We start from the raw sequence: 142,522 nt of genomic DNA on the forward strand, positions 1-142,522 counted from the left end.
GATAAAAAGTTCCCTTTCCTATATTGGACTGTAAAATTTCATAAGAATCCCCCTAAACCACGGTTTATTGCTGGAGCAGCTAAATGTCCAACCCGCATTGCTGCTACTGACCTCTCTTTAATTTTAAAGGAAATTGTAAATAAACTTAAAACCTATTGTTCTGGTATTAAAAAATTTTCGAATTTTAATCCATATTGGAGTGTTAATAATTCACTGCAGGTGATAGATTCTTTAACAATGGTTTCAGCTAAAAGAATTGAGTCTTTCGATTTTGCGACAATGTATACTAATTTATCACTCAATTTAGTGTTAGATAATTTAAAAACTGTTATAAAGAAATCTTTCCTCTTATCTAGTAAAAGGTTCTTAAAAATAGACAGTTATAATAAAAAAGCCATATGGACAAACTGCTTTAATACTACAGTTAACTTGAGATGTTACAGCTTGGATATGATTTTTGAGTTATTGGAATTTGTTTTATACAATACTAATATAAGATTTGGGGGTGATTTGTACAAGCAAATTGTGGGAATTCCCATTGGGGGGAATGCCAGCCCATTTATAGCTGACTTGTTTTTAAGTCAACTAGAATATAAATATATGATGGATAAGAATAATCCAATTAATTTAAAACATGCTTTGTCAAATAATAAAAGATATTTAGATGATATTTTGGTCTTAAATTGTAAGGATTTCACTGATATTTCTAAAAATATATATCCATCAGAGCTTATTCTTGAGCCTAGTCATGGCGCTGGTCATGAAGATCATTTCTTAGATTTAAATATTAATATTTGTGATAATAATAAATTAAGTTTTAAAATGTATAATAAAACGGATGATTTTGATTTTGAAGTGATTAGTTTCCCATTCCCTGAAAGTAATATACACTCAAATATCACATATTCAGCGTTTTTCTCACAGTTACTTCGTTATGCAAGGATTTGTAGTAATTATATTGATTTTAAAAATAGATGTAAAATCTTAAGCCAAAAATTGATATCAAGAGGTTTTTCTGCAAATAAATTAACTTGGCAATTTAAAAAATTTAGTTTTCATTATAACGAACTTTTAAATAAATATCAAAAGAATTATCTAGAAATACTTAAAGAAATTTTTTGACTAATTTCGGAGGTTCGAGAAATGTTGTCACAGCGCCATTTATTTTGAATTGTGTTTCTATTTGAGCGGAATTTTTAAAAAATTAGCCACATGGTAAAGATGAATTATATAATTGTTTAGTTCATTCAGGTTTTTTGCAATGTGTTAATATTTGTGATTTGGTAAAATTTTTAATATTTAGTTTACCTATTGTTGCTAAAGGGAGGGATATATTAACAGGATAAGCTTGTTTTGGTTTTACTTGGTTGTTTTACATTTGCTGTGTTTTTTTTTCATAGACATGTATTTTGGGGGTGATACCTGACGCGGGGATGCCATGGATATTCTGTGGTAGCCACAACACTGTGCTGGGTAGGGAATTTAGAGTGGCGAAACCCTATATAGGCCAGTGTATTCTCCTGATGAGCCCTTGTGTTGGGTGTTGCCTCTGAATTATTTGTCTATATTATTTTTTCTATGGTTTGGTAAATGACGACTTATACTTATTGACGACATGACTGCCTGTCCATGGATTATTCTTTATGGTTGATTGTGTGTGGCTATGCTGTTTGACCTATGTGATTGTATGGATGAGTAGGGTTAAGGCCTCATTCAAGTGCTGGTCTATATTAATCACTAATTTAGGAAAACAGTCTTCCTTTTCTCCTTCTGTCTCCTTTTTTTTTTTTTTTTTTTTTTTTTTTTTTTTTTTTTTTTTTTTTTTTTTTTTTTTTTTTTTTTTTTTTTTTTTTTTTTTTTTTTTTTTTTTTTTTTTTTTTTTTTGTGTGTGTGCTGTAGCATTGGTGATTTCTCTTTTCATGATATTACTCCAGGTTGGATCCAGTGCTGGTGGAGAAAATTTTTTTTAGTTTTCTCCCCGACAGACCTTTACCCTGGTCCAGGTTTTTAACCTGATATTGTTAATTATTGGTGAGATGGCACTTATGCAAATTTCATGTTCTTTCATCTTTTTGCTTATGTATTTATTGACCTATTGACCTTGGCATGTTTTCTGGACTTTGATTGTTGGATTTTGATTTGGATGTTGGTTTGTTTTGGATTTATTTTCAATAACTTTTTATGCAACAAAACACAAATATTAGCCTCGGAACTCGGAACGATTTTTTGAAAGTTAGTAAGTGTAAAAGTCGTTGTTTTCTTTGCCAAGATCATTTTGTCCCACGGACTTCTGTTAAAAGTACATTGTATAATAAAAATTTTGCATGCAAGTTACGTGGTAATGTTAATTGTAGAATAAACCTATATGAAAATTTATGAGTGTTTTGTCTAATCATTCAGAAGTCTAGTTTAAGAACAAATGCTGTATAATATTGGTTAATAGCCTAGCTTTATTTTACATTTGAATTTGGCATAAAATTGACTGAAGTTATGGCACAACAAGGAAAGAGGCTCATTGCTCTTACCTAGTAAGAGATTCAGTGTGTTTCAAACAAATAAAATTGCATTCATTATCCTGCTTTGACTTATTATAAATATCCTGTTTTTGCATCAGATTCAGAGTATTTATTTCACAGCTACCAGTGTTATTTTAAATCCCGACCAGATCTGGTGACATTGGGGGGGGGGAGTTGGGAGGGGGAAACCTAAAACTTGGAAAAAACTTCGAGTGGAGGGATCAGGATGAAACTTGGTGAGAATATGAAGCACGAGTCCTAGATACATGATTGACATACTGGAACGCATCCACTCATTTTGGGGAAGTTGGGGGGGGGGTAATTCTGAAAGATTAGAAAAAATGAGGTATTTTTAACTTACAAACAGGTGATTGGATCTCAATGAAATTTGATATTTAGAAGGATATCATGTCTCAAAGCTCTTATTTTAAACCTTTTTTTTAGTCTTGCTGATTCATGGACATCCCAGTATTATTTTGACTACTTGGTCTATGCATTAAATTCCCCTATAGTTTGTTGCAAAATTATCAGAAGAGCTGTTCCATAATCTTATCAAGTATGTTTTTTGATGTTCCCTTGTTACCAAATTATTTGTCATATCATAACAAAATTAATTTGTTTTTCATTTTGTTTGTTATGTTTCAATAAGAAAAATTTAGCTTGAAATTATTTCAAGTTCTGAGCAAAATCCTTACAAGTAATAAGCTAAAGCCTTAAAGTTTTTTCTAATGCATACACTTTTTTAAGAAGAAATAGTTTTAAATCGCCTTTGGATAGGTTGGTTGTAATCCTCAGTAACTCTATAAAGGTTAGCTTAGTTGGGTGCTTCACTTTTTTTCTGCTAGGGCATTGTTTTAGAGTTTGGACATATTCCTTTACAAGCCCTGGGGTAAAATTTCAGTGTAAGGACTTCTTTGTGCCTAGGAAAGTAGCTAGTTAAGTTTGCTGAATCCAATTATCAGAAACAAATTTAGTTTCTAAAATGCAATCTTGAATTTTATTCCCAAACTAGGCTACTATGTATACCCTTTTCTTATTTTCAGGGCTTGAAGATTGCATTAATGATAGAACTGTACTTAGGTCTATCTTAGGTTAATTTTGACCATTCAAGAAGTTTAGGAACTTCTTTGTACCTTTGAACATAGCCTAATTGAGTTTTGTGAATCCAATTATCAGAAATAAATCCTGTTTCTAAAATGTAATCTTGAATATTTTTCCCCCTACTGTTTATATCTTTTCTTATCAGGCTACTGTTTATATCCTTTTCTTATTCCCAGGGCTTGAAGGTTGCATTAATGAGATTTATTATTCCTATATCAAACTAAAAAAAGAAAAACATCATGCAAGATTTATATTACCATATCAAACAGGCTTGGCATCTAAACCACACTATATTTTCAGTTGGAGAAAATTCTACTTTAGCTGCTTTTGATTATCTTGGAAAGAGGTTAGATTAGGAAAATGAAACTTTCAGGGATATGTCTACAGGCTAAAGTATGTTCCAGAAAGGTATTGCAAAGTACCTATCTCCACTCCATCTCCCTATAGAGGGTCCTAAAATTTGCCTACATGACATGTCTATATCTTTTGAAACTTTGAAAAAACAACATATTACCATAATTTTCAGTTTTTTTTTCTCTGGCCTTAGTTCTTAAATTACAATTCCTGTTATTGATTAGAACTTTAAGTTGTAACACTGGGTTTTTCTAACTTGAGAAACAATATTTTATGCCACCTTCTATAAGATAAATATATAGCTGATATTCTTTAATCTCAGTTAATTTTGTTTTGATTAATTTCATTAATGTCACTTGCTTTCTGTTAAAGATATATCTATTTTTTTAATCAAGCTTCTTCTTTTGTAAAAATTGGGAAGGAATGCCTTGCCCTTTAATTCATAGATTTGGTCAAAACTCTCTGAAGTATCTTATATCAAAATACATTAAAGTTTTGCATTTGCTTTGCTAAAAAATTGTCTTAAACAGTACCAAGTTTAGAGAGTTATGGTAACATTCTTTTTTCTCATCAGTATATTTTGTTTTTAAAGTTCCATCTATTTTAAAGCATTTAGAGAGATTTTAAGCCAACCATAAGCATATTGCTATCACAAATGAGCTGGTAGAAAAGAAATAGAACATAGAACATATGATTCTTCTTTTTTTTTTATTTCAAGACTAGAATATCACAAAGCTAAGCATTAATATTGCTGGTTGTATCTTGATTAAATACAATCCCTGATGGAGTTTTGTTGATACCTGTCTTAAAATTAATTTGTCTAAATAAAATATATATTGTTTATAGGAGAGTAGAGAAAATGGCAGCAAGGCTTAATTTAAAGCTGAAATTTCGGAAGAGTAACTCCCTCCCGGGAAGTTATGATGTTGGTAGACTTCAGGATGAAAATTTGAGAAAAAAATTCCAGGAACAGTTGAGTACTAAACTTGAGGGTTTAAAATTTGACAATGTGGAAGATGGATGGAATAATTTCAGAAAAACAATTTGTGAAGTTGCTGATGGTGTCCTAGGGAAGAGTGCTAAGACAGCAACTAGGAATATTAGTGAAAAAGCTTTAGGTTTAATAGAGAGTAGAAGGGGTTTGTATAAGAATTATCTGAGCGATAGGTCGTATGAAAACAAAAGGAATGTAAAGAAAGTGGAGAAAGCATTAAAATATGAACTAAGGAGATGTGAAATGGAGGCGATGGATAAAATTGCTGAGGATCTGGAAGATGCGGCTAGACGGCATAATAGTAAAATATTATACTGGCATGTTAATAAATTGAAAGGGAGTAGCCGATCCAGACTAGTCCCAGTTAAAGATAGAAATGGGGTCACAATTAGTGATAAGGAAAAAGTTAAAGAAAGATGGGTGGAACATTTTGAGAATGTGCTAAACCGAGATACAGTTGCAGGAAAAGATATAGATGAAAATGAAAAAGTTTGTGATACCTTGGATGTGAAGGAAGATTTGTTTAGTGAGGAAGAATTAGCGACAGTACTAGAAGGATTAAAAAATAATAAGGCCCCAGGTGCTGATAGTATGATTAATGAGTTCCTTAAATATGGTGGCTCTGAGGTTAGGAATAAGCTACTGAAGATTATGAACATGATTTTTGAAAAAGGGGAAGTACCCAATGATTTTAGGAAAACCTTAATTAAACCACTGTATAAGAAAGGTGACAAGAGTGAATGTCGGAATTATCGAGGCATTAGTCTGGTCTCTGTAGGTAGCAAATTACTGAGTAATATGATACTTTTTAGACTGAGACATGCTGTAGACAAAGTTTTAAGGGAAGAACAATGCGGTTTTAGAAAAGGTAGAGGATGTGTCGACCATGTTTTCACTCTTAGGTTAATAATTGAGAAGTCCCTTTGTTGTCAAACACCTTTGGTCCTTAGTTTTATCGATTATGAGCAGGCTTTCGATTCTGTTGATAGAACAGCGTTAACAAAGGTCTTATCGTTATATGGTATACCAGAAAAATACATTAAAGTGATTTGCGCTATGTACGAGAATAATACTGCTGCGGTTAAGGTAGGAAATGAGGTTAGCAACTGGTTTTGTATTAAATCAGGAGTTAAGCAGGGTTGTGTTCTATCCCCCTTTATATGGATCATTTTGATGGACTTCGTCTTAAGGAGCACAGGAAAGGCAATTGGAGACCATGGAATCAAATGGGGAGGAAGAACGCTCCTGGACTTAGATTATGCTGATGATTTAAGCATATTAGATGAAAGTGTGAGCAAAATGAATGAATTTTTAGAGGTTTTACGAGTTCAGGGTGCTAAAATAGGCTTGAAAATTAATGTTAAGAAGACTAAGTCACTAAGGTTAGGAATAAGTGAAGATGAACAGGTGACCTTAGGTAACGAAAAGATTGATCAGGTTGGGAGCTTCAGTTACCTTGGTAGTATTATTAGTAAAGATGGTGGGAGCAGTGAAGATGTTAAAAGTAGAATAGCTAAAGCTCAGGGTGTTTTTTCACAGTTAAAAAAGTTTGGAAGAATAGAAAGATGAGCCTACAAACCAAGATTAGAATATTGGAAGCTACAGTGATGACAGTGGTCAAATATGGCTCTGAAGCATGGACACTCCGAAAAGCAGATGAAAATTTACTAGATGTTTTCCAGAGAAATTGTCTACGGATTGTTCTGGGTACCCGGCTGACTGACCGTATTTCAAACAGTAGGTTGTACGAAAAGTGTGGTTCAATCCCGCTTTCTGGGGCTATAATGAAAGAAAGGTTGAGATGGCTAGGCCACGTTCTACGGATGAAGGATGACAGATTACCGAAGATTGTCCTTTTTGGCCAACCGTCTGGGGCTACACGGAAAGCAGGTCGTCCTAGTCTGGGTTGGGAGGATGTCATAAATAAGGATTTAAAGGAAATGGGAGCTTCCTGGGAGGGTGTAAAGAGGGAAGCTTTAAATAGATTAGGTTGGAGGAGGAGCGTGCGTAGCTGTGTTGGCCTCAGGCGGCTTGGTGCTGCAGTGAGTTATTAGTAGTAGTAGTAGCATCCTGGCAACTATGACTTGATTTTTTTAAATATTTTCTTTTTTCAAGTAATTGTTGTTTTCTGGTCATATTTGTGTTCATTGCTTAGTGGTTGGCAATTTGGGTTGTGAATCTATTGTCTAAGGAGCACAGGTTTAATTACTGGCATTGCCAGTTTATTTGGTTTAGGAAAGGGGTCAGTGATGTGACTCTCTAAGCTAAGCAAGAATTGGCCAAAATTTAAATGAGTACCTAGAGCAATCTGGGGACAGTAAGCAGGAAGGACATGCAAAAGCATAGGATGCCTGGGCCCTAGGTTCCAATTGCACTTCCTTTTCAGTCCTTCCTTTTCCCTGAATTGTTGATGTATAGATAAGAGTGGGGGTCATGAATGATGGCTGGTGAATGTAATGGGGATGAATATTTTGCAAGGTTTAAAAATGTAGGACAATTGTTCAGGTTGGCAACAGAGCAGAGAAGTAAAATTTTGTGATTTGTTTTTCTTTGTGACTGTTATAATTATGTGATGTCAAGTATTTTAAAGTTAATCTTCATTGTTTTGTTTTAATTGCCATGACCCTAGGGCTTTAGTGTAATAAAACCTACTTATGTCTATCCATTTTCTTTAAACAGACAGTATTTCTATGTGTCCTAGCTTCAACAAATTTATATGAAATTTTGAGACCAGGGATTACAAAGTAGGTCAAAAACTCATAAATAGAACTCTGGTATGACTAATTAATTGGTAAGAAATGCATATCAATTTAAAGATTAAAAAACAATCTTGTAGAAAACAGACAAGACAAATGAATAAATAAAAGTATCCCTTTACAAACATTTAATGAAGTGTCACAAACATAGGTTACCTTTAAGATTGAAATGAACAAAGCTTCAATTATGAATTTGTTTTCTTTAAACAGACTGAAGGGGCAAACCTCCAAGCTTTGACAATTCAATCTCAATTTTGGGCTCTTTTCTTTTCAATAGGAACTTTCTTTGTTTTTTTTTCTATCCAACTAATAACAGTAGAAACACAATCAGGTACAAGTGACCATCCACTTAGTCTATGTACCCAGGGGAAAAATCATGCAGCTCTATACTATAAATTGGTAAATTTTTTGTTGTTCATATTTTTGACTTACAAATAAAGTGAACATTCCACTTGATGCTTTTTTATGTTCTTTATGAATATACTAATTGCTTCTATTGCAAATTTAAGCAGTCTTTAGCTTTTCAAAATGACCAAATATTTTAGTTTTTGGGCATAAAAAGAATTAACACATTGGTCTCAAACTTTAAAACATTGGGTTCAAACTTACTGTTTCATCATAAATTCATTTTTTTAAATGTCATATAATCCAAAAGCACTGATTATCCACAATTAAGTTGATAAATAAATTTTACAATATTATACTGTTTTCTTCTTTCTTGGTGTTGAATTTTCAACTAAAGTATGCATATTTGCTTGTTTTTGACAAAATAATTTACTATGTTTTGTCAGTTCCAAAATTATTTAGGTTAGGTTAAAAAGTATTTAAATTTGAATTTACAATAGAAGCAATTATTATATTTGGAAAGAGCATAAAAAGGTGTTGGTGGCATGTTCACTTTAGTTGTATGTGAAAAATATGAAGAAGAAAAAATTACCCCCAACCTGTCTAATGTGCAAATATATCGCCCAAATTACATATTTCCAGGGTACTGTGCCACCTGTTACTTTTTTTCCAGTTCTTGTTTTTTCACAGTTGCTTCAATTGACAGGAACTAGGGTCAAGGGATTGATTGGAAGAATCAATGGAAAATATGTAATTTCAGCAATATATTTCTATATTAGGAAGGTTGAGTGTAAAGTAAAGTAGGGCTACATGTAGAATGTATTAGCTATCATTATTATGTAAATTATAAAGAATCCTTTTTTACAATAATTTCTTCAATAGGCCTACAGGTCCTTCTTTTGGCTTAGAACACATCAAACATTGTATACTTAGAAATTCTAGTTAATTGCAACAAGCTATATATACTTAAGCACAAGATATTTAACAATGACTTCTCTAGTGCTTAGCTATGACCCCTCAGTAATATGGATAAGAAATGAGTAACAGACAAAATGAAATTTAAATGGCAATCAGGAACTGGAAACAGGCTAAAGGAGGCAAAAAAGATAGATGGTGATTTTTTACTGGAATAAACACTTCCCTGGGTAAAATTCTAGTCAATTGACTTCTTGCTATCTCAGAAAGGGTTTAGGTTAGGACAATGAAACTTTCAGGGATAAATCTACAGGCTAAAGTATGTCCCGGGAAGGTATTTTAAAGTACCCACCTCCACTCCTTCTCCCTCTAGAGGGCCCTGAAATTTGCCTAAATGACAGGTCTATGCCTATTGAAATTTTGGCAAAACAACATTTTACCTTAATTTTTCAGTTACCAGTTGCTTTTTCTCTGCCTTTAGTTCTGAAAATGCAATTCCTGTTATCAGAGTAGAATTTTGAGCCATACCAATGTTTTTTTTCAAAATTTAGGAAATATATTTGCATATCTTTAAAACCTTATAAAACAAAATTGAGCAAAGTTATGATGCTGAAAACAATTTTGCTGTGCTTCAATTAAGCAGAAGATCTATTTTGCAACCGTTTCACTTTTATAAAACACATATTTTCAAAGGTCATCAAAGGTCAAGGCCCTCTAGAGGGAGAAGGAGCAGAGGTAGTTGCTTCAAAATACCTTCCCGGGACATACTTTAGTCTGTAAATTTATCCCTGAAAGTTTCATTTTCCTTACCTAAACCCTTTCTGAGATAGCAAGAAGTCAAATAACTAGAATTTTATCCTTCCCCGGCTAGTTTAAGACTTTTAACTGATTAGCCTACTGAAATTTTCTTATCCTATGTAATTAAAATATTTTTCCTCTTTCAGCAGAGCATTACAACAATCTGTCACAATGAAAAACATCCAGGGTAACCTGAATGGAATGACTATAAAAAGACAAATGGAAACCACAATATAGAATCTTGAAATTATACATCTGGCCACACAAATTGAATCAGGATACCCAATCGCCAATTCTTCCAGATTTGAATACGGATCCATGTTTGAACTTTTTAAATATTTCACCCTCAAAAATATTTTTGGCACTAATTACGTGCTTACCCTATGCATATAGACGCTTCTTTACGTGTGAACACTTTTCTTTGGAACCTTTAAGGATTTCGCTATAGGATTTTTATAAATCCTATGCGTGTAAACTTGGCATAAGCTTTCAGACACGGTTTAAATAAAACGGCAGCAGAGAAAAAAGTCAACTTTTAAGTTAACTTCTGCGAGTCGAATCAAACGCAACTCTGAGCGGTCAAGGGGGGTAATCCGAGTAACGTCTGACGTCATGTGGGTCTCATAAAACGCTTGGATTAGTCAGATAAGTAATCGGACAAGTAAAAGAACACGGGGTACATTGCGCTGATTGCTACTCAACTAATCGGATAGAAAAAATTAACAAATTTGGACTAATTCAACCTAGCGTTTATCCTTGCATAGACTAGGTTAGGTAATATACCCACTAGGAAATAAATAATTACATGCAGTAGCTAATAAAAAGAATTTTATCAGTATATTATGTCGTTTCTGAACCAAGCATTAGACTGTTAGACCCAAAACAAATTTCATTTTCTTAACTTTTTCTACTAGGCCTACTAATAACTCACGACAGCACCAAGCCGCCTGAGGCCAACACAGATACGTACGCTCCTCCTCCAACCTAATCTATTCAAGGCCTCCCTATTTACACCTTCCCAGGAAGTTCCCATTTCCTTAAAATCTTTATTTATGACATCCTCCCAACCCAGACAAGGACAACTTGCTTTCCATGTAGCCCCAGAAAGTTGGCCAGAAAGGACAATTTTTGGCAATCTATCATCCTTCATCCACAGAACATGGCCTAGCCATCTCAACCTTTCTTTCATTAGAGCCCTAGAATTGAACCACATTTTTTGTACAACCTACTGTTTGAAATATAGTCAGTCAGCTGGGTACCCAGAACAATCTGTAGGTAATTTTTCTGGAAAACATCTTTCCTAACTTATAGGCCTAGGAAAAATATATTTATTGGATTTATAGGGTTGCATTCAGTTTTAACTACATCCTAGGTGCCTTGCTCTGCTCTTAATCCAAGGTACAATTCTAGCCTAAATAATTAACTGGTCTGATTGTTCTCAATTGGCACTATGAATGCATTGATGATAAGGAATAAGCATAAAATAAGTAAGTTGCAAACAGTCATACAAATCAGGAAAACTAATAAACTTTATGATAACACTTGGGGGTAAAATTCTTGACAAGCTAATTTTTGCTTTCTTGGAAAGGGGCTAGTTTAGGAAAATAAGACTTTCAGGGATGGAGCTACAGACCTAATCAGGCCTATGTTCTGGGAAGGTATTTTGAAGTAGATCATGTACCTCCACTCCTCCCTCTAGAGGGCAGTGACCTTTCATGACCTTCAAAATATTTGGGCTACAGAAGTGAAACCTTGCAAGATAGATCCTCTGCCTATACAATGTCTATTGTAGATGCCAATAGTAGATGATCTACTGCCTATTCATACAGAAAAGTATTTTCAGCTTCACAACTTTGCTGAATTCCAATTTATAAGGTGCAAATATATTTCCCAAATTAAAAAAAAAATTAATAGCCTATGGCTTTAAATTCTAGGCTACTCAATTAACAGAAGTTGTATTTTCAAAACTAAAACCAGAAAAAATAGAAGCTGAAAATTAAGGTAGGTTGGTGTATAATGTTGTTTTGTCAAAATTCCAATATGTATAAACCTATCAATCAGACAAATTTTTAAGAATTAGAATTTAGAAGATGGTTAATATACTAGCTTAGCAATACCTTCCTAGAATTTTCTTTTTCCCCTGGATTCATTACTGAAAGTTTTGTTTTCTCAACCTAACCCCCTTCCAAAGATAGCACAAAGTAGGCTAGCTTGTATAGAATTTTACCACATTTGGGCTGGGTATCTTCACAGATAAAAATATCTAGTAAAAATATACAAGGTTATATTGCTAAAATAGGAGAACTTGAAACTTAATCTAAAATCATTCCAAAATACTTACTTATATCATTCCTAAAAGTGCTTTACTTTGCATAGCACCCCCTCTTAATGGCAAAATAAATAGACCAATATTCTCTATGTATTATTATGTTTCTTGATTTTATTAATATTGCTCTGTTGCCATTAAATCTATTTGAAGAAGATAGAAATCCATTGAGAATATATAGTTCAGGCCAAAGTATAGCTGATGTCTCAAATGAGTAATTTGCATCAGTCTTCACTTATAAACCTGATAATATTCCCACTCTTAACCTAAAGCAAAACATCCAGAAACAAATAAGTTGTATTACTGTTACTGCTTTAAAAAAAAACAACTCAAATCCTGTGTACCAATATGGTTACTAGTCCTACAACATTCCTCCCCATCTGCTAAAAAAATCTGCTTGGGAAATTGCCCCTGCACTGGCTATTTTTTTTTTTTTTTTCAAAATCCTTTGGATCATTATATAGTGTCTTCTCAATGGAAACTAGTCTTTATCATGTCTGTCTTTAGGAAGGGGGATAAATCCAAGGTGCATCCTTTTATTTGACTGTTAAACAACAAAAAATCTTTGGGTATTTTTGGTTGCATATACAGTGGCCATCCTCAGCAGAAAAAAACTCTTCAACTAGAGTATATACAGCAGCCATCATCAGCAGAAAAAACTCTTCTTCTAGAGTTTTTTCTGCTGATGACAGAAACTGTAGATGTAACCATAAAACCAAGAGGTTTTTTGTTTTTTCACTGTCAAATCAAAGGATTTTTCCCTATTGGACTGTTATTTGTACATCATAGAAAGACAGTGTCATGTTCAAAAATACCTATGCCTTTGATACCACATGTCACATGTGCTTATGGAATGTTAATTGCTTGTCAATGGGAACTCCTAGCTTTCATCCAAACTGGTTTTCAGCAGTATATAGAAATCTAACCCAGAGTTGAACATGTAACATATCTACACTTAGATATGTTAGATTCCAGAAGCTCATGATAGAATTTTGGATGAATCTGATTGTAATCTAAATCTGTTTGCAGGTGAATAGTATCAGGAACAGAAGACCTATTTTTATTGCAGGTTGTCAGGTTGTTTCTGGACTGCTTGCATTGAAACCAATACAGCTGAAATTGGAGGGCAACCATCCCTCTTCCCATGCCAATTAATTCCCCAAACACATCCAGTAAAATTTTAGATAGTCACTTTGTTCAGCATAGTGAAAAGGTCCAGAAGCTATGTCTATTGGTATGTCAACCTACCAGAGCCCTTAGGACAAGTTTCCTCTCTTTTCTATTTCAATAGTTTATTGGAGACCCAAACACCTATAAGCAAAAGTAACAATAAGCATAAGCAAACAAAGCACTATAGCAAGCAAAGCTGGGTGCAAACATAATTAAAATAAGCAAAACATTTCATCTTCTTTCTTTTCACGATTTATTTTCGTTTCGACTTCAAACGCTTGCCATACTGATTTGGACAATCAATGCTGAGGTTCAGCCGGATGACTGGCTTCACGACGCGACCCGAGGTGGTGGTCCGGGTCTGTGATGTGCTGGCAAGGGGCTGTGTGCTGCCGCCCGTTGTGGTGGTGTCCTGTTCCACTTGTTGATTTGTTATAGTTACAGGACTACTGCCTGGTTGGCTGTAAAGACTGGAATCGCCGGTCAGAGTTGGCAAGGGGTTTGGGAGTACGACCCTTGTGGTTGGGGTGGATTGAGTAGGAGCTTGAACTTGCAGAGGTGCGCTACTCTTGTCACCTTCTGCGACAAACTTAGTTGAGGTTTGTTTATCTGGCGTAGAGGCTCAAAGTGATTGCCCCATGGGTGGTATGGTGTCAGTAGCACCTATTTGTTGCCCATCGTAGGTTGTGGGTGAGGCAAATTCATACCAAGGTCTTATATCCCTCCTGTTTTGTCTGAAGGTGCCTCTGCTTTCGAGGGAGAGGTTGTAGGATTGAGGGGCTTTATCGTATATCTTCTCGATGGTTGCTTTTTCCCATTTTGAGTCCTCAAAAAGTTTTACCCATACTTTCTGGTTTGGGTTGAGCTCTGTTGCTGTCCTTGATCCTCGATCGTATGCAGTTTTCTGCTTCAGCTGAGCTTTCCTTCTGGATTCCAGAAATGTTGAGCTATCTACCAGTTTGGGGTGTAGGGCTTGTGGTAGAACTGGTAATACTGAGCGCAGCTGTCTGCTCATCAAAAGTTGAGCTGGTGAGTATGCTCTGTCGACTGGGGTGTTCCGGAATTCTAGCAACATCATGTATGGGTCTGTCCTGCTATCCAATGCCTTTGCCATGATGCGCTTGGCTGTTTAGACAGCCTTCTCGCTGAGGCCATATGCCTGAGGGTATCATGGACTTGATGTTACATTTTCAATGTTCGAGCTTGATATAAACGTTTTGAATTCTTGTGATGAAAACTGCAGTCCGTTATCGGTTGTCATCTTTTCCAGGACACCATGACATGCAAAATGCACCTTGAGTTTGCTGATTACCTGGAATGAGGTGGTTGAAGTCAACTTATCCATCTCAAACCATCGGCTGTAGTAGTCTGTGGTGATAAGGTATTCTTGACCTCTAAATGTGAACAGTTCCGCTCCAACATGCTGGAAAGGGTATGAAGGTATTTCCATGTTAATTAGGTGATCTTTTTGTTACCTGTTTTGGAACTTGCAGCAAGTATCACAGGTGTTGATCATTTTCTCAATATCTCCAGTGATATTTGGCCAAAACATGATAGTTCTGGCTCTCTCCTTTGTTTTTACAATTCCCAAGTGTGACAGGTGGAGTTGCCTCAACATTTCTGGCCTCAGTGCTTTGGGAATGACAACCCTTTCCCCTTTTAGAATGAGCCCATTGTTCACGACCAACTCATCTCTGTTAGAGGGGTAGTTGAAACGGGGGCATCTTTTCGGTTTTCAGGCCACCCATTTTCTATGACTTGCATCAATATGCTCAGTTCCTCATCTTGGAGCGACTCCTGTCGTATATGCTCCATCCTCTTTTCTGTGATAGTTCTGTGATGTTTTCTGTGGCTAGTTCTCCCTCGCTCTCAGCTTCCTTATCCACGTCGGGGAGGTGCAAGCGGGCGAGTGTATCTGCCACAGGTATTTCTTTTCCTGGTCTGTAGTGGAATGTCAGGTCATAAGGCTGGATGGCCAACATCATACGCTGTAATCTTGGTGGGGCGCGGTTTATTGCCTTGCTAAGGATAGCTTCCAGGGGTTTGTGGTCTGTTGTAACATAGACTTTTCGACCAAACAAGTACTGATGAAAGTGCTTGCAGGCAAACGTTATAGCCAATAACTCTTTCTCCATCTGAGAGTATCGTCTCTCAGTCTCACTGAGCGATCTAAGTGGCTGGTTTGATGTGGACAAGTTAGGTATGTATCGGGATAGGTAGTTGTACATTCCCAATAATGTATGTAGCTCCTCTTTGCTTTTAGGGGCTGGCATGTCTCGTATAGCTCGTTTTATTGGGATCTGGCTTTACTCCTTCTGTCAAGATATGTCCAAAGTAGGGTATGCTTGTATCATCAAATATGCACTTATCTCTGTTAAATTTCACGCCTTTTTCTTTGGCTCTTAGAAGGACCTCTGCTAACTTCCTGTCATGGTTCTCGTTTGTGGCACCCATGCCAGCAATGTTGTCAATAATTAGCCCTATGTCAATTCCTTCAAATGCTTCTTCCATTTTCTTTTGATACTCGTCTTGGGCTGAAACAAGACCAAAGGGATATCGCTTCCAGCGATATCGGCCAAATACAGTGTTAAATGTGGTCAACTCAGACGACTCGTCATCTAAGACCATTGACCAATATCCACTTTGAAAATTTTCCGGGCCCCATCACATTTTGCTGCTATGTCTTCGAAAAGTGGAACTGGATGATGGGGTCTCTTGATCCAGCAATTTAGATCTACTGGATCCAGACATATTCTTAGGGAACCATCACCCTTTTTGACCAATACAATAGAATTTACCCACTCTGTGGGCTTAGTGGTTTTTTCTATTACCCCTAGTGCTTCTAGGCGTTCCAGTTCCTGTTTAAGTTTTGGCTGCAGTGCAAACGGCACACGTTTTGGTGGCTGGACAGTTGGTACTGCCCCCTCCTTAAGGTGTATGTGGCAGGTACCTGGGAGCCGTCCAATACCATCAAACACGTCTGAGAATTCGTCCAGCAATCTATCAACTTCGATACGCCTTTGTTGTGGAGCTGCTGGTATTTCTGGAGAGATACTCATAAGGAACTTTATGAGGTTCAGTTTCTTGCTTGTTTGTCTGCTTTGGATAGGTCCTTTATCTGTTTCTACAACATAGAAAACATGATTCTGAGGACGCTGCTTTTTATACTGTAGCATTAGATTAATGGTTCCAACAACCTTCAACTGTCCTCCACTATAGCTTGTCAGAATGTCCTTAGTCTTGGTCAGTCGCGGAGAGGCCCCCTTGAGTTTGAGAAAATCTGCGGTAGGCAACACATTCACCTCTGCTCCTGTATTGATCTTGAACTTAATGTCAGTGTTGTACTGGGTAAGCCTTATTGCTACGAAGGGTTTCTCTGGAGCTTCTGCAGACAAACTGTCAATAGCTTCAATGCGGAATTCTTCTCCTTCCTCATCTTCTGCAGTCTCTACTTCATGTAAGTTCTTGCTCCTACATACTTCTGCAAAATGGTTAGGCTTATGGCATTTCGTGCATGTCTTTCCCTTTGCTGGGCACCTGTGCTCACGTGAGTATAAACCACCACACGAATAGCACAGTTGTGTTTTACTCTTTACTCTCCTCACTGCTTCTATTTCTTGTTTCATGCATGGTGGCTTCCCTGCTAAGTTCATTTGTGCCTGGGTCTCCTGAACTGTTTCGATAGCTCTACTGATCTGGATGGCTCGTGCTAATGTCAATGTCCCACCTTCACTCAAGAGCTTTTCTCTTATCCGGTCATTCTTTACTCCGAACACTAGTCTGTCGCGAATCATGTCATCTGCAGTATCACCGAACTCGCATTCAAGTGCTAGTAACTTTAGTTCTGTGTGTATCCCTCCACGGTTTCACCTTCATTTTGATTCCTTCTGTGGAATATAAATCTTCCAAAAATCGGATTCGCATTTGGTTGAACGTGTTCATTGAACTTGTCCATATACACTCGGATTTTATTGTTTTCTTCAGCTGTCAGATTCCAAGTGTTAAAGATATCGCAAAGTCAAACCATTTTAAGCACATACATGTTGTCAAAGGGGTGTAACTCAGGAATGACTAAGGGTATTAAGTTGGAACTCTCAGGGAATGATGAGGGGATGATCAAATGACCAAAAAGGTAATATTTGCATGCTACTTATTTTGCTACTACAACTACTCCTTCTGTAGTACCACTAATGCTGAGGATACTGAGGTGAAAATTTTAGGGGAGGATTGAATTAAATCAAAACATACTATCTGCATACAGATTGTCAAAAGGCTGTATGAGCAATATATTAGGAACAGCCTACTATTCCAAGCTGGAACTTCCAGGGCATGATGAGAGAAATGTTTGATTTATCAAAATGCAATATATGCATGCTACTACTGCTGCTATTGCTACTGCTACTACTGTTACTACTACCTCTAAGAAAATTTTGACTTGACTGCTCCTCTAAAAAAATTTCAACCAGGCAGGTAAATTGTTTAAACTCACATGTTTCTCCAAAGTCAAGAGTTATGATGCTTAATATTTTAATCACCATTGCTCTATCCCCCTTTTGCAGAGGTTGATTCCAGCTTATCCCTACCTCCAGCATGAAGTGATGTCCCCCCTTCTTGAACTTACTTGCCAGACTGAGGATACTGCCATTTTTACCATTGACAACATTCTCTACTCTTAGCACCACCAATTGAAAATTTAACACCAGTTCTTGTGAGGTATCTGTTCAGACTGAACCCTACTCATGTTTTGTCAGTAATAATATAACATATCCAAATCCCTGTGTTAATGATATTGCTTGCCAGACAGAAATCTGCTCTACTAATCTTGAAATTCTTCAATCAGAGTCTGTGTTGTGGCTTTTGTAATTAAAAGACAATCAGGTTATATCAAGGTCAAGTGCAGTCAAACTAGTGTCAAACCAGGTTATTAGCAATGCCACTGACTAGAACTGTCAACCTTCAAAAATATTGAAGCTGAATCAAATATTTATGAGCAGAAAATTTTTGTATTTATCTTCCATTACCATGGTAACAGAACAGTTTCCTGAATACAGGAGTTGCATAATGGCTTCCAATTGTATACCGAAATTAACAGGTGGTTTTGACACTGTTATTTTAAAGACTAACAAGGTTAATGCTAAATTGTATGCAAATGATGATATAGTAATCGTTTTGAGAAACTTGTGAAAAATGAAATAAAAGAAACATAAGATTAAGCTGGAAAAAAATGTGATGTGTAACAATTTTAAGTATGGTCTCTGTAAGTTTTGTATGCAATGCAAGTTTTTACATATTTGTTGTAATTTTATTTTAGGTATTTTTTATGTCCAACAAGTGCAGTTTTGACCATGTTGACCTTTGTCCTGTTTTAGCTTGTATTGACAAATCATGTTGTTTTCCTCATGTATCACCAGGGACAGTGGGTAGGTTTAAAATCCAACCTTTTCTTGAGCAACGCCAAAAGCTTGCCCTGCTCCTCCCCTAGGTTAACTTCCAGTCTTATACCTCTGCAGTTTCAATGCAGAGTAGCATACCACAGGAATCCATCCCTCAAAACTCTCCTCTGTCCCAGGTTCTGATGTGTGTCCAGTCAACCCAACCCCTCAACATCACATTACCCAATTTGGACTATCCTCAAACCTCCCCTTTCTCACATCCCTCCCAAAAATTAACATCCCATAGACTTAGATCCTCTCCATACGTCCAATATTTTGATAACTGGTTCTGACCTCCATCTGTCATTTGTTGAAATAAACCTGACCCCTCTTTCCTCAGACACCCTTCTCTGGTTCTTGGTGGTTCTCTTTCCCAGCATCGTCTTGCCTTATGATTTTCTCCCACAAAGAGCACTCCCAATTTGACTTCTTCCCGTATCACCAGGAAACCTTTCCCCATATTCTGTGTGGGTACCTTGTTACTCTGGTTTGAGAGTTCTTTGATGTGACTCAGACTTGAGATATTTTGCATTTAATAATGGAAACAAGTTGCACCTTCCTCATCATGCTTCCTCTATATCCCAGCCTCTCCTCCACCTCCAAATCCCCAAGGTAAATCCTTCTCTTACCCTACTTCTCCAAAGCATCATAGTATTAAATTAAAACCCCACCTAGCTATTTCTCAAACTCATCAATTATCCCTGTTGTGATTCCCCAATCAGTTTGTTTCCAAAACTGTTAGTTACTAATGTGGAAAGTCTTAATTTTGAAAAGCTTACCAAACTTGAGGTGGTTTCAGAGTCAAAAGAAATAGATATTGTAGCCATTACCAAAGTACAGTCCCACGACCCAGGGTCCACGCGCCTGAAAAATTATTCAGAGCTTAGTAAACTCTGTCCTTTAGACCACCCACTCGGAAAAAAAGGTTGCGGTGTTTTGTTCTTTACTAAGAGTAACCTTTACCCAGTGGTTATTTGAGTCCCTAGTTTATCAAACTATGATAAAATCCCTTGGTTAAGTATTTGACCAAAAGTACTCCCTTGTCCATTTAATATTATTGCAATAGTGGTTTTCTCTTACTCCCCAAATCAAAATCTTGATTCAAAACGTAATTTCATCCATTAATTGCAGACAAGTGCTGATTTTGCTATTTCTAAGCATCCCAATGCTTGCTTCTTTTTTTTTAGTTGGCAATGCCTACGACCTTAAAATGGATTCTTTTTGCTCCTCACTTAAAGTAAAGCAAATCGTTAAAATACCAACGACTTGGGGAAATACCTCTCTTGATGTTATTTTAACTAATATGTATAATGTTTACAGCCCTCCCTCAGCTTTGCCCCCATTCGGTGGGGTCTTTCATCTTTTGATTCTTTTATCCCACTCTTCAAGTTTTGAGCATTCTTTCTCAGTAACTTATGGGACTTACCGCCCTCTTCAAACTTCTGGTCTTCTTTCTTTTAGTATGTGGCTGAATACTGAAAATTGGTCTAATATTTATAGTTAAAATAAATTTAATGAGAAAACGGCTGCCTTTCATAAAAATCAATTGATAAATAGAAATTTGTTTCCCATAAAAACATTTAAAAGGTACTCCAGTAATAAATCGTTTATTAACCAAACTATAAAAACATTAATTAGAACCAAAATCAAGCTTTTCAAAAAATAAACCAGATGAAGCATAAAAAACTAAAGAAAATCAAACTAAGAAAACTAAGAAGTCAAACTTAAACTAAGAAAATCAATTAAAAGAGAATTTCGTAAGTTGGCTCAATTGTACTAAAAAAAGGCGAAGAATTATTCACTGATAAACCCAAAAATCGTATCCGGAGGTAAAATGCTCTGTGGCAGGATGCTTGAGCAGCTTAACTTCAATCTACCTGAGTCTCCTGATGTTACTGCTAATAATCTAAATAAATTCCTTGCTTTCATTGTCCAAACCTTCCAGCATTGTTTGACTAATTACCAGCAGGATCTATTTCCCAATCTTTCCCTCTGTTTCCCCTCTGAGATAGAAAGAAGAATTGGAAACCTAGAAAAACAATTGTTGTCCTTTGGATGTCCTGTTTCCTCTTATTAGTACCTTTTGTGACTTCCTTTCAATGACTTTCCCTTTCCCAGCATTGTCTTGCCTTATCATTTTCCCCTATAAAGAACATTCCCAATTAGACTTCTTCACATATCACAAGGAAACCTTTCCCCATCCTTTGCACTTTATTCCTGCGGTTTATTCCTACCATTTTGACTCTAGTTTGAGAGTTCCTCAGTTTGACTCAGGCTTGAGATTTTTTGCATTCAATGATGGGAATAAGTTGCACCTTCCTCATCATGCTTCATCTATATCCTTGCCTCTCCCCCTCCTCCAGATCCCCAAGGTAAAATCTTCTCTTACCCTACTCTTCCAAAGCATCATAATATTAAATTAAAACCCCACCGAGGTATTTCTCAAACTCATCAAGTCTCCCTGTTGGTTATTACCTTTCACAAAAATTAAATTGCTAGATATCAAATTTGTTTCTAAGAAAAAATATTTAGAAGGTGCTCTAGTGATAAACGGTTTATTAACCAAACTATAAAAACATTAATTAGAACAAAATTGAAGCTTTCAAAAATAGTAAACCAGATTAAGCCAATAAACTAAGAAAATCAATTAAAAGAGACATTTGTGAATTGTCTCAATCGTACTAAAAAACAAGGTCGAAGAATTGTTCACTAATAAACCAAAAATTAGTATTCCGAGGTTAAAATGCTGTGTGCCAGGAGGCTTGAGCAGCTTAACTTCAATCTAACCAAGTCTCCTGATGTTACGGCCAATAATCTAAATAAATTCCTCGCTTCCATTGTCAAGAGCCCTCCAGCATTGTCTGACCAATTACCAACATGAGCCACTTCTCATTCTTTTCCCTCTATTTCCCCATCTGAGACAGAAAGAAGAACTGGAAACCCATGAAAAACAAGTGTTTGTTCTTGAATATCCCATTTCCTCTTATTACTGCCTTCAGTGACTTCCTTTCTAAGCCCTTGTTTGTCTTGTTTAACAAGATTAGCGAGTCTGGGTGAATTCCGACAATTTGGAAACAGGGTTTCATAACCCCTTGGAAAAAGAAAACAGAAAAGCCTGGTTTTGAAGGTGTTCGTCCTATTACTCTTGCTCCTATAATCTCGAAACTTCATGAATGATTTCTTACAGATTGATCCAAGGAAAAAATTATACACAATGTTTTAGCTGAGAAACTTGTCAGCGAATTCAATATTGATCCATTACTGGTGAGAATGGTTGCCTCTCTCTTAACAGATAGATCGCGTGTTGTCAAATACCAGGATCATTATTCTAATCCTCTCCCGATCCACAATGGCATACCCCAAGGTACTTTCCTAGGTCCTCTCCTTTCAGTCATAATTAACAGCCTCGCGAAGGAATTTCCTGACTGATGGAAGTTTGTTGTTGACCTAACGGTTGTTGAAATTTACTTCAGAAATTTAAGAAGCGACCCTCTGAGTATCCTCAATGAAACTGGAGATGATGCCTCCGAATTACATGACAGTAAACCCCCCTAAGTCCATAATAATGCCGATTTGTTTTCGTAAAGTCTCACCCTATTTTCTTAATCCTATCCCCCCTGAAATTTCCGTGTCCTCCATTAAATCACTTGGCGACACAGTTTTTTCAAACATTAAGTGGAATATCAGCGTTAAAGACATCATCCATACTGCTAATGTTTCTATTCGGATCCCTAAGCCCCTTAATGTTCCCCCTTTCCATTCCTTAAGGATTTACACGCCTTTTGTCCGCCCGCATCTTGAAGATGCTTGTCCTGTTTGGCATACTCGTATTTCTTGCAAAGAATTGGAAGAAATTGAATTAATCCAAAAAGAGCCTTGCGAAAATTTTCAAATAAGGCGAGGTGCTATACTCTTTGCTCATAAGAAAAGCTAGTTTGGAAACCCTTGAGCGCACGAGGGTTTCATTGTGCCTCTGTTTCGCAAAAAATGCAATAACAAACCCTCGGACGGCAAGTATTTCCCTAAAACGTCACTCCCCATCCAGATTACGGCTGCCTCGAGCTGTTTCTGAGCCCGTGCCTATTTTGTCCCCCATTCGCTGCATTACTTCCAGATATGGAAAAAAATGCGTCCCCTTCATCAGAGAATAAAGGAATAAAATATTCATAGCTTCTCCCTTTTTCTTTTTTTTAATGGCTGATGGTGCTTCCCAGGTTCTTGCACTTATTTGCTTGTTTTGCTCCCCCTCCCCCTTCACTTTTTTAGCATCCCTTTAAATTTTTGTATATATTTATATATTTTTTCTCTTTTTTTGTGTTCATTCACTTATTTTCGCCCCCCCTTTTTTTGATCAGTTTTTATCTACTTAACTTTTTTATTGATTTTATGCTGTTAAACTAACTTTTTAATTGAGTTTTTAAAGTTAAATTAGTGACTCACCAATTATTATTCATTCTGATTTTTCTTTTTCGTTGTCGTTTTTGCATTTCTACCAGTTTTCATGGATCATGTAATTTGTCGAAAGTCCGGATTTGGCCCTTTGTGGGCTGGTAATAGTGACTTAAAAAAAATAATCTTATCTTATCTAATACTACTACCCTACTAATATGCTATTAGTACTACTAAGGCTAAGGATTTGAAGGCAAAATTTAAAAGAGGTTATTCATGGAAAAATTGAACTTGTGCATGCAGGTTGTCAAAAAGGTGTTTTCCAGGAATGGTTTACGATATTAAGTTGGATCTTCTGGGATTCCTTTGGAGGAAGATTAACTGACTAAAAGGCAATATGTGTGTGCTACTACTAACGCTAAGACTACTAATACTGCTGTTCCAACTACTACTTCTATTGCAGCTAATACCAAGGCTGAAGGATATTCAGATGAATATTTTAGGAAATCTTGAGGGGGAAAGCAATCTAAATTAAAACAGATTATGGGCTTACAGGTTATCAAAAGTTTATATCAGCAGTATCATAGCAACAGCTCATAGGGCTTTATGAGAGGGGTTGTTCAAGTGACCAAAAGCCGACGTACTACTACTACTAGTAGTACAGCTACTACTGTCAGTAGCCTACTGATAGTAGTTGTAGTAATATTCCCATTACTATTTCTGTCATTACTGCAACAACTAAGGATATAAAGGTGAAAATATCTGGAAATATTGAGGGAGGGTGAACTGAAACCAATCACACCATGTGCATGCAGGTTGTCAAAAGGGTGTATCAGCAATGGACAGCTTAGAGTATGAAATTGAAACCTACAGGGCTTGTTGTAGGGGTTCTTGACTAACCAAAAGCCAAATATTTGCATTCTACTGCTACTGCTATTGCTACTATTATTACTACTACTGCTGCTACTGCTGCAAAACAAGGGGCTAGCCCTTCATACATCAGATCCCTCCAAGATATGTATTCTTCTTTAAAATTGGACTAGTGCTCCATTCATCATCTAAAGCAGATGACCCTCCAATCTACCACTCTGCTACTAATCACACAGCCACTCTTGATAATGGATGTTGAGAAAGGTACCCATGAAGATGCTGTTTCTTCCCTTCACTCTTCAACAATGGAGTTCTCAATGCACAGTCTGCTGCTCACTTGGCTTTCATTCTCGCCAGTCTCAGTTTGTCGCTCGTCTATTATACAGACAACATTTTGAACTTAAGTAGCACTATCCATCAAAACCTCATCTGTTATGCAGACAATATTCGGAACTTACATCCACTATTCAGTGCATAAACGACGTTTTCACATGGCAAAAATCTGAGTATGCAAAAGTTGGTCTTGAATTCAATGCTGGAAAGTCAGAAGTTGTATTCTTCAACTGGAAGCACACACCGTCAGTGGATATTCCTCTCGGAAACTTCTGGGAGGGGGTTTGACCCCGGTCTCTCTGTACTCTATATATATATATATATATATATATATATATATATATATATATATATATATATATATATATATATATATATATATATATATATATATATATATATATATATGACACGAGTCTCTTTAATAGTCTCTAAATTATATAGCAAACTCAAGAAAAAAATCTACATTCTCCTAATATTCATTAAAGCCCTAATTTTCAAACAAACACTTCTGACAAATTAAATAGCCCAACTGTGTAATTTACCATCACTTGAAAATAATTTATTGCTCATTTCGTGCTAAATCACTGTAAACTGTGGTGTTGTCCAAAATGCAGTGCACCATACCTTAAAATGCAATTTGGGCAATCTTGTGCAAGGTCCATGATGACAAGCAATGATGCTATTGGGAAGTAAAGGACTTATTGCCGTCCCCATTGTGCTTTCACTCTACATTGCTTTTTTCTTTGTCCACTCTGGTCTTACAGGTATCTAGATTTTCAGTATAGATAGTCCCTTCTTTGATGGAGTCTAAAGGATAGTGACTACTTGAGAAGAACTGGTTATGGTGGTGAGATAAGCAGAACATTGGAATGATTTTCTTTTAGTGGGTTCTAGCTGAGCTGAGTGGAAAAGTGAAGAAGATTGGGAAGTTTATGTTGGGGAACAAAAATGTACCAGGTGTTCTTGATATGGGAAGAATGGGAGACCGTTTATGGTTTTATTAGCACATATCTGAATTCTATCGATGTATGCTTTATCTTATTTGCAAAAGTGGCCTATCATGCTCCTTCCTACCTCCAATTTGGGTCTAGTAAGAGCCTTTTAGAGTGAAGTTATAACCTTATAATGATGGTTCATTATGGTTCTTTCGTTTTTCAATGTCTAGTTGGCTAGAAAAGAACAAACAAGAAGCAAAATGTTTGCTGAGTATGAGCAATGATTCTCAAAGTCCTTTCTTTGCTGGCTGCTATGAGTGGCTGATTATTCAGACTCTACCCAAAATATAAGACTTAAAATACGAAATGGAAATTTTTTTGTTGGAATGCACTGAAAAACAGTCACTGGCTGACCCTATTGGTAAGTTGCTTGATGTCATGAAGAAAGACATCTGCATAAAGTTGATCAGCAGTTCTCCCAATAAGTTTGGAATTATTTGCAGATAAAGTTAAAAAGCTGTGCACTGATGAAGGGGCATCATTGAGTAAGTATGTGCACTACTTGTGCCAAATGCTCTAATGTGCTAATTTCCAGTTAGATAAGAGGTCCGAATAAACGGCAGAAAACTAAAGCCTAGTACCTAATTTTCTGGAAATCTTAGAAACATTATTTAACTTGCCCTGTTTTGTACCATAGATAAAGATAGACGCATTCAGATTTGAATAAACATACGTCATTAGAAAGCCCGAATATCATTTTTTGATTGGAATGAGCAGAATTTTACTCTTAAAGTTTACGAAAGAGCAGTCCCTAAAGCTATTCTAGAGTACCTGCTTGGAAAAAATTAAATATCAGTTCAAAAGAAGTATCATTGAATAATTTGACAGCTATGGAAGTTTCCTGTTCTGCTGACCACCTATTTTTAAATCTTTGCCGACACAGACTGTATATCATTTATGCTGTATGTACATGGAATAGAATATGTTTTACTTGACAATTATTAAGAGATTGCATGTTTTCTTTGTTTATCTAGCCTCTCATTGGTTTTTCAAAATGTTGATGCATTTAAGACCCTCTATCAATTTTCCCAAATTTGCTTCGGAAGGTCCCTGTTATTCTGGGAAAATTTGCTAATGGACTCTGTCTTTAAAACTGTCAGCCGATGATGTGGCTTGCAAAATAACATTTATGGTATCTTGTATCCTTAGGAGTCAAGGACATCAAAATCCAAACATTTTTTGCCCCTTGGACTCCTCTTAGGTCTATTTATACCGAAAAACCGCTATTTTACCAAGTTTCTCTTTTAGTTGATTAAAAACTATGAAGTCCTTAAGGCATTATCATATTCTGGTCACTGTTGCCACATCCAATAGTGAAAATAAATCAGCGAAAGAAATTAGCAAGTTTGACAGCGCTTTTCATTTGTAAAAGTTCCAACATTAACAGTCTATTGATCTTCAAAGACAACTACACCTTTAAAGGAAAGCTACACCTGCTTCAGATTTGGGTGTAATATATTTCAGCTTATTTTTTGCTGATTTGTCGCCAACTTTTTTTGTGTATTGTTGCGTGCTACTATCAAAACTGAATAACTGCACCTGGAGGAATTTTTCATTAAAAATTTAAATCATGATTATTTAATATTTAAGATACTGCATATGTAATTGTTTCAGTCCACTTTACGAGCTAACATATACAGATTTCATTTTCGGTGTCCATGGTACTTAGAGCAGCTAAATAATTCACACTGTTTTGCTTTTTTTTTGCCTCTTTCTACCTAATAAGGTTGATAAGGCATTCATTCCTGCCATAGGAATGACGTATGGACGTATAGATGATAGACTTATCTATCGATATGTGAACTGACATCATTTTTATACAATCCTAAAAAGGGCTTATTCCAGATTTGCCTCTCACTCACTCGAACTATCTGTCTTGGCTTTTTCTACTATTAGCCATGGCTGGATGCCCTCAACTTCTTGATTTCAAATCAAAATCAATGGACTCGGTCCCTGCCTTCATTAGAGTAAGAGTGAAACAAGAAAAAATTAATATAAAGTGAAAACAAGAAATAATTACAAGCTCGTATGTATTAAACTTTATAATTTCTTTCTCGTTGCAGTTTTTAGTAGTAAGGAATACGTGACATTCTTGTGTTCAGTTTCTGTTTAGTACTAGTTGTTTATAGTTCATGGCCTTTGTCCTTCTTTAATATGCAATTTCCTTTCAGGAGCTCTAGAAGGTGTTGTCAGCTATGGAAGAAGATAGGTTCCCCATTGGGGGAACTGAACCTCGACTAAGGGTTAACAATGGCTCTGTGTCATCTGATGATGACATGCTTGAAATAAGACACACTGGTAGTGTTCAGGAGAGAATGAATCATTCTTCAATTAGAGGAGGTATTATTTTCTGCTTTTCTTATGTATACAGCAGACACACTATAATGGGTCTTACAATTTTTTTATTAAGAATCATTTCAACACTGCCATTAATCCCCTCCCCCTCAATAACTGTTCACTGGGAAGGGAGGGGTGTAAGAGTTGTTCTTCATTTTGTTTGAACACTAAAGCAATTTTGGCTACTAATGCTGAAAGTCTGAATTTTGACAAGCTTACAAAACTAAGGTTTTATCAGAATTGAACCCAATAAATGTTATAGCTGTTGCAGCAGTACAGTTTCGTGACCCAGTTCCTTCATTTTCTCAAATTGCTCATGCTTGTTCCACATTAAGCTCCAGAGTCCAGATCGCCCACTTGGGAAAAAGGTGCTGGTGTTTTTTTTTTCTAAGAGTAATCATTATCCGAAATTAATTTCAGTCCCTAGTTTATCTGGTTATGATGGAATCCTTCATATGAGACCGAGGGCACTCCCCTGTCTCTTTTATCCTATTGCCATACCTTTCTTCTATTACTGGCCAAACCAATATATTGGCCTAATTTTCACAGATTAATAATTCAGAAGTGCTTGAGTGATCAAACGCCTCTAGTCTTCAGTTTTATGTATTATGAGCAAGCATCTCATTCAGCTGATAGAAGAGCTTTAGCAAAGGTCCTATCCTTGTATGGTATACCAGATGACTGCATTAAATAGATAGATGAGTCTGCGAACAAAAATTAGGAAATTAGAAGGTACAGGGATGACATTGGTCAAGTATGGTTCTGAAGAACGGCGTAATTTTGTCAAATTCGTGAGGGAGGGGGCAAAGTTGGAGCCGATTTTCTTAAATCATGTGAAAATAACAGTGAAAATGAAAAATGAGTCATATATTACCTTAAAGGCACAAATATACTAAAGAAAACTGACCTGTTTCTCTGTATACTTAAATTATGCACGCTTGTCTTAATATTGACCTGATTTTTTGAAAAAAAAACTAAATTTCAGCTGAGGCATTTGCCCCCTGCCCCATAGCAAATTATGCCCTGGTTCTGAAGCGTGGGTGCTTCGAAAAACGGAGGAGAAATTGCTACATGTTTTCCAGTACATGTTTTTCAGTTCTCATTCAGCAGTCAATGAGTGAACTTGTTTGACTGCATTGAAACTAACACAGCGAATGTTATGTAATGTTTTGACTCTGTGAATACTCGTGATAGCATGAAATAACTTTAATTGATAATTGGATAAGAAGGAGTTTCTTGCTGTAATTTTTGGCCAGCGATTTCTGTTTTATGCAAGGTATTTTTGTAAATATCTTTTGGTGTAAGACGTTCCTTTTTAACGCATATGTTCATTGCACGCTAGGAACTAGCGTGGGTAAATATAGTTCATTTAAATTAGGCGAATAGTCTTATTTTCATACTGTTACTATGGGAAAGAAAGGCAGCGGTAAACGTAACAGAACCGAAGCGGACTTATCGGACCCTGTGATGAATTCGACAAATAATTCCGATGGTAGCGTTCTCACTGACTGTCAGAGGACTAATGCTGAAAATATTATTAAAATACTGGAAATGGTCCAATCCATAAATACAAACATTGAAGCGCTCCAACATAATTTCTTGGAGTTAAAATCAGATATTAGTGCAGTGAATAATCGTGTTACAACGATTGAAAATAAATATAATATGCTGGAGAATGAACTTGTATCAGTTAAATCGGAACTTCGGATTTTGAAGAATATTGTGGAGGGCCAAACGGACATTATTAATAAATGTAAAGAGGAAATAAATTCAGTAGTCAGCCAATCATTTGTGGATGAAAATCGGAGTAATTAGTGCAATGTATTATTTTGGGGATTGAATGAAGTACCATTCGAGGATGCTGAGTCTTTGATTAAAGAAGTGATGGTAATAGGATTATCATTAAATAGCGAAAATTTGCCGTCGTTTAGTATTATCTAGTGCTCTAAAAAGTTCGTTAAAATTAAAGTGGATAATACGCAAGTTCGATTTTCTCTTCTGAAAAATGCGAAGAAACTTAAAGGGAAAAAGTTCAGCACTTATAATAATATTTTTATTGGTGATGACGTTACGCCTCGTGTGCGTATTGTACGCAAGGAACTCCTGGCCATCCGTAAATGTCTAGTGGATAAAGGAGTGGAATGCCGGGTACCCCCTACCTTACCCCCTGTTATTTGTGTAAAAAAAGATAACACTGTAGCGAAAGTGCTTTGGTACAATACAAAGAATCTGTTGATACCGTAACTTGTGTATTTTGGTGATCAAGTCTTATTGAAGTCTTGTTAAGTTAGTTTTTAAGTATCCTTACGATATTGTGATGTATGCTTCTTACTAAGTTGTGAGCCGTTGTGTTAGAAGCTTGAGCTTTATATGAACGGGTTACAGGCAATATTTTCATGGCCTGTTATTTTTCTTATTTGTGTTATTATGTGGATCATTTTTGTTTTTCTTTTTTGTGTCTGTTTGTTATGTTTATTGAAACCATGTACCGAGATTTATTTTGTTTTTAATGACAATGGATAATTATGATCGTGATTCCCGGAGCAGTATCCATCTTAATACTTTGGAAGCTTCTAATGTAGATTTTGGGGGTATATTTACGGAGCAGCTACATCGGAGTTATGACATTGGGGTAGCAGGGCATTATAGATCTGTTAGTTCCAAATATTTGTTTAAAGATGGAATCCAATCTGAGTATGGAGATGCGAGAGGCCTCAATGTTTTCCATCTTAATTGCCAAGGATTAAATTCTTCGTTTAATTTTTTAAATGAAGTATGTGATCTTTCGGTTTTCCAGGTCATCGGTCTTACTGAAACCTGGCTGAATGACCACAACTCCGCTCTTTTAAATATACCAGGATATAATTTCTACAATAGGAATCGACAGTTTCGGCAACATGGAGGAAACGGTGCATATATTCGAAGCGATATTGAGGTTTTGGTAAGAAATGACTTAGTAGTATACCAGGAAATGGTTTTTGAACCATTTATTCTTCAGCTTAGGCTGAAACCTAAAGATGCATTTGTTATTATATTGTATAGGCCGCCATCTGGCTCCATACCAATCTTTATGGATCTTTTGGATAAGCAGCTGGAGAAACTAGCAACTAGTTCACATCCATTTATGATGCTCGGGGATTTTAATATTGACCTAAGTGAGCTTGATGCGAGTGTTTCTATGGATTTTTTGCGGCTTTGTATGTCCTATGGTTTATTTCCAACTATAAATATATGCACACGAGTAACCACCTCATCATCAAAGCTAATTGACAATATTTTTTCAAATTTGTTTTTTTCAGCTCCAAGAGTTATTATTACAGATGTATCCGATCATTTTGGGATTTCAACAAGATTTGATCTCTGTATTCCCCAAAAGTTAGCAACAATAATTCCTAAGATTCCAATGCACGTATTTAGCCAGAGTAACCTTCAAAAATTTAAGCAGGCAATTGCAGAAGTTGATTGGAATAATTTAATAGACCTTACGGATGATATAAATACGAGTTTTCAAAGATTTTACGATAAACTAATTTTGTTAGTGACAAAAACATTTATAATGGTTCGTTCGTCATCAAGGAAAAATAATCCTAAGAAACCATGGATGTCGCCTAGCTTGTTGCGCTGTATTAATAAAAGAGATAAACTTTATAAGAATGCCATAAGTAATGGAAATGATCCGATCTGCTTAAGAATTTATAAAAATTATAGAAATGCCCTGAATAAATTACTGAGAAATGCAAAAAAAAAATATTTCGTAAATAAATTCACTGAGACTTGTGGTAACCCTGCAAAAACATGGAAAATAATTAAAAGTGTGATATCGACAGAGAACTCTATTATTCCCGATGAAGTAGTAATGCAGAATGACATACCAACGAAGGAACCCGAAGAGATATGTAATGCTGTTTCCAAACATTTTGCTAATATTGGCGTAGATTTATCTTCCCGTATAGTATCTTCTGATGATGATCCTCCCTTGGAGTTTTTTTATGAAGACTCCAATTGATATTTCTATTTATATGAGACCCTTCTCTCGTGATGAAGTAGAGAAAATTATCTTTGGGATGAAAAATACATCGGCAGGTAGTGATTCACTCAATCTTCTGGCGTTGAAAATAGCGTTTCCTTATGTTGCTGATATTCTTACTTCTCTCATTAATTTGTGCTTAAAACGGGGAACGTTTCCTGATTGCTTGAAAATTGCTAAGATTACCCCTGTTTTTAAAGGCGGTAATAAGAATGATCTAGGAAATTATCGGCCTATCTCAGTCTTACCCGTTATTTCTCGACTGCTTGAAAAGTGTATTAACACTAGAGTTTATGATCATTTGGAACTGCATAATCTGTTAAATCCAATTCAATTTGGCTTCAGAAAAGGTAGAACCACAGAGATGGCATTATCATATATAACTTCGATAATCAATGGAGCTCTTGATAATAAGCTTAGAGTAGCGGGTCCTTTTCTTGATTTGGTTAAGGCATTTGACACTGTTGACCACCAATTACTACTTCGAAAATGTGAATTTTATGGACTAAGAGGGGCTACTTTAGCTTTGATTTGTGATTATCTCCAAAATAGAGAGCATTATGTTCACATTACTGGATTTTCTTCAAGTAAGAGTCTTGTTAAATATGGTATCCCCCAGGGTTCTGTGTTAGGGCCTACTCTTTTTTTGATTTTTATAAATGATCTGCCAAATGCTGTTGCAACTACTTCTAGAATAGGGGATATAGTGAATCCCGCACCTTCGGGAACCAGGATCACTACACCCTTATTTGCTGATGATGCGACATTGATGTATGTTGCCTCAACTGAACAACAACTTACCTCAACAATTAATGCAGCAATGACTATGACATGTCTTTGGTTGAAGATAAACCGCCTTGACCTAAATATAAATAAGTCAAATTTTGTTATTTTTTCACGGTCCCCAAATTATTATCCTTGGATTATGGAAATAGCTACACCGAAGGGAATTGTTAAGCGGTCAAAGTCCATTAAGTACCTTGGGATTATTATTGATGAAATTTTATCATTTAAGTGCCATGTAAAAGCTATAAGTAGAATATTATCGCGAAATTTAGGGATTATCCGTAAACTAAAACATTTATTTCCTTCAAATGTTATACGGTTATTATATTTTTCTCTGATTCATCCGTATATTTTGTATTGCTCGTCTGTATGGCTTGGGACATTCCCCTCAATACTTCGCCCAATCCGCGTACTGCAGAATAATGCCATTAGATCACTTTATGGAATAGGGAATCGGGATTCGGTCAGGTCAATGTATAGTATGATAAATATAATGCCTGCAGCCGGATTGCGTGATTTTTATACACTGGTTTTTATGTATAAGTACCATTATGGGTGCGTTCCAGAATGTTTTACAGGAAGTTTTCGGGATAGGTCTAATATTCATGATCATAGAACTCGAACAAGTGGAGATATTGAGGTTCCTCGCCTAGTTTCAAGTAGGACTGCTTTTTCAATTATTTATAGAGGGGCTAAGCTATGGAATAAGCTTGTTCCAAGTATTAAAGAATTGCCCATTAATCAATTTAAGGCCGTGCTGCGTGTGGGGTTTCTTGGTAGGTATACCTTTGAAATAGATTGAGATTGATTGATTTAGTATTGAAAATAATTGTTTATTGTTTTTTTCTTTTGTTTTCTTTTTTTGCTTCGGGATCATGATATTATGTTGTTTGATTGTGTATGAATTATTTATATAATTTTTTTTTTCTCGGTACACGGTTTCACCTTTCTGCTCATTTTAGATTAACTCATTGTTTTTCTGTTTTTGTTCTTTTTTTCTTCTATTTTTTGTTCTTTTTGTTAGTAACACACCCTCGCAAGCAACGCTTTTGGTGTGCTACCGATTGATTTTGTCTGTGTTATTTCCTTTGGTTAATAAATTAATACTACTACTAAAAATACTACTACAGAGAAATTGCCAAAGGATTGTTTTGGGTACCTCACTGACTGACCGTATCTCAAAGAGTAAACTATGCGACAAATGGGGTTCAATCCCGCTTTCTAGGGCTATAACTGAGAGAAAGGTTGAGGTGACTAGGATACGGTATGCCGATGAAGAATGACAGGCTATAAAAGATTGCCCTTTCCGGCCAACCTTCTAAGGCCAAAGAAAAGGCAGGACGTCTCCGAGTAGGGTGAGAGGATGCCGTAATGAAAGATTTGAGGGAAATGTTAACTTCCTGGGAGTATAAAAGGAGGGAGGTTTTGAGTAGTTTAGGATGGAGGGGGAGCGTTCGTAGCATTGTTGGTCTCAGGTACCTCGGTGCTGCCATGAGGTATTAGTTTTGGTATTAGTAGTAGTTTTGTTGATGTTCCTGTTTCCTAACCAGCAAGCACAAAGTGGATTTTGATTCTGTTTGGTTCCCCTCTCGACGTTTCCTTTAAGTTTCGAGATTTTTTGGGGACCCAGGATAGGCTCAAACTTGCCCTCTTCTCCAATAAAAACAACCTTATATGTTAACAATGGGCTATTGTACCTTTTGACCAGTTTGCACAGAATAAATGTTTCAAAATTTCGATTAGTATTGAGAAGAGGGGGCACCTAAAGAATGTAAAGAGGGAGCAGTTGCCCTCCAATCTCTCTTCGACATCTCCTCGACATACCTTAAAAGTTTCAAATTACTGCTTGTAATCATTTCACAACAGCAAAGCACATAGTATGTTCTGATTCTGTACGGCATTCTTCTCAACATTTCCTTAAAGTTTAATCTTAATGCTCAAAACGTTTTTTGAGACTCAGGATCAAACATGCTCTATTTTTAATGGTAGCTCAATAGAGCTGCCTGAGTGAAGAGCGATGTGGGTACAACGTACTAATTATTTGTATATAAATACTAGCTGGGTCCCGCCGGCTTCGCCGCCGGGACCCAGCACGGCACGCGGCAGGCTTCTTTATATGGTTTCTCATTGTCCCTTGTGTTCTATTGCAGTTTTTTCAGAGACGTTTGACTATTAAAGCAAGTCCAATTTCTAACAATGATATCTATTCAGCTTCAAGGTTTTGGTTTTCTTTTTTAAGGTTTTTGAATTCTTGTAATCCCTTGTTTTTTAGTTTTTTTTTAATTCTTTATCTTTTTTATATTTTTTTTAGTTTTTTTCTTTTTTTCTTTCTTTTTTTTAGTGGTTTACCTTTTCTTAGTTTTTATTTTAATTTCGTTTTTTCTTCTTTTTTTTATTTATTTTTCTTCTTTATTTTTTAGCTTTTTTTCGGAACGTGCCCAAGCAACACGTGTGCAAGGTGTTAATTTTTAACTGCGTAAAACTTGCGGATATACAACTGGTAATTCCTCTGGTATACCCTGGTAATTCCTCGACACGCATTCTTTTTTTACTTTCTCTTTCAGCCGCCATCCAGGTTTCGCGTTGCTCTTGTAATAAATCGACACGCTTTCTTTTGGTAATTTCTCTCTGAGCCGCTATCCTAACACCCCCCCCCCTAAAGGAACACGTATGCAAGGTGCTAATTTTTAACTGCGTAAAACTTGTGGATATTCAACATTCTTCGCCGTCCCATTGTCTGTGCATATAAATAGATTGTCCGGTTTACCGGCTCTAGAACATGCAACTTATAATTGTCCATGGGAAAAACAATCCGTATTAAGATCTATACCGCATTTTTCTAATGATTGCCCTTGAGCTTTGTTGACGGTGATTGCAAATGCTAATCGAATTGGGAATTACAATCTTTTAAATTGAAAAGGCAGATCCGTTGGAATCATGGGAATGCGAGGAATAAAAACAGCCTCACCCTCGGGAGGCCCTGTCAAGATTGTTGCCTCTATACGTTTTCCATTGTTTTTTTACGGCAAGTCGCGTGCCATTGAAAAGCTTTGGTGGGTTAATATTTCACAACAGTATTAATGGTACGCCTTTTTTTAGTAGTAGCACGTGTGGTGGAAACCCTGGGAGATCCAGGGAATTTGAAAATTCAATGGATAGTTAATCGCTTCATTTGGTTCCAGAACTGTGTTGACTGACTTATAAATGACTGGCTGGTCTCGAATCTCGGTCAGAATAATATTGTTGATTTCGTGGACGTCTTTGTTCTTGGCTGCCAAAATCGTTGTTCACTTAGCCATTTATGATTTTTATAATTGGTTAGAATATTCAGAAATACCTTTTCAACCACATCATTTTTTGACATCACTAAATAAAAGAATTCAGGAGGCAGTTGTTTTACGTCCTTCAATTGAGTCAACTGGCAACATTCCGTTTCCAATTGCTAGCAATTGATCTGAAAATGTTTCACCAGAGTGATCATTTTGCAATCGGACACGCATATTTATAGTTAATTTTAATGTATTTACGTGTTCCCATAAATAAGAATTTTCCAGGCAAGCATTCATTTCATCTGCAGGTGTCGGTCTATGAATGATAGGTCATGTATGCCTGAAATTTCCCGCAAGCAATATTAATGTTGCTGCCAAATGGTTTAGAATTTCTTCGCAAATCTTGCAATGATCGCTCGTGAGCCTCGAACGATTTTTGTGCGCCATTGTGCACTCGTCCCAAACAATAAGTTTGCATTGTCCCGTGGTGGCGCAGCGGGTTTGACCTTAGCTTGGTAATACGGGACCCAGAGATCGAATCATGCTACAGCAATGCAGTGCAGGGCCGACGCAGGGACCTTAGTACTCAAGAAGCGTCGTTAATCTGATACAATACAATAAGTTTGTATTGCTGCAATACTTTACCCATCCCAGATGATTTGGAAATGTTGCATGTGGGAGTTGCGACTCGACACGCACAGACAGGCAGCAAAGTTGCGACTATTCCGGACGACGCAAGGGCCAATGCTATGTCATTTTTGGATAGAATTGATGCCAGAAGCAATCTAATTAGAAACATTTTACTAGTACCTCCTGGCGCATCCAAGATTTCTCCAACTACGATTTGGTGAAGGCATTCCCAAATGCTTGAGAAGTTTGTTTGCCATAGATAACCACAAATCTTCAATCATAACTAAAGTGCTGTTATAAATTTCTGTTGTAAAGTCTAAGGTCATATGTGACTGCCGGTAATTGTGTTAGGTACTAAAAGTCGAGGATATTGCGTTGTGCACCTTCCTCTGCCCATGCATGGTGAATTTTTATTTAGTTCACCGCAAGGTCCATGTATCATATTTTTTACAACAATGTCATATAAGCCCCTATCTACACCTACATCTGGTATTTCAGCGGAAATCACATCGTCAATTTCATTAGAAGCAATTTTATCAAATAACCATATTAATATATGTGCCTGTGGCAATCCTCGCTTTTGCCATTCCACTGAGTACAACCAGCATCGCACTGGCCTAAACACTTTAAGTTTTACTATGAAATTTATCAGTGATTTCAACTTTTGCCGGAAGACACGGGCCGTAATGTCATGTCTATGAACCGGCGATTGTCCAGGAAGTAAAAGTTGCTGTATCTCATCCCAAGATGGATTATATGTAAATGTGTTTAATAAATCTAGACGACTACAGAGACGAACATACTCAATGGCATCTTGAGCATACTCATGCATATGACGCGGACTGCCAACATATGACGAAGGTAAAATCGTTACTCTTCCAATGTTAGTGGTATTACTGTCATTTACAACTGAATCTCGCAAATGAATGTATTGTTCAGAGTGGAGCTTAGTCTGATTCAAACGGATGAAGAGCAAACGTTTTGATCCAATCTTTGCATTCATATCAACGATGTATTGCTGAAACAATTTACGGCATTTTCAAATATAATTCTCTTCATCCTGAAGAATCATTATTCTGTAACCATAATAGTTCATTGCGCTGCATTTCTTATCCGTTTCTTTGTTTGTGGCTGGATTTATCAATTTAATATTAAAGTGATAGCCGTCGGCTCCATCCCTAAAAATGATAGGATATTGTTGGGCATCGAAGCATCGATGAGTTTCAGCAATTCTTGTGAACTTGTCAACCTTTCAATTTCTCTTTGACATTAGTGATACTTTCTCTTTGAGCCACAATATAATGGTACTTTTTCTCTGAGCTGCAAATATTTATATTGAATAAGATGTCATATTGAATATGACGTCATATATTTATATATTGACGTTATATTGTGACAGGCAATAGATAGACAACAGACAGAACATTTATCTAGAAAAAACTAAAAAAGAAAAACCAAAAAAAGGACAACTAAAATAAAAGACAAAAACTAAAGAAAAAGAAAAGGAAAAAACTAAACAAAACTAAAAATGAAAAAAACTAAAAAGGAAAAAAACTAAAAAAGAAAAAAAAGAAAAAAAGGAAAAATAAAAAACTAAAAAAGAACTATACATGACGTCATATTCAATATGACGTCACAAAAAGGAAAAAAAGATAAAAATATGTAAATGACGTCATGTTTGGGACGCAAAACCAGGCTTGCGGCTGATAGAGATAGTAAAAAAAAGAAGGCTTGTCGTTGTATTACAAGAGCAATGCGTGTTTAATTTTCCTACAATGTCACCGAAAAGGGAACATCAGGAGGAAATACCAGGGCAACGCAACTCCATGCTTGTGGCTCAAAGATAAAGGGCCGGATTAAGAATGTCCAATTTACGTCATCAATTCGATCCAAAAATGACATAGTGTTGGCCCTTGCGTCGTCCAGAATAGCCGCAACGTTGCTGCTTAGTAAAAGAACTGCTCATTCCACTTTGAAATTGCATGTCAATATGCAGTCTACAGAAATTCCCTCGTGCAACATATCCATATCATCCGGGATGGGTAAAGTATTGCAGCAATGCAAACTTATTGTTTAGGACGAGTGCACAATGGCGTACAAAACATCGCTCGAGGCTCTTGACCGATCATTGCAAGATTTGCGAGGAAATTCCAAGCCCTTTGGCAGCACATTAATATTGCTTGCGGGAGATTTCAGGCAAACATTACCTGTTATTTCCTAGATCGACGCCTGCAGACGAAATGAATGCTTGCCTTAAAAGTTCTAATTTATGGGTACACGTAAAGACGTTAAAAGTAACTATAAATATGCGTTTCCGATTGCTAAATGATCACTCTGCTGAAATATTTTCAGATCAATTGCTGGCAATTGGAAACGGAAAGCTCCCAGTTGACTCAGTGTCAGGACTTCTACAACTGCCTCCTGAATTCTGTAATTTAGTGACGTCAAAAAATGATTTGGTTGAAAAGGTATTTCGGAATATTCTATCCAATTATAAAAATCATAAATGGCTAAGTGAACAAGTGATTCTGGCAACAAAGACGTCCACGAAATCAACAGTATTATTCTGACCAAGATTCGAGACCAGGCAGTCATTTACAAGTCAGTCGATACAGTTCTGGAATCAAATGAAGCGAATAACTATCCATCAGAATTTTTAAATTCTCTGGATTTTCAGGGCATCTCTAGGCGTACCAATAATACTCTTGCGAAATATTAACCCACCAAAGCTTTGCAACGGCACGCGACTTGCTGTTAAGAAAAACAATGGAAAACGTTGCAGAGGCAACAATCTTGACAGGGCCTTCCGAGGGTGAGGCTGTTCTTATTCCTCGCATTCCCATGGTTACAACGGATCTGCCTTATCAATTTAAAAGATTGTAATTCCCAATTCGATTTGCATTTGCAATCACCGTCAACAAAGCTCAAGGGCAATCATGGTTCTTATTGGTTCTTAACAGAACCAGCTCAAAGAAAGTTAAAATACGTGTTTTATTGACACGACTTTTCGTATAAAAGTGCCTTGAGAATTTTAATGAATCGAAAAGCGACAAGTCTGCTACCGTTTTTTTTATGACACGTGCTTGGGTAAAGTAAAACGGCGAACTTTTGTCTCCAATGATCAACTGCTATGGCATTTTTTTAGTTGGCCTCAGACTGGTTGGTACTGTGGTGACTTGTTAGTAGTAGTAGTAGTAGTAGGTTTGAAGTCTTTTAGGCTAGTTTTGAAGTTCTTTGAGGTGAATAACCATTTTTGACAAGCATTGGCGTGGTGAGGCTGATATTCTTTGAAGTTGGTAATGAGGTTTTTTTAGGTTGAGCAATCATTTTCAATAAAGATTTGTTTGATAAAGAAACATTTCTTGGACCTGAAAATTTTATTGACTTTTTATTCGGGTTGAATGAAAAAGGAGGATTTTATTACGAACATAATTTCAATGAATCAAAAAGTGACTAGTCTGTAACCACTTTCTTATGACACGCGCTGGGTAAAGTATACCGGCGAACTTCTGTCTCCAATGAATCAAATGTTTTTTTCGTTGGCCTCAGGTGGATTGGTGCTATGGTGAGTTATTAGTAGTAGTAGTAGGTTTTAGGTTTGAAATCTTGGAGGTTAGTGTCGAGGTTCTTCTTTTGTGAAACATAGGCTTGTTGAGGCTCATATTCTTTGAGGTTAGTATTGGGGTTCTTTGAGGTTGAGTAACCATTTTTGATAAGTATTTGCTTGATAAGGAAACATTTCTTGGACCTGAAATTTTATTGAGGTTTTATAATTTATATGTTTACATTTTTATAGGCTTCCTTTGAGTGAACATAAAGCAAACCCGTTTTATAATACGAATCGAATTTTAACGAATCAAAAAGCGAAACGTATGCTACCCATTTTCATGGCACTTGGTAGTAACCAAGTGACATATAGCAATCGCAAATTCTGTCGGTCTGTCGGTCCCGGTTTCGCTACTTTAGGCACTTCCAGGTAAGCTAGGACGATGTGAATTTGGCAGACGTATTAGGGACCAGACCAGATTAAATTAGAAATAGTCGTTTTCCCGATTTGACCATCTGGGGGAGAGTGGGGGGCCGGTTAATTCGGAAAAAAAGAAAAAATTAAGCATTTTTAACTTACGAACGGATGAGCGGATCTTAATGAAATTTGATGTTTGGAAGGATATCGTGTCTCAGAGCTGTTATTTTAAATCCCGACCGGATCTGGTGACATTGGGGGGGGGGGAGTTGGGAGGGAGAAACCAAAAAATCTTGGAAAACACATAGAGTGGAGGGATCGGAAATAGCGACGAAGACCACACTGCCTTTCCATAACAAACAAATACAACGTAGAGACAATAGGGAAAATTTCAAGACAGTGGAAATTATTTCTGTAGATATTTCGGCCCTATGTCCAAGGGCCGTCTTCAGCACAATACAAGAATAAGAGAGAACCTATATATAGCTAGGGCTATTTTTAAAAAAAGTTTTAAAAAGTGTTTTTAATTATTCAGTTTTAATCCTCACAATTTGATGTAAGTTCTTATATATATATATATATATATATATATATATATATATATATATATATATATATATATATATATATATATATATATATATATATATATATAGTTTCTCTCTTATTCTTGTATTGTGCTGAAGACGGCCCTTGGACATAGGGCCGAAATATCTACAGAAATAATTTCCACTGTCTTGAAATTTTCCCTATTGTCTCTACGTTGTATTTGTTTGTTGTGGAGGGATCGGGATGAAACTTGGTGGGAAAAATGAGCACAAGTCCTAAATACATGATTGATATAACCGGAATGGATCCGCTCTCTTTGGGGTAATTGGGGGGGGGGGCGGGTAATTCTGAAAAATTAGGAAAAATGAGGTATTTTCAACTTACGAACGGGTGATCGGATCTCAATGAAATTTTATATGTAGAAGGATATCGTGTCTCAAAGCTCTTATTTAAAATTCCGACCGGATCTGGTGACATTGGGGGGAGTTTGGGGGAGGAACCTAAAATCATGGAAAACGCTTAGATTGGAGGGATCGGGATGAAACTTGATAGGAAAAATAAGCAGAAGTCTTAGATACGTGATTGACATAATTGAAATGGATCTGCTCTATTGGGGGGGGGGGGTTAATTCTGAAAAATTGGAAAAAATGACGTATTTTTAACTTACGAAGAAATGATCGGATCTTCATGAAACTTCATATTTAGAAGGACCTCGTAATTCCTATCTCTTATTTTAAATCTCAACCGGATCCAGTGTCATTGGGGGGGGGGGGCAGAAATCTTAGAGAATACTTAAAGCGGAGAGATCAGGATGAAACTGAACGGGAATAATAAAAACCCGTCTAAGATACGTGACTGACATAACCCGACCGGATCTGGTCTCTTTGGTGGAGCTAGGGGAAGGGGTAATTCGGAAAAATGAGGTATTTGTAACTTACGAACGGGTGACCAGATCTTAATGAAATTTGATATTTAGAAGGATATTGTGCTTTAAAGCTCTAATTTTAAATTCTGACCAGATCCTTTGATATTGGGGGGAGTCGGAGGGGGAAACCGGAATTCTTGGAAAAAGTTAATATTGGGGTATTCTTATCTTACGAATAGGTGATCGGATCTTAATGAAACTTGATATATTTAGAAGGATCTTATGTCTCAGATGTTCCATTTTCCACTCGAATTAGATCCGGGGATATAGGGGGTTGGAGGAGGGAAACAGAAATCTAGGAAAACGCTTAGAGTGGAGAGATCGGGATGAAAATTGATGGGAAGAATAAGCACAAGTTCTAGATTCGTGATTGACATAATTGGAACTGGTCCGTTCTCTTTGGAGGAGCTGGGGGGTGTTAATTTGGAAAAATTAGAAAAATTGAGGTATTTTTAACTTAAGAACGGGTGACCGGATCTTAATGAAATTTGATATTTAGAAGGAATTTATGTCTCAGAGCTCTTATTTCAAATCCTGACCAGATCTGTTGACATTGGGGGAGTTGGAGGGGGAAATAGGAAATCTTGGAAAACGCTTAGAGTGGAGGAATCGGGATGAAGCTTGGTGGATAGATTAAGCAAATGTCCTTGATACGTGATTGACGTAACCTTACTGGATTCGCTCTCTTTGGAGTAGTTGGAGGGAGGGGTTCAGTAATTTGGTGAGTTTGGTGCTTCTGGACGTGCTAGGACGTTGAAAATTGGTAGGCGTGTCAGGGAGCTGCTCAAATTGACTTGATAAAGTCGTTTCCCCAGATTCGACCATCTGGGGGGGGGGGATAAAGGGAGAGGAAAAATTAGAAAAAATGAGGTATTTATAACTTACGACTGGGTGATCGGATCTTGATGAATTTTGATATTTAGAAGGACATCGTGACTCAGAGCTCTTATTTTAAATCCTGACCGGCATTAAGCCTCTGATTTTCCTTTTAAATCAATGTATTGATTCTTAGAATTTTGTTAGAGATCATACCATATGATCTCTTGGCTCTTAGCTCGTCTTGCCTCGTCACAAGTGTCATATGAGCTCTTAGCTCCTGTTCTTATGACACGCGCTGGGTCAAGTATACCGGTGAACTTATGTCTCCAATGAATCAATTGCTATGGCACATTATTTAAATTGGCCTCAAGCGGATTGGTGTCGTGACGAGTTTTTAGTAGCAGTAGTAGGTTTGAGATCTTTGAGGCTAGTGTTCAGGTTCTTTGAGGTGACCGACCATTTTTTACAAGCATTGCCTTGATGAGGCTCATATTCTTTGAGGTACTTTGAGGTTGAACATCCATTTCTAATAAGGATTTGCTTGATAAGGAAGCATTTCTGGGACCTGAAAAGTGTATTGATTTTTGGCTCGAGTTGAAATGACAAAGGTTTACATTTTTATAGGTTTCCTACACTGAGTAAATATAAAGCGGGATTTTTAAACGTATTTTATAATGCGAACCGAATTTTCGATGAATCAAAAAGCAAGAAGTCTATTACCCCGTTTTTCTTATTGCACGTGCTGGGTAAATTAAACCGGTGAACTTGTGTCTCCAATGAATTAATTGCTATTGCATTTTTTTTAGTTGGCATCAGGTGGCTTGATGCTGTAGTGAGTTGTTAGAAGTGGTAGTAGGTTTTAGGTTTGAGATCTTTGAGGTTAGTGTTAACTTTGAAGGAGCGAGTGAACGAGATGGTTGCGAAGAATTTTTTGTCTGCGATAAACCAAATGATTTTTGATCCTAGATGTGGCGAGTTCGTCTAGTGGTATGATTCTCGCTCAGGGTGTGAGACGTCTCGGGTTCGAATTCCGGACGACCCCAATTTTTCATTAAGAAGATCCGAAACTAGATGGGTGAACGATATAGCGATCGCTGAAAGTCAGCAGGCGTATCAGAGACCAGATCAGATTAAATTAGAAATAGTCGCTTTCCTGATTCGACCATCTGGGGGGAGTGGAGGGACGGTTAATTCGTAAAAATTAGAAAAATGGAGTATTTTTAACTTACGAATGGGTTATCGGATCTTAATGAAATTAGATATTTAGAAGGACATCGTGTCTCAGAGCACTTATTTTAAATCTTCACTGGATCTGATGACATCGGGGGATTAGGAGGGGGAACCTGAAATCTTGGAAACGCTATTGTCATTCGGAAAGTAAAGAGTGTTTTTGCATAAAAACCTCGTTGAATTATACAAGAAAAATAAAAACTTTATTGTTCTACTATTTAATACTTAGGCTACTTCCCTATATAATCGGTGCTAAAATTTATGAACTTGTCATAAAGTTTTAAAAGTTTTTTATTCCTTTTGTCTACGCAGTTTCTGCCAAACTCCTGAACATTTCTGCCACAGTGGTATCCACCCTAAAGAATTTCAACTTGGGGACTAAAAGCCACAGGGGGTTAGGCCCAGACTGTGTTTTTTAGATCTTAATTATCGAAGATAAGCTAGCGCTCGGATATAATTTTTGAAAAAAATGGGAATAAACTAGATGAAATAACGCAGTGATCTCTCCGAGTCGAGTTGTGCTTACAGTTAAACTCAAACTTTCACAAAATCAAAAATGAAATTTCTGGTTTATGATCAAAGTTCGGACGAAGCAAGGTATTTAGTAATAAAATTATCTACCCAAGTAGGACAGTAGAAGTCAGTCAGAAATAATGACCTTCGCCAGAAACACATTGTGTCCTCGTTCTTTATCTGTGTTTTTCTATATATTTTCTTCTTCTGTTGAACTGTATGGATTGGCTGAAGTGTACTGATCTTCTTCCCTTTCCTATTTATTGGTTCGTTAGTTGTGCCATTGAAGGAATAGAGGAGCGAAAATGACTCATAGTACAGACTGGTGTAAAATTCAGAGTGATTAGAATTGGCAAATGTGAATAACGGTTCTAAAAAATTAAATAAATAATTTGTTCTCTGATAAGTTATATTTTTTTTATATTGTAATTGTGGTTTTTGTTACTCTATATAGGGGGTCTCTGAAACAGTTCTCAAAATACAATCAGTTCGCGCATGTTTTTGAAGTTTCGAAACGAATGGCTTCTTCTAAATTTTGGTGTCTCATGTTTCATGTTTCGTTTCTTATCATGATAGGACCTTTTTGAAGATAATTTGTAGGTTAGTTGGAAAGTTCTTTGTTTAGAATGCCAGCTAATGAAAGAACTTGGATTTTACAAAAGAAAAGAGGTAGATAAATTTAGGTTCTTATCAATGCAGATTAGGTGTAAAAAAAAAAGTGAACACGTTCTGATGCAACTGCGTTTTGTTTAGTATGGTAATAGGAAAATTTCCTACTGCTTTTCAATAAACTGATTAGTCCGCTGAAGATAAATTTAACCAGCAGGGTCATAATCAAAAATATTTGTCTACTACAGTCTCGGCGCGTATAAAAGCTCCTTCCATTTTCTCTTCCATTTAACAATCCCGAGTACAGTGTTTCCACTATGGGGATTTCCCCCCTAAAATGGGGATTTTTTAAGTCTTTTAGGGGCGAGAGTTTTTTTTAGGGATTTGGGGATTTTCTAGGGATTTTTCCTCTCCCATGGACTTTTAGGGAAATTTTGGGGGTTTTCCTTTAATTTGTTCATCATCTTCTTGACCAGAGAAGCAGAATAATTCGATTTAGGATCTGTTTCCTTGCGAATTGAACTTGGAATCACAGAGAAGAACTTCTTCAGTTGCTTAAAAAAATTTAACACCACACAGATTTTGAGATGTACAGGAGTCCTAAGTAACAAACTAGCAACAAAGAACTGTTTGAAACAGTTCCATGCTGATGTGGGCTTCAAACAATAATTTCAGCTTGGACTGTTCTCGATTAATGAAGTCATATGGTTTGTCATTTTTGGGTTGTTTTTTCATAAGATTATTTGGTAGATAGCATGTCATTTTTTTACAGGTCAGATAAATAAAGTTATAATATATTTTGATAGTTTTATAGGGTACGTAGTTGTTCTTACTGTAGTAAATTTTTTTGACAAGCATTGCATGTACGATTCTTTTTCTCCACAGTACTTGTATGATGTTTACGATTTTTGTGTAAAATAAAAAAAACATGAACTCAAACTTGTAGCCAGCTTTATAAGTACTGACGTGAACAATAGAGGTAGGCTATAACTATTCGAACACCTCTCTTACCGTTTCATTACTCTAGTTTTTAACAGACAAACAAACTGACAGCCATTTGACAGCCGTTAAAAACAATGGCACATGTAGGAATAAATGGATTGTGTGTTTTTGGCAAGCCTACGTACCCAGGGGAAAATCATGAACCTTCATACTATAATTGGTAAATTTTTTGTTGTTCAATTTTTTTTACTTACAAATAAAGTGAACATACCACTCGATGTCTTTTTTTATGTTCTTTACAAATATGACAATCACTTTTGTCGCAAATTTAAATTTAAGCACAATTTGAGCTCTTGAAACCAAAATATTTCTAGTTTTGGGGTATAAACAAAGCTTAAAACATTGGTGTCAGGATTGAACTTCCTGCAGAAGGACTATGTAGAATCAACTAGTACTTTAGAAATCGATGTGAACAATCGGAAGTTTTAACTTCCCTTTGAAAGCGTTTACTTGGGTCCGAACGGACAAGATTCCCTCTCTACGTCAAGGTCAGATACCGCCGTCCCCCCTGATTCAATCGAAGTAGTTCTCAAAGCTGCACAGGCGTTCCATATCAAAGCAGTAGGCCAGATACAGAAAAGATTCAATTTCGAAGATGACGTTTACAAATATGCTGAAATGGTTGACCCATTTTAGGGCAGCCTAATAGTTTTAGCACAGATTATCTATTATGTTTCCAAATAATCTGTGGTGTTACATAGTAATATTGCGCCATGGAGTTTCAAAACCTTTTTCTTCTTGGCAAGGGAAAATATTCCCTTGAATATTTTGTTTTTATGCTCTTTTTTGGGCCATAAAAATGTCATTCGAAATTTGATGTACGACCTTCGTTTTTCTTCTAATAACTGGTGGAATGACCCTATTCAAGAAAATACGAAACACCTGTTGAGAACTATTTTTCATGAAATTCTTTGAGTTTTAAGAAAATAGAAGGTCATGAAAAAACCAAAAGTAGTATTATAAGAAGAATATTCCGTCAAAAACTTTTGACGGAAAAACTTTCCGTAAAAAGAAGTTTTTCAAAGAATAGTAAAGGTCATATTTAACTCGAGATCATTAGATACAAATACTCCTACCACTAATAACAACTCACCGTAGCACTAAGCTCTCTGAGGCCAACACAGCCACGCATGCTCCTCCTCCTCCGCTCCATTCTATTCAAAGCACCCCTCTTTACACCCTCCCAGGAAGTTACCATTTCCTTCAAATCCATCTTTATGACATCCTACCACCCCGACGACCTGTTTTCCATTTAGTCCTAGACGTTTTGCCAAAAAGGACAGTCTTTAGCAATCTATCACCCTTCATCCGCAGAACATGTCCTAGCCATCTTAACATTTCGTTCATTGTAGCCCTGGAAGGGGCGATTGAACCACATGTTTCATACAGCCTACTGTTTGAAATACGGTCAATCAGCCGGGTACCTAGAATAATTCGTAAACAATTTCTTTGGAAAACATCTAGCAAATCTTCAGTTGCTTTGTGGAGCGCCTATGCGTAAGAGCCATACTTGGCAGCTCTCATCACCATAGCTCCCAATTTCCTAATCTTGGTCTGCACAGTTATTTTTCTATTATTCCAAACTTTTTTTTGCTGTGAAAAATACTCCAGTCTTGGCTATTATGATTATAACATCTTCACTGCTCCCGCCGTCTTTAATAAGAATACGATCAAGGTAGACGAACCTGTCCACCTGATCAAAAATTTCGTTGCCCAACGTCACCTTTTCATCTTCACTTATTCCTAGCCTTAGTGACTTAGTCTTCTTAAAATTTATTTTCAAACCTATTCTAGCACCCTGAACTCGCTAAACCTCTAAAATTTCATGCAGTTTGCTCACTCTTTCATCTAGGATGCTTAGATCATCAGCGTAATCTAAGTCCAGGAGAGTTTTTCCTCTCTATCCGATTCTGTGGTCTCCATTGCCTTTCCTGTGCTTTTAAGACAAAATCCATTAAAATGATCCAAATAAAGGGCAATAAAACGTAACACTGCTTAACTCCTGTTTAATACGAAACTAGCTGCTGACCTCATTTCCCACCTTAACCGTAGCAATGTTATTCTCGTACATAGCACTAACCACTTTAATGTATTTGTCTGGTATATCATAGAAGAATAAAACCTTTGCCAAAGCTCTTCCATCCAAAGAATCAAACACTTTCTCATAATCTATAAAGCTGAGAACCAAAGGTGTTTGATAACACAGGCACTTCTCAATTATTGATCTAACAGTAAATGTTTGGTCGACACATTCTCTACCTTTCCTAAAACCGCACTGTTCTTCTCTTAAAACTTTGTCTACAGCATCTCTCCGTCTGAAAAGTATCATATTACTAAGTAATTTGCTACATGCAGAGACCAGACTAAGGCCTCGACAATTACCACACTCACTCTTTACGACCTTTCTCATACAGTGGATTGTTTAAGCTTTTTCTAAAATTGCTAGGCGCCTCTCCTGTTTCAAAAATCATGTTCAAAATCTCCAGTAATTTACTTCTAGCTTCAGATCCACCATATCTAAGAGACTTAGTTACCACACTATAAGCATCTGGAGCCTTATTTTATTTTTTAATCCTTTAAGTTTTGCGCTAATTCTTGCTGAAAAAAAATCTTCCTTCACATCCAAGGTATCAGAAACTTTTTCAGCTTCCTCTACATCTTTGCCTGCAACTCTCTCTAGCTTTAGCACATTCTTGAAATGTTCTGCCCATTTCTCTTTAACCCTTTCCTTATCACTAGTAGTGGTCCGTTCCTATATTTAACTGAGGACAAGTCCGGATTGACTACCCCCTCTCAGTTTATTAGCATGTCAGTACAATATTTTACTATAATGCCATCTAGCTGTATCTTCCTGATCCTAGGTATTTTTATCCATGCCCTCCACTTCACAGCTGTGTAATTCATATTTTAAAGCTCTCTCAACTTTCTTTACATTTCTTTTGTTTTCATATGATCTATCACTCAGATAATTCAATTTCACTCGAGTTTCACAACGAGTTTCACAAGATCTCTTTACTCATTTATATTAGTAACCATTGTATCTTTGTTTGCTATGATTATTTATTTAATTTCTGTCCGTTTTAGATTTGATTTATGCTTCAACAGTAAAATATTTTTGTTCTTTTTAAGCTTGATTTACATATTCAATTTAAGCTTTACTCATTTTAATATTTATTTATTGATTTATATTACTACCTGTTGTATGTTTTTGCTATGATTGTTCATTTAATTTCTGTCCGTTCTGGGTTTCATTTATTCTTTAATAGTAATTTCTGGTCGTCTTGAGTATGAATTTTAACAGGTATTTGTATATGCTGATCTTAAGTTTAAAAGTGTCTTTCTTCTTTTCGAAATCTTTTTTTAGTTAATCTTTGTTTGTTTTTTTATTGCAAAAGGTTTGAAGTTTTTAGAAAATTCCTTATTTCAAAATAAGATTTTTTTTTTATTCAACATCAAACTTTCATCTAAGTGTCAAAACTAGTATCAAAGTAACAATATCGAAGTAAAGAAAGCATCAAAGTAACAATAAGCAACTTACATAACTTAGAGCGCTTGCACAGTAAATCGAAGTTACCGCGTAAATCCCTAAATCCAAGTATCAAAGTAACAATAATTAAGTTCCCTAACTCAAAGCCATCTCCCTGGGGTAAGGGGGTGGTCAACCCTGGAAGTATAGTTTTGCCTTTGAATTCTATTGAACAAAATGGCTATCTCAAAATTTGTATCGGATGGGCTTAAGGAAAAAGGGCGTGGAGGTGGGGGCTAGTTTCTCTCCGATCTTTTTTTTACTCTTAAAAAGTGAACTAAAAATTTCAATTTCCAATCAAATGAGCCCTCTCTGAAGTTTATACGAGTTATCCCTTCCATAAGAGCCATATATATCATCAGGGCATAGCTAACAACGCCTATCCCCGGGCCCTTGGGGGCTGTATCGACACCGGAGTTTTTGTTATCTGACCTTTGAACTATTTTAAAAAAATTACTTTCAAAATTTGTATTGGATGGGTTTGGGGGAAAGGGGCGTGGGGCTAGTTGCCCTCTAATCTCTTAACTCCCAAAAAGTGCACTAGAACGTTCAATTTCCAATCAAATGAGTCCTCTTTGAAGTTTATAGGAGCATCCCTTCCATAAGAACCATATATGCCCCCAAGGCATAACTTCCAGAGCCTGTCCCCGGGCCTTGGGGGTTGTGTTGACCCAAGAGTTATTGTTATATGATCTTTGAACTATTTTTTGACAAAATGGCTATCTCAAAGTTCTTATTGGATAGGTTTGCGGAAAAAAGAGCGTGGGGTGGCTAGTTGCCCTCCGATCTCTTTTGACTCTTAAAAAGTGGACTAGAACTTTCAATTTCCATTCAAATGAGCCCTTTCGAAAGTTTATATGAGCATCCCTTCCATAAAAACCAAATATGCTCCCAGAGCATAACTTACCCGGGCCTTGGGTGGTTTTGTCGACACTGGAGTTTTTGTTATATGGTTTTTGAACTGTTTTTAATAAAATGTCTATTTCAAAATGTTTATCGGATGCATTTGGGGGAGAAAGAGCGTGGGGGGGGGCTAGTTGCTCTGATCACTTTTGACTCTTAAAAAGGGCACTAGAACTTCTGATTTCAAATCAAATGAGCCCCTTCCATAGTTTATGTGATGATCCCTTGAAGTGCTTCTTGAAAAAAAAAATAATGAATAATAAAACATTGAAGCCGTATGGCCTTTAGTAATTCAACGCTATAGCGTTGCCTCTGATTGTTGTAAATATCCTGCAACGAGTTTGCATATTTTGTAAAACTTCTCATCAGAAAGCACTTTTTTATAACTCATTAAGTTAACACTCACGATTCTTTTCATTATATTTCCAGTTTCGGCTTACGTGCAACTTTTGTATAAAACTTGGAATGTTTCAGAATTGTGTCGAGATTATTTAAAAAAATTAATCATTCTAGTTACCAAGTTTATTGTCAGTTGCTAATCAAACTTTTTTTTGTCCAGGGCATGTTTGGAGCCAGAGGGAGGGGCCTCTCGCCAGATCCACCAATGGCCTTGCTTGCATAATTTGCTGTAGCTTAATTATTAAGCTCTAGTATGACATAGCAAAAGACCCGTTTCTAGGATTTTCTTTGGTACTTCCGTATTATATGGTATATACTCGAGAATCTGGATGATCATTAAATAACCGATTTTCACGGTCTTTACACCAGACAATTAGCTTCGGCTCAGTAGAAAACTACATTGTAGCTATATTTTAATAAAATATTTGGTTAGTATTTTGGTATTGGTAGGTTTGGCCACATATTTAATATAATGCATTCTGGGTGGCTCCCCTTCCGTAATTCTTTGTTGTAGTTTCAGTAATTTTGTTAATAAAGTATTGTATTTTCATCATATTTTGGTATATTTCATTAGGATTAACTAACTTCATTTTTCGAGTGTGTACCATATAATACGGAATTCAATTTTTTGGAGAAAGGGAGGGGTTCATTGTTTCTTTGATTCTTTACATTCATTTCCCATTTTAGTTATCTTGGCACAGTTAACTTCGCTTTCTAAGAAAATTGTCCTCACTTAGGCTTTGGGCGGTTGCTAACCGAAATTTTATTATGCCCCTTTCTGCTTTGAATATGTTTGTCTTATCTGCTTTTAGAGCTAGAACCGCTATTTGGCATTTCACCTTGATCTTTACCTTGATTATAGTTATAAATTCATTCTATGTTTTTCTTTCCATTCTCAAGCTAATCTTATCTTTACCTTTTGCATTATTACAGCCATACCAATTATTTTCCTTTTACTTTTTTTTCTCTTTGACGTATTGCATTCTTCCTTATTCCCTTGATGCTCGATTAGTCTTATTTCTTTTCCTGTTGTTCAATCTGTGAATACTATTGCCACACGCGTGCCTACCCATGAAAACATCTAATGTCGCTTATGTGTCTACTTGTTTATATGTACGCCGGAGCAGTTCCATCTCGCGTCTCACTTTTTCTAATGGTTGAGATAAGGAATGATCAAGCTGTTTATCTATCTACAGTGGATTAGTCTTAGCAATTAATTAATATGTATTCCATCTGTGTTGTCAACAATCAATCAGTTTAATCTAAGTAGTTCGTCAGTTAGTTTAGTCTAATTCATACGTGCAGACTGTGCAGAGAGGGGGGAGGGTAAATCCTCTCTGACAAAAATACGTCCAAGACCTATTCTCTAAGAACCTTAAATCAAAGTAATGTATATTTCTCATCAACAGTGAAATCTCTAAACTTGCCCCCTCCCCCAACATCCGCTGAAGAATTTCATCTCAATCCCCCAAGCTATTCCTAAGATAATGCAGATACGTCATTTTGATAACCTGGGCACATGTACGGTTCGTTCTACGTAGCAACTTCAGTGGGGACAGATTTGTGATTTCTTTCGATCCACATGGCTGCTTTACCGAGGATAGATTCTAGTCCAACCAGTTGCTCAGAGTGACAAATTTATACTGATTGGGCACCTAATCGATAGACCCTTCCCCTCTGCCACCTCCTTTAAGTAAAAAATTCAGGTGCACTTTCCCCCTCCCCCAAACCCTCTATGACAAACTCAGCAAGATCCCCAAAGCCGTTACCGGGATATATCAGATACGCGGTTTTGGTCACCTGGTAACATATATTTTTTTGATCTACCTTGCTACCAAACCTTGAATAGTTTATAGATCCCATTGAGGATTATAGTGCAAAACTGTTTAGGTGGATCAGATATAAGACATTTATAAGCCTCCTCTCTGCTCCTGCTCCCCAAATCTAAGCTTTGGACCACTTTACACCTCTGACTCCCCTTGAAAGTTTAATTTCAACACCCCAAGCCATTCCAGACATGCTACCGATATGCTATTATGATATCTTCGCACCCCATAGTGGATTTACCTCGCAAAGATATATGTGAAAAATTCTAAATTCTCATGAGGGGTTCTAGTGCAGATATATTTTGATTGGCCAGGGACGCAAGTTTTAGCCGCTCCTTCCAATAAAATATGTAAAGTTATCTTGCTCCCCCTCCCCCTTTAACCTAAAAGTTTGATCTGCATCCCATAAGTCATTCTGATGGTATTATAGATAGTCTATTTTGATAGCGTTGATGCACATAGTGTCGTTAGATTTGCCTCTGTCCCCTTCCCCAAGTCACAATTTAAGGTCTGCTTGACGCCGTGCGATATTTGTATACCTTATTCTACTAACATCAGTAAACATAGTGTCTCTCGCTTAACATTTATACTTTGCCATGAATGGATTCTAATCTCACCGGGGATAATCTAATCTCACGTTATTTTACATATTTGCCTTATGATACGTTATTATACGCTATAGTTCTATAAGTTCTATAGTTTGTGCGTGTAAATTTAGTGCATAAAAGTTTAGGTTGTCAAAAAATGATTAACCCCTTCCTCCAACCAAATATTAAAGTATTTGTGTGTGCGTGTAGTGTGTGCAACTTTAATGTGTAAGCATATAGATTGACCAGAATTAGTTTTAAACCCCTTCCTCCAACCCATAATGTTAAGTTTCAAAGTTTGAAGTCCATCGCCCTAGCCGTTTCTAATATTGCAGTTATGCTAATTCGGTGACCTGGACGCACATCATTTCTTTGGATTTGCTTCCACCCTTTCCCCTAAGCCACAGATCATTGTTCACTCCCCCCCCCCCCAACACTGTCCTAAATCATGTAAATTACTCATTGTTCACATATAGGTCATAGCAGCAAATCACTTTGGGATCGCTCGCAAGGCCAAGCTTCCCAGGGTTTCATTAGAGTATATTCCGAAATCAACATGGGAACTAAATAAATCAAAAGATGCTATGTGGATGTGTACCCGAGTTTTCAAGCCAATTGCAACGTCCTGGAATTGCTCGGCGGATCAAGCTGAAACACTGCCAGACAGGCAGTGTTTAGAGGGAGGTCAAGTGAATCTTTCACTAGGGGATAGAGGAAAGGTAGATTAAAATACACCGTGTATATCCAGGTCATCGAAATACCCCTTCTGTAAAATATTCGCAGAAGCTTGGGGGATGAAGTTACAAATTCGAAGTATTGTTGAACAGGATGGGGAATGGTGGGACAAGAGGATTATGATTCTCATGTTGAGGGCTGGGAGGTGCGCTATAATGCTTCGTAATACCCAAGTTACGTATATCTACTTTCAGTTCATTTCGTATTTTATTAATTACATTATTGCTGCTCGTTTTAACTTTTTCATATTACTTCTTATGTTCTAGTAAGTTCACAAAAGAAAATCTGTCAATATAATCCCGAACAAAGAAAACAAATCAGTTGGAGTTGTCCTTTCTCTCTTAGCGGTAACTAAGACGTGACTGGATTTACTTAATTTTATGAGCATTGGAATATTACTTCATAAATAGTTTTGTTGTAATGTAGGTTTATTATTAGTGAATTGAGAATGTGAGCTCTTTTCTGTTTTACATCATTTGTTGCTAAGATTGTGTATTTTAAATCCCTATGCCTTGTGGTTTGGAAGATGAGATATTTAATTATAGTCCTTATGGTGATGGTAATATTTTAATTTTTTTTTTTCCAATTATAAATCTCTCTTGCTGCTGTTTCTAGCAGTAGCGTTAAGTAACCGAAATATTTTGAGAAATAGTAACCGTGCGCAAGCATTCTCCTTGTGAAGCGAACATTGTAATAACACAAGATTGGTACCATTCAGTTCCTATTCAATATGAACTTCCCTAAAACGAATGTTTACACCTACTTTCCCTAATGGGGCCAGTTATAGCCAGAGGCTAGATATGGAACTTTGCAAGAAAATGCCATGATAATAAAAATATATCTTCATAATATGGAGAAAATTTCTACTGATCTTATTTTCAGTGTCCCTTCCATTTTAATCAACGGTTTCCCTAGTTTTTTGTTTACCATAGGGCTATATCTTGCCCCATGAAGGGGGGGGGGCAATTGTCACGACAGGGAAGGCTATACTTCGAAAGAATGTTTAATGGGGAATTAAATAGTAATACTTTTTTGTTATCTTAGTGTTTCATTGATAGGGGTAATGATCGCTCACGCTTTCTAAAGATAGTGATATTCTTAATTCCAATGGCTTCCTTTGTTCTTCTTGCCCATATGAGTTCGTAAACTGTGTAGTGCCAAAGGCAAAATAGCTGATGTAGTACATTTTTGAGCAGCTTGTGAATTTTTAAACCTTATTCATTATACGCTATATCTATCTATATATATAAAAATAAGTTGTTTGTCTGTGGATCAGGTGACGTCATGTTTCTGTGTTGACTGACGTCATGAAATTAGTTGTCGTCATTTTTGCTTTGACGGTGACGTCATTCAAGATATTTAAGACATATGTTCACGTAGACATCTATTAATGTTTAAGTTTACAATGACTGATGAACTTACCATGGCAAAAGCCGATGAAGATGCTCAAAGAGTCTATGCCAAAAAACTTGCTGCTGATAGAGAAAGTCAGAAAAGAAAGCGTGCCGAGGAATCAAAAGAACAGCAAGGAAACAGGCTTCAGGCTGATAGAGAAAGAAAGAACAGAAAGCGTGCCGAGGAATCAAAAGAACAGCAAGGAAACAGGCTTGAGGCTGATAGAGAAAGAAAGAACAGAAAGCGTGCCGCGGAATCAAAAGAACAGCAAGGAAACAGGATTGAGGCTGATAGAGAAAAAAAGAACAGAAAGCGTGCCGAGGAACTACCAGAGCAACGCGGAAGCAGACTTGCTGCTAAAAGAGAAAGTGAAAAAAGAAGGCGTGCCGAGGAATTACAAGAACAGCAAGAAATCAGGCTTGCTGCTGATAGAGAAAGTAAGAAAAGAAAGCGTGCCGAGGAATCACAAGAACAGCAAGAAATCAGGTTTGCTGCTGATAGAGAAAGTAAGAAAAGAAAGCGTGCCGAGGAATCAGAGCAACCTGAAAGTTATCGCCTGGCATTCAGGTACAACCCAGTCGATGATTATAGCTTGAGTAGATGTGTTCAAATCGGGACAATGTCTAAAATTTGTCCCTATTGCAAGGCCTTGAAATTCAATGGTGAAACAATGGGAATGTGTTGCGCCTCAGGAAAAGTTAAACTTCCTCTATTGGCTGCACCACCTGAGCCATTGAAGACGAATGAATGCTTGCCTGAAAAATTCTAATTTATGGGCACACGTAAAAATATTAAAATTAACTACAAATATGCGTGTCCGATTGCAAAACGATGACTCTGGTCAAACATTTTCAGATCAATTGCTGACAATTGGAAACGGAAAGCTCCCAGTAGACTCAATTTCAGGACGTATACAACTACCTGCTGATTTCTGTAATTTAGTGACGTCCAAAAATGAATTGATTGAAAAAGTATTTCCGAATATTCTAAAAATTATAAAAATAATAAATGGCTAAGTGAAAGAGCGATTCTCACACCCAAAAATATAGACGTCCACGAAATCAGCAATATTGTTTTGACCAAGATTCGAGACCAGGCAGTCCTTTACAAGTCAGTCGACACAGTTTTGGAACCAAATGAAGCGGTTAATTATCCATCTGAATTTTTAAATTCCATAGATCTTTCAGGGTTTCCACCACACGTGCTACAACTAAAAGTAGGCGTACCAATAATACTTTTAAGAAATATAAACCCACCAAAGCTTTGCAATGGCAATCGACTTGCCGTAAAAAAAACAATGGAAAACCTAATAGAGGCCACAATCTTGACAGGGCCTTTTGAGGGTGAGGCTGTTCTTATTCCTCGCATTCCCATGATTCCAACGGATCTGCCTTTTCAATTTAAAAGATTGCAATTCCCAATTCGATTAGCATTTGCAATCACCATTAACAAAGCTCAAGGTCAATCATTAGAAAAATGTGGTATAGATCTTAATACTGATTGTTTTTCCCATGGACAATTGTACGTTGCATGTTCGAGGGTCGGTAAACCTGACAATCTATTTATATGCAGCGACAATTGGACAGCGAAGAATGTTGTATATTCGCAAGTTTTACGCAGTTAATTTGTATTGTATCTATCTATCTATCTATCTATATAAAAACGAGTTGTGTGTATGCATGTTTGTTTGTTTGTAAAAAGAGCGTTTGCATATGATGTCATTATTAGTACATACGGCTTTGTATATGCAGAGACAATGGGAAAGCCAAGAATGTTGTATATTCGCAATTTTTACGTAGTTTAACTCCTGCAGATGAAATGAATTCTTGCCTAAAAAAATCTAATTTATGGGCACACGTAAAAATATTAAAATTAACTACAAATATGCGTGTCCGATTGCAAAACGATGACTCTGGTCAAATAATAGACTCAATTTCAGGACGTATACAACTACCTGCTGATTTCTGTAATTTAGTGAAGTCCAAAAATGAATTGATTGAAAAAGTATTTCCGAATATTCTAAAAAATTATAAAAATAATAAATGGCTAAGTGAAAGAACGATTCTCGCACCCAAAAATATAGACGTCCACGAAATCAACAATATTGTTTTGACCAAGATTCGAGACCAGGCAGTCCTTTACAAGTCAGTCGACACAGTTTTGGAACCAAATGAAGCGGTTAATTATCCATCTGAATTTTTAAATTCCATAGATCCTTCAGGGTTTCCACCACACGTGCTACAACTAAAAATAGGCGTACCAATAATACTTTTAAGAAATATCAACCCACCAAAGCTTTGCAATGGCACGCGACTTGCCGTAAAAAAAACAATGGAAAACCTAATAGAGGCCACAATCTTGACAGGGCCTTATGAGGGTGAGGCTGTTCTTATTCCTCGCATTCCCATGATTCCAATGGATCTGCTTTTTCAATTTAAAAGATTGCAATTCCCAATTCGATTAGTATTTGCAATCACCATTAACAAAGCTCGAGGTCAATCATTAGAAAAATGTGGTATAGATCTTAATACTGATTGTTTTTCCCATGGACAATTGTACGCTGCATGTTCGAGGGTCGGTAAACCTGACAATGTATTTATATGCAGCGACAATTGGACAGCGAAGAATGTTGTATATTCGCAAGTTTTACGCAGTTAATTTGTATTGTATCTATCTATCTATCTATCTATATAAAAACGAGTTGTGTGGATGCATGTTTGTTTGTTTGTAAAAAGAGCGTTTGCATATGACGTCATTATTAGTACATACGGCTTTGTATATGCACAGACAATGGGAAAGCCAAGAATGTTGTTTATTCGCAATTTTTACGTAGTTTGAAACACATATATAAATCTATCTATATTCACTGGTGGGACACAGGGACACAACTACAATGGCGCATAACTAATATGGCGCGTAACGACTTACGCGCGCGGGGGGCTTGGGGGGGGCGCGAAGCGCCACCCCAACAGCTAGTATCTATATATATAAAAATAAGTTGTCTGTCTGTGGATCAGGTGACGTCATGTTTCTGTGTTGACTGACGTCATGAAATTAGTTGTCGTCAGTTTTGCTATGACGGTGACGTCATTAAAGATATTTAAGACATATATGTTCACGTAGAAATCTATTAATGTTTAAGTTTAAAATGACTGATGAACTTACAATGGCAAAAGCCGATGAAGATGCTCAAAGAGTCTATGCCAAAAAACTTGCTGCTGATAGAGAAAGTCAGAAAAGAAAGCGTGCCGAGGAATCAAAAGAACAGCAAGGAAACAGGCTTGAGGCTAAAGAACGCAAAACCGCGTAGTTAGATGAAGATCCACCTGGACAGCGAGAGTCAAAACATATCAAAACTGAAAATGATAGCGATGATGATTGGGTTTGGGATTTTGACTCGGATAAGGTCATCAATGCCTACCAGATTTTAGTTAAAAAAACAAAGGTTCGGCGATATGTATTTCATAGTGAAGCTGAAAAATAAAGAAGAAAAAGAAAACTGAAAAAAGAAAAATGTAAAAAACTAAAAAATACTAAAAAGAAAAAACACTCAAAGAGAAATTACAGACCGGGACACAAATGACGACCGGGACAGAGGGAATATAAATAACGACCGGGACACTCAAAGAGAAATTACAGACTGGGATACCGGGACACAAATGACGACCGGGACACAGGGAATATAAATGACGACCAGGACACAGGTATTTAAGAATATCGTTCAAAGACAAATTTTTAATTGTAAGAAGACCGTTGAAAGAGAAATTTCTAATTGTAAAATGACTGAAGAACCTACAATGGCAACGGTACCACCATCGAAGTAGATAACCAGTGGGTTGTTCCATATTCCCCATTAGTGCGAAACGTCAACCCCAAGTCAAATTCGTGCATTGTTTGGCATCATTTTAACAACTTGCTCTCCATCAGCTCCTACAGAGTTACAGGAAAAATATAAGTCAAAAATGTCCGAAGATATACTCCATCGAAAACAGTTAGAGACGTCAGATATGACTTTTGATTTTACATCAGAAATTTATAACTACACTTTAGTTATTATAGAAGATTTGTGCGTACGTATGGCAAACAAACCTCTTCAGGATTTGGGAATGCCTTCACCTAACCGTATCGCTGCTGTTTCGACATGTGTAGAATTGGATCGTGAAAAAAGTTACAGTACGAATGATCTATTGTCGTATGTACAAAATAACATTTCCAAGTTAACATCGGAACAAAAAGACATTTATGATACGATAGACTAAATTTCAGGACGTATACAACTACCTGCTGATTTCTGTAATTTAGTGACGTCCAAAAATGAATTGATTGAAAAAGTATTTCCGAATATTCTAAAAAATTATAAAAATAATAAATGGCTAAGTGAAAGAGCGATTCTCGCACCCAAAAATATAGACGTCCACGAAATCAACAATATTGTTTTGACCAAGATTCGAGACCAGGCAGTCCTTTACAAGTCAGTCGACACAGTTTTGAAACCAAATGAAGCGGTTAATTATCCATCTGAATTTTTAAATTCCATAGATCTTTCAGGGTTTCCACCACACGTGCTACAACTAAAAATAGGCGTACCAATAATACTTTTAAGAAATATCAACCCACCAAAGCTTTGCAATGGCACGCGACTTGCCGTAAAAAAAACAATGGAAAACCTAATAGAGGCCACAATCTTGACAGGGCCTTTTGAGAGTGAGGCTGTTCTTATTCCCCGCATTCCCATGATTCCAACGGATCTGCCTTTTCAATTTAAAAGATTGCAATTCCCAATTCGATTAGCATTTGCAATCACCATTAACAAAGCTCAAGGTCAATCATTAGAAAAATGTGGTATAGATCTTAATACTGATTGTTTTTCCCATGGACAATTGTACGATGCATGTTCGAGGGTCGGTAAACCTGACAATCTATTTATATGCAGCGACAATTGGACAGCGAAAAATGTTGTATATTCGCAAGTTTTACGCAGTTAATTTGTATTGTATCTACCTATCTATCTATCTATATAAAAACGAGTTGTGTGTATGCATGTTTGTTTGTTTGTAAAAAGAGCGTTTGCATATGACGTCATTATTAGTACATACGGCTTTGTGTATGCACAGACAATGGGAAAGCCAAGAATGTTGTATATTCGCAATTTTTACGTAGTTTAACTCCTGCAGACGAAATGAATGCTTGCCTGAAAAATTCTAATTTATGGGCACACGTAAAAATATTAAAATTAACTACAAATATGCGTGTCCGATTGCAAAACGATGACTCTGGTCAAACATTTTCAGATCAATTGCTGGCAATTGGAAACGGGAAGCTCTCAGTAGTGGGAAAGCCAAAAATGTTGTATATTCGCAATTTTTACGTAGTTTGAAACACATATATAAATCTATCTATATTCACAGGTGGGACACAGGGACACAACTACAATGGCGCGTAACTAATAGTTCGCGTAACGACTTACGCGCGTGGGGGGGCTTGGGGGGCGCGAAGCGCCCCACCAACTAGGTGTTGGGGTGGCGCGAAGCGCCACCCCAACAGCTAGTATATATATATATATATATATATATATATATATAATATATATATATATATATATATATATATATATATATATATATATATATATATATATATATATATATATATATATATATATATATATATATATATATATATATATACTAATGGTTCCTATTGAATCGTATCCATAAAAAAAAGAAGAAATGACAGATTAAGCAGGTGAGCCTTAGAGTAAAATGTAACTTTTGCCGGCTATTTGCTAAGCATGAGAAGTGTCTACAATGTGCCTTGTACGGTCGTGAGTTACGATATTCAAAACCTCAATTATTCGTTTAGAATTAACCATGAAATTTTGTCTTAGTTTGTGAGAAAATCAAAATGATGAGTGCTGATACTCAAACTAGAAACTAATAATCAATCTCGTAGCACTAAGCAGATCTATTTTCTTTCATTGTACTTTGTATTTTATTTTAATATTTCACTTATTTTATTTTACGACGTTCTTGAGGAAGTTATATTAAATTGCGCACCATTATAGGTACAAATGACGTCGAAGATATCCCTGGTCTTGGTCAGTATGACGATTTCCAAACTATTGATTGGCAGCGAGATTTGGCGCGAGACCGAATGCGACATCGATATCTCGTGAAACGTAGTACGGATTCAATATTTGATTTGATCAAAGGTGGTTTCGATGCGTCTTCGGGGTGGCTGTGTGTATTATTTGTTGGTTTAGCCGCTGGCACTGTTGCCAGTGTGGTGGATATTGGTACTACTTGGATGACAGATCTTAAATACGGAATTTGTCCTGAGGCGTTTTGGCTAGATGAGTAAGTTTTATGATTTTTTTAATTCAACTATTTGATCCGTGCAGAAGTGGATTTGACAAAGTCCATCGAACAATCAATGGATATTTCAGTATGGATGCTGATGTGGAAACTATGACGTGTTGCAATAGATGCGTAAAAATTTAAAGCCAAACTGACATATCAAAACATGAATTGAGTCTTAAAAACTACGGGTCTATGGCCAGTAGGAAGCAGAAAAAAGAAGTATCAAACAAATGTTTCGCCTGTATCAGAACAAGGCTTCATCAGCGTTCAAAAAGGAAGGAATTGAAACTAAAGTTCATTGGAGCTATTCTTGCAGGCTCAATAATTTAAAAAAAGGAAAATATATAAAATAAAATAGAAAAAAAAATCAAACCAATATATAAAATAGGTACTCCACATAAAATCTAAGGATGTAGAAAGTAACATCAATAAATCAATTCGACAAATAAATTGAAGTGAATAAATCTATTGTGTTTCATTTAAAAAAAAAAATAAAACTGTTCTAGGGTAAGTTTACTCCAGAATAGCTCTATATAAAAATGCATTATTCCTTTCGTCCAACTTGACAAACACCGCCTTAGTTGGAATGCCAGTGAAGCGATACCAATTGATTCCAAACTATTTGGTATTGTTGGTGGAACAGCAGTTTTAGCTTTTTACCTCCTTGTCAAAAACTTGGGCAAGGCTCTAACATGAAAGGTTCAATACCATCAGTAGATCCCATTAACCATAATATGTTTGACGAAGAAGAAACATATAATCATATCTCGTACAGAATTCGGGTAAAATCAATTACATGATTTGTATCATAACACTATATCAAGCATTGTCAACCAATTTCGGCTAGACGCAGCGAAAGAATGCATTTATTGTTCAGTATAATCTAGGCTAAAACCTTTGTTTAAGGCGAAAGCAATGATTTAGCCCATCTACTGACTTTCAGTGTCGCTATGTATAGATTGCTTAAGTGCCACTTTCAAGTGGTAGTAGATATACATTGCTGTATTGCTGTACTTTGTACTGATGCCAATGGCGCTTATTCACTGATGGTGCATTGAGCTTCCCTCCACTAGTAAGGAACAGGGGTATTTATAACAGTAAGTCGATATGATGTCTTCGAAGCCTGTATGTATGTGAAAGCTTGGAGAGACTACGATGGTGCGAAGTTCACGGGATGAGTGATTTGTCAACTGCATTCTATAAGGCACTTCAGCCAAGGGAACAGTTTGGATTTCTGATTTTTTTTTTTCGAAATCGCTAATAGAAGAAGTAAAAGGTGACGGTGGCTTCTGAACAATTATATTAACTCAAGTATATTGTAGGATTGATTTAACTCGGCAAATAGGTAAATTCGACTTTGGGAATGTTAATGTTGCATGGAGTCCCCTTAAATTTGGTTCATAAAAGAGGGCTCATGGTCCCTCTATCGCCATCACCACGTTTTTGGTAGGAAGGTAGGCTTTCCTGCTCGATTAGCCTGGAATTGATGCAAGCGACCTGGAGCAAGCACCCTAGGCGAAAGGGTCGTGAGAATGATGATTCCTGGAAGTGTATTCTCCTTCTCCAGCTTTTGTATGAACGATCCGTTTGAAACGTACACGGGAAGGAATGGGCCTTCACTTTTTTAATTTTGACAGATCAAAAATTATTAAGACTTTAAGGAATAAACTGCAAATCCACGTCATTTGTTTGATTTTTCAGTTAAGAGCAAATTATGTTTTGGTCCTCAGAAGGCATGGAGGGGGGGATTGTCAGCCCTACTCATACTAGTTTCTGCTCGTTTTCAGTTTAACTCTGGTTATTTATTGTAATTTCTATTCGTTTCGGGTTTCATTTATTTATTGATGGTGATCCGGCCCTATTGCGCTGCCTATGACAAAAGAGAAAATATTTCTAATATTTTTTATTTTTGAAAAGTGCATATGATGCTGTCTTTTGGAAGAATTAGAGGGCGTTAGGCCTATTCCTGTTTATGGAGATTTTCCTACGTTTTAGGTTTTATTTGATTATTCTTTATGGCTTCTGTTCGTTTTGGATCACGTTTATTCATTGAAGGCAATCTCTGTTGGTTTCAATTTTGAATAATTGTATGACTTTATTTCTTCTTGTCTCCCGTTTAATACACCTCTACTTTTCTTTGTAAAAATTCATTTTTTTTTTCAGAAAAGTTTTTAAATTAATCTCACAAAAAAAAAAAATTTCTTTTGACTACGCTTTATTTTTATGTCTCTTTTACGTTTTGTACTTATAAGAGATTGTCTTTTGTCTGTTTGCTACCAAATTTTGTGCGTTATATCAACTCTATATTCTTTATTGATACTAATGTGTTTGGCAAGCGTTCTAGCAACCAAATTTTAGTGTAACTAAATTATAACAAATCAAATTACCTCAAGGAATCCCTGCACAATACACACTATACTTCTCTCCTTCTCATTGAACTTGTAGAGACCTCCTATGGGGCGTGATTCTAGGGAATCCGAGTCAAGAAACTCCTGTTATAGCGAAATTAGAAATTGCACCTATTGTTGCATTATTGAAAATATATGGCTCAGTTAAGAGAGTTTCTCTTTTCAGGGAGCAGTGCTGTTGGTCTTCAAACGAAACTACTTTTGGTGCTAATAACTGCTCTCAGTGGCTAACCTGGCCTCAGATGTTGGGTGTAGAAAGTGAAGGAGCTGGATCGTACATACTTTCCTACATGTTCTATGTTGTGTGGTGTTTACTGTTTGCTGGTCTTGCCGGAATGCTTGTTAAGACATTAGCTCCTTACGCCTGTGGTGGTGGCATTCCTGAAATCAAAACCATATTGAGTGGATTTATAATTCGAGGCTTCCTTGGCAAATGGACTCTCATAATAAAATCTATTGGTATGCCTTTTTTCTCTTCTGGGCTGGTGAAACTTCTAATCGTTAGTCAATTATTTCTAATCTTCTGTTTCAAAACTAATGATAAAATAAGATATTTGTTTAAAAAGAATTGTGATCCCAAGCCCCAAAGGGTTGAATTCGTATTTTGGGTCTGTGAAAAAAGTTTGAAAACAACAATGCATTTAAAATTGGCTAAAGCATTAAAAATTAAATTGATACCAACTCTCGTTAAAATGTATAAAAAATTAAGCGGAACATTAAAAATATAAAAAGGAAGGACCAGCCAACGTAAACAAAAGATAGGTATCACCTATACAAGTAATAAGAAGTGGGAAATCAGTGGGGCGTTGTATTAGTTTTTTTCTCGCAATGTAGTGGACACGTTTCGTTTTCATATCTGGATTTTTTTTCATATAATGGGTGGGGAGTTCCCTTTGGGAAATGTTTTCTGTGCCAGGGTTTGTCATTGCATCTTTGGAAGAAAATGTGGCACAACGTACCTCTCCTGCATTAAAGTGCTTCTAACCTATATATTTTTTTAAGAGGAGCGTATCGAACCTTGCCTTCTTTAAAAATTATTCTCAGGGCTCTTTTTTGGATTGATTGAATTTTATGTAACTCTTCCCGGGAGATGTCAGTGCGGTAAACTGGACAAGCTTATTCTAGATTAGGGCGGACAGAGAGAATATTAATCCTTAAGGAATGGGAAGGGGAACACCAAAATTATTTAGGAGCTTAAGGAGGTAGATAGAAGCATCAGCTTTATGGAACGTATATATCCCCACTTTAAACTAAAAAAAAAATATGGTTCCAAGTAATTTAAAAGAGGATTCAGAAATTGCAAATGAGATAGAAGTAGGAAAATGGGGTTGGAGTTAAGGAAACAAAATAGCATTATTATGGATCCAGTTCTCTCGTGCCCGAGACCGAGGCACCCTGCTCAATGTCTTCTAGGATGACCATAGGGTCGATCATAAAAGCAGATTTCAGTAACCGTTAGGTCATTGAAAAATTTCCATTTGTCAAGAAATTTCCTAGCGAGGTCGTTAATCTTAACTGAGAAAAGAAGGGGACATAGGGGAGTAGCTGGGGGTACTTTACTGTGGGGAAGGAAAATATTGGAATAAGGATTAAGATATTTAACCACTTAACTTAAACTTAAATTTAACTTAATTAACTTACCTATTAAACTTTTTAAGAAGTTTGCCAATACAGCTGTATGAACTAGGTGATGGGAAATTGAAGCGGATTTAAGATTCTCCAATTTCATTAGGTCGGTAAAAGGGAGGATTTTTTCCTTTTGCTAATCTCCAAGGAATCGTTCTTATAGTTTTGAGAAAATAGGAGTGAGAGATATTGGGTGAATATCTTCAAAATCCGGCTTTCCATCGTTCTTTGTTAAGGTGGTCTATAAAACCCTACTTCCGTTTTTGTGTAGATCACCGAAACTCGGTATTTTCGTTGAAAAGGACAGAAAAGGGCTTTGAAAGAAAAAACCTGAAAGCAGTATTAAGAAGAAATGGGATATCCAAAGGACAGACGTAACATTGAGTTGAACTGGTGTATAAGAAAAGGATGATGATAGTTCATTCATATATTGAATAAAATGCAAATAGGTCCTGGAAGGATTTGCCATAAGTACAACAGCATTTTCTCATCGGAATTTTACCCATTCAAATCTAGGTTGGGAATACAGATATCTAATTAAGGAAGGAAAAACTGTGTTTTTCACCCCCCCCCCCCTCCCCTTAATCTTAATCTTCAAAGCTTTAAGGAAAAGTTACGAACGAGGCAAAGATCTAAAGACTCGGACCATCACCTAAGCGAGGCGGGAGTCAAGGTGGCCATGTGAAGCCGGGACCCATATGCAAGGACCAAATGTCCAAGTTACCTCCAAGAGAAGTAATCCTCTCCTTTTGAGAGTTGGAAGACCTGAATATCTGAGTGAAGCGAGTCCCTCCAGGCGATAAAGTGAGCCAGGATCTAAATACATCTTAAATTTCATTCGACTTACCTCTGCTACTCTCTCCACCATGGTCAGACTTACCTGGGGGCTCCGCCCCCAAGGACAGGGCTTGCAAACACTACCGAAGAAAATTTGGTGCGATCTTCTGGAAAATTTGCGCATGAAAAAAAAAATATCGGCCAATAACCGATATTTTTTCCCGATCACCGATAATAGCACTGACCCTCATATTGGCCGGATAATGTCGGTCGGACCCTAGTAGAGAGAATTCAGTTTATCCCCAGAATTCGACGATAAATTGATAAAATAAGGAAAAGACTCCCATATATTTGCAGGACTAGAAAACCAGTCTAGGTTTTTTTTTTTTTTTTTTACTTTAGTAAATCAATAATTAATAAGACTTTCAGGAGAAAGTCTTTTTTTTCGATACTACGAGAAATAAAAACGCATAGCTCGAAATAAGGGTTTTTTTTCAGTAAAGTACAAATTATGTTTTAGTCTTTAGAAGGCACAAAAGGCGTCAGCCCCACTCCTCTTAGTTTCTGCTCGTTTTGAGTTTGACTCGGTTATTTATTGTAATTTTTGTTCTCGTGCTCTTTTTGAGTCGCCAAAAAGAATGGGGGGCAACCAGCCCCCCCTGCCACCCTCTTTTCTCTAATGGCTATTTGGCCATTATGGTTTAGCATCGTTATGATTAGCATCGATAGCCATTCGGTTTAGCATTGTTGAAAGGTCCAATAATCCTGTCTCTGGGAAGGATGGGACCCCTCACAGCCCCTGGGTAAAGGGATGTAAATTATGCAATTCACCCTTTGTCTAAATTTAGCATTTGTCACTGGGAAATAAACGGAAATTTTGGGGGGAATTTTCTGACGGGTGATTTCTCACGAAGTTTCTTGAAGGAATTTCCCAGGAGAAATTTTATACGGGAGAGGGAAGGGCTTTAACTTATGTAGTTTGCCCATTGTTTACATATTGTTTCAAGTTATTTGAAAATACGCGGAAATTGTTTGGGGAAGGGAGTTTTCTGTGGCAGGGGATTTTCTATGGAGAGGAAGCTTTTACCGGGGGAGAAGAGGGATACCCAGGTATGATTTGCAAAACGATCAGAAATTAAACAAATAGAATGGGTTTTTAGCTGAAATTAAGGAGTAACAATAGACCTTAAACGAACAGAAATTATCTTATATATGAAGGAGGTGCCCCCTCCTTGATCGTTGCTCCATATGGTAAAGTTTTACGTTCTGTCGCGGTTCTTTAAGAAAAGCTGCTCAATTCAAAGGGCCGTTGAATTGGAATTAGAACTGTTTTAAAGAACTTTAAGACTTATTGACGTAAAGAGCGATTGTCGAGGAAGGGGGTCTCCCTCATATATGGGATAATTTCTAATTAAGTTCTAATGCTGCTACATACTTTCACTTGAAAAAACAGGTTTTTTTTTATTTAATTAAAAAAGACACTAGATATTGTAACTTCCTTCCAAATGAGCCCTTAAACAATTCTCATTGTTGTTCTAGTTCCCTGCCTATGGTGACAAAAAATAAATAAAAGACGACACAAAATCAAAAAAAAAATTGTCGACAAAAATTATTTGTAATGTTTATCAACAAAACAATTGGAATTTCAAAAGCTGAAAATCGTTGGAATTGAATATCTAAGACGTTATTGGCCTTACAGTCCCTAATCATTTATTGAATTTCCAACTTGTTTAGAAACAGAAGTATTGGATTTACAAACTCAACCTTAAATTTCATTTTGTTGAAAACTGACACTCTTTAATTTCCAGATCCTTATTGGATCCCCCAGTTTTTCAATAGTAAAAAAGTTGGATTTCAGTAAGGATACTGAATTACCTTTAAAATCAACAAATTTAGTGATGAATCGTTTACGGTGCAACCATGATTTTGGTACAATGACTATAAGCCATATATTATCCATTCCAATCAGAAATATCATAGAGATTAACGCTTCCACATCCACTCGGATCACATCTAAGTTATGCCAACTGGTTACAACAGCAACCAGGAACGATTCTCGTTAACCAAGTTCCGACATAAGCCAGAGCCGATCTTTATCCAGCTCTGAAATAGACGTTTCCACTCATTATCGGGGTTTTTAAAAGGCTCAGTTTCGAAGCGAAACCTAAGCAATCATATACGAAATACGAGATTTGGGTTCTCCGGGACTTGGAACCTCTGGGTCAATTTTTTTTGTGGCACTAAATGGAGAAAATGGTAGTTTGTTGCTGTGCCATCTCTTTCTTCAGCTAAAACGGGCTCAAGATATTTCAATTTCCGTTCAAATGAGTCCTCTCCCAATATTTTACGATCACCTTTTTTGTCACAGTCATCCCTGAAAAAAAAAAAAAGAAGAAACATATCACTGCTATCTTCTGAAAATGAGATTTGCCCTGTTGTTTAATGCTGGCGGCTGCAGATCTTCAGTTTAGGTTTCCAAAATCGCAATTTCAGTGGTGCACTTTTTATTTCGATGGAACATCATTGTTATAGATTTTCGGCTTATATCTGGAAAATTGAAAAAAATTTAACTCGAATTTGAAACGTTTATTTGAAAAATGTTTAAAAAATCATTTCAAAGAACAGTCGAGGGTTGTGCTTAAACATAAAACGAGCAAAAATAAAATCATATAATAAGTCATTGGTTTCTTTTCTTTATCATCGTTTTTTTTCTTCTTCTTCTTTTTTTTTAATAAGCATAGAAGCCGTGTTAACGAGAATTAATAATTATAAATTGAATATTGAATCGAATATTTATATTTATATTGTTTTTTTTAGGAATAATGTTGGCTGTTTCAGCAGCCTTAAACTTGGGTAAAGAAGGTCCAATGGTCCATATAGCTGTTTGTATAGGAAATATCCTTTCCTATATGTTCCCTAAGTACGGGAGAAACGAGGCAAAGAAGCGTGAGATTCTCTCTGCCGCTGCAGCAGCTGGTGTCTCAGTAGCTTTTGGTGCACCAATAGGGGGTGTCCTGTTTAGCTTGGAAGAGGTATGTATAGACAAATAATAATAAGTATAATCCATCTTTGTAAATGGCTGCGATATTTTCTTTAGGCTAGTGGATAAACTAAGAACCTAGGGGCAAAGTATCAGCAGTAAAAGCGGTGTTGCTTAATCTATTCCTGCCTTCTAAAGTAACTCCTCTTACTCTATCAATATCAGTTCTAAATCTTGTTCATTTTTAAAGTTGCAACCTTATATGCGAGTTAGTACTAAGTACGGGACTCTTTTGATTAAATGTATCCTTTCTTTTGCAGTTTTCAACATATTTATAGGTAAAAAAGGTATTTTTGTTTAGAGTTAATAGTTCACCTTGTATCATTACACAAGTTTAGTGGTTCCACATTTGTAATTTACTTCACTGGAGCTCAAGCGTAATCTAAAATCAGGCAAGCTAGAACTTAAGCTAACCTGATTGAAAAGAATATAGCTGTTTGTTAGGCTTTATAAAAGCAGCGGATGTGAAAGTACTCCTTCCAAAGACTACCTGGTATGCAGATTCCTTTGAGGCATTTGTAATGACAAGCTTTAACAACTGAAAAGGGTACTTGATCGCTTTGCACCACTTTTCTCTCCTTCTTGCCTAAAACGACGTCTTATTACGACACTGACAAGTAACCTTAGAATCTAAGGAGGAGTAATTAGTAGTTGTGTTATTTACTTTGCAAACCTTACCCCTCAAACCGACATGATCAAGCTTGACACTATATCCACCACCAAAGACACTCTGCTCTACCATGTGACAGATAATTAAATTAAAAAATTTGGTTTGGAACCTAAGTGCCTATATACAAAAATAGTAGCAAATAGTTTTTCGTTTATTCCAGTCTGTTAGAACTTTTTGGTTTTGTAAAGGATGAATAAAATAATTGATGTTATTGCACTTCAGTGCTGTTTCGCTTTTTTTCCCCTATGAACTTCATTGTTGTTTTTTAATCTTATTATTAACTTTTCAGTAGAGTAGTTGCTTCCTTTCTTCTTTCTTTCTTAAACTAATGCCGACTGACTCACGGTCGATTATAATATTTTAGTGAAGAAAGTTTAGATTTCATTCCTTATTTCTTCTAGGTGAGCTATTACTTCCCAATGAAAACTCTATGGAGATCATTCTTTTGTGCATTGATAGCTGCCTTTGTTGTAAGATCAATCGATCCGTATGGCAATGAACATTCTGTACTATTCTACGTTGAATATAACAAGCCATGGATGTTTGTTGAGCTGATTCCGTTCCTTTTTCTTGGAGCTGTTGGTGGATTAATTGGTAACTACTTATTTATTCATTTGAATTCATCCATTTATTAAAGCTAAACCTGTGTTTTGTAAATAGGATTTGTCCTTAAAAAGAAAATTAACAGGTTTAGACAATCTTGTCTCTTCAAAATTAGGAAATGCATGGGAGCAACTAACTGAACTAGGAGGTTACGACTAGGTCTCTAAGATTAAAAAGACTTGCTTTTTCTGAGTCACTTGAAATACGTCTCTCCTTTTTTTGTCATGTCTCTTTACTCTTCTGTCTCTGCCTATCGGAGTTTGACATAATCGAATGTTGCTGCTGATTCTTTTTTTCTGCTTAAAAAAGTAAATAAAGCCCACTGCGATGGAAGCTACAAGAGTAAAAAAAAAAATCCGAAATGAAACCAAACGTTGGAAGTAAAATTGAAGTATATTTATGTTAGATGTGCTGAACAAATTGTTTGGGATATGAGTAACTTAGATACCTGTACCTCCTGAGGCACCGAAAGGTATCAGTGTAGGAGTTAACAATCTTCCTGATGATTTACTGCTGCCAGAGTATCCTCCAACAAAAGTTAAATTGATGTCTACAGATTGCGTAGATAGGTATGTGAATTCGTCGCAGAATGTTTCTGGGCTGCTTCTTCGTGTGAACTTTTGGTTACAAGTGGAGCGCTGCATTGGACTGTCGGAGATTGTCTATACATTGTATGTGGCCAAGCTTTCTCTGTCTACGAACTCTTACAGCATCTGTCACAAGAGGCTGGCCGGTCTCGTCGCGGATGGATTGATTAGATATTTTCCGCTGCCAGTGGATGTCGAAGATTCTTTTTGGATATGATATTTTGGAAGCGAGTATTCTTCTCTCTTTTTCCTGGTTCAGGTACTCTCTACTTAAGGGATAACTTCTATTGGAAAGTTGTAATTTCAGCCGTAGAGAAAATCTTTTGTACCGCAAAACCTTCCTTAGTTTATTGAAGGCTCCATTAGTCTGACTAATACCAATACTTCCACCTATTTGGAATTTGTCCCGGGGAAAACTACCCCATGGAGAATTCGTTCCGTTGAATCCCTCCCCCTCACGGAAAAAGCCTCCAGAACAATGCCCTGGAACATCTGCATATGTAAAATTAGTCGACAAAGAAAGAGTAAGATAAATAAAAAGAATTTTGTGCAGGAATTCTAGCAAATTCCCTCCGTGTGAAATTTGTCCTGGAAACTCCCCAGAAACTGCCCTACCCACGGCAAACTTTTCCCGTGGAAAATAAACTCCCCCACAGAAATTCCTCACCCTGCCTTCGGAAAACGTTGTATACTTCCTTATAACAAATAGTATGTGTAAACAATAAGTAAATTCAATAACTTACAGCTCTTTCCCCAGGGGCTGTGGGGGGAGGGGTTATGTTCTCCCTAGAGGCATAGTTGTTGGACCTTTCATCAATACTGAGTAAAATGGGTATCTAAAATTTATGATAAGACGGAGATGGATGAAAAATAGGGGAAGAAGGCTATTGGCCATTAAATCTTTCCACTGGGGAAAGAGCTATTGGCTCTTTCTCCAGGGGCTGTGGGGGGAGGGGTTATGTCCTCCCTAGAGGCATAGTTGTTGTACCTTTCAACAATACTGAGTAAAATGGGTATCTAAAATATATGATAAGACGGAGATGGATGAAAAATAGGGGAAGAAGGCTATTGGCCATTAAATAGACACTAGAACTTTTATTTTTTCCGTTCGAATAAGCCCTTTCCCGATCTGCTAGGACCATTGGTTCGGCATGATCACCCCTAGAACAAGAAAAACAATAAACACGCATCCATGATCTTTCTTCTTTGTATGTAGAATACAAGATTCTACATTTTGCAGATGGGAGCTTGAAACCCCTAAATTAAGGTTCTCTGATATGCCAAATCTGATTATCATTTTTCTTTCTTGCCATTTTGGTATTAGATTAATTGTCTTTTCTTTTTCTTTTGAAAAATCATGTGGGCCTGTAGCTTTTGATGGATAACATTAAACTTAATGAATTCTATATATTTGGAATTAGTATAAAAATCCAATTCTCTAGGTGTATCTATTGTTATTAAAAGTCCGTTTTTAGACTTTCGGCTACGGTTTGGCCGAGTAGCTTCTTCCTTACAGTTCGTTACCACGAACTGTTGAAATGTGTTGAAGAGTAACGTGTAGTTTTCTGGATATTGAATAAACGAGGTGGCATTGCATATTTAGTCTATCTGTGCTATATGTTTTAAAATGCCAAATGATATGTGCGTTTGCATATGTACCAAACCGTTTTTTTTTTTTTTTTTTTTTTTTTTTTTTTTTTTTTTTTTTTTTTTTTTTTTTTTTTTTTTTTTTTAAGTTTTAAGTTCATAAAATTGATTGGTTGACTCCATAATAAAGATAGAAGAATATTTTCCTACATATTATTCAGGATAAAAAGTTTGTTTTACAAGCACTACTAATGGCTGTTCGGCCCAACAAGCTAACATGTTGAGGAGACGAAAATCTCAAGCATAAAGAGCTTTTACAAATTAGTGAGACGGGCGACTCGACCTAAGTTCTTCTCACACCAAAGAGCTCTGGTGATCGATGAAAATAATGTTTGTAAAGCTAAATTATTTTTAATCGACGAAATTTGCTGGTGCCTGAAAATACGAAATCAAGTTTAATAAAACTCTGCCGAAATGACTTCAGATATCTTTCTTAATTCTGTTATTTTCTTTGATACAATATATTGGAAGGCTCTTGCATATTCCACCAGCCCTAAATACTGTCTGATGTAAGCCACGTCAACCTATAGCTGGAGATACGGACGTTCTCCTTCAAGCCCTACTAGGGTCTACCGAAAAAAGACAGCTAGAAAAAGGGACTATGCCAGGAAAATTTAAGGTCCAAACTCAACAAGCTAATTAGCTTAGACTGGTTTGCCTAGATTGTTAGCTTTGGCTAGATAGAAGATTCTTAGATTTTTAGGCTAGATTATTTTGAAAACTGTATTTTCTTTCAAAAATTATTAGTCTGTCTGCCGATTACTTTTATTTCTGGCTTGCTATTCAGTTCAGCCACTTGACAAGAAGATATGTTTTGTAAAATTAGGTTAATCTGTTATACCAATCTGTTTTATTAGTTCCTTTTCAATATTTGTTTTGAAATCACCTGATTAACTAGTTAAGTTTTAAAGTTTTTTGAAATTAGATATGTTCTCTTTTGGCGATTTTGTTTCATCTTTTGAAAGGGAGGCAGTCATTGGCGGCAATTTTAGTGGGATGGGACCTCTCCTCTTCTTGTGCAGTTAACCCTTCAGATTCTTTTATCTAGTATTGTACTATTGTAAGTATACTCAATTATAAGACAAAACCCTGAGATTCAGTCATGAACTGTGCCTCCTAAGATAAGTCCGCTTGGCACGCCCCTGAAGGTAAAGTTTCAGTAGGTTGTATTGTCCAGGCCCGTGAGAGTTTTTTTTTTAATGTTTTGTGCAAGATTTTTGTATGCGTATTTCAATGTAGACATTTGAAAATCTTCATTGGTTATGCGCACGGTTTCTCAGTGTCTACATCCATAAACAGGATCCAGGGTGCCAGAGCACCATCAAGATTGTAGATAAATAACCACTGTGCTCAACTGGAATTGTGAAGATATTCATTTAAGTGAGCTAGTGGAAAGAAGAAAGGGCGTCCCTTCTGCCAATTCGACTCTATAACAGTACTATTTTTTTCAGTTCAGTTCAGTTTATTAACATCAAAATAAATGGACAACAATAACTCTTTACCCCTACAAGGCTCCATGGCCCGTTACATAGGGGTTAAAACAAAAATAAATACAAAATAAAGAGTCACTTCTTAAAAAAAACAACAAGAAATCCAATTAAATAATTTTGTGTCGTTTTTTTCATTTTTGTGTCGTTTTTACGTGCCACTTCGTCCTCGAAATTCAAATCCCCTCCCCCCCCCAAAAAAAATACAATATTAGACAAAAGAATCTGAAGGGTTTTCTTGCTCAAGAAGAGGCGAGGTCCCATCCTACTAAAATTGCCTCCAATGACTGCCTCCCTTTCAAAAACTGAAAAATTGAAAGCCTTTTTTCTGAAAGGCTTTGGTATCTTGAACGTTCTATTGCGATCCGCTTGCCGATTGAACCAAGGGACTCCTCGCCCGTGAAATGAGGATTTTGATAGCCATAAACTACTGAAGATCCCTAGCAGCTTTTTGATCAATTACTATTAAATTTAGGTTCAAATTCTAAAATAGACCAAGTAGAACTTCATTTGGGGAATTAAAAATGTATAACAGTGTCTGATTACTCACCTGGATGATAAAATAATATTTTGAAGTTCTTTTCTGTAATTAAAAAAAAAATCAAAATTAAAAACTGTTGAGATTGAAACTGTTGAAAAATTTTTGAATTATATTTTTGAACTGATCATGGAGAGCTGCGTGCCTGCGTCAGAAAATTGTTTACAAGTTTCAAAAACTAAAGCACAAAAACACAAAAGCTACACTTAATGAAGCTGAAATGGAAGTTAGCACATCGATCCAATCATAAAAAAAGAAGAAGAATTTGTATCAGGATTGTAACAAATATTTTTTGAAGATACACGAGAAAAACTTTCGCTGTGTTGATCTGGCTGTTACTTTGTAAAGTTGGTGTTTTTTGTAGTTAAAAAATACTATTTCTACTTTCTTTTATTTTTTCTTACATATGTGTTGAAGTAAAAGCAGATGGATCATGCATGTCTATGCATATCTACCTAGCTTATCTTGACGAAAATAGCGACGAAGACCACACTGCAATTCCACAACAAACAAATACAAAGTCGAAACAATAGGGAAAATCTTTTCAAGACAGTGGAAATCAATTCTGTGGATATTTCCACAGACCTTATCTTGTACAGATTATTTAGGAGGGGGAGGGATAAATGAAAGATGACCCTGGCTTCAATGCTAGATTTCTGGTTAGTGCATAAATGGCCAAAAACAGTCACTGTGGTAAATATTTTCCTAATTATTTTATGAAAACCTTGATTAAACCACTGTATAAGAAAGGGTTAAGAGTGAGTGTCGTAATTGTAGAGGTATTAGACTGGTAAATAGCAAATTACTTAGTAATATGATACTTTTTAGATTGAGAGATGCTGTAGACAAAGTTTTAAAAGAAGAAGGGTGCGGTTTTAGAAAACGTAGGGGATTTGTCGACCAAATTTTCACTCTTAGGTTAATAATTGAGAAGTGCCTCAGCTGTCAAACACCTTTGGTCCTCAGTTTTATAGATTATGAGCAAGCGTTCGATTCTGTTGATAGTAGAGCTTTAGCAAAGGTCTTATCCTTGTAGGGTATACCAGACAAATACAGTAAAACGATTAGTGCTACGTATGAGAATAACACTATTATGGTCAAGGTAGGAGCTGGTTTTGTATCCAGTCAGGAGTTAAGCAGGGTTGTGTTCTATTTCCCTTTATATGGATCATTTTAATGGACTTTGTCTTAAGGAGCACAGGAAAGGCAATGGGAGACCATGTAATCAAATGGGAAGGAAAAAGTACAGGATATAGATTATGCTGATGATTTAAGCATCCTAGATGAAAGTCTGTGCAAATTGAATGAACATTTAGTGGCAGCTCCACTTACCTTGGTAGTATTATTAGTAAAGACGGTGGGAGCAGTGAAGATGTTAAAAGTAGAATAGTCCAGGCTCGGGTGTTGTTTCACAGTTAAAAGAAAGTTTGGAAGAATAGGAAGACAAGTCTGCAAACCAAGATTAGAATATTGGAAGGTACAGTGATGACATTTGTCAAATATGGCTCTGAAGCATGGGTTCTCCGAAAAGTGGATGAAGATTTACTTGATGTTTTCCAGAGAAATTGGCTACAGATTGTTCTGGGTACCCGTCTGACTGACCGTATTCCAAACTTTAGGCTCTTCGAAAAATGTGGTTCAATCCCGCTTTCTAGGGCTATAATGAAAGAAAGGTCGAGATGACTAGGGCACGTTCTGCGGATGAAGAATGTCAGATTGCCGAAGATTGTCCTTTTCGGTCAACCGCCTTGGGCTAAACGGAAAGCAGGTCGTCCTCTTCTGGGCTGGGAGGATGTCATAAAGGGAGATTTTAAGGAAATGCGAACTTCCTGGGAGGGTGTAAAGAGAGAGGCTTTGAATACATTGGGATGGAGGAGGAGCGTGCGTAGCTATGTTAGCTTCAGGGGGCTTGGTGCTGCGTTGAGAAGTTAGTAGTAGTAGTCTTATTTTTATGAACTGTAGATTTTCTATGCAGCTACATGTATTTTCTCATTTTATTCTAGTTTAGTTTTTGTTCTTTTAAGGTTTACTTTTCCAATTTTTTCTATTTCCCCCCCCCCCCTGTCTTGGCTCTGTAATTTCTGTTAGTGTTCAAAATTTTGTGTTTTTGTATTTGTCCTGTTTATAGGTACATTATTTATAAGAGCCAATATCTGGTGGACAAGGTTCAAGAAAAACTCTAAGCTTGGTCAGTATCCAATAACAGAAGTATTGCTTGTCACTTTGGCTACTGCTATTGTTGGATATCCTAACCCTTATACAAGAATGAGCTCGACAAGGCTCATTTATCTCATGTTTAGGTATGTTTTATTTCTTTGTGTTTTTTTTTTTTAAATATTGTTTTCAAAAAGCTCCAGAACTGTCACTCTAAAAACTGGTACTATCTCAAGGGTGTTTTCTTTTTTCTTTTCTGTCTATATTCTCTCTTTTCTCTTCCTTAATCACGCAAATATAACAATGACGTTTGAATAAACATAAGCTTTTTCTTTTAATGAATAATTACATATAAAGAGGACATAAAATTAAATACGTACAACGAGAAATAAACGTAAACCAAGAAAGCAGGGCCATAAAAGGAGACAAAAGCTATTCCTTGAAAATGTTTATTTTGTCAATGGTTAAATAGGAGAATTATTTACTGCTGCCTGGCTAAGCCAGGTCGAAGCTGAAATTAAACCCCTTGAAATTTAAGACAAACCGGTATCGAAAATCGTTCGTAATTTTGTGGAAGTTTATAACAAGTGGTTTTTATCTGTATATGTGTTTTATTGTATTTTATTCTGTAAAGGTAATGTCTTGTGCTAGAGTCTTTGTCTAAATAAAGTAAGACTAAGCCTATATATATGCATGTCGCGAGTGCTCTGGGCGGCTTGATGATTTTTTTTTTCAGTTACCAGCTAAGCTTTGCCATGAACTGAAATGAATAACTAAGCTGAATGAATAAGAAAGGTTGAATTCTAATGAATGAAGTAAATAAACAACATGGTAATCCTATATATATTTTGAAAAACATCTATGCTCCATCAAGTTTTCTTCTAATGGTGAGGCATAGAACTTGGATTATGAGAAAGAAAGAAAGAAAGTTTATTTTAGCCCTACGGTCATACACAACGTGATTTAATAATACAACACTGCATAGAACACACGCTCAATATAAATAATACTTATTTTCATTCACTCGGGCTCGACTGAGCCTCTCCCGCGTTTTCCATATATCGTGCCATTTTGCATGTGGTTCCAGGCTTCGAAGACCTCAGGATATCAGAAAGTAGCACCAACCGATGGTCCCCCCAAATTTCATCCCTAAGACTTTCAAGCTCCTGGCACTCCATGAAGAAATGGGCTAAATTATTATCCTCTTTTCCGCAATACCCGCACTTACCATTTGTTCCCATATTTTTTTTAAATTCTGTTTCCTATGTACTGGAAGGCAATTACCCCTCAACTGGATCCATGATTTTAAATGTTACTGTAAATTTTGACATTTCAGTCATTCTAATAACAAATTACTTAATTTATGTTTAATAGGAAAACGTTAAAAAAAAAATTGTCCATCTTTGAAAGTGCTTGTTTCCAATTACAAATTTCTAGAAGAGATCATGCCTTCTTGTTGATGTTTGTTTTTTCATTAGTAAGTGTATGTTTACCCCTACTGTATTATCTGCTTGCTGTCAATTATCTACTGACAAAACAAATTAGTGATGAAAATGGGATATCAGATGGCGCTTATTAACTTCTTACGTAGTATTTGAGCTTATTGTTAGTAAATAAAAATGTTTATGCCTTGAATAAGTTCTCTGCTTTTTGCATGATCTTTACTAGTAATCTAATCAGTTTCGTACTTATTATCCGTCCCTCTCCTTTGATGATTATCTAATACCCCATTATTTATTGTAATTTGTGCACTATTGGGCTTTTTCTCTTTGCTTTTAACCGTTTAAAGGAATTTTCCCTGCCCCCCCCCAACAACAAAAAAGAAATTTAACTAATTTAATTTTTCTTTAATCAAACTTTAATTGTTAAGTATTTTTCAGGCAGTTTTTTTTTACCAAATTTCTCTTTTAGTCAATGTGGCATAGCCAATGATGATCTTTTGTGTGACTACAATCGTAATTTCACTGATGTCAATTCCGCTGTAGAGCTTGCCGAAGCTGGTCCTGGTGTATTTCAAGCTGTGTGGTTGCTTTCATTGGCTTTGATCCTGAAGGTAATAAATAAAAAAAACAAGTTTTTCCAACTGAAAGTAAGGAGCGGCATTAAAACTTAAGACGAACAGAAATTATTCCGCATATGAAAGGGGTTGTCCCTCCTCGACGCCTCGCTCTTTACGCTTAAGTTTGACTCTATTTCACAACTCTACTTTTTAAAACAATCAAAAACTTATAAATTTATTATAACAAACAAACAAGAAACACAGTTTAACAGCCACACCAAGAAGTAAAAAACTTATCCGGGGGAGGGGGGGAATCGAATTTAAATGTATTTGGAAACCTTGTTGTTGTTGTTGTTTGGGGTTTGACGCGTTTGACCAATAGGTCATATGCGTTCATATCATTTGGTTTATCTGTGCCTTCTGTAATCACTAGCTTGCTTGGGTGTCACTTCAGTCAATATTTACTGAACTAGATCATGTGTCACTCAACTTGCTATTGGTAGTGGGCTATTCACCTGCAGCAACTGCCTGTGTTGAAAAACAGAAATCCAAATAATAAACTAGGCTTTTTCATACAGAAATTAAAGTACATATACAACATAATTATAATAAATAATACATTTTTATATTATAGCCTGTCACATGCTTCTAGATATAAAAATTTAAGCAGATAAAACAAGGATAATAAAAACAAATAAAATAGTAATTAGAATAACTCTAAAATAAAATAAGATTGAAGGGGGAACATTGTCTCCAATATTAAAATAATATGGAACCATATACCACTTATCTTGCTATTTATAGGGGCTATTCACCAGCAACAAGTGTCTTCATTTATGAACAGGAGCCAAAATAATGCAATTTACATTATCGAACAGCAATTATAATGCTTAAACAATTAAATTATAATAAATAATACAAATAACTTGTAACACGACACCTAAATCAAGATATAAAAATATAATCAAATAAAATGTAAATAAAACAACTCTAAAAACAGACATGCAGGAAAATTTTTAGGGGGTAAACCAAACCAGTAGTGTTAATAACAAATTACTTAATAACTTTATGCTTAGTCATCTAGGCCAAATTCAAGGAAAAATAGTGGAGATAGGACTAGTCATTTGTCTGAGAATGTGCTAACCTAGGTCTCTCTAGCCTAGTTATAACACCTTCTGGGCTAGGTATAGTCTTCTTTCCTTTACGTTTCCTTTCTGCTTTGCTAGAGCTGCTGGTAATTGTTGACATTGTGGGAAGGCTTGAGCCTTCTCTATTTAGGTTTTTAACTGAGCTACTACATTTTGAAAATGTTTTGGTGCTAACCTAGAAATCAGTTCACAAATAGTTGTTATAACTTGAGTTAGATCAGAAAACTACTTTTCACCGCCTTCAAACATGGTCATGTACACCATGTTGAGTTTCTCAACTGGAGGTTGATTAGGAGTCAGTAGAGGAAAAAAAATCTGTACGTACCATGGGGATGTGTTCTACCTGAGTTGGAAGTCATTTATTCAAGACCTCAGCAGCATTCCTAATGAGGACATTATTAGTGAATGAGCAGGTAACAATAGCTTTCTTTTCTATGAGTATTCGACACTCCATGGAGTTAGCAGCATGCTTCCCATTGTATTTTGGGCACTTAAGTACCTGCTCTTCCTTTACTATCTTGGATCGGGAGCATTCTTCAAGGGTTTGTTGTCCACTACATAGTAAACATCTTCTGCCTCTGTGCCAATTAGAAGCCATGTGCCCAAAGCCTGGGCAATTAAAGCACTGAATTGTCTGGGAGATAGATTGCTTTACTATATACCCTGCACCCCAAACAGAGAATTTCAGTGGGAACTGACCATCCTGATTGAAGGTGCAAACCAGAGGGATAACCATAGGACTTGGATTTTTGAAGGCCATTGGCACTTGCTGGATTCTATCATCACTTTGGACCTCCCTAATAAAATCATCCATATTGGTGAACTCCTCTAATGGGACGAATACAACACCTTTTCTGTTTCTGATTGAATTGGGGTTGGAGTTGGGACCAAACACACTTTACCCTACAACCATTTACTGCTATATCTGAGATAGAAAGTATTGCAGTGGCTGCTGATTGATTCACAGTTATTATGAGAACTGAGCCATCTGGTCCAAGTCTTTATAGCACCGAGCCATAATTGCCCTTTTTTTTTTTTTTTTTTTTTTTTTTTTTTTTTTTTTTTTTTTTTTTTTTTTTTTTTTTTTTTTTTTTTTTTTTTTTATAGCAATAACTGTTATATTCCCAAAGGTCAGTGGTTTACTGATCTCATTTGGATCTTGTACTCATAGGGTCAAAATCCTTACACTAAAATTATTTAGGTCAGGGATAACAGGACTACTAACTGTCCTCTCAGTTATGACAAATAAATTAACAATAGGTTCAAAATAAATAGCTAAAAAAGCAAAGTTAAACCCACTATAAAAACACAAGCAGAGGGGGGGGGTGGTTACCCACAGTCAATAGTAGGCTAGCCTAGGCTATATAAACTATGTAATACAAATCAGAAGAAGTACTGCACTAAGTGGCCAAGCAGGATAAAATTATGTCCATTATCACCATCAAGCAAGCACAGTCAAAACAAGCCAAGCTGAAATTTAACCGCACACCAAGTGAACAGGTGCCAGGGACCCCAAGGGGAGAGCCCCTTGTGATTTAATCAACAAACCGTGTCACAGTGCTAACCCAACTAGGGTAATAGTAATATTAGATATATTTAGTATATTTGGAATTCAATTTGTCTTTTCGTCAAAAAATATCCCCCTTTGAAACATTATTATTACATAGCTTCTCTGTCCCGTCCTTGCCACTATCACCTCCACTTCCTCCATTTCTCTTCATTGGTATCCTTGAACTCGTTATGATTTAAAGCAAGAAGTCTGGGGGACCCAGGTGAGTCGTCCGAAAGACCAACCACCAGTTGGGTGCCAGATTTTCAGAAATTCGTAGTCTCAAAGTTTATTAACCTCGGGATTTGCATTCCCTTGTTAGTGTCCATCCCCGCGTAATTTATTGGTTAATAGCAATAGTAGGGTATGAAAACGCCAACCAATAAAACTCATTATGTTTGATGAGCCGAGAAAAGACATTACTGAAATTAGTCGCAACGGAAAATATTTTTACTTTCCAACGGGATTTGTAATTGAAGCTGAGAGGCTATTTTGTAAGAGTATCCTACGATTAGAAACTATGCAGTTGGGAGATGAAGGACTAGTGAAAATTTACAGTACACCCCCCCCCAAGCCCAAAACAAAGAAAAATCTAGCCGGCTAAATAGCATAAATCTCAATACAAAATCAGATAACAAAATAGATAAAAATCCCAAAATCATTGTCGAGCTATAGATCTTCGTCTGTGTAAATTTACAGTAAAGAAAAAATCTATGTCATAGCTCCTCAAACTTTTACAGCCCTTTCTTTGATGTATTTCTTTACTTTATAGGAAAGCTCAGCAATAGCTTACTTTGTCAGTTTTCGATGAAACAATGACAAGAATTAGCAATGGGTGGCATCACCTACTTAGATAAAGTCAAATCTATGTATATTTCTCTCTTTCAACAATTGCTTTTCCTTTTCAGATTTCCTTGACAATATTTACGATCGGAATCAAAGTTCCAGCCGGTATTTACATCCCTAGTCTATGCATGGGTGCTATTGTTGGTCGTCTTGTTGGAATTGCTATGGAACAGCTGGCATATAATTATCCTACCTTTTGGGGTTTCTCGGGAGAATGTTCTGCAAGTATGTATTCTTTATATTATTAACAGAAACTCGTCACAGAATTATGTCGTCTGAAGCCAATGTACTGGCAATCGCTCTTTCTCTACTCAGCAGCTCTTTATGCCACTTCCCGAGAAATTCTCAAAGATTTTAGACTGTTTTTATTGTATCATCCCATCCAAAATCTAGAACCTCCGGCCTTCCTCCTACTCTTTTAAGGATCATTTCGTAAAATTTTTTACGGATATGGTCTTTGTACATTTCTGGGGACATCAGAGTCTAAGTCAGCCTACTATACTGCTCATATTCAGAGGAGTCAAACTGCTTAGCTCGTAAATCTAGCGTTTAGGACCTTATTAGCAGGTTGTATGGTTACAGTTTTTCTAAAAAGACCCACCTTATCATTCCTCATGGAGAGAATGGGGGGACGGGAGCTGGCAAAATCTACCTTGCGACTTCAGTGTTTGAAACAAATTTCGTTGTTTCTAAGAGGATCATTCGATATCTGGTTCATACCTTTTCTGGTAAATATTCTGCTTTTTTCTTGAGTTTAAGTGAAACAGGAAGTTTTGTCTTCAAATGAAATTAGACAATGACATTAAAACTTAAATCGAAGAGGAACTATCATGTAGATGAGGGGTCCTTCTGGTCTACTCCTTATGCTAAATTTTGAACTTTTTCACAAATGCTTCCAGGACAAATATTCTAATGCAAGAGTAATGTGAGAGCTCATTCAGAAATTTAAAACTTTTTAGGATTTAAAACCCCGTTAGCAAAATTTTTTTGAATTTGAATGGGGCTAATTTTGGACCTAGTCTTCCTTATCAATAATCAAAAGATTTCAATTTCTCAAGATATGTGGGTTTTTCTTTGATTTTTTAATTTGCCGTTTGCCATATTTCAGTCAATAATAATTTGGGTTACAGCCCTTCAATTATAAGATCAGGCTGAACATATGTACAATCATACTCAATCATACATATGTACAATGTACTTAGTTATTCGAGCTGTTGACAGGAATATGGCTGATGTAGGGTCAGTTTTAAATAAAGCTGTTAATACTGAATAGGGAATTGTCTTCCAGATTCTGATTGCATCACACCAGGTCTTTACGCTATGGTCGGAGCTGCTGCAGTTCTCGGTGGAATCACAAGAATGACGGTGGCTCTGGTTGTCATAATGTTTGAACTAACTGGTGGTGTCCGGTATATTGTGCCCCTAATGGCAGCTGCGATGGCCTCCAAGTGGGTTGGTGATGCATTTGGAAAAGATGGCATTTATGATGCACATATTGCTTTCAATGATTATCCGTTCCTTGATAATAAGGTATGAATATGAATATTATTGGTTGTTGGTCACTGCGCTTAATTTGTTGTGAAATCAAAAATAACTGTAAACAAAGTGTTCTGACAATGGCAACGCTTTTGCGCTACCAAGATGCGTAAGAAATAATGTGATTATTAATCAGTTAAGGGAGTTTTAAGGATTTTTCATTCCGGCTGGGGATGTACAGACTGTTTGAAGATGCTCGTGAAAAGTCTGGGCTTCTACTGCATTGATGTGACACAATAAATGAAATAATTTTAAACAATAACAGTTCAAAAATATTAAACAATTTAAAAAGAAATATTAAAAAATATTAATTAGAATCCTATTGAATTTTAGAAGGTTTAAATTAACACATCTTGCTTGATTGAAAGGAATCGAAATACGCCTGGAATATGCACTTTTGTTCTGAAAGCTCAGGAACTAAAAATATTCGATTTCAAAATCAAAGTATTCAGAATTTTAATGGTTTGAATTTGGTATACCCCACCTTTGTTTTTTACTAAAACTCTGGCCTTGATAGACCAAATAAATGTAAGGTTTGTGTGTTTTGTATCCCTAAAAAAAGGGTTGTCGTACTATTTCTCTACTTTAACTATCCAATTTCTAATAAATTGATGCTACCTTCTTAAACTATTTGATTTTTGATGGATTATTCTGATAATGTGCTTAATTGTGTCAGTTGGGTAGGGCTAAGGAGGGTATGCTCCCCAGATCCCCCCCCCCCCAAAAAAAAGGTTGGGGGAGGGATTTTCCTTAAATATGCCTTTCTTGGCATTTTATTTGAACAAATTGAAAAAAAACGACAAATTCCCCCTATATTTCGGAAAATACATTCCCCCCGCTAAATGTTCGTGAATTGACGCCACAGAAAGTATTTGGTCAGACTGGGGAAGTTTTTACGGTTGTGAGCTAAACTCAGTAGATCATTTGTGGAAGGATGTTAGATAAAAAAATCTTTTCAGAAAATCTTTTTCAATGGGAATAAAAATTTATAAAGATAGAGAAAAAACAACCTTTGAAGATAATCAAAAGGTAGAAAAATAAAACATAAAGATCAAAAACTCAATCCTTCTTTTATAAATAGAAATAAAATGGGTGTAAAAATTTACATTTCATGAAAACCTTTTCGCTGCTAATACTTTTTAGTAGTAGTAGTAGTAGTATTAATTTATTAACCAAAGGAAATAACACAGACAAAATCAATCGGTAGCACACCAAAAGCGTTGCTTGCGAGGGTGTGTTACTAACAAAAAGAACAAAAAATAGAAGAAAAAAAGAACAAAAACAGAAAAACAATGAGTTGATCTAAAATGAGCAGAAAGGTGAAACCGTGTACCGAGAAAAAAAAAAATTTATATAAATAATTCATACACAATCAAACAACATAATATCATGATCCCGAAGCAAAAAAGAAAACAAAAGAAAAAAACAATAAACAATTATTTTCAATACTAAATCAATCAATCTCAATCTATTTCAAAGGTATACCTACCAAGAAACCCCACACGCAGCACGGCCTTAAATTGATTAATGGGCAATTCTTTAATACTTGGAACAAGCTTATTCCATAGCTTAGCCCCTCTATAAATAATTGAAAAAGCAGTCCTACTTGAAACTAGGCGAGGAACCTCAATATCTCCACTTGTTCGAGTTCTATGATCATGAATATTAGACCTATCCCGAAAACTTCCTGTAAAACATTCTGGAACGCACCCATAATGGTACTTATACATAAAAACCAGTGTATAAAAATCACGCAATCCGGCTGCAGGCATTATATTTATCATACTATACATTGACCTGACCGAATCCCGGTTCCCTATTCCACAAAGTGATCTAATGGCATTATTCCGCAGTACGCGGATTGGGCGAAGTATTGAGGGGAATGTCCCAAGCCATACAGACGAGCAATATAAAATATACGGATGAATCAGAGAAAAATATAATAACCGTATAACATTTGAAGGAAATAAATGTTTTAGTTTACGGATAATCCCTAAATTCCGCGATAAAATTCTACTTATAGCTTTTACATGGCACTTAAATGATAAAATTTCGTCAATAATAATCCCAAGGTACTTAACGGACTTTGACCGCTTAACAATTCCCTTCGGTGTAGCTATTTCCATAATCCAAGGATAATAATTTGGGGACCGTGAAAAAATAACAAAATTTGACTTATTTATATTTAGGTCAAGGCGGTTTATCTTCAACCAAAGACATGTCATAGTCATTGCTGCATTAATTGTTGAGGTAAGTTGTTGTTCAGCTGAGGCAACACACATCAATGTCGCATCATCAGCAAATAAGGGTGTAGTTATCCTGGTTCCCGAAGGTGCGGGATTCACTATATCCCCTATTCTAGAAGTAGTTGCAACAACATTTGGCAGATCATTTATAAAAATCAAAAAAAGAGTAGGCCCTAACACAGAACCCTGGGGGATACCATATTTAACAAGACTCTTACTTGAAGAAAATCCATTAATGTGAACATAATGCTCTCTATTTTGGAGATAATCACAAATCAAAGCTAAAGTAGCCCCTCTTAGTCCATAAAATTCACATTTTCGAAGTAGTAATTGGTGGTCAACAGTGTCAAATGCCTTAACCAAATCAAGAAACAGACCCGCTACTCTAAGCTTATTATCAAGAGCTCCATTGATTATCGAAGTTATATATGATAATGCCATCTCTGTGGTTCTCCCTTTTCTGAAGCCAAATTGAATTGGATTTAACAGATTATGCAGTTCCAAATGATCATAAACTCTAGTATTAATACACTTTTCAAGCAGTCGAGAAATATCTGTTATTTTGATGATTATAGGAAGAATTTGGACATACAACTCTTGCTGCAGATGTAATGGAGCCAAAAGGAGCCAAGACTCTGTCAGTTCTCACTCAAGATTCAATGACTTTAGAAGCAGTGGAAACCATATTACGAGAAACTACTCATAATGGATTTCCTGTTGTTATATCTAGAGAGTCTCAGTTTCTTGTTGGTTTTGTACTTAGAAGAGATCTATTACTGGCCATTGGTAAGATCTGTTTTATTTTTCTTTGTCTTTTGACTTTTAGTCTGATTGCTTAGTTGGCATACTGAACAATTGTTGATAATTTACTTGAAATCTTAAAGTTTCTTTGTTTCCTTGCTAGTATTGTAAGCTATCGTCGTAATCAGCGACTGTCTGTCTGTCTGTCTGTCTCTGTCCCTCTATCTCTCCATCGCTCTCTCTCTCTCTCTCTCTCTCTCTCTCTCTCTCTCTCTCTCTCTCTCTCTCTCTCTCTCTCTCTCTCTCTCTCTCTCTCTCTCTCTCTCTCTCTCTCTCTCTCTCTCTCTCTCTCTCTCTCTCTCTTTCTTTCTCTCTTTCTCACTTTCTCTCTTTTTCTCTCTCATGGCAATTTTAGTTTTTGATTTGTTTTTAATCACGAAGTCTACGAATGCATATTTAAAGAACATACAAATAGAGCTTCAAAAATAGGCCGTTTGAACTTTACACAAGAATCTTTTCTTGGACACTTAAGCTCTTGTCAAGGTACATCCCCATGTGGTTTATAGGTTTCGTACATTACAGATTGTTTGCGCATACGATGATTTTATTTTATTAACTTGTGTGAGAATGAAATTTATTTAGCTTTTTTTCGCAAAGGTTAGAAAACATGCTTACTTCAAATGTTTTTTTTTTTTTTGAGAGAGAAAGATGGGTTTATTAATATAAATAACAAAACAAAACAAGCAAATGGCCCGAAGCAAAGCTTGTTTGGGCTTACAACCCCAATACACATATAAATAAAACAATACGAAAAAGAAGAAAAAATAAAAAAAAAAGAAAAGGAAAAGAAAAAAGAAAGAAAGAAGAAGAAAAAATCAATTACCCCTGCATTTCAATCGAAACGGATTTACACTTCAAAAGAGACAAAACAAAAAGAAGCCAAAACCACTTTACCAGTATCGCCAAAATCAAAACCAACATCTTGGCTCCACTTGAGGTCCACTCAACTATCAAAACCATAAATATTAAGGCAAAATAGCTTTAATTCCCGCCAAAATTCAAAAAAACTATCCATGTTTCTCAAAGTCGTAGGTAAACAATTCCATGCATGGGGTCCTAGATGCCGAATAGAAAATTGAGATCTACAGGTAATAGCAAGCGGACGACGAATTATATCGGACTGTCTCATAGAATGTGTATGAATATCACTTCCTAATTCAAACATACTTTTAAAACATGTTGGTAGACAATTTTGAAAATATTTATATATAAACAGGCTTCGATAAAAAATAATAAGTCCTGCTAAAGGCAAGATTTTGCATTCTATATACCTCTTTTGTACCGAGTCTTTAAAACCTACACCACATAACACTCGAAGCGCTTTATTCTGCAAAACTCGAACACGATGGAGATGAGAAGGAAATGTACTACCCCAAACATTGCAACAATATAGCAGATAAGGATGAATTAAGGAATAATATATTGTTCTTAAAATATCTCTTGGGAAAATATACTGCAACTTTCTTAAAATGCCAACATTCCTAGCGAGTTTAAGACTAATATAATCTATATGTTCTCTAAAGCTGAGACATTCATCAATTAAAACTCCTAGATATTTTGTACAATTTATTCTTAAAATACTCATATCAGCAATATTAAGTCTGTCTATCCAAGGGTAATAATTTGAGCTCCTACCATACAATAAAAAGCAAGATTTACTATAATTCAAATTTAACTTATTAAGCTTCATCCAATTTTGTACAAACTCCATACAAGAGCTAATACGACTCAACAGCTGAATTCCTGTTCGTGCAGCCACAGTTATATGAGTGTCATCCGCAAAGCTGGGAACAATTACTTTTTCCCCATCACATCCAATGTCAAGATCATACGAAATCATATTAAAAGCTCTACATAAATCATTTATAAAAATTAGAAATAACAGGGGACCAAGAACAGATCCTTGAGGTACTCCAAATTTAACACTACTAACTGAAGAAACATTATCTCCTAGTTGTACATATTGAGTTCTTTCTTTTAAAAACGAGGACAGTAATTCAAGAAATGGTCCTCTAAAACCGTAATTTTCTAATTTGGCAATGAGTATAAAATGGTCAACGCAGTCAAAAGCTTTTACAATATCAAGAAAAACAGAAGCGACTTTCATACCATTATCCAACGCATCATTCACAAAAGTTGTCAAAAATAAAACAGCATGCTCAGTAGATAAACCCTTCCGAAAACCAAATTGATTTGGATTAAAAAATGATTTACTCTCCAAAAATTCAACCATTCTTTTAACTATCAATTTTTCAAACAATCTAGATACTACTGGTAATAAAGAAATGGGCCTATAGTTTCCTAGTACATTTTTATCTCCACCTTTATAGACAGGAATAACTTTTGCAATTTTAAAACAACTTGGAAACACTCCAGTCCTTAAACATTCATTAAATAAATACACTAAATGACCGGAAATAACAGGGTAAATATACTTTAAAGTTTTGACTGTTACAAAATCAGAGCCTGAAGCTCCAATTTTTAATTTTTTCAATGTTTCAGTAAGCTCAGAAGCGTTGATTGGCTTCAAATATGCTGAAACATCACTTGCATTCGATAAATATTTCTTAAAACTACCTTCATACTCAGAAATAACGAATTTTAGCGAATTTTACTTTCGCATCTTACCGTACCCCCTGTCCCACTCAAGCCTTGGGAATTTGGAACCTTTTTCCCCTTCTCTTTCGATGGCTTTGGTTTTGCATATTCCTTGCAATAAAGTACTTTAAGGTTCATCTTTATTTTAATCGTATCAAGGATGCGGTTTTTTTGTGCGCCCCAATTATCAATATTGGATCACTAAGTAAACAAGAAATGGGATAGATTTTCAGTTATATGATGTGTTTTAATAATTTTCCAAATTGATTCTAACGTTGTGCCTGCTTTTTTCTCAAGGCCCAGTTTTGTCTTTTCGTCCTTTTAGCTCTGTTTTACTTTTTTACTTCGTACCTAATATGGTTGATGATTTTCATACTGTAATACTTTTCAAACTAAATTTATAGTTCATCCTTGGCTGATGACAGCCTAGTACAGGCAAACTAGCCAAAAATATGGTTCGATCCCAAACAAATTGCAACAGAAATGATTTTTATACCGTTTTGTAGAGAAAAAAAGCTCCATAACGTATCCAAAGTTGCACATTCTAGGTCGACGCAAAACTACTTTTTTTTTAATTTTGCTTTTCGAGTCAATTTTTTTCTGTTTTTTCTATAAAAAAATTAACTGTCGGTAAGTGTTAGTTTTTCTGAATAAGAAGTACCGTCATGATACAAAATGAAGAACTGAGCCCGAAAATGAAAGCAAATATGATATACAAGGTACCAGAAAATACTTTAATAATCATCAATATGTGATATTACCATTCTCATCGTTGTGACCTCTTTTTCACCATACTATCAGAAGGGAACTATTGTGACATAGAATGTTGATCTGAACCCAAAAATCAAATTAGCCTGATGTAGTGTCTACTAGAAAACCTGTTTCATATTCATCAATATGGACTTTTTTATTTTCATTTGACATGTTTCTTTTAGCACTTATTGTCCACCAATTCGTCGATTGTTGGTAAAAAAAAAGTGGGCTGATAGGTTATGGTTGGCTCGTTTAGAAGACCAGTTAGTGTAAAGAAGGCAGCTACACCATTTTCATTTCCTTCGTATGCAATAAATTATATCAACGTTTTGTTCCATGCTTTGTCCAAGTGATTTTTCGGATAAAGCCATAAGCTAAAAAGTCACAATTGAAAATTCCCCCGAGTAATCATTTATTAAGTCACATTAATGCCCGTGTTTGATATCGTGCCATCTATAGATACGAAAAAGTCAATCGATATATCTTCCACCTAACAAGCTAAAAGTTCACTGTGAATGTTCTCCTTTCGCATTGACTTGACATTTAAAGCTCAGAGTTCATTTTTGTTTGTGTCATCATTTCAACCGAACATCCGCAGTCTGAAATCATGGTCTACAGTCTGGCTACATCATGAGAGGTTCTTTAATTTTTTTACGCACCTAACAGTGTCCCCTATCTTTTCAATGGGAAAGCAATCACCAGGACAATACGAGGCTGTTTTCTGGTTGACGCTGCGCTGCATGCTATTTTACTTTCCGATGTCTTTCTCGAAGGAGGTTCCAGTGTTGCCGAGTCAATTCTGCCTTAAGAAATATAGGGACTCAGAAACCTATACATAAAGCTTATGAACAAAGAAGTGGCCGTTGCGGATATAGAAGGAAACCCTTCCCTGGAAAAAATAGTGGGATTCATCGATAGGAAGAGACTGGAACTGCTCCAGCACAGAACCTCGAAACTATGGTTCCAATGCTCCGACATGGTATCCGTACTGTGAAATTTCTTAAGAGACGAACGATCTGGGTCATGGGATCTCCACTTAAAATTCACCTCTGATATGCCACCTTTTCTGGCGGCATCTGGGCACAACAATTACACAAAATCCTGCCAGCTTTACTTCCAGCGAATGGTCAAGTTCCAAGAGACCCATCATGTCGTTTTTCAAGCCTTCTAGAATGGGATGCATGTGATCAGACGTTCAGATAGATTCTTGGCTGTGCTCTCCTCGGATCTTGTCATTGAGTAGGGGCTCATGCGTTGTCTCAAAACGGCTCGTGGCCTTACCAATGGAAGTGGTATGACGGAGGTTCAAAGATTTTAATGGGCTCTGTCTCGACCAGTCTGCTCTGCACTAAATCTTCTGATGAAGGGTATGTTACATGTTTTCTATGAAACTATTGAACAATAAGGAAACGTCCGAGCCGAGGCAGTCAAGAGACTGTAAAGACAATCAGATCTTTATCGATTCCCTAGAAAAAGGGTCACTATTTAATGGGGATCTTCAGCTAAGAAACATCACCAACGGTCTAGCAGCCTAAGAATCTGCCAACGTTGATTCTGCTAGAAATTTAAGCCTAAAAATCATTGACTCCATGTCTGGAAATCTGGTCGCTGATTTTGTGTTTCGACGGAGATAACAGGCAGTTAAAGTTACTACAAAGCAGAATCCAGGTGGAGATTGCAAAAGCCAGGACCCCGGTCTTTTTTTCAGAGGTTCATCACGCTAGCAAAGAGGATCAATCTCTCGAAACCTGAGTACTTTCAACACGAAGTTAGTTCCTACCTGGCATCACTTTTTGACAGTTTTGCTTGCTCCGTTCTCCGAACAAACCAGATTTTGTCAAGGCTATAGCACAGGCTTGCAATCTTAAGGAGCGCTCTACTCCCCTTCCTAAAGGCATTCGATGTATCATCGACGATGGAGCTCTTGTGCACGGAAATCCATGGGCCAAAAACGAACAATACTCCGAAATCCTTGATCATTATGCTACTTACGTGACTCAAAACTATCCATCTGCCACTATTGTGTTCGATGGCCACGATGGCGGAGCTACCATAAAGGATATGGCCCAGTGGAAGAGAAGTTGTATAATCGGCCATGAGATCTTCTTCACAGCAGATATGCAGCGAAAGGTAAAACAGGACCAGTTCTTTTCCTGGAAGAAAAACAAGGCCGGGTTTATCTGCGCATTGGCTGTATATCTCCGATCAAAGGGTTTCGCCGTAGTCCAGGCACCAGATGATGCAGATGTCCAAATTGTTCAAGCTGCTGTTGATTTTTCCTGATGTTACGACACTGCCGTCCTGGAAGAAAAACAAGGCTGCGCGCTGGCTGTATATCTCCGATAAAACGGTTTCGTCTAAGTCCAGGCACCTGATGATATAGATGCCCAATTGTGCAAGCTGCTGTTGATTTTTCCTGGTATTACGACACTGCCGTCATTGGAGATGATCCTGATCTATTGGTTCTATTGTGATATCATAGTGACATATCAAGCAAGAAACTACTCTTTGCACCTGAGCCAAAGTCGAACAAAGCTCCCCGAATATGGGATATTCTCAAATTGAAAGAGAAGCTTGGCCGAGAGACACGCCATCTGATTCTTTTTACTCACGCCATCTTAGTCTATGACTCTACTTCACGGATCCACAGGAGGAAGTAAGGGTTGCTGGAGAAGACGCTTTTCTCAAAAGGAGGAAATCTGAATGAACTCCGCAGGGAAGCTTTTAAAATAAGGTGACCACTGCTAGCACATTCGTCCACCCAGAATAGTTACCACCAACTTCTGATGTGGGTAAATTTCATAGTTACAGGGTTTTCTACCAAGTTCAGGTATGGAGTGGAAATCCTGTTTCTTAACTTAAAGCCGAGGAATGGGGGTTCTCGTCTTCTTCTGAAAATTCGGAAGTGTTCCTGTCAACTGGAATGTAGTTCAATGAGATGTAGCTGCTTTAAAAACGACCTAACTCGCACTGCAGCGTGTAAAACGTGCAAAGGTGACACATGCAAACGTTTGCTCGTGAAAACGTGCATGTTCTAACTCTCCAAGAATCTAAAGCGTTCCAAGAGAACGTCGAAGGTTAGATAACTGAATCACAAGAATTAGTTGTGAATGCTAGTCGAAGTTTGATTCTGTCTTTCAAATGTTCATGAAGTTGATTCGACAATTTCATCAGTTGTGAAGACTAGTCAGTTGATAATAGTTTATTCTAGGAGGGATTTTAAATGTCGGCTTCTGAAAACTAGTCTCATAGATGGTTTTCCTTTTTTTTAATAAACATATTGCAATCACTTTTCTTAGGCCGAAAAACCAGGTGATGGTTCCAGCGACGATCACATTCAGGCTAACTAATTATCAGATCTCAAAACAGACAATTTAGCCAGCGAAAGATGGTATGGTAAAAAAAAGTGGGTAACGACGACAGGAAGCGTAAAAATCTCATATTGATGATTATGAAACTTTGTATGGCACTGGCTATTTACCAAGTGACATATAGCGATCGCAATTTCTGTCCGTCGGTCTATCGGGGGGGGGGGGGGGGTGGAGGGACGGGTGATTGGATCTTAATGAAATGTGATATTTAGAAGGATCTTGTATCTCAGAGCTCTTATTTTAAATCCTGACCTGATTCGATGGTGTTGGGGGGGGGGGAGTTGAAGGGGGAAACCGGAAATCTTGGAAAACGCTTAGATTGGAGAGATCGGCATGAAACTTGGTGGGAGGAATAAGCACAAGTCATAGATACGTGATTGACATAACCCGAATTGCTCAGCTCTCTTTTGGATAGTTGGGGGAGGGCGTTATTTCGGTTAATTCAGAAAAATTAGAAAAAATAAGGAATGTCGAAGTTACGAACGGATGGTCTGATCTTAATGAAATTTGGAATTTAGAAGGACCTCGTACAGGATCCGGTGACATTGGGTGGAGGGAGTTGGAGGGGGAAACCGAGAATCTTGGAAAATGCTTAGAGCGCAGAGATCAGGATGAACCTTGGTGTGAAGAATAAACGCAAGTCCTAGATACGTGATTGACATAACCGGACCGGATCCACTCTCTTTGCGGGGGGGGGGGGGGGGTTAATTCGGAAAAATTTTGGAAAAAATGAGGTATTTTTAACTTGCGAACGGGTTATAAGATCTTAATGAAATTTGATATTTAGAAGGATCTCGTTTCTAAGAGCTCTTATTTTAAATCACGACCGGTTCCGGTGAAATTGAGCGGGAGTTAGAGGGGGAAACCGGAAATCTTGGACAACGCTTAGAGTGGAGAGATCGGAATGAAACTTGGTGGGAAGAATAAGCACAAGTCCTAGATATGTGATTGACATAACTGGATCTGCTCCCTCTGGAGGAGTTGGGGGGGCATTATTCGGTAATTCGGAAAAATCAGAAACAATGAGGTATTTTTAGCTTACGAAAGGGTAATCGGATCTTAATGAAATTTGATATTTAGAAGGACCTCATGTCTCAGAGCTCTTATTTTAAATATCGACCGGACCCATTGACATTGGGGAAGTTGGAGGGTGAAACCGAAATCTTGGAAAACGCTTAGGGTGGAGAGATCGGGATGAAACTTGATGGTAAGAATAAGCACAACTTCTAGATACGTGATTGACACAACCGAGCCGGATCTGCTCTCTTTGGGGGAGATGGAGGGATTTCTAGTGTGTTGGTGAGTTCGAGAATAAGCATAAGTTATAAATACGTGATTGACATAAGCGGACCGGATCCTGTCTTTTAGGGGAAGTTGGATGGATTTCTAGTGCTTTGGCGAGCTAGGTGCTTCTTGACGTGCTAGGACGATGAAATCGATAACTCTAGTACCGAGTGTAATTTTAGGTTTTGACCTCGTCACAAGTGCCATATGAGCTCTTGGCTCTTGTTTTGTATACCGTACACCAAATTCGAGTCTATTTTTGCGCTCATCTCGTCTTTCCACATCGGGATAACAATTCAGTTAAAGAAAAACCAACAATTTCCGAAAGTTAATTTTTTTTTGTTAGGAAAGTGAGAAAACTGATACGATACGGAAAATCAAAAACTAGTTTTGCGTCGACCTATAATGTCAACTTTGAATATGTTGTTTTTTTATGGCACTTGCCCGTCGGCCAAGTGCCATATAGCGATCACAATTTCTGTCCGTCGGTCTGTCGGTCCTGGTTTTACTAGTTCGGGCACTTCCAGATAACGTAGGACGATTAAAGTTGGTAGGCGTATCAGGGACCGGAACAAATTAAATTAGAAATAGTCGCTTCCCTATTCGACCATCCTGGGGGGGACGGTTAATTCGGGAAAATTATAGAAATTATTTTAAAAATGTCTCCTTGCAAGCCTGCATAGCGCAGTGGCTATAATGTTTATTTTCGTGTTTGATATGATGTTTTTGTGTTGGATTGTGTTGGATATGATGTCTATTTTTTGTGTGTGGATATGATGTTTGGAAATTATTTTTGTCTTAATTGATGTTCCTTTGTTCGCCGAATTCTAATTTAGGTGTAAAACTTTAAATTTTATCAGTCTACAAAAAAAGGAGGAATTTTTGCTCCAGGAATTGGCTTGTGGCTACTTTTCTTTCAAAACTTATTGTCCTCTTTATGGTTCCCTTGGTTCGTTCTGCTTACCCTGAAAAGATCACGTCGATCTTGGAAAAACAATGTTCGGCACTTGGTTTCGCCAATTTTCGGATTTTAAGAATCGATAAAACTCGTTTTTAGAAGATAAAATTGTTGTCTAAGGTTCTTTTTGCCCAGCATGTTGCTAGCTGACCGGAAACTAAACAAATTTAAGTGTTCCATAATAATACGATACTTTTTTTTAATAGCTCCTATCCTCATTGAGGTCTCCTTATCTCTGTCTAAATATTCTGTAAGCATAAGCCGCCAATCTTAGAAAACTGACGCAGCCAAAATTAGTTTCAAATTTGTTCTCTGTAGATGAAGTAGAGAGCAAATTTCAGCTCTGCTCTCTGCTAATTTGCTTTGCTATCTACCGATTGAGAAACTTATGAATGCCATTTTCAAGCTAATTGGAGAAATGAATTATAAGGCTGGTTTCCAACAAATATTTTTGGTCCCATCCCCTCCTTCTGAATATAAAATATGCTGCCCCCTCCCAACACTCTGAAAGTTTTAGCTCGATCCCCATCTGTCGTTCCTAAGATTTTGCAGATGTGCTATTCTTATTGCATGGATGCGTAGTTTCTTTCGATTAACCCCTACCCCACACCCGAGTCAAACTTTGAGGCCCACTTAGCCCCCTAATACTCTATGAAGATCTAAAATTGATCCAAACTGTTCTTGAGGTAATGCAGATACGCTATTTGATAACCTGAGTGCACATGTTGTTGTTTTTTCTAAGTCGCCTCTTCGCCAGGAATAGATTCTGGTCCAACAGGGGCTCCTGGTGCCAAAAAATTTCCAACAGACCAGAGACCAAATCTTTAAAACCTCCCCCTTCGCCCCAACCAACACAAAATTCGAGGTCCTTGTTGACTCCCTCCCCCCAAATTTTAAACTTGGTCCCTATAGCTGTTTCCAGGATATTCTATATATGCTGTTTTGATCGCCTGACTGCGCGAAATGTCGTATGATTTACCTGGCCACTTAACCTTGAATAGACTGCGGGTCTCCATAGAGGCTTATGGTACAAAACTTTCAGATGGATGGGAGAAAAAAATTTAGGTACCCTCATCCACTTCCTCCCCCAGGTTGAAACTTGAGGCCCACTTGGTGCCCTAACGGTTCCTGGAAGCTTAAGATTGACACCTCAAGCCCTTCCATAGATATTGCAGATACATTGTTTTGAAAACCCGGTTCTACACTATAAGGATTTATAGTGCATAAACGTCCAGGTAGATCGGACACATAACATTTTTAGGCGCTCTCCCCTACAAAATTTGAAGCCCCCTTTATCCCTCCCACTCAAGCCCTGAAATCCTTCTACACTCTATGAAAGTTTCGACTTCTTCCCCCCCCCCCAGATGTTCACGATATATTGTAAATAGGGTATTTTGATAACCTGAATGCACTTAGTGTCTTTCGATTAAGCTTTACCCTCTCCCCCAAAACATAGTTCAATTTCTACTTACACCTTCCCTCTCAATACTCTCTGAAAGTTTAAACATTATAACCTTCAATTTCCAATCGAATGAGCAGCCACAACCCCTGAAATTTTCACGACCACCCCATTCATACGAAGTGATGGGGGAGGGGGGTAATAAAACATACAACATATTAAAGACATATGACTATTTCTTATAGGCTGCGCTGAAGCGCTTCCTCTTGAAGTTGAATTTTTTTTCTTCTTTTTTACAAATTATATAGCTTTGAAGAATAATAATTTTCTAGTTCTGCGGCAATGCATGTTTATTTTACAAGCCATTACTTTCCTCAAAAATAAATTTACTACTTTTTATACTTAGATGTGGAACTAATAGTCATAAATGGTATAGATGTGGAACTAATAGTCAAATGATGTAGCCAATAGGGTGTACGGGGTCCTTCGCCGGAAATCTGACATTTAATATGTGAAAAATTACTTTTGTGCTATGTAAGTTCAAGGATATAAAAGAGTCCTTGTTCTAGTTGAGCTTTCGTGAAATGAGTGGACCCCTTCCCCTATTGAAAATATTTCTATGTTCTGATGTTTATTTTAAATACTTGGAAATTAATACATTTTCAAAAAAGTAGTCTCTTCATTCGCAATCAATCTGAAAAATAAGCTTTACCGAACAGAACTGATCTCAACAATGGATTCATGGCTGTTAAAGGAGGTGGAAGATATATATATATATATATATATATATATATATATATATATATATATATATATATATATATATATATATATATGTATATATATATATATATATATATATATATATATATATATATATATTAGTAGTTTTATTAGATCAAAATTTTGAAATAACCATTCTTCTAAACGTCTTTGGGGGATGTTTTTGGGGACGACTTAATCCCCCAGAGTCCTCGGGGGAGGGGCTGGAAGTTACAAACTTTGACCGTTGTTTACATATAGTAATGGTTATTATGAAGGTTACAGACGTTTTCAGGGGGACTTTTTCGTGTTGGGGTAGGGTTGAGTCGGAAGGAGGGGGTTATGTGGGAGGATCTTTCCATGGAGGAATTTATCATGAGGGAAGAAAATTTCCATAAAGAGGATTTTCTACCATTATTTAAAAAAAATTAGAAAATAAGTAAATTTTTTTCAACTGGAAGTAATGAGCATCATTAAAACTTAAAACAAACATAAAATATTACGTATATAAGGGGGTTCTTCCCCTCCTCAATACCTTGCTCTTTACGCTAAAGCCTTATTAGTAATTTCAACTGTTTATTCTACAGCTTTCTGGGACAAAATTCAAGATTTAGTGTAAAGAGTGAGGTATTGACGAGGGGGCGAAATCCCTCATATACGCAATAAAAACACACAAATATAGAAGTCCGTTACGTACCTTAATTCGTAAGGTACGTATGTTTATTACTAACAAAAAGGCTCGTAAAAAAAATAGTTTTTGGAGGGCAACTAGGCCTCCTCTCCCACCCCTTTTTATCAAAATCGTCCGATTAAAACTATGAGAAAGCCATTTAGCAAAAAAAAAAAAACGCAAATTTCTTTTTAATTATTCATGTGCGGTGAGCCAAAATCAAAACATCTATTAATTTAAAAACATTCAGAAATTAAGTAAAGAAAAGTTTTTTAACTACAAGTAAGGAGTGACATTTAAACATAAAACGAACAGAAATTATTCCGTAGATGAATGGGGTTGTCCCCTCCTCAACGCCTCACTCTTTACGCATAATTTTTTTTATTATTTTAAAAAGTAGAGTTGTGACAAAGATTCAAAATTTAGCGTAAAGAGCGGGGCGTTGATACCCCCTTTCATATACGGTATAATTTCTGTTAGTTTTAAGTGATAATGTCGCTCCTTACTTGCAGTTAAAACAACTTTTTTTTTTTATTTAATACGCTAAAGATTCAAGATCAGATTTTAACTGTAAGAGACGGAATTTTTGATATTCTCAAAGTAAAGATGGTGGTACTTCGACTCGTAAGATACTAAAGGAGAATTTAATCTCAGAAGGAAACAAGAAGGAAGAGTAGACATCTATATAATTGGAAAATAAGACACATACAACTGAATTAAACTGTAAAAAAGGATTCACAAAATAGCCCAGGAAAAATATGCTTGAGAAATCTTAGAATACCAAGGTTTCTGTAGACCTTTATTTTGATCAATCCTATACGGTGCTTTAGATAAATTTTCGTCGATAATGATGCTTAAGAAACGGATATTGCTATCTTTTTGTGTACTAATAGAGCCTTTGGCTAGATGTGTTTTTGATAGTTGAAGACAAGTCTGAGGTACATGTGAAAATATCAGAAGATGAGATATAGAAACACTTAGGGCAATAAAAACATTTAAAGAATTGTTCTTAATATCAAACGGAACATTGTACCGTTCTTTCTTTTCATTATTTTATTAATAACAAGAGCTAAGAGCTCATATGGCACTTGTGACGAGGCAAGAAGAGCCAACAGCTCATATGGTATGAGTTCTAACAAAATTCTAAGAATCAATAGATAGATTTAAAAGGAAAATCAGAGGCTTAATGCCGGTCAGGATTTAAAATAAGAGCTCTCTGAGTCACGATGTCCTTCTAAATATCAAAATTCGTTAAGATCCGATCACCCACTCGTAAGTTATAAATACCTAATTTTTTCTAATTTTTCCTTTCCCTTTAGCCCCCCAGATGGTCGAATCTGGGAAAACGACTTCATCAAGTCAATTTGTGCAGCTCCCTGACACGCCTACCAATTTTCATCCTCCTAGCACGTCCAGATGCACCAAACTCGCCAAATCACTGAACCCCTCCCCCTAACTCCCCCAAAGAGAGCGAATCCAGTACGGTTACGTCAATCACGTATCAAGGACATTTGCATATTATATCCACCAAGCTTCATCTCGATTCCTCCACTCCAAGTGTTTTCACTCCCCCCAATGTCAAAAGATCTGGTCGGGATTTGAAATAAGAGCTCTGAGACATGAATTCCTTCTAAATATCAAATTTCATTAAGATCCAATCACCTATTCGTGAGATAAAAATACCCCAATTTTCACGTTTTCCATGAATTCCGGTTTCCCCCTCCAACTCCCCCCTATGTCACAGGATCTGGCTAGAATTTAAAGTTAGAGCTTTAAAGCACAAGATCCTTCTAAATATCAAAATTCACTAAGATCTGGTCACCCTTTCGTAAGTTACAAATACCTCATTTTTCCAAATTACCCCCCCCCCCCAACTCCACCAAAGAGAGCAGATCCGGTCCGGTTATGTCAGTCACGTATCTTAGACAGGTTTTTATTCTTCCCATCCAGTTTCATCCTGATCTCTCCGCTTTAAGTGTTTTCCAAGATTTCCGGTCCCCTCCCCCAATGACGCTGAATCCGGTTGAGATTTAAAATAAGAGATCTGAGTTACGAGGTCCTTCTAAATATGAAGTTTCATGAAGATCCGATCACTCCTTCGTAAGTTAAAAATACGTCATTTTTTCTAATTTTTCAAAATTATCCCCCCCCCCAATAGAGCGGATCCGTTCCTATTATGTAAATCACGTATGTAAGACTTCTGCTTATTTTTCCCACCAAGTTTCATCCCGATCCCTCCAATCTAAGCGTTTTCCATGATTTTAGGCCCCCCCCCCGCTGTGTCACCAGATCCGATCGGGATTTAAAATAAGAGCTTTGAGACACGATATCCTTCTATATATCAAATTTCATTGAGATCCGATCACCCGTTCGTAAGTTAAAAATACCTCATTTTTTTATTTTTTTAGAATTAACCCCCCCCCCCCACTACCCCGAAGAGAGCGGATCGTTCTAGTTATGTCAATCATGTATCTAGGATTTGTGCTTATTTTTCCCACCAAGTTTCATCCCGATCCCTCCACTCTAAGTGTTTTCCAAAATTTTAGGTTTCCCCTCTCAACTCCCCTCCCCCCATTGTCACCAGATCCGGTCAGGATTTAAAATAACAGCTCTGAGACATGATATGCTTCCAAATATCAAATTTCATTAAGATCTGATCAACCGTTCGTAAGTTAAAAATAATTCATTTTTTCCGAATTAACGGGCCCCCCACTCTCCCCAGATGGTCAAATCGGGAAAACGACTATTTCTAATTTAATCTGGTCTGGTCCCTGATACGCCTGCCAAATTTCATCGTCCTAGCTTACCTGGAAGTGCCTAAAGTAGCAAAACCGGGACCGACAGACAGACAGACGGACAGAATTTGCGATTGCTATATGTCACTTGGTTAATACCAAGTGCCATAAAAACAATAAGATATGAATCAAATTAGTGTATTGACGGACGTATCCGCTTGGTCGAGCATTGCTCGTGTCTACTAAACCGACGTCTTAAATAATTAATACTTGGCGTAGTCATGAATTTTTCAGATTAGTAATTAGTGTCCTCAAGCGTCGTCAATAAATTAATTTTATTGTAACCTTTTAGTTGTGGTTCAGAAACTACTATAGAATTGTGGCAAACGGAAATGATGCATTTAATACTCCTTAAGTGCCTGCTTGAAAATTGTTGCGGTTTTTGTCGGTTAACAACCTCTACCTTTTTTCAGGCATGAATTAGTCCTATTTTGGCACCAATATGGTGGGTAGTTTGAGTACTGAAATCTTAAAAAAAAAAAATGGCTGTTCTAGAGCCAAATGGATTCACTCCACTTCCTTTCTCCTTTTTCTCTTGCATCAAAACTTGACTGATTCTCTACTGCGTACATTTATCGTTGCTGTTATGTCTAAAGTTTCTGTTTGATATATTTTGACAGTGAGATAATTGCCAAAATGTGTTTGTTAAGCTGTTATCAAAGGAAGAATCGGCAAAGCAATATAGATCAGGAGAATTAAAGGGTGATTGAACATACATTGCCCTGCGGATCTTCGATTTGAGAACAGCTTAGCAGTTCTGCATTTATCTAAGAAGTGCGATAATATCTAATACGATTTTTAGGCGACGTTGTAATGAAATTCTAAAAGACTAAGGATTAATTCTATTAAATGACAGGAGACATCTTTGCCATTTAAAGCTAGTTTAAGTTTTTTTTTTCTTTTTTCAATTTGACTAACTCTATACTAAGATTGCTGAAACATATTTCTCATGGTCAAACCCACAAATGATGAACATTTTTTCATAGATGATTGTTGCTTAATCCAAACCAGCAATGTATGTTTTCTTTCAACTTTTTTCTTGTTTCTTTGCAGTTAATATATTTGGCAAGTACCACTCATTTTTGTAGCTCTTGGAATTTTCAATCTTGCTTATGTTGCGGGCAATACTATTGCTTTTATTTCCTCGTGAATTTTTTTTTAACTTGATGGTTAAATTATTCTCTTTTTTTTGGGGGGGGGGTCAGTGATATGCACCTCAGAAGCATTCAGAGATAGTAACTAAGATCTTCTTATATAGGATCGGGAAATGGAGAAGGCAAGTGCTTTTTCTGTTTGCAAGTTTGCGAAATTTCTGCTTTTTCTTTCGAATATAATAGCACAAAAATAAAGAAAAAGAACTGTCCTAGCTCCGACAGCAAACTTCTTAAGCAAGTAAGTAAGACGGCACTAGACCCTTAAGACCCAAGCCGGCGGTGCTGATCTCCGCTTCATGGCCCTTCAGTCAGGAAATGTAATGGGGGGCTGGGGGACAACCATCCTGTGCTTTCACACAAAGCTTATCTTTCCCAGTTTTGTCCAGGTACACATTTAAAGCTGGGTCTACTCTAGCTGAGCTTACAGAGTCACGCCACTGACCCCGTCCCAAACCTAATAACTGGCCATAACTGGGATTGAACACGTGCCCCTTGGACAAAGAATTTGCACACCAGCGCGCCAACCACTTAGCCAGGACGACTACGACATCTTAGGAGTTTTATAAAACCTTAAGAATTTCCTAGAGGAGCTGACTTTTAAGATAGGGTTTTGGAAAATTCAATTGATAAATTCTCAACTTTACTTTTTGTAAAATTCTGGATTTTAATGTCTTTTACATTTTATTGAGTTATATGAAAAGTACGTAAGGATTCTTGAACTTCGATGTATCTCAATTTATTCATGGAGTTAGAATTAACTTCCAATGGTAGAAAGTAACATCCCCGTCACTTTTCTTTGGTACGCTCTGTATCTGATCCCTGTCACTTATCAGCTTATAAGTTCTATCCCTTAACCCTCTTGGTGAACAGTATGTAAGCCTTCTCTAATTCTCTTGGATCATCAGTCCATATGTTCAAGCTTAGCTCCCCTGTGGTCAACATTGCGTTCGCTCCTTTTCCAATCCTCTTTGATAAACAGCTACCACCTTCCCTGTCCGACGTACTTTGATCAAAAGCGTTAAGGCTCCCTTTCCATTCCCCCTTGGTAAATAGCTCCTATGATGCGTTTTCGAACACTTTTTAATAAAACATTTGGACGATCTGTCTCCAATCCCCCTTGGTAAAAAGTGCGTGTCTCCGACACTTTCTGAGCTTGTTGATTGCAAATATAAGATTAATATTGCAATCAAAATACGAATACATCATAAATATTGGTTGGTTTTCACCAGATTTAATGTTGTTTTTTTTTAGATTTTCACTTATAAATCTTGGCTAATATCGAAATATAGAACTGGAACAGTCAAGAGACAATTAGTACATGTTTTACAAATAGTGTGTAATTTCCATCAGAGCTTGTATTTAAAGAATGTTTAAGCTTTCGATTACAACTGTGGGGCTAATATGGCAATATAGAAGCTCAAAACTAAACATATTGAGTAAATAACTAATAGTCTTCGGTTTTCTCCAGTTTCCAATCCAGTTGTTCTGAACCCATGAAACCTCAACACGTAATACTTTCTTTTGGACAGTTTTATTTTCTGGTTCGGCTATTTTATTGATAATTTTTTTTATAATTTATACAAATTATCTTATCTGTTACTCTATTATTTTAAACTCATTTTTTATTTATCTAGAACACATAGATTTCATGAATGGCTTACTTACTAGATTATTGGACAAAACAATCAGTTCTTGGAAAATCTGATTGTATTCTTAATTTTCTTGTAAAAAATTCAACTGCAATCCAATGTTTTAGTTCTTAAACAATTTTTTTTCATCATCAAAACATTACAAATAGTTCTACAATTAGCACATAGCAGAAGTACCGCAGTTAAAAAAGAACAAAAAAAAATAGAGAAAAATGAAGAGTTGTTTTATAACTGACTTTGATTATTATTACTAAAATTAGGATTAAAAAACATTAAAATACATTTTTCTCTGTAAATCGCTAGTGAAACTTTTGCCTTTGGGGGCAGTACAACATTTATTTGTGGTAGCTCCTGTTCATTTTAGGTTGCATTTATAGGTTTTGTTTGTTAAATCATTAGTTCTTTTGGTATAACGTCTGTTAGGAGGTCACTCCACAAAGCCCTTTTTGAGGTATATCTAGCAATAAATTGCTAATAGTCCTGACAAGCAGCAATATTACGAATAGGCTAAATCTGGTTGGTTTAGCTGTTTTAGGTGTGTGCTTCTATAGCTCCTCTGATTAAGGAGCCGACGTAAACGCCAAAAGTCCGACGTAAACGCCAAAAGTCCGACGTAAACGCCAACACGTCAAGGCGACCCTGTGACAGTTGAAGGATATTTGTAATATCTTTGCCTGGTTCAGCATATCGGATAACCCTACATCCCTTCACTTAGACTATGCCTAATGGTGATTGCTCCCTTCTTATTACAGAAAAATTTTTCCGCAATTTATTTTAAAGCTCCATTGGACTAAATTGATTTAGTTCATATTTCATTAAATTATATTCAGTGATGTTTAAGTGTGCATCAGCTATTGTGAAGGAGGTACGACAGGGGGGGGGGTGTCTAAAGAGTGCATTTTAATATCTGCTTATCCTGACTCTCATTGAGCCTTCAGATAAACATCGAATAATGTTTGGGCAACGGGGGGGGGGGAGGGGTAGAAATCTATGTATAATCCCTCTTGGTTTCTGGGAATATTTTTAGCCTACGTCTTTATTATTGGGGCTGAGGAGGGTAATATTGCCCCTCCCATTGCGACAATCTTTTTATATGTAGCATAAAATTTGCAGTAACCTGCCTAAGGGCATAGAGATGGAAAGAGGAGGTGGATTATCATGAATCTCACCAAAAAATTTCTCAGGGGAACCTCTGTGGTACGTAAGGAAATGGTAATATTTCTCTTTTCCTATTTATATGCAAAGTTTCATTGTATTTAAACACATGTAAACAATATATTTAAAGATCAGAGAATCATATTGTAGAGGTTGTGATGGGCTCAATCACGTAGAAGATCAAGAGTCAACCATGGACAATGATAGCCCTCTCTGTCCACCCAAAATTCTGGAACAAAAATATCTATAAGAACTTATTCAACGAAACTATTGTTCATCGAAAGTTTTGGCTAAATTTTCAATTTTAATAATATCCTAACCTTTTATTTCTTAATTAGAAAACTGAAAAAGCGGTACGCTACCAATCAATTTAAGATTATTGATATATACCGCTACACTGGAATGAAACTATCCTACCTCCAAATAGCCGTCGATTCAAACTATCCTACGTCCAAAACCGCTACTTTTCAGGAGAGCTATTTGAAGTTTTTAAGATTATTTTTCAAGTACTTCAAAAAGAGATTATAGGGGAACAACCGAACTGTAGAGTTTCTTTTGTATTGGCTGTGTATTAGTGAAGATATTTTTGACCTACTTAGGTCAGAACGTCGAAAAAACTGGATATAGGATGGTAGTCATATTATTTACATCAGAACGAGACAATCCTAAGTCCAATTTTTGGACATAGGATACCTACAGATCTGAGAAGCCCTGCTGAAGGAAGGCACAGTTCATCCTATGTCCGTATTATATCAAATATATCACCATATATTATTTTAATTCATATTCAAAGTATGACAAAATGAAAAATTACTATTCGAAGTATCAAAAGGGAAAAATAAAACAAAGTTAATCAGAATCATCCAACTCCGCAGAACCTTCTTTTAAACAGTCGAACGGAAGGTCTCTGAAAAACTGGTCGTAAGCTTCAGGAATCATTTTTTTTTACAAAGATCTTGAATATCGCGGTACACTTCTTCGCTGAAGTTTTCCTCTTCTTGACCTCCTGATTGTTTCAATCATCTTGATGTCTTCAGCTGCCCAGCTAATCCGAACACTAATCATGTCAGGCAATGTGTAATCAACTTTCAACACTCGGATTTCTGTGAAGTTCACTTTAACCCCGTTGATATCGACGTTAAAATTATCACTGGTCTCTCTACATAGCCTATCAAGACCATAGAAATCAGAGATTCCCATTTCCTTTACTTTGTAAGGACTCTTCAAACATGCACTTTTTGCAATCTGAAACCACTGAGAAGGCATATACGCTGTTTGGTTCTTAGCAAATCTCTCGATGACAGCATGGACCGAATCGTTTTGATTTTGCTTGTGCCCGGTTTTAAGATACATGTGAGTAATTACTATCTTAAATTTACTAAATATTCAATTTAATAAATTTCTTAAATATTCGACTTATAGTAATAAGAAGAAACTTCTCCACGCGCACGCTGTAGGACCTTTTGCAAGTCAAAACACGCTATGATAATCCTTTCAGGGTTCATCTTTCCTCTCTCTTGTTCCTCTGCCATAGACTTTCTATTTTCTTCCTTATTTCTGATGTGCTCACTGTGCTGTATAGTCAACTGTTCTTTCATCTGAGGGCTAGCATTTTCCATCGCAACACACTTGTCACATGGGTCTTTTTTGGGACGGAAAAAGCTGAGATTTAACTCATGCTGAAAAATTTCTCTGTATTTGTCGGATCTTGTACCTTGTCTATTGTTTTCCAGGCACCAGTCTCGATAGAGTCTATAAAGGTGAGCATGAAATTTGATCCCATCCTCCAAATACTGATATTTAGATCTAACTCTGCAGTAATAGCTTGGGGCTTTTTTCAAAAGTTTTATATGCTCCCTGCATTATTTAAGTTCTCTCATATCGGTGAATATGCGGGATTCCTCTTTTCGACCTCTTTCATCCCTTTTCGCAGTTCCCGTACCATGCACTTTTTTCTTCAATGCAGTTTTCACCATCTGTTCAGAAATTCCTAGCGTATTTACGAAAAACAGTCAACAGACTTTATCAGGTTCCTCATTAATGCACAAGGAATACGCTACTGAAAACACCCTCCTCTCTGCTTTTTCAGTGTCATTGTTCTTTCCCTCTGTTCCTTCTTCATGATTATGATTATCGCTCTTACGTATCCTAGAACGATTTTTTTTCTTGGCTTGACTAACTTGCTAAAGTATGTAGTTTCTTTGTCTATTAATACCACCCAATTCCCAGTAAGACCTGAAAATGGTTATTCGAGTCTCTTCCGGAATTCTTTCATAACACATCATCCTGCACTTACAAGGCCCATTCATAGTCCTTTCTGGCACAGTCTTTCCTTTGATACTAATGTGTTTGATGCCAGCATTCAACATCTTCTTTGCTATGTATCTTTTCCAGCTGGAAGGTCTTCTCTTCCTCTTCTTTCCCTGGGCAGTAAGACTTTCTTCTGTTACACTAAGTTCACCAGCAGACGCACTGTTATTTTCCTCTATTCCACTAAGTTTGTTAGCAGAGGTATTTCCATTCTCTTTTATTCCACTAAGTTCATTAGCAGAGGTATTCCCATTCTCTTCTATTCCACTACGTTCATTAGCAGAGGCATTCCCATTCTCTTTTATTCCACTAAGTTCAAAAGCAGATGCAGCACCAGCAATGCCTAGCTCACAAAAGTTCTCGGATTCATCCTGAATGGTAGCTTCGCTTGCACCTAAGGCAGAATCGTTATGCACAGAAAGATCTGCACTAGAGCCTTGCTCATTAGTTTGAAAGTGCACCTCAAGATTCAGAATAGGAGTGTGTGACACATGAGGAGCGTCAGGAATGCACTGCATCATTCCCAGATCAAGACTAGTCTTTACTGTCAAATGCGAATCTGCACGGGTTTCATTCGTTTCAAACGAGCTGCCAGCTTCTGTGGTCATGGCCCATAGCATTCCTCCCAACTCTCCTGAGTAAATTACTGAGGTTTCTGGGTGACTCAAATAATTAGTGTTAGAGTTGCAGTCAGATTTGTTGCCAGTAGTTGTTGTCACTGCCGAACCTGGAAAAAAAAAATTATTACAGCAATGTCATACATAAGTACTATTTTCTTAGGGCAGTCAAATCTTATGTTGAAGCCCCGATAACTGCAGCAACAGTGAGTTAAATAAAATAAGCTTTTTATGTTGTTTAAGTTGTTGCCAGATTTAAAGATTGCCTCGTTAGATGTTTAGAGAAAATCTGATGTCACTGAATCATAGGTGTTGAAAATACTGTTTTCTTTATGTTTACTATTTATATGCTGCAAATATTCAGCCTATTCAGTTCAGTTCACTTGATACTACCAAACTCTATAAAATAAACGGGCAGTATCCAGGAAGTCTAGAAGACTTGTATCCAGGAAGTCTAGAAAACTTGTAAACTACTAATGGACTTGTACTCTAAAAAATATTTAGACTGAAGTTGTTAGAGCTACAATATACAATCTTACTCTCTTTTACAACATCCGAGCAATCATGGCTCATTTGAACCTATTAACGCCACTGTCCACCAGAAATACAGGTTGTCCGGCACATTTTAGTAGTCACATCGACCATTTCATATTCCCCACTGTAGAGCTAGTGAACAGGCAGAAGGGACGATGTAAAGTTTGACCTAAGAGATTGTGTCTAACCAGTAAAACCTATAAATATTGATGGTGGTGAAGGCAAACGTTGCCATCAAATCATCAAAGCATCGTTGTCCTGCAACTCATCAAAATTTACTGCTTGAAACTAGCTTAAGTCCAAATAAGGACACAGATAAGGACATAGAATAGTTTCATGGTGTGAGAAAAGCTAATTTGCAACATAGGATAAGAAAGAAAAAGGCTTTCTAGTGGCGTAGGGCCAATTCTGACTGCAAATTTGGATTCAGCACACAATTTAGCACAAAATAAACTAATAATCAATTTTTTCCATTTTTGGACATAGGATAGTTTGATTCGTAGCACATTTGGAGGTAGGATAGTTTCATTCTAGTGTAGCGATACAATTTAACAGCAAGAAACTGGGGGTCTATAGGGCTGGTAGCTTACATCATATATTGGTTAGGCCGGGACATGATTAAAAAAAAAAACGATCAGATATTAAATAGAAATAACAAGTTTTTGTCAGCTGAAAGTAAGGAACAACATTAGAACTTGAGATGAGCAGAAATCGTTCCGTATACAAGGGTGGCTACCCCTCCTGAACCTCCTGAACGCCCTGAACCTCCTGAATCCCAACTCTTTAAGAACGACTTCTGGAACACAGGGCCGTTGAATTAAATAATAAGCTTCTTTAAAGCACTAAAAAAAAAACTAGCGAAGCAAGCGAGGGGTTGAGTTGTGGGCAGCCCCCCTCAAATGCGGAATAATTTCTTTTCATTTTAAAGTTTTAATAATGCTCTTTACTTTCAACTGAAAAATTTGTTTTGTTTTTTTTAATGGGAATAAAAAGTGGCTCTTGTCCATAGCAACCAAAACTTTGTATTTAGATTTTCTGTTACCATACCTGCACCAAAGAATCTGCTTTATTAATCAGATTGTAAATGTGCAGTTTTTGTATTTTGAATTTGCCCCTCAAAATTTATTCGCATGGAATGTTTGCATAGTTATAGAAATGGTCAGGGGAACATTGTAGAAATGGCCAGGGAAATGGTCAGACATCCTCTTAATAAAACCTTTGCATAAGGTTCTATACCCGATGATAGTCGAGTCAGTCCTCCGATTTTGTGCCTTGCATGGAATATAATCTAGCCCCAAGGTACTTGGTCCACTTACCCAGTTGTATTTTTGAAAGACTTTTGATGCTGATGACATCCTTTCCTTCAAATACTCTCTTCAAAAGATATGCCACTAAACTTGCTGGCTCTCTTAACGTGCTTTGCTATCGGATATATCCCAAAAGCTTGGAATATCACTCTTGCTATCCTAGTCTCTAAGGTAGATGCAGCCCAAAACAACGTTCCTACTTATTAGTACTGACGAATTAAGCCTGCTGTCCTGGGTAGGAAAAGCATACGAGAGTGTCATTAATAAGACGTGCTTTAGTATCTTAAGTCGAAAGGGTGGTTAGTCGATACACATTACCGTTTAAGAAGACAAACAATCTACGTTTTGTCATCTGGTTGTACAGACCTAGGATTGGACATAGCTTCTTTCTTAGAAGCATGCCGTTCGCCTTCTCTCCTTTGTCATCCTAAAAGCTTTCAATCGTGTTCAACATGCTGTGTTCTCTTTTAGAAACTTCATGGCAATGGATTTAATAGTCAACTATTTCAGGTATCTCTAGATTTTCTTCACCAACTATCATTGTCCTTGACCTTTTTATTTCGAAGAAAAGCCCAGTGCTACCTGGAGCTCTTAAAGGAAGTATTCTATGTCTAACTCTCTGGTGTTTGCCAATAACAAGGGGCCAATCTTATTAATAGATCTCACCCTTTTGTCGATAATACGGTAATTCAAGCTTCAATCCAAGTCAAAAATTTAAGAGATTTGATGAATTATCTCTATAGGGAAGAATACGTCACCGCGCAGAAGTGCCTCCTCTGTAACAAATGGGCTTTAAAGATAATTTTTTGATAGTTATAAGTCGACTGGATACCTCATGGTTGGTGCTCAATAGCACTTTGGCCTTATTCGACTCAAAATCGCTGTTTGCCGATCAAAATGGCAAAAAATAGTTTATGCTCATGGGGGGGGGGGGGAGCTTAAGGGTTTCTTGCCCGGTCTTCTAAGGCCAATTTACGAGTTAGAGTTTTTTTTATTTCTTGAGGAGAAATAGCCTATTAACCTTCTTTTTTACTACCCAGTTTGAGAGCCGGTTATGGTTATTTGGTTATGTGGTCAAATCCAGTGTTCCCCCTTTCCCTGGATACGCCACTGACTAGAGTTTTAATTTTGCTTCTATTGAACCCTCTCCAAATAGTCCACGATGATTTATCACTCAGCTGTAATACCCTGTACTTAAAGCATAAACTTTATAATCGAATAATCATTCAATTGCCAGCAATTGTATGTTTTCAATTAAAATATAATCGATTCGTAATTAATTTTCTGAGGTAAAAATAATCGTAATAGAATCGTCTAGGCGGGGAGGGTGGTATCCCCCTGCTACAACCGAACTGGTAACTTTTATCTGTTCTCAGAATCCTGGTGTCGTCTTGTGTTCTAAAATAACCTCATCAAAATAGGAGACGAATTCTCCTAAAGCAAAAGACTGGGTTGAAACTCTCCAGAAATGTGGACCTAGATTAGGAGATAAATATATGCAAAGTAAAATGTAAGAAACTTAGTAATGTTTTTTTTTTTCTTGAACTTATAAAAATGAGCGTATTAAATAACAGGAAAAAAGAAAACACAAAAAAGGCTGTAATTCTTTGTGGGGGTGTGGCCCTTTATGTTCTGGACTGTGCAGTTTACGAAAGTTAATGAATCGTTAACATACTGATCGTAATCGTAACAATCGTATAATCGTACAATCGTAACATACTGAATGCCAAGCAGGCAACCCTGTCCAGTCACCTGTCTGAGCTTGTGTATGAGTCAACGTCTTGCCGATTTTTTTTTTTAGTTTTTATATATATTTTTTATTTTCTATTATTATTATTATTATTAATTTTTTGCTGTCTTAACTAGCTTTTCCATTCAAGACGCACTGATTATAGCGGAAATAGGCGAAATATGAAAAAAGGCGATTCATTTCTTTACCGATCTCTCTTGGAATAAGCACCTTGATTGGGTGGGAACCTCATGTGCAATAAAGCTGGTATTCACTCTTCGTTGCAAAAACCTTCTTCCTTCCAGCTCGATTTTCCCACTCCACAAGTCCTGTATCAGACCCACAGCTGGATATGGATGCCCGCTCTATGCTTGTCCTCCGAAAACTCCGTTGGTACAACTCCAGAAGATCCAGAATAGGATAAATAAGGTGGGCTGCGCCTCCACACATGACCCACTTCAGCCTTTAAATGAAAGGTTTAAAGTAGCGTCAATGGCTGTGTTCTACAAGTACATAAATTTGCTTCCCTCAGACGAGCTCTCTTGCATTTTACCCCTTTTCTTCAGCCTTCAAGCTAGACACGAAGGCACAAGGCAAGGAAGATACATCTCGATCCAATTATCTAAAGGAGGAAAAATCTATGAAATTCAATTTTTAATTTCACCGGTCTTATTGGTCAGGGAGTTAATTATAATTAAGATTACTATTGTATTTGGTCAATTTCATTATGCTGTTGCGTAATTTTGAAAAGCTTTTCGAGAATACAAGTTCGAATTTTACTAACCAAGTCAGAACTTGGGTGCTACTAATACGCGCGTTTTTTTTTTTTGTTTTTTGTTGTTTTTTTTAGGGAACGCGAAGCGTACTCAAGATGGTATTACTGGAGAAAGCCTAGTTATATTTAGTCCTACTTTACCAACTCAATGGGTTGGCCCCCCTCCATTGAAATTAAGAAGAATTCTTGACTTGGCTCCTATAACTATAACGGATCAGACTCCAATGGAAACAGTCATAGATATGTTTAGAAAATTGGGACTCCGACAAACTTTAGTCACACACAACGGGTGAGTTCTTCTTCTTCTTTTTTAATATGTTTATATGCAAGCTTGGACTTCTGAATTTTTTCCAAAATAAGGAATCTACAAAGGCTTAAAAAGAATTAACTAGAATTCTTTGCTTGGAAAGAATGTTTTTTCCTTTTTTGTTTAGCTTTTCTCAACTAAAAATTACGAAGGCCTCAAGAATGAAATTCGATTTTCTTGTAATCCCCCCCCCATCGTATGTCTGGTGACCAAGTGTATTTTAGGTACGTTACTACTACTACTACTAACAACTCACCGCAGCACCAAGCCGCCTGAGGCCAAGACAGCTGAGCACGCTCTTCCTACATCCCAATCTATTCAAAGCCTCTCTCTTTACACCCTCCCATGAAGTCTCATTTCAATTAAATCTTTCTTTATGACATCCTCCCTCCCCAACTGGGGATGACCTGCCTTCCGTTTAGCCCTAGACAGTTGGCCGAAAAGGACCACCTTCGACAATCTGTCAGAACGTGCCCAAGTCATCTCAACATTTCTCTCATTATAACCCTAGAAGGTGGGATTGAACCACACTTTTTATCTAGCCTAGTGTTTTAAATACGGTCAGTCAGTCGGTACCCAGAACCGTGCGTAGGCAATTTTTCTGGAAAACATATAGAAAATCTTCATCCGCTTTTCGGAGCGCCCATGCTTCAGAATCATATTTGACCACTCATCGCTGTAGGTTTCAATATTCTAATCTTGGTTAGCAAACTCATATTCCGATTTTTCAAACTTTTTTCAACTGTGAAGAAACACTCTGAGCACTGGCTATTCTACTCGGGGGATAGAATTCAACCCTGCTTAACTCCTGACTTAATATGAAACCAGCTGCTAACCTCATGTTCTACCTTAATCGCAGCAGTGTTATTCTTGCGCATAGCACTAATCACTCAAATGTATTTGTCGTGTATACCATATAAGGATAAGAACTTTGCTGAAGCTACTCTATCAACAGAATCGAACGCTTGCCCATAATCTATAAAACTGAGGATCAAAGGTGTTTGATAACTCAGGCACTTCTCAATTATTAATCTAAGAGTGAAAATTTGGTCGATACGTCCTCTACCCTTTTTAAGACCACACTGTTCTTTTCTTATAACTTTGTCTATTGCATCTCTCAATCTAAAAAGTATCATAATTAGGTATAAAAATAATTTTATACCTACAGAGACCAGGCTAATGCCTCGAAAATTACCACATTCACTCTTATCACCTTTCTTATACAGTGGTTTAATTAGGGTTTTCCTAAATTGCTACGTACTTACTCTTTTTCAAAAATCAAATTCATAATCATCAGTAACTTTTTTTTAATCTCAGAGCCACCATAGTTAAGATACTCATTTACCACATTATTCCTCACAAAACAAATCTCCCTTCACATCCAAGGTATCACAAGCTTTTCATTTTCCTCTATATCATTTCCTATTACTCTATCTTGGTTTAGCACATTCTCAAAATGTTCTGCTCTTCTCTCTTTAACTCTTTCCTTGCCACTAATTGTGGCCCCGTTCCTATCTTTAACTGGGACAAGTCCGGATTGACTTCTCCCTGTCAATTTGTTAACATGCCAGTACAATATTTTACTATTATGCCGTCTTGCTTCATCTTTCAGATCCTCGGCAATTTTACCCATGGCCTCTATTTCATACCTCCATAGCTCATATTTTAATACTTTTTCTACTTTCTTTACGTTCCTCACTGCTTTTTCATTTACGAAAAATTAAGCAAGAAAAGACGGGTTTTAATTTCAACTATTGAGCCCATAGTTGGGCTCAATAGTAGTGAACATAAGCAGTGAACATAAAACAAAAGCAAAGCGACATTTTAATTAAAAAATATTCCGAATATTTTGGCCCCACGTCCGGGAGTCTTCTCAACGAAAATAAAAACGAAAAGAACGAAAAAAAATCTGTTTTAAAAAAATAACATGCACAAAAAAAACAACTAAACACACGAAGAAGAAAAAATAAGAACAACTCACGTTATAAACAAACTTCCAGCACTGATGTTACAACATAAGAAAAAAACCAAAGCGAAAGTCTATAGTTAAACCATGGGTCACTCCTCTCAACATTCAGTGTATAAATTCAGTGTAGATTTATACACTGAGTTTTGAGAGGAGAGTGATCCATGGTTTCACTATTGACATTCGCTTTGGTTTTTTTTTTTCTTATGTTGTAACATCAGTGCTGGAGGTTTGTTTATAATGTGTGTTTTTTTTGTCTTTTTCTTCGTTTGTTTAGTTGGGTTTTTTTGTGTGTGTGCTATTTTTAAAAACAATTTTTTTCGTTCTTTTCGTTTTTTTTCCGTTGAGGAAGTCTCCCGGACGTGGGGCCGAAATATTCGGAATATTTTTAAATTAAAACGTCGTTTAGTTTTTATTTTTGTTCACTGGTTTGTTGAAACTAAAACCCGTCTTTTCTTGCTTAATTTCTTGTACAGGTTATTGTTCATGTTTGGATCTTTTACTCTGTCGCGGTTGTCCTCCTAGTGAGCTCAACGTTTAACCTATAGGTTGCTATTGGGTACCAGTTTTTGCTGCTAGAGTCACTACTGCGACACCAGCTGCTACTTGTTGGAGTTAGGGGCCAATAATTTGGAGAAACTAAGGGGAGTTAAATATCAATGAGAATGCTGCCTCTATCAACACTAATATGGTATATTTAATAATTTGAAAACAAAACCATATCATACTGCTTAGATAAATATTGACTTTTTCGAGTATGGATTAACCCCGTTTCCTTTTAGTTAAATGTTGACAGAAAAAGAGTCGATGACTAGTCAGTCAAATCAATAACTGAAATAAAAAGATGACCTGCAACTTCATCCAAGTCAAGGGATGTTGCATCATCTAGCCACGGCTACCGACAGAAAAATGGAGCAAACATACAGGGAGGATTTTTGCACTAACGTGCTATTGAAATCTCTAACCTTTAAGGGATGTACATCCACTCTGATAGGGGGGGGAGGTTAGGGATAACTTTGAAATTTTCAATGTCATCCTCTATAAATTGCAGCATGTTGGATTTTACGAGAAAAAGAGGTCTATTGTGTCTGAGAACTGTTTCGAAAGCTCTTGAATTTTGTCCCAAATATTAAAAGCTTCATTTTAACGCTTGATTGTTTTTACTGTTAAGTAGGAGCGTTTTTTAGACAGTAGTTCCGGCGAAGAGCTATATTGTGTAGACACCAAAAACGGAAATTTTGATGAGGTTGCCGTCGGGTATTAAAAGTTAATCGTTGTCCTCCCCTTATTGGGGTATGTTTGCTGCCCAAACCCGGGATAATTATGGAGAGCTTTTCATGATATGAAATTTGGTTTCAACTTAATTCCTGATTTAGCTCCTGCTTTTTTGGTTTTGGGGTTGTAAAACTTGCTTTTATTGAAGTTCAGTGCAAATTTACTTCGGGGTTTCCATGCCTATAGCTTTGCTGGGAGTAATTTCCCAAAAACATTTCAGACAAGGCCGAAATCGCTTGTCCCTACAGGCAGGTGCCCATGTTTAAGGGATGCACTGGCAAATATTTACTGAACAGTCAGAAAATACAAATAGTAAAATGAAACATTTGACGAAGAATTAAACTCAGTGATAAATATGCATGTAATTGGGACCATAGGAAGGGGTATTCTTAACGGTAGTATAATTGTAATAATAATCAAGGATAAAAAAGAATGACATTAGTGCAACCTGATGAAACGACACATTCTCCTGGTTATCATCATAAAACATAGTTGCTCAGTTTATGCTTTGTAAGGGAGCTATTATTCTTCCTTGCATTCTTAGCGCTTATTCAATAATATGAAAAAAACTTCGTTTTCTTAAAGAGTTAAAGAGGCTGCTTCCCAAAGTCGAACCTTAAAACGTACAGGAATTAAGAGAGGCAGTTGGGGGGCTGCTCCAAACCCCCCGCTTTTAAAGACTCTTTTGTACAGGTTTTTTTGTTGTGGGGGGCTACCACCCCCCTAACCCCCCGCTCTTGGCTTCGGAAAGGCCCTCTTTTAATTAACAAAACAAAAAACCTGTACAAAAGACTCTTTAAAAGCGGGGGGTTTGGGGGGCGGCAGCCCCCCAACTGCCTCTCCTAATTCCTGTACGTTTTAAGGTTCGACTTTTGGACGCAGCCTCTTTAACTCTTTAAGAAAACGAAGTTTTTTTCATATTATTTCTGTACGTTTTTCTACAATCCATGGTGGATGTAACTTAATAATTCCTGTACTCCTCGTACAGAAATTAGGACTGCATCTCCTAATTCCTGTACGTTTTAAGGTTCGACTTTGGGACGCAGCCTCTTTAACTCTTTAAGAAAACGAAGTTTTTTTCATATTTTGTGAAAAAAAAAACCGCCCGATAAGAGACTTGAACCCTTCACCTTAGGATTAAAAGTCCCACGCTCTACCGACTGAGTTAACCGGGCATGTTTGAAGTCGAAATACCTGCATGTGTATAAATATAACTTTTAAATAACTTTTAAGAATTTCAAAAATTAACATGGGCTCTTATGGGGAAATGGGTTTTTCTAAGCTAGAAAATCGGGGGGTTAAGATTTTCCGACGAAACTTTCCAGGAAAATTACTCGGAGAATTCCGCGTCGAATGAGTTTTCGTACACCCAGATCCGATGTCGGCTGTGACCTGTAGGCGTGGCAGAAAAAAAACAAAAGGAGAACATGAACATTAAGTGGCTATGCGTGGTTTCTGGAAAACAGGGAAGGAGTTATCGGATCGAGCTGAAATTTCGCGGATAAGCTCCTGGGCCCTAGTGGACCTTAACTTGTGAATTTCAGCCCGATCGGACAACATTAAAGGGGGGGGGTTTGGCGGGTCGAAACTTTCGGCCAGATTTTCCCCATGAAGGAAAAGTCGGAGGGGGATGAAATTTGACAGGTTTCTTAGTTAGGGCTCGGGCTACGAAATGCATCCCTTCCCATCTCTCTGCGACCACTGGAACCGAAGATCGCTTAACATTGTCATGGTTCGCCTCTTTAAAGAGGCACGAGTGTGCCTCCTTGATACTTTCTAGAAAGTGCAGTCCCGACATAAATAAGATTACTTTTCTTTTTATAGGCGTTTGCTGGGTGTCATTACGAAGAAAGATGTTGTGCGTCATATTAAACAAATGGAGGATTCTCGTGAGTTCTATAATCTACCTTTTCCATGAAATCTGTTTTCTAGTGAATATTAGAATCCTATGAAATGAAGTTTAGGTATATTTTAGCTCCTTAACTCTGTATGTTTTCCGAGACTTTTCTAATCTTATAATTTGAGTGAATTGTGTCACAATTACCTAACTTGATTACTGTACCAGGTGTTTTGTTTGATTATCTATTCATCCTGTTCGAATCCATTCACACTGATTCTTTTTTTTTCGTGTTTTTCCCCATTTTTTTTCTTAAATAAATGTCTCATAAAATTAGCGGTTTTACTCCTGTCGCTGCAAGGAATCCTTCTAGTTTTTGGTTTTCAGACGTGTTCAATGATGGAGAAAGTCTATCAACCCACAAGATGTAGTTTTATGTTATTTTTTGTAATTCTTTGCTTTTTCGGAACAAGAGTCAAACTTGGTTGGTACTTACCACTGCGTTTTGGCTCATGATGATTTTTTTTGCCCTTTTGGCTCCATCGAGTAAAGTGTTCTTGGCATACGAGCTTCTTTTCATCCATAGTTTTGAATTTCTTAAAAATAGGATTTTTTTTTTTTTTTTTTTTAATAGGTCTGTAAATTAGATCTAAAAGAATTGAAGTTTTTCAGACAATTTCCGATCAAAATAGATTTCTTCAAATTAATATCTATAGATAATCTGATTCTCCTACTCATAGCGTGGTGTCTTGTCTTGCAGCTTTGTCTCTTCCCTTTTTACAATATTTCTCTATCAAATAATGTTGCCCTTGAAATACGAGCTTCTTTCCATCCGTTGTTAACATACTTATTATGGTTGTTATTATCACTACGGGTGTACTCACAAAACTGAGTCGAGGCTCAGATGACAAAGGTACATTGCCTCCGTGCCTAAAAAATAAATAGTCGCTGGGCTGTTGGTGCCCCTTAAGCGTGGTATTTTGAGACTGGGCTTGCCTATCTTTTTTTTTCATTTTTGTAAAAGAGCCTTCCTTGATAGTGTCAAGTTGTGCACCATCGTTTTTCGCCATCCTAAAAATCCCACTTGCCATCTTCAGACTAATTCTGACAGGTAACACTCGTTCCTATCTGTCAGTAGTAAGCGGTGCTGGATCCTGAGAACATGTGCTAGCAAGAAAACTCCTTCTTCCACTTCGGATTCCTCCTCAAGAGTTCTTTCCTTGTGCTACTGGTGGCGCTTCATATTTTCAGGAGGATTACCCCCCCCCCCTTCCTGGACATGATATTAGCATCCATTACTGGCTTCAGTCCGTCCAATATTCGTAGTCATTCACAAAATACCCTTCCTGATATGTCACAGGCTGGACGATAGCTGAAACAAGCAGCACTAGGTCTCTATTTGTGCCTATTTCTCTTAGGGGCACCACGAGAAGTTTGTCGCCAATATCTCCACTTCTAACATATCTAACGTCTTTTTCCTTTTGCAATTAAAAGGATGACAGGATCAGTTAATACGATCATCCTGAAGCTTTTAATCATCTTTTCTAGGCATTTAATATCTTAAAGTTACAGCAATAGTATCTTTTATTATCTTGAACTCAGCCAACCTAAATACGGAAATGGTGTCTGAGTCTAAATACGGAAATGGTTTGTTTGCATTTCAATTTGATTTGCCGTCGTTAATATGTTTCAGTTAATTTTTTGCTATTGTTGTATCAAATTGAAGGATATTTGCGAATTACTTTATGATTTATTGTAGAATTATATTGTAATTTAGAGTCTATGTCGTTGTGCAAAAATCATTTTGTCTTGTTTACTTGTATTTGGTGAAGTTAAAACGGTGAACCGCTTGTTGTGGTATCAAGATTTCTCGGGACGTCTTTTCCATGAGAACTGTGAGCTATTAAAGGACCAATTATCGGCATCCATTGTCTATCCCTGTGCTGTCAGAATTTTTAAAAGCCATCAATTGGCTTTTAGTTTGCTTTGATTTTGCCAGCGGTTTTTATTTTAATATTGGTCGGATTTCATCTTCAAAGATGGTAGTGGGCATTGTTTGAATTTGTTTTTCTTCTTTATGTTACTGTGGATTTGAGATTTTTCTTTAAAGAAACGAATAAATAGTAGTTTTCGTTATTTGTGATTTTGAATGTAGTAGCACCAGTTAGCCCTGATGTATCAATTGAGAAAGTCTGAAAAACTCCTAAACATCATTTATTCTTTTTCTTCTTCCTTCGTCTTTCTTTTTTTTTCTCGTAACTTCAGGCTACTGCTGATTCAAAACCTGTTTTGTACTTGTGGGTTTGGTTTTTGACAGATTGAAATTGTTTTATTGTACTTGTTACTAGAAAAAAGAAGCTGTGTCAGTTAAATTAAATAGTATGTTTTCCCAGAAATGTGTTGGGGGGTTTGTTGTATTGTTTTTAAATGTTCAATGTCCAAAATTCAAGTCCTCTTTTTAGCAGTTTTGGGGAGTGATAGTTTCAATTTGAAATGGAGTTAGTTCCTTAGATAAACTGGCCTGTGCTATATTTACGATTTTGACTATTGAAGTCGACCAAGAATTTGAACAAGATGTAAGTGCTGTTTTGTGCTTGTTAAGACTCTTATTTCTTATGCTTTATGCAACTATAGAAGTATTACCAACACAAAGGGTTTTGTCATCTTTCACATTAATTAGGTGTTCTGTGTTTTTCATTTGAGAGAGTAAATTATTGAATTCAAACTGGCTTTCTTTGGCTATTTTAAGTTTGGATATAGGCTTCGGTACTAGAAAGTGACCTAAAAAATGGGTCCTGTGTTCGGTTTTAGCGGTATTTTCTTTTCAGTTACCAATCATCCGAGGATTTGATAGGAGTAATGTCTGTGTAATATAAATTAGTTCAAGCAAGTAAAAAAAAAAGAAAAAGTGTGTCAAATATTATGATAAAACCTGCATGTTCGAGGTCAAGTATAATTTAATGCAGTGGCTTGAAAAGTGTCCAAGATATTCTTCACACAAAGGGCGGTAGTGCCGCCCTGTGTGCCATCGCATCCTGTGAGGTGCGTTGGAAACTTTGCTTAAAAACAATGCTCCTTTAAAATAAAATACTGGTTTCGGTAAAAACACCAATCTGGCAGCTTAAACCTTTTCTGTAACAATTTAAAAATGATCTTTTGAGATCGTTTGATCAATCTCAAGATTGATCTGAGCGGGAACCCAACATCCCAGATTATTGCTATAGGGCCACCGCAAGAACAGAATATTCACATCAAAATCTCATTCTACTTTGATTAACTTCTAAGAAATAAGTATTGAAGGATAAGGGCCGATTTACTTGGTCATCTGTCTCTTTACAAAAGTCTTTTCCAGTAATCATAATTTACAAGTGCTCCAGCTATATTCTATCAAGGCTTCTTGTGGTAATTTGAAATGACTAACTTTAATTTTCCAACACCTGTGAAAAACTTTTACAAAGAAAATTAAATCCTATAAATACTAATTACTTTATGGTAAGTCTAGATTCGATACAGATTATAAATCTCTTGTACAAAAAAAAATTAAGTAAATTGAAACGCTGACCAATCAATGGTAACTGCTGCCACTACTTGTGCTATTCTTTTCGCTATTATTATATATGCCTTCACCAAACTGAGTCGAGGCTGAGGCTACTAAGGTCCACTGCCTCCACACCCAAAAAAAACTAATTAGTGATGGGGGGACAGATGTTTAGTTTTCGCATTCTAACCGTGTATTTGCCAACCTATATCTAATCCCAGCTGTAGTCTATTCTATTAGATACCCCCTTGTTCGCTGGGCCATATCTCATGTTGGGGAATTGGGGAATCAGCTTACTCTATTCGGGTGAAAGGATTTCAAAAATTGCCTGAGCCTTTAAGAAATTCAATAACCAAATCTATTTCCACCATACAAGGTTATAAAAAAAATGCTCAGTAATCCTAAATGTGTTGAGTAAATTTTTTGTTCCTTTGCAGTCCCATGTTTTTTATGGGTTCGACAATAGCTCTATCTTCCTACTGCCACTTTCCAGCAGCTTTGAAAGTTGGGAATGCAAGATTCCGGTCCATAGCTTGTCAGTGTTGCCCCAGCCTTAGCTGCTTTGTCTATCGTCTTATTGTCTGTGACTTCAAAGCGTCCAGGAGCCCGCATCTGCGTAACTTGGTTTCATTGGATGCTATTCTTTTTAAAAGTTTTCTAGCATTCCAGCTCAAGTTTTTCTGGCCCTTAGTATTCTCAAGAGTCTTTTGGCATACATGGTAATGAGTCAAGATACATACAACCATACCTGTACGTTCTGTTTGCATCATTCTCTTAGCTCTCAGTTATATTCCAAACTTTTCAGCCTGAAAGACCCTTACGAACTCCTAAGTGACAACTTATTTTTTTTCAGTCAAACCAGGGTCATTCTGGTAACCCTTGTCACCAAGGGTCATTCTGGCTCTCAATTTTATGTGATTTCGTGGATCATCTACATAACAAACTATTCATTGTTTTAGTAAAGCAGTGCTATCTTGTGCTTTACATGATTTCTATCCTTTATGTTACTTTGAAATTGCCTTTCAGTTTCTATCAATGGGACTATATTATCCATAGGGATTTTCAGCTCCCCACACCTACGAACTAACTGGAGGTCTCTACGGGGCTTTTGATTTTCCCATTTGGCATCTGTTGTCTCTTAGCTCATTGACCAGTGAGCTGTATGCTGGCATTACCTTTTATTCCATCTTCCTCTTGAAAATATTGTGTATGCTGGAGTTTCGTACTACTAGCTACTAACAACTCATTGTACCACCAAGCCGCCTGAGACCAAAACAACTGGGTACACAAAAAGCTTTATTTTTAGTAATGTATCGTTCCTAATCCGTTAAACGTGACCTAGCCATCTTAACCGTCCTCTCGTTATTGCCCTGAAATTGGGGTCGAACCACATGTTTGTAAATCTTGTTATTTGATACTCGGTCTGTCAAACAAGCTCCTAAAATTGTCCTTAGACAACATCTTGAGAAAATTCTGGAACACGTCTGGATGTCTTTCAAAGCGCCCGTTTTCAAGGGTGATACTTGATTATTGTCATTACCGTTGCTTCTATTATCCTTATTTTAGTTTAGAGAGTTATCTTCCTATTCTTTTAAAAAATGCACACTGTGCCTTGGCTATTGTATTTCCTACATCTTCACTGTATCTGCCATTTTTACAAATAAGGCCTTCTAGGTAAGTGAAGTTAACAACTTTATCAACTCTTTGGTTACCTAAGATCAGAATTTCATCCTCATTTATTCCTTGTCCAAGTGGGATAACTCAGTCTTGTTGACAATAATTTTCAAACCTGTATTCGTAATCTGAACTCTCGAAACCTCCAAAAAAGTATTCATTTCGCCGAAAATTATATATATGAGACTCGAATAATCTGCATAAGTCAAAAAGAATTTTATTTTATCAATTGATACCATGTTCTCTCTTAGCCTTTGCCGTGTTTTCTAATGGCAAAGAATCTGTCATAATCACGTGTAGGACACATCCCTGTGTAACGCCAAGTCCCACACTTAACTAACTATTCACCTTGCTACCTACCTCAACCCCAGTAATTTTATTCTCATACATAACACTAATCATTTAAGGTACTTTCCTAATGTACAATACAAGAATAGGACCTTTACTAAAGGGTTTCTATCAGATGAATCTAATGCCTGTTCATAACCTATAGAACTGATGACTACAGGGGTATGATTCTTCAAACACCTGTCAATGATTTATATACATGTGAAAATTCGGTTCACCATGCTAAAAATCAATGTTCTCTAAAAAAATTTATCTACAGTATCTCTTCGTCTAAAAAATTGCAAGCAGTCTATTCCTATCTTTATATCTATTTCTAAAAACTGTGTCAGTAAAAAATGAAACTATTAAGCAAGGTTCATACCTCAAGGTTTTACTAACTTTCCATTATTTCGATTTTTTATGCAAAATCTACCCATTAATTGTTCTTTTAATATGCCCCCCTTATTTCCAGATCCCAGAATAGATTCTTGAGTACGCGCAAGGTGCACATGGGTCTGTAGCGAATCTTTAAGTTGCTTGTGCATAACAAGATATCTATTCTGGTGGTATAATTCATCGTTACCTAAATAACTATTTTCTAGGAAGGAAAAAAAGGTTTTGCATAATGGAGAGTACCCAGTTAAATTTTCCCAAAAGGATGAACAGGCTTATAAAAAGGAGACAGTGGCTTCAATTGGAGAGGAGGTTCGGGGGGGGGATATGCTCTCTGAATTCTTTGTCCTCCCCTTGATTTTGAAAATACCTTTTTGAGGGGCACTTTCATTGAAAATGTTTTTTTTTTATTAAAATAAAAAAAAAAATCAGTTCGTCTGTTAGATTCTGAAGAATGCATTTTGACCCTTGCCCCTACCCTCTATATCCTCATGAATTGACGCCACAGCAAATAGGTCTTGAAAATAGGTTGTTCACAATTTACCTGTGGAAGCGAGCCAGAGGACCCTTTTCAATAAAGTTGTCATGGTTTTTATGGCACTTTTTTAACCAAGTAACTTTAACCAATATATTAGCCAAGTGACATATAGCAATCGCAAATTCTGTCGGTCTGTTGGTCCCGGTTTTGCTACTTTAGGCACTTCCAGGTAAGCTAGGACGACGAAATTTGGCAGACGTATCAGGGACCGAACCAGATTAAATTAGAAATAGTTGTTTTCCCGATTTGACCATCTGGGGAGGAGTGGGGGGGGGCGTTAATTCGGAAAAAATAGAATAAATGAAGCATTTTTAACTTACGAACGGTTGATCAAATCTTAATGAAATTTGATGTTTCGAAGGATATCGTGTCTCAGAGCTGTTATTTTAAATCCCGACCGGATCTGGTGACATTGGGGGGGGGGGGGAGTTGGGAGGGGGAAACCTAAAATCTTGTAAAACACTTAGAGTGGAGGGACCGGGATGAAACTTGGTGGGAAAAATAAGCACAAGTCCTAGATACATGATTGACATAACCGGAACGGATCCACTCTCTTTGGGGTAGTTGGGGGGGGGAGTTAATTCTGAAAAATTAGAAAAAATGAGGTATTTTTAACTTACGAACGGATGATCGGATCTCAATGAAATTTGATATTTAGAAGGATATCGTGTCTCAAAGCTCTTGTTTTAAATGCCGACCAGATCTGGTGACATTCGGGGGAATTTGGGGGGCCCTAAAATCATGGAAAACGCTTAGATTGGAGGGATCAGGATGAAACTTGGTGGGAAAAATAAGTGGAAGTCTTAGATACGTGATTTACATAATTGGAACGGATCCGCTCTGTTGGGGGGGGGGGGTAATTCTGAAAAATTGGAAAAAAATGACGCATTTTTAACTTACGAAGGAGTGATCGGATCTTCATGAAACTTCATATTTAAAAGGACCTCGTTACTCAGATCTCATATTTTAAATCTCAATCGGATCCAGTGTCATTGGGGGGGGGGCGTAAATCTTAGAAAATACTTGAAGCGGAGAGATCAGGATGAAACTGGATGGGAAGAATAAAAACCTGTATAAGATACGTGACTGACATTCCCGGACCAGATCTGCTCTCTTTGGTGGAGTTGAGGGGGGGGGGGGAGGGGGTAATTTGAAAAAATAAGGTATTTGTAACTTACGAAAGGGTGACCAGATCTTAATGAAATTTGATATTTAGAAGGATATTGTGCTTTAAAGCTCTAATTTTAAATTCCGACCAGATCCTGTGACATTGGGGGGAATTGGAGGGGGAAACCAGAATTCTTGGAAAACGTGAAAATTGGGGTATTTTTATCTAACTAAAGGAATTCATTTCTCAGAGCTCTTATTTCAAATCCCGACCAGATCTTTTGACGTTGGGGGGAGTTGGAGGGGGAAATCTTGGAAAACACTTGGAGTAGAGGAATCGGGATGAAGCTTGGTGGATAGAATAAGCAAATGTCCTTAATATGTGATTGACGTAACCGTACTGGATTCGCTCTTTGAGGGAGGGGTTCAGTGATTTGGCGAGTTTGGTGCTTCTGGACGTGCTAGGACGATGAAAATTGGTAGGCGTGTCAAGGAGCTGCACAAATTGACTTGTTAAAGTCGTTTTTCCATATTCGACCATCTGGGGGGCTAAAGGGAGAGGAAAAATTAGAAAAAAATGAGGTATTTATAACTTACGAGTGGTGATCAGATCTTAATGAATTTTGATATTTAGAAGGACATCGTGACTCAGAGCTCTTATTTTAAATCTTGACCGGCATTATGCCTCTGATTTTCCTTTTAAATCAATCTTTTGATTCTTAGAATTTCGTTAGAGCTCATACCATATGAGCTCTTGGTTCTTAGCTCTTCTTGCCTCGTCACAAGTGCCATATGAGCTCTTAGCTTTTGTTCTCCATAAATTTCTTATAATTTTCATATAAATCCGATGTGCTTAACCATTTGGTGAATTGGACTCTCTCGGAGTTTATTTTTAGGTGAAATACAGATTTACTGTGAAAAATACTATGCCCCTCCCCGCCTACCCAACCCCTAGGAAAAATCCTTAGACGCTGTACATTTAGCTGCAGTATGCTACCATCCTTTGTTCTTAACCAATTACTTTTATTTATTTGTTATACAATAACTGTTTTGTTTTTTTTAAACTCTAATTAAGTTCTAATGTTTAGATCTCTCAATGTGTAGACATAAATTTTGCAACTAAAACGCAGTTAGATCACATTGCTCCCGTTCAGCCCAAGGAACAGCCAAAATCGGACTGGAGACAAAACGAGTCACTCTTGACCGCTTTTTCTTTTTCTTTATTTTTTTTTTGCTTTCAATTTGATTCCATGATTTTAATGGATTTGAAGTGTCATGACCTCTCTATACATTAAACGATTTGATTTTGAAACATCATTCGCATACCGTTTTGAAACTGAATGACTAGAAACATTTTGGAGAAAATTATTGATGGATTTGAATACGAAATTCACAAAAAAATTTGAAGAATGAAAACAAAACGCGCAAAAGTTTTCCTTGAAACAGCAACTGCGGACGATTTTTGTTTTTATATTTTCGTGTAGCCTTTTTTAATAATAGCTTTGATGTTTAAATGCTTTTTTAAATCTGAATATGTATTTGAAGATCTCATTTTAAAATTTCGCTTAATTACTGCGTTTCCACAAATTATTAGTGACTGATTTTCGTTAGTTAACATTTTTACCAGCTATAGAAAACAGCAAATAACAATTTGGACGGAGGGAAGAGGTTATATGCCTATGCTGCAGGAAAAGTCGGCTGAGGTGATACATAAGACTTTATTAGATACTTTGCCTAAAGATATTTATTACCCACCCTATAAACTGTGCCCGCTCGATCGATTGGCCCAACCCTTTTTTCAGATATGATTTAGTTCTCAAGAAATTCAGTATTCTCTTCTTTTAAAAAAATATGTTATAGCTCAATTTTTCACTTCCTAAAATATTTGAGGAGTGAATACATTTTTCTTTTTTTCCTTGTCTTGAAACCTGACAGAGGCTAGTCTTGTTCATAGGACTGTTCTCTACATGAGTATATTCAAAAGACAGTGTCATCATTTCGTCAGTTCTTAATTGTGCGCTCTTAAATTTTGCTTCGTGTAGCTTTTGACTACAGCAACCGGAGTACGACTCAATTCTAACAAGATGTGACATATTTACTTTGATACAAATTAATTCATATCCATTTGAGTATTAATATGTTGGTATTGGCTTGACTTGTTGACAGAACCTGAACATGGCACTTTTGGGAAAGGAAGTCATTTTTAGTCGTATCTTGAAGGCTGTTATCGAGATAAGACGTTTTCAGCCCTGGGAAATCAAACCATTTTCCCTGTAAATATCCCTACTCTCCTTTTATTCGTCATGGTTCCAAACAATATTTGTCACTATTTCAATGCACGGCGTTCCAATGCTGCTTTCCGTTAGACCTCCTAAGGAGGATAAAGTTCAAATCACAAAGCCGAAAAATATCACTGAGAAATTCAATTGAGGTCTATATTTTTATAAGCGAAGACAGTACTCACATAACTATCAGACTAGAATATGACTATCCCAGATTGCCTAAGAGAATCATACAGAAATTACTAGGCAATGGTCTACCAGGACTACTAGTTATTATACAGACGGTCAATGATGCTATTAAGGCAAATTCATTACCTGTTGGTAATACTGCCTATATTACAATTGCTTGTCTTCGGTGGGGAATCAACCGCGTTTTCTCTTCATGCTACAATCAATTTACTGTGCTATAGATCAATTAGATACTCACTGATCTTTTAGCTAAATAAGGATACCAGTCTTTGATTTTGCTAGTGACAGCAGTTGAGCCCACACTCGTGTTCTTCTTAAAGCAGAGGGTCCAACGACGGTGATGGTCAAACTACTGGCTGGGGTAAATATTCTTTGTGAATTCAGAGCGTACCTTCTTCGCTCAGTTGTTATACGGCTATTGGGGTTGCATTTCCATACTGTGCCGATGTCATATGTTCGAAAAGCTATCAGCAGGTAACAAAAATTCTGTGTTGCCAGGTTGAGATATTTCCCGCCGACTTGGCTATTAAATTTTCAGCTTCACAAGGTGGGTTTTTGGCTACAACGTTCCAAATTTTTTTACTTTTGGGCTAGAAATAGAATTCACTTGAAACCTAAAAAAAAAAAATCCTATTTGTATAACTATTTGGTCATTTACCTTCTTTGGAGTCTTGGACCACAACATATTTAGTATTTGTCTTGGACTGTGGGTGCCCCCTTCTCATTTGTGGGTACCCCATCCCATGTCTTTATCAGTCATCACCATTCCTTGAAAATAAAAGTATGTAGACCGTTTACCGTCCCAATAAAGATAATAAATACGCATAATTCTGACACCTTTTTTGTGAACATTCACTTCTGACGTAAGAGTGGGAAGTTAACGAAAAATATTATGAAACTTGGCATCCTGAAAGTTATCCAATCACAATGTAAGTAGTCCTGTAGGCAGGTTGAATTTTGTTAGTTCTGGAAAATTCAATAAAGGAGAAGGAGCAGTCAGAGTCAGAGCGAGAGTTGCAGTCAGAGCGAGATTAAGATACGGTAATCTAGCTTAATTGTAACTGTACGTAGAACCACTCATAGGGTTGGTGGTGTTTGGGGGAAAATTGTTTACAGCACTTGTAACCCAATTCAAATATAAGCAAAAATAGCCGAATCGAAGTTAAAAATTCGATCAGAGCAGGCAATTCCCTAGCTGCGGCCCCTCCCTCAGCTGCAGCGTTCAGGGATCCCAACCCGCCTGCCCCCCAGGAATGGCTCCGACTTTACATATATATATATATGTATATATATATATATATATATATATATATATATATATATATATATATATATATATATATATATATATTATATATAATATATAATATATATATATAATATATATATATATATATATATATATATATATATATATATATATATATATATATATATATATATATATATATATATATTACCGGGATCAGGGTGGCTTCGCCACCGGGCCCCGGATCTCGACACGTTGTAGGCTTCTATATGTATAGATTCTCACTGTCGCTTGTCTTCTAGACGCAGATAATTTGAGCCTTTTCTTGAAGTCATGACGTTCAAATGGACCTTAAGAAGTGATGCCTTCGTAAAATTACATTTTTGGATTGGACCTTTAACTTTTATCTCGGCTTGTCTTTTGTCATTATGAGAGACATATCGCCGAACCTTTGTTTCTTTTAATTGTTCAAGTGGTGGGACAAAAATGTCTTTTCTTCCCACAATTTATCTAGTCTAGGTTTTTGATTTTCAAAGGTATGGGAGGCATTGACGAGCACCTATGTTCTTTTAATTGTACAGGTAGTGGGACAAAACTTCTTCTTTGGCCTAGACTTGTCTTCTGTCATTAGGGAAGATGTATCGCCGAATTTTTGTTTCTTTTAATTGTTCAGGTGATGGGACAAAAACTTCGTTTTCTTCCAACAATTTATCTAGTCCATTTTTTCTAGTCGTATTGATTCTCGCTGTCCAGGTTGATTTTCATTGACTTGCTCAAATGTTCGGTGTCGCATGTCTTCTAGCCGCGTGTGTCTTTGCTCTTCATTTTCATTTTTGACTTGCCCACTTTCTCGGTGTCGTATGTCTTCTAACCGCGTGTCTTTGCGCTTCATCTTTGACACGTCGCCGCTTTTCTTCGAACCGTCCGTGTCTTTGGTCTTCATTTTCATTTTTAACACGCTCTAATCGTCGTTTAACTGTCCTCGTCGTTTAACCGAAGCGCCCCCGCCAACTAGGTGTTGGGGTGGCGCGAATATATATATATATATATATATATATATATATATATATATATATATATATATATATATATATATATATATATATATATATATATATATATATATATATATATGCGAGAATATCCCGAACTACCAATTTTCCCGAAATTTATACATACATATATATAATATATATATATATATATATATATATATATATATATATATATATATATATATATATATATATATATATATATATATATATATATATATATATATATATATATATATATATATATATATATATCCCAATATATATATCCAACTACCTGTTGGTGGGGCGCTTCCCCCCCCCCCCCAAGCACCCCCGCGCGCGTAAGTCGTTACGCGCCATATTAGTTACGCGCCATTGTAGTTGTGTCCCTGTGTCCCACCTGTGAATAGATGATATATATATATATATATATATATATATATATATATATATATATATATATATATATATATATATATATATATATGTTTTTAACTACGTAAAACATGCGAATATACAACATTCTTCGCTGTCCCATTGTCTGTGCATATAACTAGATTGTCAGGTTTACTGACTCTTGAACATGCAACATATAATTGTCCATGGGAAAAACAATCCGTATTCAGATCTATACCTCATTATTCTAATGATGTGTCCCTGTGTCCCGGTCGTCATTTATATTCCCTGTGTCCCGGTCGTCATTTTTGTCCCGGTGTCCTAGTTTGTAATTTCTCTTTGAGTGTCCCGGTCGTCATTTATATTCCCTGTGTCCCGGTGTCCCGGTCGTCATTTGTGTCCCGGTGTCCCGGTCTGTAATTTCTATTCGAACAATCCCTGTGTCCTGGTCGTCATTTCTATATCCCGCCTGTGCCCCCGGCGTCCCCGTTGTAGTTGTGTCCCTGTGTCCCGGTTGTCATTTATATTCCCTGTATCCCGGTCGTGATTTGTGTCCGTGTGTCCCAGTCTCTAATTTCTCTTTGAGGTTCCCGGTCGTCATTTATATTCCCTGTGTCCCGGTCGTCATTTGTGTCCCGGTTTCACGGTATGTAATTTCATCAGTTGACAAACATGACGTCCGTCGACAAACAACTTCATGACGCATACAGCTTAATCCTTATACTGACGTCAGTCGACAAACATGACGTCAGTCGACACACAAACATGACGTCACTCGACACACACACACACAGACAACTTATTTTTATATATATACTAGCTGTTGGAGTGGCGCTTCGCGCCACCCCAACACCTAGTTGGTGGGGCGCTTCGCGCCCCCCAAGCCCCCCCGCGCGCGTAAGTTGTTACGCGCCATATTAGTTACGCGCCATTGTAGTTGTGTCCCTGTTGTCCCACCTGTGAATGGAGATAGATATAAATATATGTTTTTAACTATGTAAAACATGCGAATATACAACATTCTTCGCTGTCCCATTGTCTGTGCATATAAATAGATTGTCAGGTTTACTGACTCTTGAACATGCAACATATAATTGTCCATGGGAAAAACAATCCGTATTCAGATCTATACCTCATTATTCTAATGATGTGTCCCTGTGTCCCGGTCGTCGTTTATATTCCCTTGTCCCGGTCGTCATTTATGTCCCGGTGTCCCAGTTTGTAATTTCTCTTTGAGTGTCCCGGTCGTCATTTATATTCCCTGTGTCCCGATGTCCCGGTCGTCATTTGTGTCCCGGTGTCCCGGTCTGTAATTTCTATTCGAACAATCCCTGTGTCCCGGTCGTCATTTATATATCCCGCCTGTGCCCCCGGCGTCCCCGTTGTAGTTGTGTCCCTGTGTCCCGGTCGTCATTTATATTCCCTGTGTCCCGGTCGTGATTTGTGTCCGGGTGTCCCAGTCTGTAATTTCTCTTTGAGGTTCCCGGTCGTCACTTATATTCCCTCTGTCTTGGTCGTCATTTGTGTCCCGGTCTGTAATTTCTCTTTGAGTGTTTTTTCTTTTTAGTTTTTTTTTAGTTTTTTACCTTTTTTCTTTTTTTAGTTTTCTTTTTCTTCTTTATTTTTCAGCGTCACTATGAAGTACATATCGACGAACCTTTGTTTTTTTAACTTAAATCTGGTAGGCATTGATGACCTTATCCAAGTCAAAATCCCAAACCCAATCATCATCGCTATCATTTTCAGTTTTGATATGTTTTGACTCTCGCTGTCCAGGTGGATTTTCATCTAACTGCGCGGTTTTGCGTTCTTTAGCCGCAAGCCTGTTTTCTTGCTGTTCTTGTGATTCCCCGGCACGCTTTCTTTTCTTACTTTCGACAACTAACTTGATGACGTCAGTCAACACAGAAACATGACGTCACCTGACAGACAGACAGACAACTTATTTTTATATATATAGATAGATATACTAGCTGTTGGGGTGGCGCATTGTGCCACCCCAACACCTAGTTGTGGGGTGCTTCGCGCCCCCCCCCCCGCGCGTAAGTCGTTACACGCCATATTAGTTACGCGCCATTGTAGTTGTGTCCCTGTGTCCCACCTGTGAATAGATATATATATATATATATATATATATATATATATATATATATATATATATATATATATATATATATATATATATATATATATATATATATGTTTTTAACTACGTAAAACATGCGAATATACAACATTCTTCGCTGTCCCATTGTCTGTGCATATAAATAGATTGTCAGGTTTACTGACTCTTGAACATGCAACACATAATTGTCCATGGGAAAAACAATCCGTATTCAGATCTATACCTCATTATTCTAATGATGTGTCCCTGTGTCCCGGTCGTCATTTATATTCCCTGTGTCTCGGTCGTCATTTGTGTCCCGGTATCCCAGTTTGTAATTTCTCTTTGAGTGTCCCGGTCGTCATTTATATTCCCTGTGTCCCGGTGTCCCGGTAGTCATTTGTGTCCCGGTCTGTAATTTCTATTCGAACAATCCATGTCGTCATCAAGTTAGTTGTCGTCATGTTTGTTATGATGATGACGTCATTAAAGGTATTTAAGACATTTGTTCACGGAAAAATGTTTAATTGTAAGAAGATTGTGGACGGAAAAATGTTTAATTATACAATGACTGAAGAACCTACAATGGCAACAGCCGAAGAAGCTGCTCAAAGAGTCTATGCCAAAAAACTTGCGGCTGATAGAGAAAGTAAGAAAAGAAAGCGTGCCGAGGAATCACAAGAACAGCAAGAAAACAGGCTTGCGGCTGATAGAGAAAGTAAGAACAGAAAGCGTGCCGAGGAATCACAATATATATATATAGATAGATATATATCTATATCTATATAAAAATAAGTTGTTTGTGTGTTATGTCTGTCTGTCTGTCTGTCCGCATATGACGTATGAATTATTTCATCATATACCAATTCAAAAACGAATGTATTCAAGCCAAAAAAAAAAACTAAAAAAAGGTAAAAACTACAAAAAAACTAAAAAGAAAAAAAACTAAAAACTAATAAAAAAAAACTAAAAAAGATAAAAAAATAAAAAAAAAATCTAAAAAAAACTACAAAAAAAAACTAAAAAGAAAAAAAAAACTAAAAAAAGGTAAAAACCAAAAAAAACTAAAAAGAAAAAAGGGGAAAAACACAAAAATTTATTTTATCATATACCAATTCAAAAACGAATGTATATACAGACCGGGACACAAATGACGAGCGGGACACAGGGAATATAAATGACGACCGGGACACAGGGACACAACTACAACGGGGACGCCGGGGGATATTTAAATGACAACGGGGACACATGGAATGTTCGATTAGCAATCACCACCAACAAAGCTCAAGGGTAATCATTAGAATCATGAGGTATAACTAAAAAACTAAAAAAAAGGTAAAAAACTAAAAACTAAAAAAAAGACCAATTCAAAAACGAATGTATATACAGACCGGGACACCGGGACACAAATGACGGCCGGGACACAGGGAATATAAATGACGACCGGGACACTCAAAGAGAAATTACAGACTGGGACACAAATGATGACCGGGACACAGGGAATATAAATGACGACCAGGACACAACTACAACGGGGACGCCGGGGGGCACAGGGGGGTATATAAATGACGACGGCGACACAGGGAGTGTTCGATCAGCAATCACCATCAACAAAGCTCGAGTCATTAGTGTGTCTGTGTGTCGAGTGACGTCATGTCATCAGGTCGTCATGTCGTTATAATGACGATGACGTCATTAAAGGTATTTAAGACATTCGTTCACGGAAAAATGTTTAATTGTAAAATGACTGAAGAACCTACAATGTCAACAGCCGAGGAAGCTGCTCAAAGAGTTTATGCCAAAAAACTTGCTGCTGATAGAGAAAGTAAGGAAAGAAAGCGTACCGAGGAATCACAAGAGCAACGCGAAACCAGACTTGCTGCTAAAAGAGAAAGTGAAAAAAGAAGGCGTGCCGAGGAATCACAAGAACAGCAAGAAAACAGGCTTGCGACTGATAGAGAAAGTAAGAAAAGAAAGCATGCCGAGGAATCACAAGAGCAACATGAAAATTATCGCCTGGCATTCAGGTACAGCCCAGTCGATGATTATAGCTTGAGTAGATGTGTTCAAATCGGGACTATGTCTAAAATTTGTCCCTATTGCAAGGCCTTGAAATTCAATGGTGAAACAATGGGAAGGTGTTGCGCCTCAGGAAAAGTTAAACTTCCTCTATTGGCTGCACCACCAGAGCCATTGAAGACTTTGCTTACTGGAACTACGTCAGAATCTACGCATTTTTTATCACAGATCAGAAAATATAACTCATGTTTCCAAATGACGTCGTTTGGTGCCCAAATCGAAAATCCAGATCAATTTATGCCTACTTTCAAAGTAAAAGGGCAAATTTATCATAGAGCAGGGTCCCTTCTACCATTCTCAGGCGAGAATCATAAACTTTTACAATTGTACTTCATCAGTGATAGAAATTCTGAATTGAATGCAAGTTGTGAAATTTCTCCCAACGTTGAAAGGACAATCGTTTCCCAATTGCAACATCTTTTCCACGAAAATAATAATTTAGTGCGTCTGTTCAAAACAGCCATCGATTTGATGCCTACCGATACGCATAAAATTGTTATTTCCGCTGACAAAACGCCTCCTGGCCAACATGTGCGTAGATACAATGCTCCAACTATCGACGAAGTGGCAATCGTTATGGTCGGTGATCAGTTTTTACCTCGAGATATTATTTTTCATAAGCGAAAAGCTCAGTTGGTAAGAATTGCTGAAACTCATCGATGCTACGATGCCCTACAATATCCTATCATTTTTTGGGATGGAGCCGACGGTTATCACTTTAATATTAAATTGATGAATCCAGCCACTAACAAAGAAATGAATAAGAAATGCAGTGCAATGCATTATTATTCCTATAGACTAATGATTCGGAAGGATGAAGACAATTATATTTTAAAATGCCGTCAATTGTTTTACCAATATGTCGTTGATATGTATGCAAAAATTGAATCAGAACGTTTGCTATATATCCGTCTGAATCAGACCAAGCTCCGCTCTGAGCAATACATTCATTTGCGAGATGCAGTTGTAAATGACGGTAATACCACAAACGTTGGAAGATTAACGATTTTACCTTCGTCATATGCTGGCAGTCCCCGTCATATGTATGAATATGCTCAAGATGCTATTGCGTATGTTCGTCTATATGGTCGTCCAGATTTATTTATTACATTTACATGTAATCAATCTTGGGACGAGATACAGCAGCTTTTACTTCAAGGACAATCGGCGGTTCATAGACATGACATTACGGCCCGTGTCTTCCGGCAAAAGTTGAAATCACTTATAAACTACATAGTAAAACTTGAAGTGTTTGGGTCAGTGCGATGCTGGATGTACTCAGTGGAATGGCAAAAACGAGGTTTGCCACACGCACATATACTAATCTGGCTACATAATAAAATTACTTCTAACGAAATTGATGATGTGATTTTTGCTGAAATACCTGATGAAAATGTCGATAAGGGGTTATATGATATTGTTGTAAAAAATATGATACATGGACCTTGCGGTGCACTGAACGAAAATTCACCATGCATGGCCAAAGGAAGGTGCGCAAAGCAATATCCTCGACTTTTAGTATCCAACACAATTACTGGCAATGATGGTTACCCACAATATAGAAGAAGATCTACTGAAGATGGCGGTAAAACAGCAATAATAAAGAAACGTAACGGTACCACCATCGATGTAGATATACAGTGGGTTTTTCCATATTCCCCATTATTATCGAAAACATTTAATGTACACATAAACGTTGAATACTGTAACTCCGTAAAGGCAATCAAATACATATGTACATACGTCAGCAAAGGCAGTGACATGGCAGTTTTTGGCTTGCAGTCCGAAATCGAAGATATCGACGAAATCGTACAATATCAGGCTGGAAGATACATAAGCAGTAATGAAGCTGTTTGGCGAATTCTTTCATTTCCGATACATGAACGTAGTCCAGCTGTTTTTCACTTAGCGGTACATTTACAGAATGGTCAACGTGTTTATTTTTCGGAATCCAACGTGCAACAACGAGCCCTGAATCCACCGCATACAAAGTTAACTGCTTTCTTTTCGTTATGCAAAAATGATTCTTTTGCAAAAAAACTGCTGTATACTGAAGCACCTTCGTATTACACGTGGAATACTAAAAATAAAGTATTTGAACGTCGAAAACAGGGTAAGTCAGTCGACGGCCAACCTACCATCTTCAAAGATACCACGATAGGAAGACTCTACACCGTTCACCCCAATCAACATGAATGCTTCTTTCTACGCCTGCTTTTGGTGAATGTACCCGGTCCGACGTCCTTTGAGTATTTGAGAACTGTAAACGGTACTATACATGACACTTACCGTAGTGCATGCCAAGCTCTGAATTTATTGGAGAATGACCAACACTGGGATAACTGCATCAATGACGCGTGCGAAACGTCAACTCCAAGTCAAATTCGTGCATTGTTTGGCATCATACTAACAACTTGCTCTCCATCAGCTCCTACAGAGTTATGGGAAAAATATAAATAAAAAATGTCCGAAGATATACTCCATCGAAAACGATTAGAGACGTCAGATATGACTTTTGATATGACTAGTCAGATATGACTGATTTTACATCAGAAATTTATAACTACACTTTAGTTATTATAGAAGATTTGTGCGTATGTATGGCAAACAAACCTCTTCAGGATTTGGAAATGCCTTCACCTAATCGTACCGCTGCTGTTTCGACATGTGTAGAATTGGATCGTGAACAAAGTTACAGTACGAGTGATCTATTGTCGTATGTACAAAATAACATTTCCAAGTTAACGTCAGAACAAAAAGACATTTATGATACGATAATGCATTGTGTCGATAACAACGTTGGAGAAATTTTCTTTTTGGATGCGCCAGGAGGTACTGGTAAAACGTTTGTGATAAAACTGATTCTGACATCAATTCGATCAAAAAATGGTATAGCGTTGGCAATTGCGTCGTCCGGAATAGCCGCGATGTTGCTGCCTGGTGGAAGAACTGCTCATTCCGCTTTGAAATTGCCTCTGAATTTGCATTCTACAGAAACTCCACGTGCAATATTTCCAAATCATCTGGGATGGGTAAAGTATTGCAGCAATGCAAACTTATTATTTGGGACGAGTGCACAATGGCACACAAAAAATCGCTCGAGGCTCTGGATCAATGTTTGAAAGATTTGCGAGGGAATTTGAAACCCTTTGGCAGCACATTAATATTGCTTGCGGGAGATTTCAGGCAAACATTACCTATAATAGCTAGATCAACCCCTGCAGACGAAATGAATGCTTGCCTGAAAAATTCTAATTTATGGGCACACCTAAAAACATTAAAATTAACTACAAATTTATATATCTCATTTATATTCATTTATATATTCACAATGAATATTATATATTCATTTATATATCTCCCTGTGCACCCGGCATCCCCCTTGTAGTTGTGTCCCTGTGTCCCGGTCGTCATTTATATTCCCAGTATCTCGGTCGTCATTATTGTCCCAGTGTCCCAGTCTGTAATTTCTCCTTGAGCGTCCCAGTCGTCATTTATATTCCCTGTGTCCCGGTCGTCATTCGTGTCCCGGTGTCCCAGTCTGTAATTCATCTTTGAATATCCCGGTCGTCATTTATATCTCCCGGTCGTTATTTGTGTCCCAGTCTCCCAGTCTGTAATTTCTCTTTGAGTGTCTCGGTTGTCATTTATATTCCCTGTGTCCCGGTTTTTAGTTTTCTTTTTCTCCTTTATTTTTTAGTTTTTTTCCTTTTTTAGTCTTTTCTTTTTCAGTTTTTAGTTTTTTAGGTTTTTTTTATTAGTTTTTGTTTTTTTTTTTCTTTTTAGTTTTTTTTGTAATTTTTACCTTTTTTAGTTTTTTTAATTTTTTTCTTTTTTAAGATTTTCGTTTTTTACCTTTTTTTAGTTTTTTTTAGTTTTTTAGCTTTTTTAGTTTTTTTAGTATTTTCTTTTTAGTTTTTTTGTAGTTTTTACCTTTTTTAGTTTTTTCTTCTTTTGTATTAATGCTAAAGCCAAGGTTCGAACCTGGAACCTCTCGGACCTGGAACCTGGAACATAACGCTTTACCAACTCAGCTACTTCGGCTTGAATACATTCGTTTTTGAATTGGTATATGATGAAATAATTCAGACGTCATATAATGACGTCACTCGACAGACAACTTATTTTTATATCTATACTTGCTGTTGGGGTGGCGTTTCGCACCCCCCCCCCCAAGCCCCTCCCCCGCGCCCGTAAGTCGTTACGCGCCATATTAGTTACGCGCCATTGTAGTTGTGCCCCTGTGTCCCATCTGTCTCTTGAACATGCAACATATAATTGTCCATGGGAAAAACAATCTGTATTCAGATCTATACCTCATTATTCTAATGATTGCCCTTGAGCTTCGTTGATGGTGATTGCTAATCGAACATTCCCTGTGACCCCGTCGTCATTTATATACCCCCCTGTGCCCCCCGGCACAACTTATTTATATATATATATATATATATAGATAGATGTCCCGGTCGTCATTTGTGTCCCGATGTCCGGGTCTGTAATTTCTTCAATCGACAAACATGACGTCAGTCGACACACAAACATGACGTCACTCGACACACAGACAACTTATTTATATATATACTAGTTGGCGGGGGCGCTTCGCGCCCCCCAAGCCCCCCCCCCCCCCCGAGCGCGCAAGTCGTTACGCGCCATATTAGTTACGCGCCATTGTAGTTGTGTCCCTGTGTCCCACCTGTGAATAAAGATAGATATATATATATATATTTTTAACTACGAAAAACTTGCGAATGTACAACATTCTTGGCTGTCCCATTGTCTGTGCATATAAATAGATGGTCAGGTTTACCGACTCTTTTAACATGCAACATATGTCCATGGGAAAAACAATCTGTATTCAGATCTATACCTTATTATTCTAATGATTGCCCTTGAGCTTTGTTGATGGTGATTGCTAATCGAACATTCCCTGTGTCCCTGTCGTCATTTATATATCCCCCTGTCTCCCCCGGCGTCCCCGTTGTTGTTGTATCCCTGTGTCCCGGTCGTCATTTGTGCCCCGGTGTCCCAGTCTGTAATTTCTCTTTGAGTGTCGCGGTCGTCATTTATATTCCCTGTGTCCCGGTCGTCATTTGTGTTCCGGTGTCCCGGTCTGTAATTTCTCTTTGAGTTTCCTGGTCGTCATTTATATTCCCTGTGTCCCGGTGCTTTGTTGATGGTGATTGCTAATCGAACATTCCTTGTGTCTCGGTCGCTTTCTCTTTGAGTGTCCCGGTCGTCATTTATATTCCCTATGTCCCGGTCGTCATTTGTGTCCTGATGTCCCGGTGTGTAATTTCGTCAATCAACAAACATGACGTCAGTCGACACACAAACATGACGTCACTCGACACACACACACAGACAACTTATTTATATATATATATAGATAGATATCTTCTATATATATAAAAATAAGTTGTATGTAGGTCTGTCGAGTGACGTCGTGTTTGTGTGTCGACTGACGTCATGTTTGGCGGCTGACGAAATTACAGACCGGGACATCGGGACACAAATTACAACCGGGACATCTATATATTGACTCTTTCTCTTAACTCGACTTCTCAAAAATTAAAAAGAACTTTAGCGTAAAGAGCGAGGCGTTGAGGACGAAAAGCCCCTTTCATATACGGAGTAATTTCTGTTTGTTTTAAGTTTTAATGTCGCTCCTTACTTTCATTTAAAAAAACTTGTTTTTTTTGTTCAATTTCTGGACGTTTTTAAATTAATGCATTTTTTTTATATTGGCTCTCCGCGCATAAATAATTAAAACGAAATTTGCATATTAATTTTTTTGCGCTAAATGGGTTTTTGAGAAAAAAGGAGCGAGAGAGGAGGCCTAGTTGCCCTCCAATTTTTCGATTACATAAAAAGGCAACTACAACTTTTAATTTTTTACTAACGTTTTAATAAGTAAATTCTATAATCGTATGTTTTATTGCGTATATGAGGGGGCTCACCCCTCGTCGATACCTCGCTCTTTACACTAAAGCTTAAATTTTGTCCCGATTCCTTAAGAATGACCCCTGAATCACAAAGGCCGTAGAATAGATAGTTGAAATTACAAAAAATAATTTAGCGTAAAGAGAGAGGTATTACGAGGAGGTAAACCTTTCATATGCGTAATAATTTCTGTTTGTTTTAAGTATTAATGCTGCTCCTCACTTTCAGTAGAAAAAACTTTTCATATTTATTTTTTCATTGTTTTTTTTTAAATAATGCTAGAAAATCCTGCGCCCCCTCCATTGAAAGTCTTTTCCCCCATGAAAAGTTCCTCCATGGAAAGGTCCTCCCTCGTAACCCCCCCCCCTCAACTCTCCCCCCCAAACAAAAAAAATCCCCCTGAAAACGTCTGTACACTTCCCAGTAACCATTACTATATGTAAACACAGGTCAAAGTTTGTAACTTGCAGCCCCTCCCACAGGGACTGCGGGGGAGTAAGTCGTCCCCAAAGACATAGTTATTAGGTGTTTCGAATATGGTGAATAAAATGGCTATCTCAGAATTGTGATCCGGTGACATTGGGGAAAAAATTAGCGTGGGAGGACCTTTTTTTTGGTCACTGAAAAAGGGCACTAAAACTTTTAATTTCCGTTAGAATGAGCCCTTTCGCGACATTCTAGGACCACTGAGTCGATACGATCACCCCTGGGAAAAAAAAACCAAATAAACACGCATCCGTGATTTGTCTTCTGGCAAAAAATGCGAAATTTCACATTTTTGTCGATAAGGGCTTGAAACTTCTACAATAAGGTTCTCTGATACGCTGAATCTGATGGTCGTTAAGATCGTATGACTTTTAGGGGGTATTCCCCCTATTTTCTAAAATGAGGCAAATTTTCTCATGCTCGTAACTTTTGACGGGTAAGACTAATCTTGATGAAATTTATATATTTAAAATCAGCATTAAAATGCGATTCTTTTGATGTAACTATTGACATCAAAATTCCATTTTTAGAGTTTTGGTTACTATTGAGCCTGGTCTCTCCTTACTACAGTTCGTTACCACGAACTGTTTGAAAATTCTTGGGGTATTTATCTGTCAAGATAAGTTAAA

General features: G+C 36.9%; 1 protein-coding gene and 1 pseudogene across 4 annotated transcripts; one reads left to right on the forward strand and one right to left on the reverse strand.

Annotated features, from left to right (window-relative positions):
- Nucleotides 1–10,443: 10,443 nt before the first annotated feature.
- On the forward strand, nt 10,444–121,279 carry LOC136036205 (H(+)/Cl(-) exchange transporter 5-like). 4 transcript variants are annotated; one of them, XM_065718295.1, is made up of 13 exons: nt 10,444–10,553; nt 27,469–27,637; nt 61,393–61,684; nt 64,262–64,554; nt 69,316–69,530; nt 70,610–70,802; nt 77,199–77,370; nt 79,136–79,277; nt 82,829–82,991; nt 84,055–84,296; nt 87,124–87,334; nt 113,245–113,458; nt 118,542–121,279. In XM_065718295.1, exons 2-13 carry the CDS (start codon nt 27,493–27,495, stop codon nt 118,633–118,635), a joined length of 2,376 nt encoding a protein of 791 aa, XP_065574367.1. In that variant the 5' UTR covers nt 10,444–10,553; nt 27,469–27,492; the 3' UTR covers nt 118,636–121,279. The 4 variants fall into 4 exon arrangements, with proteins under 4 accessions (XP_065574367.1, XP_065574368.1, XP_065574370.1 ...); XM_065718296.1 differs by having other exon boundaries at nt 10,467–10,548; XM_065718298.1 differs by lacking the exons at nt 10,444–10,553; nt 27,469–27,637 and adding an exon at nt 44,958–45,015.
- Nucleotides 68,496–68,692, reverse strand: LOC136036735 (small nucleolar RNA U3; annotated as a pseudogene).
- Nucleotides 121,280–142,522: the final 21,243 nt, after the last annotated feature.

This window comes from Artemia franciscana, chromosome 15, assembly GCF_032884065.1.
Source record: "Artemia franciscana chromosome 15, ASM3288406v1, whole genome shotgun sequence".
Taxonomy (NCBI): Eukaryota; Metazoa; Arthropoda; class Branchiopoda; order Anostraca; family Artemiidae; genus Artemia; species Artemia franciscana.

What these genes read in the sequence shown, in the direction of transcription:
- LOC136036205 (XM_065718295.1), top strand. Translation starts at nt 27,493, where the DNA reads ATGGAAGAAGATAGGTTCCCCATTGGGGGAACTGAACCTCGACTAAGG. An exon ending in GAGGCGTTTTGGCTAGATGA is followed by an intron (nt 61,685 to 64,261) that starts GTAAGTTTTATG and finishes TTCTCTTTTCAG; the next exon opens with GGAGCAGTGCTGTTGGTCTT. An exon ending in TCTCATAATAAAATCTATTG is followed by an intron (nt 64,555 to 69,315) that starts GTATGCCTTTTT and finishes TGTTTTTTTTAG; the next exon opens with GAATAATGTTGGCTGTTTCA.